At 41.6% G+C, this 144,179-nt stretch overlaps 2 protein-coding genes across 4 annotated transcripts; both read right to left on the bottom strand.

Annotated features, from left to right (window-relative positions):
* Window positions 1-41,986: 41,986 nt before the first annotated feature.
* Window positions 41,987-46,573, bottom strand: INHBB (inhibin subunit beta B). Its single transcript, XM_062498477.1, has 2 exons — window positions 46,171-46,573; window positions 41,987-43,578 (listed from the first exon to the last, which is right to left on the bottom strand). Exons 1-2 carry the CDS (start codon window positions 46,571-46,573, stop codon window positions 42,803-42,805), a joined length of 1,179 nt encoding a protein of 392 aa, XP_062354461.1. The 3' UTR covers window positions 41,987-42,802.
* A 17,150-nt stretch (window positions 46,574-63,723) lies between these two features.
* Window positions 63,724-110,794, bottom strand: RALB (RAS like proto-oncogene B). Of its 3 annotated transcripts, none has more exons than XM_062498135.1 (5): window positions 110,781-110,794; window positions 74,323-74,479; window positions 73,001-73,209; window positions 70,090-70,267; window positions 63,724-68,155 (listed from the first exon to the last, which is right to left on the bottom strand). In XM_062498135.1, exons 2-5 carry the CDS (start codon window positions 74,434-74,436, stop codon window positions 68,036-68,038), a joined length of 621 nt encoding a protein of 206 aa, XP_062354119.1. In that variant the 5' UTR covers window positions 74,437-74,479; window positions 110,781-110,794; the 3' UTR covers window positions 63,724-68,035. The 3 variants fall into 3 exon arrangements, with proteins under 3 accessions (XP_062354119.1, XP_062354118.1, XP_062354116.1); XM_062498134.1 differs by lacking the exon at window positions 110,781-110,794 and adding an exon at window positions 90,164-90,248; XM_062498132.1 differs by lacking the exon at window positions 110,781-110,794 and having other exon boundaries at window positions 74,323-74,570.
* Window positions 110,795-144,179: the final 33,385 nt, after the last annotated feature.

The following is a 144,179-nucleotide window of genomic DNA, read 5'->3' as shown; positions in this document are numbered from 1 at the left end:
TGCTGAGCCAACTGGACAGGAGATGTCAGAGAATATTAAATAAATGCTTACAGGTCTCTTGGGCAGCAGGTTATATATTTTTGTGGCTTCAGCAAATTAAATCCTTCAGTCCTGTCACCGCATTTAGTATGGATTATCCTAGGCCTGGACACTTGGAAACAAATTAAGAAAACAGAGCCAGGATTCCCTGGTTCCCTCCCCATTCTGCCATGGGCTTTGGCTCTGCCTCCATGCACAGACCCCAGGTTGTCACAGAAACCCAATGCAGGACTAGCTGATACACCTACATACAAACTATCCCCCAAACAGGCTTCCCTCACAGGAATATAGTCTGATCCTGACCTTGGTCAAGTCACTTAACCTCCGCTAATCCACCTGTGAAATGGAACTAATGAAATACAGGGGTATTGTCAGGCTTAATTATTTAATACTCTTTCAGGTACCTAGAGATCCTTGTGGGAGAGACAGTGTACAGCTGCACAGCATTATTATTTTATTAAATGAAGTACCTATCAGTATTTCACCCTCAGCAGAATGACTGCTGAGACTGAATTGCCTCTTCACATTAGTTGTACGCCTTGATGAACAAAAATGCATTAAGAAGTGGTGTCGAGGGAAATGAACTTATGCTTCACCCAGCACTTCTGCAAAATGATGTCACCAAGTCTTTGAAATAAAGCTTATTTGAGTTTCTGGGGAAGGGGCTGCAGTTAACCCCCAAGCTGGGGGACAGCCTGGGTAGGAGAGGCTCACTGTTTCCTGTAAGCAAAGAGCAGATGAGCAGGCAAGATTTTCTGGTAGTGTTTTGGCTGTGGTCAGGTTTTCCAATCTGATAGCGATCCAAATAAACTCCTGATCCATTAAAAGGAAGAATAGACACAGTCTAAAACTCAAATGTCATTAATGCACAGCATCTGAGAAAACAAAGACTTCTTGGACAATAAGTTACCCAAATTACAGCCACACATGCTGCAGGGGAAGGACAGATGGTACAAGAACTAGAGATACAAGAAACAGATTTGTGACCACAAGGAAAAAGAATCAGGAGACATTTTTACCCAGCTAGAAATATCCAATATTTAGCAAAGCAAATACCAAGGAATCCTTCTTGAGGGGAACAAAAAAGAAAGACTGAGGGGTGAGAGAGAGGAAAAAAAATCTTTATGATAAGAATTAAGCAGCTATGAAAGGAGGCCTTTCAGCTTTCCTAAAAGGGCAAGTAATCCTCAAGGACTCCACAGTAGGAAATACAGAAAGAAAATTGAGCAACGTGCACAAGGACAACAGGCTGGTATGTTCCCTCCCCGAAACACAACCATGAGACAGGGGCAAAACTGAGTGGGAGGATGAAGTCACCTGGCAAACCTCCACTGGTGATGATACCTTTGGAATAAGTGGCACAGCATCCCGTTGTATTACATGGCTTATATAAGACTTCAGGGAAATGTAAAGCCCAGATGGGGGAATCTTAGTCCATGTTGTTTTAGACCACCAAAACATATCAGAGAGAAGGATGATTTAATCTTTGAACACTTGTTAAATGTTCAGAATTAAAAATTGCATTACATGACTTTAGTTTGCTGGAAGTCCTCACAGATTGTAATGAGACATTTCTAAAAATCACAGGTAATATTTAACACAGCATTCATGCATTTACACATGGACTTTCTATTTTGTAGTGCTATGTTTTTAAGAGTTTAAAATAAACTAGTTGCCAAACCACGTATCAGCAGTCCCCGAAAGGACTATTTGGACCCAAATTCATTCAGCATCAGTGCAGGCAGCTCACAGCCAGTAGTACTAATAAAGTTTTGTTTCAAAAGACAGGGATAATGCTTTGTAGACACAAGAGATACAAAGGAAAGTAATAATTTTTTAATGAGGAACTAATCAGGAGGCCATAAAGCCAATGCTGCTTCCTCAAAGAAGTCAAAACTATTTCTGCTGTTTCTGCAGTAATACGGACAATTTAACCACCTCCTTCTTATGTATGTGAACTACAAAGATGAAGTACTTCCCATTAGAAATGAAGATTTCCAACTTTTTCTATTGATGGGGAAGAATATTCATTATTAAAAACTGTTAAACAATGTTTGTTAGTGAATAGGTCCAGATAATTCAAAACTAAAACTACCAAAAATAGTCAGCTGAAAAACATCTTACTAATGTTCTTATTACTTTTTAGAGTAGAACATCAAACCAGTTCCAGAAGAACCCAAAGATAAGGGTAAGTACACAAAGTGATGAACATTCAAGTAGAGTAGTCAAAAAAACTATGCATTTTCCAGAGTAATGTGGCAGAGTGAAAACAAATAAAGAGCCCATTAAAACTGCTAATTAAAAAAAATCATATTTTTGTTTTAATCAACACCTGACAACATTATTTTAGTAAAAACAATATAACATGCAAATATAAAATTTTACATATACATACACACATATATATGCGTAATAAATTCTTTGCAGAAATGACAAGATCAATACAGCTACTTGCAGAGAAATACAGGGATTGCAGCATTTGGTCCAGTGTGACATTTTGACATTAGAATGTTGCAACAGTATGAGTAGCACACATTTCCCAACTAATGTATAATTAGCTACGGTACAGAAAGCAATCACAGAGGGGAGTTCTGAGCAGCTCTCTACATCTGAATGCACATCCAGCTTTGAAACTTTCACTGACATAAAATTATCATGTACAAGACAAACCATCATAAAATGCATGAGACACCCCCCTAGGATTGACAGATACTAAATAACACTAAGTGCAGGACTGCTGTACAAAATAATTCACATCAGTTGCTGACTTGGACTCACTCAAACAGTGCATTTCAGTACAGATACATAAAACTACAGGAACAAGGAAAATCAGAATTGAGAATCGGGTACTTCTACAGTTCTAAAAGCTGATGTTAGAAAAGTCATCCATGAGCAAATCATGCTGCTTGAGTTTGCAGGGGACTAGTTTTGCATCTGTAATACTATGATATGTCAAGTCAAAAAAACACAGACAAAAATGGAAGTGAGATAGGATCAGATTTTCAGATGGTGTCAGCATAGCACTGCTATACCAGCTGAAGACAGCCCTTGAAGTCTGTAAAGGCCTTTGAACCACTTGGACAGACAATTCCATAGAAATGCAAAGTGAGGTATCCCTGCACATTGGTGATGAATCACTCCTTTGTTCTTCCTAAGAACAAAGATAAACAAAGTGAGGGACCTAAGTCAATACAAAAGCAAGAAAAAAAATACATGCAGATACAGTAATGTCCCATTGAAATATACTTAAATGATAATTTTCCTCTTCTCTTGCTTCTGAACAAAGTTTCTCCCTCACCCCAAAAGTCTGCAATACTGATGTTGATCTCTCTTGCAGTGGTAGGGAAGTCACGCACTTCGACATATTTTTGCACAAGGCGGCAAAAATCAGTCATCAGTTATTTGCTGGGTTGCTCCTTTCAGCAAATCAACAGTGCCATAAATGCAGAAACATTTTCAAGCTTTATCAAGTATAATCTGACAACCCCCTCTGGTAAAACCACAGATATAAATAAGTATATTCTTCACACGCATTAGTCTGCTCCTCATGACAAGACAGGGGTGACCTACAGGCTAAGAGATCCTATATATCCTTTCTGCTTGGGCCATCTTAAGGCTTTTACTGCTGGAGAAATTGCACTTTTCCTCCCTTTTATATCCATAGCTAACGTCTATTTTCAGTGTAACATTGGGTATCCTGAAGGCTTCCCCTTAGTGCATAGAGAATTTGATATATATATATATATGTATATTTACTTTTGCTCATTAAAAAATAAAAAAGCCTATTATTAAATCAACTGCCACATAATATTTTCCCACCGCCTAGTAATACTTCACTGATACAGGAGAGAATAAATTACTCAGCTGTATGTCAAGAATAAGTCACAAAGGTCATGACACCTACAGTGTTAAAGGAGACCAGTGGGCAAGCTCAAGTGTAAGAATTCCACTTGTCCGCTGTGGTCTGCTGTTAGTTCAGTCTGTTTCAGGCCACCTGCACTCCTTCCAACACAAGCCTGTAAGAGAGAGGACCACCTCTACAGATGGAGGGGATCAGCCAGTGTTGCTTGAGCAGTACAGGCAGTAAGGCAGTGACCAACCCACTATCAGTCAGAAGAAAGGTCAGCCACTACACTTAGACACATTGCACCCCACTAAGAACAAGAACCAGAAATGGAAATACTTTTTTTCATCAAGTTAAATGATACAAAGAACTTGGGAAGGGGGAAGATGTCAATGAAATCTGTCCACTGCTGCTACCAGTCCAGTCATACTTATTCCCTTTTTGGGCTGCCTGGGTCACTGCCTATGAAAGCAGTCCCAAACCCAAAGATTTCATAACTTTAATATAAATCATCAAATTAAACAGTTTAAGTGTGTGTGGCTCCATTATTCCTCTGGGCTCAAAAATTTAAGCCATTTACTCAGAAAGAATGAGAGTGCAGCCAGTCAAGCACATCATGAACAAATACCAGCTAGTTACAGAGCAGAGCCCTCATGAGCAGCTCATCAGCTGAAAAATGTTCAGAAGCAATTTGGCAGACACTAAGAGGTTGAAAATAGAAGAGAGGACCGGATTATGAAGGATTTAAAAATGGAAAAAAAACAAAGGTTTTGCCATTAGTTATTTGATCATCTTCAGCAATATGTGGAAAGATTTATCCATTTTGATGTCTGTTTATTCTTCTATTGTTCCAGAAAAGACATCTACGTGTTGCTACATGGTATTCAGTAATAGCATTACTCTTGTCTTAATGTGTGTTTTTCAGCCAAACTGTACCTTAATTAAGTTATGTTATCTAATCCCAACAGCTGATGAATTATCTGACATATTTTATACCCTCTGGTATCGAATCTGACAGGACAGGATCTATTACCCTACAAACTCCTGAACTCACATTTAAACTTTCCATCGTCCTGAAAACAAGTTCCCTGCATTTATTGCTTGAAACTCCATGAAAAATGGTAATGGAGCAGTGTTCATTTCAGGTCAGGAACTACCAGAAAATGATAACATACAGCTCAGCATGCACTAACCCATATACACCCCAGCAGTAGTAAAGCAGTCAGTAGAAGAAACAGCTTTCTTCATGTATGCAAGAATTTAAAATTATTTCTACCTTCATGGCTTCCTGGGCAACACAATATATATTCAAGGTCAAACATTATTTGAGTTTTGATCTATATGGGTCCAGGGCTGCTGCATGCGAGATTCTTCCAGTAAGTACTAAAACTTGCATTACTTGGGAAACTCCTCCTTCTGTGGAGCAGAGTTATCCACAATATCTGAAGTGTCCAGGTGCTATGATGAGCAGAGAGCTGGGGGAGGGAGGTGCAATCTACGTGGCTGCCACTACAAATGGATCTTGAAGTGTACAGATAGTGTATCTTCCCTTTTCCCAAAGGGTTGGAAGACACTCCACTGCTCATGATAACACATTTTCACAGGCTAGTTTAACCCCTCAAGGAGGTACTTAATGAAGTAGAATAATACAATAACTGTTCTTCTTCTGGGATTTCAGCCTCCAGATGCTGATAGAAAGCCCCTTGATTTTGGCAAGATTTCTAAAAGCATCAAAAAGAACAAATGGTACAAACCCAAATGCACACCCAGATTCAGGCTTAGCTGTGTTTACTCTGGACATCTCTGTTATCAACTCTGAGTTACCACAGGAGCCAAGGGTATTGCATTACCATCCCCACTTTACAGCAGTAAAGCTTAAGCACAGAGCAGTTAATGGATTTGCCCATGGTCCTGCATGTGACCCGACCCACCCCCAGCGAGTCCTGCAGCACTGACCTTGCATTCCCCTTCATTCCCTCATCACAGAGGCATTTCTGCACCATCTCCCACACCTTCTCTCATGCTTAGAACAGCTTTCTAAGCTCTAGTCAGCACACATCAGCCCCTCACCTCATTCAAACTGCTCCTGAGAAATCCCTTTGCCTACAAACATCAAAGAGCAGGCTCTGCACCAAGCTCGTCGTTCACACGGCATGAGAATCTGGCCTCCCGTGTTGGTATAAACAGAGAACCCAATAAAATATAGGGGCATCTAAACACAAACCACAAATCTGCAAGCTGCAGTATGCTGCTCCCTCCTTTTCTGTTATATCGTCATTTGTCACACCTGTCATTTAGACCAGTAAGTAAGTCATGACAGGGACCCCAATCCCTGGCTATTTCCTAAATTATACCTAGAGCAAACATGGAGATTATACTGCAAAATAGAGTCCTGAGTCTCATGCTGTAACAGCACAGTTACAATTTCAGACAGCCTGACCAAAATGCCACGAATGCATGAAAGAAACAGAAACTTTCTTTTGAAAATGTGATGTCTGGGCACTTTCTTCTGGTTGAACTTATTTTTCTAAGGAGCGCATGTTGAGAGAGAAGCTAAGACTGATGAACTTTCTCCAAGCATATCAATCCAGACATGAAGTTGTCCCAGTGAACAATTTTTCTTACTCTGTCCCTGGGCTTTCTGACTTCTCCCTTCAACCAACGGAGCCATCCTGGGCTGAAGCTGTTCCAGCACCCTGGTCTGTAGAGGTCAGAGGTACCTCACAATCAAAGTTGCTATTGCAAACACCTCCCCAGGATTACAGCATGCTGAGAAAACAGGGCAAGCTTCCTGCTACTCTCAGAGTTGCTACATCTTCATTTCCAGCTACTGTGGATGACCTCAGAGCTCCTGCTTGCTTTTCACAAAGATGAGTGCAGCTAACAGCACAGGTTAATCCCAGGTGTAATCCACTGGAATACCGACCAGGTTGGGGAACTTGTTTGTTTATCAATGGGAAGAGAGAAAAAGGAAGCAGCAGCTTTCTATTTGCCATGGCTTCAGTGCAAAGGGCATTAGTTACTGACACACAAATCACCCAATTTGCAACTCTCTAAAGTGTAGCTGTAAAAATACTTTAGAGAATTATCATGGGGTGAAAGGAATAATTTTGGCAGTGCTGATGAAAAACGTGATCTCTTTATCCAGAGGCACCTTTGCTGTCAGGCCATCTCAGCCCAACCCTGACCTGCAGGGCTAAGTTTCTCACAGGAGATCAGAGCAGAAGTTGGTATCTGCAGCCTTGATCTCTTCTGAGTTACCCAGCTCACAGCAGTGAGTTTTGTCTGCAGTGTTAAAACCACAACAGAAGTTCCTGCAGTGAGCAGTCACCAGGCACACATTGGTTTAATTTACTTTCTTACAGCTGCTGTAAACTGCACTGGATTCACACACTGGAAATAGAGAAGGGAAAAAAAAAATTAAAAAAAAAAAGCAAGCTTAATTCCATCTCATACCCAGGCCCAAAAAAATTCATTGGGTTTTAGAGAGAGATTTGTTTTCAGAAGGACATGCCAATACCAAGAAAACTCCAATATTTTGGAGCTCACTTGAGTTTGCAATGCTGCACTCCCATGTCTCCTCAGCCAGCAACATCTCTCTGCTTTCAGAGGTGGATTTAATTAACTATAGCAATCAATCAGGCATCTCAACTCCACCCAACCTCAAATGTCACCTTGCAGCACACACTTCATTCTAAAATTATCTCCATAATTGCAATTATTCCAGGACCTTTCAGGACTTTTTGCACACATGCCCCCAAGTGGACCATCCCATAGAAAATACCAAATCATTACATCCACAGAATAAGTCTCCCCACTGCAGCTCATGAAAGGCATCAACCAACACTGGTAGACCACAGAAATCCAGTTATTTGGAAACAACTGCAGTACCACTGAATGCCATGTAATCCCTCAATTGGCTTCTTCTTGGCACACAGAATAATCTGCTATCCAAGGAGGATGTCCAGGAATGATAAAGCTTTATTGCTATCACCTTCAGATATCACATGTCTCCCAAATACTGGAAGCACTGTCCATAGCAAAAGAGTTGTCATTGCCTGTTTGTCAATAAGAATATATTAAACATTTTCCTGTGGTTAAGTCATCACAGACACTTTGCTTCCCAAAAATAATGTGTAAAAGTGATGAAAATATAGGTTTACCATAGCAGACTCTTGGATTCTCAGATCCAGCCCTGGCCAGTGCTCCCTTCCCAGTTTCATATCTGCTGTGATTATATGCAGAAGGATTAGTCTGAAAAGTCTTGAAGTGCACAGAAAGGTTATGAACAGTCAGTAAGGGAGCAGAGATTAGATCCCATGGGTTGTTAAGCACTAGTAGAGTGCATTTGCCTAAGGCTATTCTGTGTAGGAAAGGCTGTGTTGTGCATGACATTTTGCTAGTTGGGCAGGAACACAACAGGATATCTGACAGGAATATGACAGCAGGGTCTGCAATCTTCACACGGATCAATGAAGAAGCACTGGTCCAACTCAGATGGAAAAAAAATGCCCAAAAAAATTTCATAACAAAGGTAGAGGGGAATATCCCCCTTTTTCTTTTTAAGTTTCCTAAAGTCCACAAAGAGATACATAGTCTATTTTCAAGCTATTCCATGGCCCTTGAGGCTGATATTGCAGGCAGGCTAAAAACTGCCCTAGTGTTTTGCTTCCTACCCAGTAGGAAAGATAAGCACAACCTGAACCCGTGGCCAAACAGCTCTGGATTCTCAGAAAATTATGATGTGGTGGGTGAAGAAGATGGACAAAGAGAGCAGCCCTCAGCTAGGTGCCCAACAGATCAGTTCTGCTGCAGCCTCCTTCAGCATCCACAGCAGAGTGCTGACATAACTAGACTGTAGCACCAGCTCCTCCCTGAGCTCTCTGCAGCAGAAAAGACAGTGCTGGAAAAATATTCTTCATTCTGTGGGTGGCTACAGGTGCCAGCAGGGCTTCCAAAGACAATCACACTTGCTTAATCAAGGTCAGAGTTCCAGAAACAATTGATATTACATATTCAGCTAATGCTTTTCTGTCCAAACTAGTCAAACACTGCCCATTGGTATTTCCTTTTGCAGTGTTTAACTTTTCACCTGAAACCATAAGGCATAGCTTGTGTGGTCTGTTTAGAAGATGGCATACCTTATGCCATGGGGCAAGTCTTGAAGGTAAAACACACAGAGATCCAGAAAGTTCTGTCACTCGCTCAAATATTTCTTCAAATAGAGGCAAGTAGGACTCAAAGACACCAAAACTGAAAGCACAGCTTGTGGGTCTTTGCTCTGGCTTCAAAACCAGAGCATTCTTTCAACATGGTCCCCTTGGGGAATACTGTGAATGGGCAAATGGCACCACCATGAGCAGCCCCTGCTCTAAAGGAAGATTATCTACCCACCATGGGCTCCAAACACAGTGTAAGGTTCAGCTGCTAAGGTGACCTGAAATATCTTAGAAGTCAAATGCTACCAATGAAATAAAACTCCGGTGTCCCACTTAACCTCTCATTAGGAAAAGCTGAGTATCCCTGAGAATTTGGTTTGCTTAAGTTAATTAAAATTAATTGCAGAATCTTTATTATTCAAACACAGGAAAATGTATTGCTACATAAGTCAGAGATCTTGCAACTCCTGTCTTCTGGCCTAAGCTTACAAGAACTGATGATGTTGGTCTTCAAGACATCAGCCCTCATTTTAGGACTTAAACCTGTTACAATATGGAAAAATCTTAAAAATAAGAACCAAATGCAGCTGGCACACAGAAGTCTACATGAGAAAGGCTTGGCAACATTCCTGACAACTATTTTATTTATCAATTTATTTAAAATCAACAAGGTTTGATATTGCATGTCAAACTTGGATCTGCCTATTGAAAGAATTGAGAACAACTTCTACAAGTCAACATGCTTCCCTCAGGCTTTTAAATGAGTTCTGGATTTGGGGGAAAGAGTTAAAACACAAAATGTGGTTTGATTTTTTTTTTAATAAAACTTAATGAAGGTTCAGATAACAAGAAATTAAAGACACTGGTTTGGCCCGAAGCAACTTTTGCTTGTGATGAATTTTCACTCAGAAGAATTAAGTCCATTTCAATTGACCCAAAGCAGACATTTACAAGGAGACACTAAATGGTGGCGTCAGGGGATCTTTGCTGCATTTAAATTTCATTGTCCATATTAAAAAGGGAAAAAGGGAAAAAAGTAATTAAAACAATGTAACAACTGAGCAAAAACTGGACAGTCCCCAGGGACACCAGCGGAGACTGGTTGCACACAGACTGAGGCCAATCCCCACTACAGTATGTGAAGAGCCCTGGACCCCACAGCAACCAAAGTCTGTCCTCACTTTCTGTTCCTGCCCCATCTTGCACACCCATGGCTGTACCAGGGCACTGCAGGCAAAGATTGGACCCCACCACCCACCAGTCCCTCCGATCTTCCCCTGCCAGAGGCCCATGGGAACATCAGTATCATGAGAAACCAGCCAGCTCAGAGAACCTGTGGAGCGAGCACGGCCACGTCCTACAACTTCTCCTCAGAAGGCATGAGAGCAGGGCACACAGCCTTTACTTCAAGGCCACGTACTTTGCGCAACAGAAACCACCTCACTCCACCACTGCTCTCCAGAACAGAGGCTGATTTCCGCATCTGCAGCTACACCCTGATCTTGCCCAAGAACAGCTGCTCCGTTTCTCCGCTACAGAGTGGTGGTTTATTCTGACATGTTGCTCTTACTTTGTAAGAAGTATTTTGTATTTGTATAACCATATAATTTTGTAGCTGGAACTTTCCCTTCCTTACTTAGCAGGTGATGCCATACAAGGGTAAACGGCAGTCCTCAGTTTGACATGTTGGGGCTCATCAGTCCTTTGCTGGGGAACCATCTGTTTCCAAGGTCTAGACCAAAGAAAGACCCTCATGGCAATGTTAACTTAAGCCTCACTAAACAACAGGGAAGAAAAAAAAAACCCAATCTACTGTGGGTTAAAACTGTATCTCAGGTACCTGCTTAGATTCTAGGCTCTTCAGGGCTCAGAGGCACGGAGCTAAGTCTTTCTGGTTCCCTCTGCTCTAAATAATATAAAATAAAAAATAAAAAAAGAGCCATATTCACAGACATCCTGCAGCACACAATGATGCCGAGGCTACCTCAGCTAATAAAATGATTTTAAGTGCATGCACATAGAAGCAGGCAAGAAGGTGGCAGATATGTATGGAGAAAATATGAAGACAAGGAAACAAACCATGCCCAGTTTTGAGAGCTAAAGCCATGTCAAAATCCAGGAGCAAACTTAAAGTGTCCTGCAGTCCCAGTGGGAACAACCACCAGCAAGAGATGTCTGTTCAGATAAATCAGGAGAAAATGTTCTCTTCACAGAGAACTGCTCTATTCACTCACGACATGGTTCAGGCTCTTCTTAGGAGTGGCATAGTTACAGGTCTCTGATTTTGCAGGCAACAAAAAAGCACATGAACTCAGGGCTGTGACTCAGCCCATGCCAGAAAGAGCCCTGAGTCATGCCACTCTCACCCACACCTGACCTTCCCCAGGAGTCAACAGTTCCAGAGCCAGTTATGGCACCACAGGCTCACTCTACTTCCAGTTTCTTCAAGTAAGAGGACAGTTTCGATAAAATCAAATAAGCCTGTGCCTGACACAAGTTTCTTTCATCATAGCTTTCAAACAATGATGTTCAAAACAGTCTCATCTGTACTTGTTGCATAAAGCCATATATTTTACCTACATGCCACTGTGCTATGGTGCAGATACAGTTGCACCCAAAGCACATCAAGGAATTCAGTTTCTGTCCACTGCACAGATGCTGGAGACTACGTAGACATTATCGCTGCAAAAACACATTATATTGGTTGACAAAGGAATGACTTAAATCACTCAAAGACCAAGGGGGAGAGTGACAGTCTTTCTAAATTTACATTTTTTACTCTTTAGCAGGAAACGAAACAAAATCTACATTAAGGACGCGATTGAGATTTACAAAGTGTAAGCACTTGGAGTTACAAACTGCCAGAATTTCAGATGTCAGTGTAATCTCAGTTCAACACTCTTGTGAATGCGCACTACGAGACAGGTTTTACTTATTCGTATCACCCACCAATGAATGCAGGCACCTCATGAGTGGAAAGCCGAGCTGCATTACCATAACACATTGACAGAAGTTTAGGAAGGGGAGAGAGGAGAAGGGAAAAAAAAAGCACCACTGAAAATAAACTGGGTAACATAATACTGGAAAGAAACAAACTGAAAATGCATGAGGAGTTACTAGCACAATAGCCCATACCAGACAGACACAGTTAGAAGTCACACTTCTGCAGCCCACTAAAAGTGATCTTTAGTAGTCAAAAGAAGAGTGAACCTTGGATATTTTTACTGAGGCTTTTTGTGTGCCTATTATAAAAATAAACCCAAAAAACCCCAACCAACAATATTTTCAGCATCGTTGCCCCCTAAATCTCACTAAGTATCTCTGTCTGAACACATACTTCAAAGTAAATTACTTCACAGATAAAGAAGCATATTCAAAGCGGAGCAAAAAATGTAAGGAGCCCACAACTATCTCCTATACAACTGCTTATCTTCATTTTGATCATCTACATTGATGTATATATGTCTGGAAGTACAAAAAGGACACACTGCGTATTTCTGAAGCTCCAGACAAAATTACGTTCAATTATTTAATATATTATCCATCCAGCATGACACTGCTTTTTACTTCTAGGACTGAAAAACAGAACTTTTTCCATAATCAGATCTGCAGCTTGGTTTAATTTTTAGAGCCACTCCTGGACATCCTTCTAAAGCATATTCAAGAAAATGGCTGGTCTCAGACACAATCAACTACAGGCATAGCTGAAGGAAAAGTCCTGAATCGACCAAAAAAAAAAAAAAATAAAGTGTGTCTCTAAGAAATAGCTGTGTATTCTTGGAACAGACAAATTAAACACAAATGTGAAAATGCCATTTTTTACTACATATTTTCTCTGTAACTGAAAAGAAAAACGCTACAAGATGCAGAGGTAAAATAGATTCTGTGGAGTTGCCCAGAAATGCACCCTCATTAAATGTCATTTTAAGTAGTGCTAGCTCTGCCAGCTCAAAGCATTTAAGCATCATCATGACTTTTCAAGCCCTGAGAATCTTGTTATTTGCCTTATGGCTTTTTCACACATTAAATGCAATCAGATCACAATTTAACCCTGACTTCATAATCATCTCGGTAATATTGAGACTCGATAACATTTCAGCAGAAACTTAAGAGCCAAAAATACAGAAAAGCAAAGGATTTTAATGTAACCATGATTTGATGGACCAGGGGGTATGAACACAAAATACTGTAGGATAATAATTAAAGTCAGAGGAGCTGAAAGTGCTTAGACAACCTTGTGAAATTTATTGCATTTTCTAGAATGGACTGAATCAAGCTCACATACCTTCAAGAGCAAGGGTATCACAGTTTTCATTAAGGTGTTGCTGTTACCTTATCATCAAGATTTTGGTTTAGGCCTATTTCTTGCCCACAATTCTAGTTCACACATCTTTGTGTTTACTTCCCTCCTCCAGCATTGCAGCCATTCAGATATTAAAAGAGGGGCTTCCTAACTCGCACTCCCTCTGCTGACTCTCCAGTGGTGCAGTGTATTTCTTTTTTTTTTTTTTCTTATTTTATTCTTGATGGTCTCTACACAACACTCTCCACTCTAAAAGTATCCTGGCACACTCACACATGTTTTTTAAGCTGAAAATGAGAATACAAAACACTGACCTTTAAGAGTTTCCAGACAGGTAGGTCTGCGGACTTTTTTGGTGACTTGGTGGAAGTGGACAGTGTCACTGATTTGTCTCTGTTTAATTATGTGTTCTGAGCAAACCAGAGACCATTCACGGTTCCTGTACTATCAGCATAATGCATAAAAGCGGACAGCTGCTTGTTCTTCCCAGAGACCTTGATATCATCAGTAGCCCTGGATTGCACACACCACAGCCTTGTTATATATATATGGTGTTGCATAGTGCTTGACCTAATATTATACTGATGAGTTCATTCTGTGTCTAAAGGATGCTGTAGAGAAGGAGAGGATGAGAGGATTTGTGCCTAACACGCTTGCAGGGTTATGGGCTTTGTGGACCTCAAATTCAGGTATGGAAGAGGACCAGGAGGTCTCCTGCTCTTTCTTCACATTCTACAGGTGTGTGTGTGTGTGTGGGTGTGTGTGTACACAGATAGGTATAGACATAAATGCATGCATATAGACAGCTAATCATCAGCAAGCTCCTTTGTCTTCCCCACTTTACCATCTCATATCCCACCTTCTTAGATGGTTGTAGTGAGGTCATTAAAGAAATGCAGCACCTGGAGGTTTTCTTGTCTTGATATACACCTCAAACCTTCGCCACTTTATGGTACAACATCTCTCCTTGCTACAGTCCTCTTATACCACACTGATCACAGCCTCTACTTGGTCACTGACTGGGCTTGTGCCACTCTTGTTCACTTGTGGCCACCATCTAACCCCTCCTGACAACTTCCATCCACTCTGAATTTACCTTTTCCAAGTACTAAACCCTTCTGTTTTCAACCTCCTCCCCCCTCCCTCCCCCAAGTTAATTTACAATTAAAATCATAATTTGACATTGCACCATAAATTCAGCAATTCGGTGAACAAAGGAATCACCCAGTGCTTTACAAAACATGCACAGGCCCATTCCTTAGTACAACACAATTCCAATTCACTAAGTGCTATCAAGTGGATTTTATAAGAAGCTGAGCCAGTATCAGGGAAAGAAAAGAGATTTTTTTTTTTCTTAGTAACATACCATGAACATTTGTTAAAATTGAAAGGCAAATTTCTGATTAACCAGATTTATGACCTCTTTAACGTTCAAGCATTTGCAAAAAGTGAGTGCAAAGTTCTGCGCTCATGAATATTCTCCTACATCACATGAGCAAACTGTCACCCAAGGTAAATTCCAAATTGTTTGTGTTTGTAAAATCGGGAATGCTAATTAGTTATATAAGTCATAATGTATTGTTTCTGTTCCTTAACTTGATGACAAAACTACTTAACACGTCTTAAATTGCTAAGTGTGAAAATTACCGATATACAATTTATCACTCATTTTGGATTGGTTAATTACACAAGTTCCCACACAGATTGCCTATGGCATATTTGTCTAATGATCTAATTATTCCCTGAAGAAATTAGTGAATAACTTTACATGACAAACCTGACAATTTCACAATCTGCTCCTGGACAATTTGTAAATAGATAAGTTTGATGATATTTTGATTTTTATCTATTGGTGAACTAGTCAATCAGAATTGCGGGTCTTCATCACCTCCAAAAAAATCAGACTGTTTTTATTTAAAATAACTATTTCTCCCACAGGCGAACTGGGTCTGCCCCAAGCATTACACATTTGTCTGTTTGCTAAATGGGTTGAGAATATGATTAAAGTAAATGGAAAATAACCCATATTGAGTGTGCTTTAGAGAGCCAATGTCTATGGTTTCTCTTTGGAGAAAGCTAAGCAGTGTGTGCAAAAAAAAAAAAAAAAATGTATCTAGAGACTCACAAGGACTGTTCAGAGGTCAGCTCTAGTCTCTCTGCCTAGAAGCTCAATTCCCTACAGCTTCTACAAGTGGGGCTTTTAGGTCCCAGACCAGCAAAGAATTAAGCATCAGTGTAATTTGCAAAGTGCAAAAGACCGAAATATTAGTGCTCTCAGAGCCCAGCTGTACCAAGATCAGTGCCTGGTATTAAGGGCCTTGTTCAGCACTGGTGCTCCCAAGCTCTTTATGGGTGGAGCACTATGATGCTCACTGTGGCTCTGCAATGCAACATGTTGTACAAAGGGGTCCTATAAAACCTACCAAAAATTGATCCCTTCCCCCTTGGATGGACTGGGCTGAGAGAGTCAGTGTTACTGCCACCAGGTCAACTTGGAGCTACCAGCGCAGGACAGCCTTGCTATTACAGTCAGCTTACCAAGAAGCTATCTAGACTTTTAAAGACACTGAGGTTGCATTTCTTACAGTATCACAAATGACCACCTTAAGGGGGACTTATGAAAGTCAGTCACAATTCAGAAGTCTTTAGGGAAGGACAAGAGCTATTAAATACTAGTCACAAAAAAAAAAAAAATTACCCCTGTGAGAGAACCCCTGAGGCTTCTTTGTAGCACAAACCATAGGTCACATCAACTGCAAAAGGACATGAAAAACTGGCTTTCTTTGGAGCAAAATTAGCCTGGTTTGCTTACTATAGCTAGAAAGAGAATAGTTTTCTCTGAGTTAGCACTGGGGCACTGACTTTGCATATAAAACCTATTTTTACCAAATATCATACACTTTACATAACAAAGTCTGACAACAGTCCATTCCAGTGGCTAGAGGCATAAACAGCTGGCAATGGAATACACATCTAGACACGTAATCTCTAGTCTACGTTATCTTCACTCTGCTAAATATATGAAAAATGGTGTCAGAATACTAAAGGTCACCCTGAAATAAATCAGGGAAAGCATATTCTACATATATGTAGCCCTGCTCAGTCACGGAACAGATCCTGAAAATTCATCACCACTACATGGAAGCTGTGCATCTTGGGAGTGGAAAACAAGGATCACATAACTGTCCAAAGGGGCTGTGATCCCTTGCCTACTGCTTCCAGGGACCTTGTGAGAAAGGGATCATTAAATTACAAGGAAAAGAAATAGGTGACAATCTTACTAGAGAAAGATCTCAGAAAAGCCATGGTGACAACAGGGTGACCTCATGGCACTCTTGGATGCAAAGAGAAGAGGAGTGAAGTAGCTGTGCTGCTTTCTCATTGCAGTAGTGCTGCTAACCATGATATAGCAGAAAGTAACTCACAGGCTAATTCCATCTTGGCAGTAAGGTTAAATATTTTGCTGTGTATAAGTGCTTGTCAATTTTTAAACTAAATTTTGGACTAGAAAGAAAAACATGCTATCAGAACCTGCATCTTTAAGGACTGAAACCCCGGGGGAGGAGAAGGCTGGAAAGCCTTGTTGTTATGCACTGCCAGTTGGAACCAGACCCAGATTAAAGCAGATTTCTCACAAGAATGTGAAGCATTGAGTGATGGCTGAATACCACATGTATCGCACCTTCACCACCAGATCCTTGCTTCTGTCAGTACCTCCACGGACTACCACGCTGCAGTCCCCACTGCAACCAGCAGCATTAGAAACCAAAAAAATCACTCGAACACACCAGACAAGTCACTCATCTGTGCTTACCACGTGGTTATGCAAAGGCCCTCTCTCCCTTCCAATTTCAACACTTCATCTTTCATACTGAAAAGAGAGTCCAAGCCTTAACGTTCCTGTATGTACAACACCTACTTTTTTCCAAGCTATCAAACCCGCCTGGCAGATCAATCACAAAAGACATATTCTATTCTTCAGCTCAGCACTCCCCTTCGATCACATGAACAGGTAGCACTCAGGCAGCAGCAGATTTCTCAAAGCACATCCAGCTGTGCATGACATAGCTCTGTCTTTATAAGGAGGATCAGATAAAACAGGAGAAAAAAAGGATGCACAGAATATTATTTAGTTGTAAGGACCCACAAAGATCATCAAGTTCAACTCTAAAGTAAACAGCCCATACAAGGATTGAACCCATCAACCTCAGTAATATTAACACCATGCTCTAACCAACTGAGCTAATCTCAGGGTCATGGCAAAAGAAAGCACAGGCAAACTAGAAAATAGATGTGCTCACTCATATCAGCAAAAGCTGAGGATAAGGTGCTAACAGAAGCTAACAGGAAGCACTTTGGGTGGCATGAAGTCCATTTCCAGTGCACAGGAGAACAACACAACCTCTGCTACCAGTCCTTCATCTGATGCAGTTATCCTTAGTGATGAGACAAGGGTTTAAGGGAGAAACAACAATTCTTTCAAATACCAGATTTTTAATATCTGCATCTGTAGCTTCGCTCTAATGAAAACCTTCACAGCAGTGAAGTAAGCTGCTTGTACCATGCACAGGTGTACTGTGAAAAAACAGTCACCTTCACCCAAAAAGTACTGTACCCCAGGAGATCAGGTAGACAGCTGTTTCCAATCTTGATATACCCGTCTTGGAAAGATAACACATTATATGAGGATAGGGCACATACCCATCTTAAAGGAGTTTGTTGACTTCGATTGATTTGAGATGAATCAAACAGTATTTGAGAATTATACATTAACTACCTGCATTCAAAATTGTAGTATCGGAAAAACAGCCAAAATACTCCCAGATGCAAAAAAAAACAAGCTACAACTTTACCTTCTCATATAATAGCACATGAAGCACGTCTGCAAGCCAGAAAACATGAAAATAGTTATTGCTTTCTGCATTGATGCAGCACACAGTTAACCGGTGGAATTCTCTGCCACAAGACATTATATTTCAATTGCTTGGCAGTCATTGGATGAAAGATTTTTAAATGGAAACTAACTGTTATAACAAAGAGCCAACTGGTTTGTGTCTTTTGTCTCCTCAAAGGCCTTTTTTAACTGAGTCTTGCTGAAAATGGGAAGCTGCAACAAGTGAACCTCCAGTTTTAGTCATCACAGCAGCTGCATTTATGAGGTTGTGCTACTCTACATTGAAATAGTATCTTTGGGGGAAAAAAACACATTTAAAAAAGATATCTTGGAATAAGATCTCAATGCAAACATCTTAGCCTCTTTCTAGCTAATTCAACAGTTACCTATAGCATATACGAGTACTTCTAACCACATGGTTATTTTCATAATTGCAAAGGTTGGAAGTTTAATTAGACAATCAGAAGGAAGCCCTCAAGCCAGCCCATTTTCTTAAACAGCTTTACCTAGGCAATGGGAGCAGCATTGTGTAATGCAGCGATTTACTCTGAATGGCATAATGCTTCCTTATCTTTTTTGCCCGATTAATTTCCTGACTGAAGTAGCACATAAAACCAAGCTGGTTAGACAACATGTGTCAGGAGCCACGTGTCCTGTTCAAATTGAAACAGGGAGATGGAACTGAGAGAGCTGAGGTCTCTTCCCCTTTCCTGACACATCTGTTCCATGTACACTGCTCTTCCACCATGACACCACCAGGACTATCATCAGACCAGAGCTGTGGCAGTCACTGACTATGCGGTTTTTTTCTTAGGGGGGTTTTATGGGGGGGGGGGGGGGGGGGGAGTTGTTTTGTTTCTGTTTTTTTCTCTTTTGGAGGGGGGGATGTTAAAAGTTTATGGTCCTCCGGGACATGGACTGTGGCTCTGAAAAAGAAATGAAGCAGAACTGGGTTTCGTGATGCAACTCCACAAAGCCTTGATAGCTTCAGAACCACTGGGGCAAGCAGGAGACCATCGTGGCAGACCTTGGGCTGCCTCCCTTCACCACTTTTGCTTCTCAGCTTTAGCTGCCTCCCTCCCTAAACACACCTGCATGCAGATACATGCTTACTCCTTTTCAGGAATTTCACTATTGTTTTCAAGATGGAAAAGAGAAAAAAAGCAGTCCTGTACTCTGCCATAGCCTCCCGAGCAGCGCACGGAAGGACGAGGGCTGCCTTGCTGAGGAGAAGCGGCGATTCCCAAGTGACAGAATCCCCCTGGTCCAGCACCACGGCCTTACCGCGGCCCCGGGCAGAGCCAGCGGGCCCGGCCCGAAGGCTCCGGACCGCCCCCGATCCCTGCCGGCCTCCCCACGGACAGCAGCCCACGGCTGCCTGCCGCCAGCCGCGGCGGTGCGTGCCTCCGTGCCGCGGAGCAGAAGCGGCAGCAGCTGGGCCCCGCTCGGCTCCGGCCCACATCTCGCCTCGCCACGGGCACCCACGCGCCGCGCGGGCCCGGCACACCGCGGTGCTCGCCACGCGCGTGACCGAGGTGCCAACGACAGCCCGAGAGCCCGGCCACAGCCCCCGAGAGCGGAGAGCCCGGCCACAGCCCCCGAGAGCGGAGAGCCCGGCCACAGCCCCCACCCGCCACGCCGGGCCCCTCACCCCGCAGCCCCCAGCCCCTCTCCTCCGCAGGCTCCTGCTGCTCTCCTGCCAAGGTGTAAAATACACAGCCTCCCTTGCGTGGGGCTTGTTTCCTCCTAAGCACCGAGCGATCTCCCCCTCCTCCTCTCTCACACCAGCTCGGGGGCAAAGCTCGCTTTCCGCCCTCGTTACCTATTTTGCTCCCGCTGGAGTCTCCCCCATTTCCCAGGGAATTTCCAGCAACAACAGTGTTTAACCTCAACGTGTAAAATCCCTAGTGGCGGACCTGACATTGGGCGCACACGTTTGCCCGACCTCAGCCCTGCGCACCAGGCTGCCCAACATCCCTGAGCCCTTGCACCCCATGAGGGTCTCTGCCCCAGCCGGTCCCAGCAAAAGCAGCTTCAGGGCTGAATTCAGTAAGGTTTGACATCTTTTTCTTTTGCGGAGGTGATACTACATTGCCAGCTATGCTTTTTTACCATATGCAACACCAACACACTGGCAGTTAACAAGCTACAACACAGAACCACTTGGCAACACAGAGAAAATGGGCAGAAAATCCCCAAGCAAGAGGGAAGGGGAAAAAAATGCGATGAATTGACGGCATTAAGCATGCAAGGGAACTATAAAGGAGAGGCTGGGAGCAAAGGTGCCCTCCCTGCTTTGTGTGCAGCACCGAGTGGGGAACCTCAGCAGGAGAAGCTGCCACTGCTTCATCAGAGAGATGAAGCACCTGAATACTTTCTGGGGAGCGACAGGTGAGAAACCAAATCATCTTAGTGTCAGTTCCTCTCTTGTAGTTAACTGATGTGGTTGTCTGGCATAGCTAGGGATCCAGGAACGCACAAGGTGCCACCCAGTCCCACAAGACCTCTGAATTTCACTGTCCCATATGTTAAAGTACAAGCAATACTTATTTGTAAAAATTGTGATGTGACTGTACCAAAAGCATCTGTGCTGGGCAGCAGTGTCCTGGAAGGCAGGGGCTCAGGCAGCCTGGCTCCACATCAGCAAGCATGTTGGACCAATGAAGATGAGCTCAGGCAGTGGTGGATTCAAGGTGGGGGAACAGTTTTGTTCCTGCTGCAGGAATGAAGTTTGGAGCTGTCTTCACTTGTAACACCACATAATTCTAGGTGGCTGGAGATTTATTACTGCATTTTCCTAAATTTGGAAGGCTTCCACTTTTGACCACATAAAAGAAACATTTTCCTTTTCTCAGTATGACCTCCATTTTCTATTCTGAGACAAAATCCATTATTGCAATGCCTGGAAAAGCTACACGTCTAATCATTTTCCCTGAAAATTCCTCAGAATTTCGAGACGGGTTTAGCTTGGCCAGAGCTTTTCCATCCCCCAACAAGAGAAACTACTTGTGAGATTCTCAATTTTTGAAAGATAATGATGGCTGTGTTCACTGCAGGATTTTTTCTGTTACCAGTTTGATTTGCAATCACAGCTGAAGGCCTATGCCATGAATTATTTGCCAATTAAGCAGTGCTTGCATGGAGGCTGCGTATTTTACACCTTGACAGCTATTACAGGCAGAAGGTAGCTAGAGCTTTGACTTCAATGCAAATTATCAAACACCGAACAGTCTGAAGCAGAGACCCAAGCTGACTTGGACAGAAGACACAACAGAGATAAATTTTGCTGCTGACGTTTTATCTTGGGTGGGAGTAACAATGGTAAAGACAAAATCAAGGTGTCCATATCTTCCTTGCTCTTTAACAGCAGACTTTTTAATCCTTCCTGAAGACACCCAGAAAAATTATTTATGTAATGGAATAAGTATTGGAAAAGATAGCTGCCCTGTGTTACAAGTAATATGATTAATATCCTTGCATAATCTTTTTTCTTTGGGAGAAGAGAGAGAGTGATCTCACTGCTCCAATCACATTGCATCATTATGTACCTTGGAAACAGAAGAGCAGGTATTAAAAAAAAGTGAAAATTAGATATTATTTATTACAGATATGTGTCTCAAATCCAGAGTATCCCTTGAGTACTGTCCATAAGCACATTTAGGACCCTAGATGTTCTTCTCTACCCCAGCAGAGACAGAGCAGTTGGACTATTTTTGTTTTGCTGCAGTTAAACCCTTTAACAAGTATGATGTCACTGCAATCAGCCAAGCACTAGGAGATGTTTCATTTTTCACTTGTTTCCAAAAGTGAAGTAGAAAACATCTTTAAGCCATTTAGTAGTTTCCCTTTTCTTGTTTCATTTACTTCAGATATAATGTATGCAGATTTAGTTATTTCATCAGCAACATAAAGCCTATTATCTATTGGATTTCAAGTCTGAGGTAACTCCCAGCAACCAAATACATGATTTAATAATAATTCTGTCATCAAGTGAAATCTTTCCCTGAGATAGATACTGAAAGCAGCCTGCCCACATAGCAAGATATTTATTTTTTCTCAGAGGCTTTTCAGCAGGGTCAGACCTGAAAATGGTTAATCACTTTCCTTTTATTTCACCTAAAGTTTCGAGCAAGACTGATTATAGCAGAGGATTCTGTCCAGCTTCCTATTTTGTTTGTGTTCTTGCTTGGGCAGAATCATGGAACAGCATTTCTATAATCCCCACCTAGAGAACAACATGAAAATATCAGCTTTTCCCAAAATGAATAGCAGGAGTTGTTGACCAGATGATAAAGATTTTAATATTCATAAAACCAGAATGTCAAAGAAGAACATCTTGTATGAGAATTAATGTTTCCAACTCATAATCGTCATTCTCCAAATGCATGCAATGCTGCTAGGAAAAGTCTTGCTCTCTCTCCTTCTGACATGTGGAAGTTCAGGCACCCATCAAAGACTGGGAATTACCTGCTAGAATTGTTCACCTGTTCTTTTTTTATTCTTGTCTATGTTGGCCAGCAAGCCAAACCAGTTTTTATTTCCATATCTTTTATTTGTACATTGTTCAATGAGGCACGGGCCGATTCCACATTAAAAATAAATATACTTTGTCACCATCATAAATTGCACTGGACAAAACCATAACATGCTGCTGATTAAGGCTGTGCAAATAGAGCATCCCCTAAAGCAAGAAGAATGGTTACCTGTTCTCATGGGAACACAGGGAGCAGCCAAAGTCTGACAACTCAGCAGCTCTGACGACCCTGCAGAGGATTATCAGCTCTTCACTTTGCAGTGGAAAGATCTGAGCTTTCACAGCCCGTAAGGGAGGGGGAAAAAACGCATTTCACAACTCCAGGTGATGTTTCTACCCATGGTTTTCCACACGGTGGGGAGAGGAAAGAACGGCAGGGAAAAAATCATCAATTTGTAGATTAACAGTCTGTAAGGGGAGGTGACAAAGGATAGATCCAAACTCTTTTTGGTGCCAAACAATGGGGGCAATGGATGGAAATTGATGCACAGGAAGTTCCACCTGAATAAAAGGAAGAACTTCTTTACTGTGCAGTGACAAAGCAATGGAACAGGTTGCCCAGAGAAATTTTGGAGTTCCCCTTACTGGAGATATTCCAGAACTGTCTGGACCCAGTCCTGTGCCATGTGCTCTGGGATGGCCCAGGTGACCCACTGAGCTCCCTTCCAACCTCTCCTATTCTGACACCTCAGTTTCCCAACACTACAACATACATACTTCACCCCTGACCTTCTGCCCTCCAGGGGCTAAAGAGAGCCCCCTCTTGGCTCCCCACATCTTACAGTAGGATATTGCGTGACAAAGACCAAAACATTATCATCCACTGTGCTCTGCATCTGCCCCTCTTGTTCTGATTTTCATACCATAAGCAGTGGGCTTGTGGTGTATATGATCAATTAGAATAGCAGAAATCAGAGTTCAGTTTCCACTCTAACATACATCTTTTGTTTATAACTAAAAGCTGCGCTAATTTAAGTTGAATTTATTTTTAAACTCTGGCAAGAGGTTTTCTACAGCTTCATATTTCTATTTAGGCTAAGCTTTTTCAGGTGCAGTTCAAGCTTGGGATAAAAGTTTGAAATAAACCCTATTTAGACTGCAGTAGATTGCATTTGCAGATTTCGCATCAGAATCCATTTGATTCATATTGAATCTATTTAATCTGCATTTTTAGTATGTGTTTCCTTCTTTCTCTGTCTCCAAGTGTTAAGCTCTCTCCTATTCATACAAAGAATTTCACATATTCATGCTAAAACAAGAAATGCAGGTTGAGGATTTACAACTCTTCCCCAAATTCTGCCATAAAACAAATAGCTAAAATCATCACCAAATACATTGATATTGAAATTACTACTTTTTCCAACAACACCTTTCAAAATACTTTACAGTCCTTACAAAAGCTGTGTGTAAAAATCTGGAGGGAAAAAAAAAAGCAAGATACAAAATATTTGTTTTAATTTAGTCACAAGCTGTGCTTTCTACTTTAACTCAATTTCTTTGGTCTGGTTGTATCTCCATTGCATTCCATTTCTTAGGTGCTGGCCACCTGTACCACATGTTCTCCAAAGGCCTCCAGTTCACATTATTGTGACTGGGATTTTAATTTTTGTGCCCATATTTGTTCTCTTGCTTTGCCATTTTTTATAGGGCCAGCTTTGCTCCTCAAAGGCAAATGAACCTTATTTCCTGTATTTTCATTGCTTTACCATTAATTTTTGATAGTACTTCAACCTTGGCTCCATGCATTTCTTTCCATGCCCTTGCATAATTTTTCTCCCCTCAAAAAAAGCAAGCAAAGATGCAGTATGGTTTCATCATCTTGCAACATTCTCCTACACTCTGCTGGTCTAAAAGATAGGAGTTTGAGGCTTGGAGCACCTTCCCTAGAGAAACATGAGTTTCAGTCTTCCTATCCTCAGCCTTGAGCAGTCATCAACAATTGCACAACAGCAGGTCTGTGTTTTCTTCTGAAAGCCTTGTCCTCTCACAGTCCCCATGACACTAGACCTCTTTAACAACTTCTAATTCACTATCCCCTTCTTTCTACCCTGCCTCTCCACAGCACCAGTTTCTAAGAAGAATTGTTTTGATGCCTCTTTTCATGTGCCACAGGGTGATGGCACAACAGGTACACCCAGGCCTACCAAGGCAACTTCTCCTGCAGCCTCTGCCTGGTTCAGAAGAGAAGTATAAGCCTCTGGCTGGCTTGTCTTTGTGTGTAAAGAACCTTATCAGGGGTAGAAATACCTTTTCAGCATTCTCTGAAGTGATTCTTACAAACTCTCACATTTTCAGTCATCCCTTCTGTCTGATCCATGGGCCTTTAGCTAGGCCTTAACTTCATCATTCTAAGTCCTCCTATTCACAAGAAGTAGTGTTTTCAGGTTCTTCCCAAGGAATCTGACGTACAGCCCTCCCTGAGCCTCTGCACAAGCATAGCGTGTCAGATAGACATGTGCCACTGTGTGTGTCACTGCTTTATGCAGCTTTGATCCAGGATTCTGCTGCGAAGATCAATTGATCATTAACCACATTTTGTTCATAAGCTCTTTGGGGAGGCACCATATTTTGTTGTCTGCCTGTGTAATGCCTGGAGCATTAAGGTCCCTTCACACCACAGCAATGTCGATAATATATACTCCCAACTGTGCTAGGTGCTATACATAAATAGTGACGCCTCATAGATTGGCACTACTATTTTTTTCTTTGTTGTCTGCTAGGCTAGGTAACAGATGATCACAAGACAGAAGAATAAGTGACCCTGCATTGCATAGTTTCATGTCCCAAACACAGTTAAAATCAAGGAGAAAGGATGAGACATTACTAAAGGAGGTAATCTGAATCACAATAGAAAGTACAGTCATGATATCATCAAAATAATATCTAGAGTAATTTGAAATATTTCCCAATAAAACAGAGAATTAGTTAACCTGTAGACTCTAGGTATCAAGATATGGTAGGACACCAAAGATACAGAGTCAAAATAAATGCATTTCATTAGGGCATATAGCAGCAACAGGATTAGTCATGCAGTACAAAAAAATTTAGCCCTCAGTTTAGCATTACTGGGAGATCAATCATCAGGGTTGGAGTATCTACTACCTAGTTTCTCTTCTTGGCCCCACGGCAATGAACCATGAAAATAATGCAGCTACATCTCTTTGCCTTATTACAGAACAATGGTTCAGCTGCTTTGGGTTTTGCTGTGGAATAAACTTTAATGAAGTGTGCAACCAGAAGTGCCATCCAAGCAGCACACATGGGTACCCACAAATTAATGCTACCTTCTTAGTGACAGCATACTGTTTAGGGGTCAAACACAATCAAACCTCAGCCCTCTTGCAGGTTCCTCTAACACAGCCCATGCAGACCAGGCTCAGAGCTGTGCTCACTGCTGCACACACAGCCTGACAGAGACCAGGAACTCTCCCAGTGTGCCCAGCATCACCTGCTGGAGGGACTGGCCAGCCTTGCCTGAAGCTCAGCCAAGTGGCATGTAGTAGCTGTTCCCAAGCTCCTCCCAAGCATGAAATCAGCTTTTTAGTCTTACCCATGAAGAGATGTTTGCCAGAGGTTAAAGTGAACATTTTCTGTTGTTTCTGTTAGCATCAGATCAGGAGAACTGTCAGGGGCTACTGGCAAGTGTGGAAGCCCCTCTGCCGGGCTACCTTTCCTCCCATCTAATCCTTATTTCAGGGTATTCTTCTTAGGGTCCTTCATATTTTTGCGATGCTACTCCATGGTGCCTCTCACCCAAAAGCATTACACTGCAGATACCAAAACCCCCTCAATTCCATAATTCCTGTACTTCAGGGCAGAGATTAAAAGCAAAATCTCCTGGTACCCAGCCTTTCTTAGCTGGCTGCCTCCCAAGCTGTGCAGCAGACTTATACCTGGGTTGAACTGTCACCAGAGCTATCCCAGGTTTATTACACCAGCCCCCCCAGTCTGGGAAACAGGTACATGACAGGTCTCACGCACTAGCAAATCCAACTCCCTACTCCAGCAGCCTGAGGTAGAGGGTGTGACAGCACACCTCTGCCATCATCAGCTCTTAGGGAGCATCCCCATGAGAAAGGCACCTGAGAAATTGCAATTCTCTATTTGATGTCCTGATTGCAGAAATGAAGTTTTCCCTCTTCTTCACACCACACTGGCCTTTCACCGTATGGGGGGGGGGGGGGGAAAGAAATCTTCTCTGAACTGAAGCAAATGTCAATTCCTGAATGCTGCTTTCCTCAAAACACCCTCCTAACACATCACTTTTAGGCAGGCAAAGATGTTTCACAAACATACAGAGGTTGTCTTCTAAACGTATTACATCGTTAAAGAGAAATTCCAGCAGAGGGAAAACCAGTGTAAAACAAGCACAAGTGGGATAAGAATCACACCTTCATTTTATTCTGTGTAGCTTTTTCCCCCCTTATATAAGCTTCAACAGTCCAAGTTCAAGGCAAATGCTTGCAATATTTCTACATTATCCTCAGTAATGTGACAAGAGCAATTACAGAGTCCAGGGAAGCTAAGTAAAACTGCTAAAACAGTGGGTGGTCTAAAGGCTTGAATAGCTCCTGTGCACTAACACTGCAGTGGAGTCCCCCAGACCCCCACTTTGTACCCTAGGCAATTCAGCCATGCTCTGCAACACTGGCCTTTTTGTCCAGGACATTCTGGCACCAGCATTGCTTAGCTGTCTTGAGACATACCCAAGTTCTTTCAGGTGGTCTGCAAAATCAACTCACCCTTAAAAAGTTTGTCCTTGGTACCCACCACACCTCCTTCATTCTCCATTTCTGTTAAAAGCTCTAGCAGAAGCATGCTGAACATTTTGCAAGGAAAATCTGCTCAGAGACAGCTATTCCAGGTGCACAGGCCTTTGCTGAGTACAGCATTATTCGGGGTATTCTCTAACAAAAATTAAAATCTACTTTTACAGTAAAAGAGCCATTTGCCATGTGCAATGTGCTGAAATACTTTGCCACAGCAAAGTCTGGTCTAAACATGTTGTTGGCCAATAAAAGGGGGGAAACATGCTGCCAGTAAACATTTGCGTGGTATGTCTTTGAAGGCTTCAAGGCAGACTAAGTGGAATAATTGTGAAGATGTATTATTTATAATACAACAAATCTTCCCCACAAGATATAGGTCTCCATTAACCTAGTACCCAACTGCTTTTAAGTGCATTTTTTAATGTGTTTACCCTGCTAAGGGAGTTATATTTTATTATCTCCATTTTGCATTTGGGGAATTGAGGTACTGAGAGATTAATAGATTTGCTCGAGGTTACACAGCAAATCTCCAGCAAAGCACAAATGCAGACCAAGTGTCCCAGATTGTTCTTCTCCACTGGATGTATCCATCGATATGCCAGGACACATTAAAACATCAAAGGTCTCTTGTGAGGTGGCTTTTTCCTTTGTAATAAAAAAGACCGATGTCATGCGAGCAAGCAACATTGTATTGGAGTCAACAGAAGTTCATCTACTTACAGAAAAACTGAAGCAAGGTCTGGAGCTGTTGTTGGAATATTCTCATTTTTCTAGCTATCCACTGCATTCAACTCAAATGCACAAAGACCTTTTCACTGATGAAACCTGCTGTATCTGGAAAACTACCTATTCACTCATCAAGGTTCACTGATAGCCTTTACATTTCGCATACTACCATTTAAAGTCAGATGCTGCTTCATGTCTCCCTCAAGTCAAGTGGAGCTGCAAAGGGGTTAAGCTTTTTCAAATCTGCTCATACAGTAAAGATGCTGAATGTGGATATGGGACCCTTGCTGTGGCTCAATTGGTGCTATGTAGTGTTTGGTTTGGTTTTCATCTTGACTTATGAAAGAAGTGGTGGAAGACACAATATTAATCTTTTATAATACCTTACACCAGCAAGCCTTTGGAGGAATGTATGGGATTCAGTAGAAGACCACCTTCCTCCCTACATCCTCTTCACCAACTCTCCACTAAGTCAGCCTCCCTCAACATAAAACCTGTACTGCTCTCCAGCCATGGTAGAGTTTGTAGAATTGGAAAACTCACAGAGCGTTCCGAGTTGGATCCTGCAACCTCCTCTCTCCTACTCCCCAAACAACAGCTTAGTACCCTTTCCCAATCCTCCTTGGGAGGAAAAGACCCCAATGAGTGCAAGTACAACATCGTATCTTTCAAGTGGATGATATTTCCATTAATTTCCAAGCTCCTGTTTAAATGGAAATCTAAATAGAATTTGAATTAATAATAGGGCTGATAACAATGCAAGCAGAATACTTTGTGCCAGATGTGCCCTTGTTAGCACACAGATGTCATAAAGCATCCTGGTCCCACCATAAAAATGTAAAAGAACCAAGAGCTTTGCCTAAAATACCTTGGCTAGGGAAGGCAGTTATAGGAGCTTAATAATTTCTAAGACAAAAAAAAAAATCCCTTTGGTGCAGCAAAGTGAGTTGCACGAAAGGAGTTCTACAGAGAAGATGTGGGACTGGGGACCTGTTTCTCATCAGCATGGAGAGTGGGCCCACTTAACCTCACAAAATACCAGCAGCAGAGCCCAGTAAGTTTACACCACAAGACATCACATCCAAGTCATCCTCATGACTGGAGCAAACAAGATTTAGTCCTGTAAAGCTGCCACCAAAAAGCCTGCAAGCCAGTTTCATTGAGCAAATGGGCAGTACCTTCTCACAGCAGGGACTTATTTTATTTTCCATTTAAGATCAGAGGCACACACAGGTAAACAGCAGAAATACACCTCTAGGCTGCTCCATGCCTCAGCTCACTTTAAGTAAAGCTACCCCAGGGAGGGGAGGTGGTTTTGAGGGGATATCTTTATCCTTCTTTGTGAAGGTAAGTGCGACATGCAGAACATGATACTGTACCTCCAGCACAGTCTGGGCTGCTCAAGACATGTTTGACATCTCCCAACAAAGATTTGAAGATTATTCAGTATAAAATGTTCACCAGTGTTTTGAACAGATAAACAATGAATTTTCCCACTGCCTCTTCTGCTAATGATGAGCGAATAAAGAATCCCCTAGGGAATTTCCCTTCATCTGCTCACGAGTGCCACTTCGCTAGTCACATTTATCTGACAAATCTTACAGATGGCTTGGCACGAGCTTGCAACAAGCACACCATCTCTGGAGCTGGGATTGGCCGCCCGAGCCACGCAACACTTTCTGTGGCAAACTGGGCAAGCCCACAGCAGAGCCCCATACCAGCTACTGGAGAAATATCCTGAGGAAATTTAGAGCTTCACCTAGTGCTGTTTCAGCAGAAGACACCGATGATGATATTTCCAACACTGCAGCTACCCCGTGAGGAGTGGAGTCTCTTGGCACAGAAGAATTCATTCTCTGACCCAGACAGAAAGATATCCTGGAAAATTACTCCCATTGAGCCCTTTTCCTGCTGTTTTTGTGCTGAATGCCTTTCTGTTAAAGATGACTTTTCCCCATTAAAATAATGGGGAAGAGAATATAAAGACCCATCTGCAGACCACATTTTCAGAGAGGTTTTTGTTTGTTTTCCAACATTGTCTGTGAAACATTGGTTGAGTCTTTCGAGCTCTTTCCAGATGTGTACTCTCCTCATGCTATGTACCCAACTCTAATTCTAGTTGGAAAGCTGTTTGACTCAGGCAAATGAATAGCAGGATTTTAAAACAGATACAAATAGTAAAACTAGGGCTTTGTACAATCCCATAGGTACTATAGATGGGACCGTCCAAACACAGATCCTTCTAATCCACCAAAAAAATGCCCTTAAGACCTGTTCAGAGTCAGACTTAAACCCATAAAATCCAGGAAATTCAGAGATAAGCCTGGATATCTGGACTGATATTCTGTCCTCAGTTCACCTTACTGGGTAAATGTTAATGAATGCATTTGTTTATTCCCTACAGTTCTATGCAGGGAATATCAACAATCTGATATTATGGGAGGAGGTGAAATTTTTTCTTCCGTATGTGTGTGTAGGAGTTGCTCAATATAATTTATTCTCTTTCACAATAAAACTATATAGCTCCTCGATCCTTTCAGAGCTACACAGGGTCTGTCTTGTAAAGTCTTGGAAAAGAAGCCTCAAAGGAAAATCAGTTATTACAGGAAACAGGACTGATTTTCAGTACTCCACAGTCTTGCCTTTCTATTCACACTGAGCAGGTATTCCATCATAAAACATCATCCAGATGCATTTTACAGAGGATCTGAGCCCAGACCTTCAGAGGCAACACGGTACCAAGTTTACCAACCACAAATGGAGGAGAACTGGAGCACACAGCACGTCTAAGAGCACTAACCCACATGTGCCTTCTGCAACAACCTGAAGGGCAGAGCTGTCACATCAAGTACAAAGAGAATAATGGCCCTACCAGTCCATCTAGGCCAGCATCAAGTCTCCTATAGCTGGTTCCTGGAGCAAGCCAGAAAGCAGCAGAAGGCAAGGGAACCGCTTATGCTATTTCCCTCACATTTCTGCTAGCCTCCAGCTATTTTCAGATCAAGGTATTTCCTAAGCCAGATGTGGTTTCTAGCTACTTAGTAATCCTCTGTGTATTTCTTTACACAAACTTGTCCAGTCATCCTTTGAACTCTAATAAGCTTTTAGCTTCCACAACCACCTTTGGCAGTGAATTCCTCATGTCCACTACCAGTTGCATGGAGAACATCTCTTTTTGTTTGCTTTGAGCCTGGCTGCTTTTAGTTTCATTTAATTACTTTAATTGATACACTGCCACAGAACAAACAATCCCTGCCCCCCTTCTGACTTGAAGGATTCACTCCTACCCCACCAACATCTCATCTTCAAGCTGATGAGTTTCAGCCTAATCAAATTTTCCTCACATGGAAGGTTGTGGCAAATACAACTGAAGTATAAGCCAACTATGTTTCTTTTCTTCTGAGCTGCCAATACACCCTTTTACTTCACACTCAGGAAACACTGTCTTTCCCACTAGAGGAAGTCAAGGAAGTTGCCAAGTAGGTGACAGGTTTGTCATTATTTTTATAGATAATCTGCAAACTGGCAGAGAAGTAGACCAAAATCTCCAGGGCCTATTCTGACACGGGAATACAGTGCATTGAGCCTTATCCCCAGTGACTTCACCAGGTATTGGACAAAATTCAGTTACAATTTTTTAAAATTGTATGTAGCAGTGATGGGTACCATGACCAATACCTAATTTAGGTCCTGCTGCAGTCACCACATGTTTGAGCTCTAGGGGTGCTCTGTGCAACACGAGTCCTAAAGTCCTGATATTCTTTCTCAATCCAGAAACTACAACTGTGAATTCAGTTTCCAGCAGAAACACTGAATGAAACCCATGGTCACATTACCCACCGCAAGAGCATTGTACATCTTCTCTACCATCAGATGTTCTTCTCTTCCAGCCCCCAAAAGATGAAAAACATGAGAGAGTTTAGCCCAAGAAAAGATTTCTGGAGGATAAGAAGGCAGACATAGCAGAGACTTCACGAAGTCTGCTGAAGGTTTTGCTATTGCCAGTTAATTTGATGTAAAAGAAATGCAGACACTATTGTGATGGGCACCCCTACAAGCCCCTAAGATAAAACTCGCATTTATGACAAAATTCATCCCTAGTAAAAATGGCACTATTCCATTGAAATCAATAAGGTTGCACCTGTGAATGCCAGCTGTGAATTGAGTCTGTGGTTCTCAAATGATGTAAAGTGCTTCAGGAGGAAAGATGCTATATTTAGGTGCCATATTATTGCTATGTAGACATTTTCATAACCCCTAATTATGGGGCTTTTTTTGCAAGCTCTGTAGTATTAACTGGATTGGATAAATATATAATTAGAGAGTGTTTCAACATGCACACTCTTGATGCTAGAAGCTTTATCAGCTCTTTCTTTTCTTCATGATCTGTTTTGCTTTTCTTTTAAAGCTGTTTCTATCAATTATGGCAAGATTTACTCAGAGCCCCAATAAAGGGTCACTGCAGACATCCCAGCAGAATAGAAGAGAGCTACATTTATGTTCCAGAACTTTTCTGTTTTCCAAAAAGACACCTCTGAGTTGTCATTGTATGACAACATTGCCAGAAGCTAAGCCAATCAGGGGAAAAACAAAACAAAACAAAACAAAACAAAACAACAACAGAACAACAGCAACAAAGAAGTTTTCAGAAGTTCCCTGACCCCAAATTGTTTATAGACTAAGCATTTCTACTCCAACAGCTTCAACAGAAGATCTGCTGCCCAAATATTTGCTGGATCTCACTCCACGCTTTTGCCAGTAGACAGAAAGGAAGGACTCAAGGAGGTTCTTCACATTCTGCACAGTGCCAGGGATGCACAAACAGATTCAAAGATCTGTAGACAGGATGTAGATACAGCCCTGTCTAAAAAAGCCACCCCCCTAACAAATGAGTAATTTGCCCAACTGGAAAAAGGCAGGCTGCCTTTTTTACAGCATCTGCTTTGTCAAATTAAAATATACCATTGACAATTAAAATAAATTAATTAAAATAAAACAGTTAAAATCCAGCTAGTCCCACTGAGTAAAAAAAAAAAATAAAAACAACAAAAAGTAGCACCTGTATTTTCCTTTCTAGGTGCTGAAGAAACCTGCATTACCTTTTATTCCAAACCAAAAAAAGTCCTAAACAAATACGCTTCTTGGTTTTCTGATCAGGTATGTCCAATAAAGTGCCAGATTCTTTTAGATGTGTTTATGAATGTTTTCCTCTTGCACCAGCTTATATCCAGTGACAATTTGAAAATCTAAATTACAAGTATAAACACTTCAAAACAGATGTTAATAATAGAAAGAATTAAGAACATTGCTAGAGCGACACAACACGGACTCTGTATTATTAAACAAATGGCTCACAATGGTGTTATAACATGAGTCATAATGCCTGATGCCGTGGACGTACTGCAGAAAAGAACAAGAGCTATCACCAGCTACAGAAATACACGGAGCACCAGGAGCTTGACTGCTGACTGATCTAAAGCAAGGGGTTTGTCTACAAGCCAACAGGATAAGCTCACACCTGGTGCAAATGGGTGTAACTGAACAGAAGCTCATGGAGTAATAGCACCTTCAACTAAGGCTCTGTTATTGTACCAAAAGTACTACAGGCCTTGCAGTCAGATTTTGACTGTAATTGACTGGGGAATTCCAGTTGGGTAGGATTTTGAACCTGCTTTCCACAGATGTGAATAACTGAATCTGACCCTACATTATCATCCAGATTTTTAAACTCAGCAAATCACAGAGCACACCTGAATTGTTTTAACATTCAATATCACCTCAAGAAAGTCTGCCAGCAAACTGGTGGCCATCAGCACTAGAACTGGTTTGCCATTCCTTTTGTTGCTTTATCTGCTAGCTATGGATAGCAACTGGTGATGCTGAAGAGGAAGATTGCTCTAAGAGCTGGCACATCCACAAGCTTAACAGACAAAGGACAGAGTCAAATCCTGGAGTGCACTTACAGCATGTGCTCCCCATAATTAAAAGTCTATCTGCAGCATGCAAAGTAGAAAAAGCTTTCATTTAGGGTAGAACTTAAACACAACATTACTTTCCCTGCTTGATGCAGTAACCCCATTCAAGAGGATACAGCCTGGAAGCAATGTTCTCCAAAATGCATGTCTAAATTATCAAAAGGAGAGGAGGAGAAAATGAGAACAAAGTAAGTGGAACCCACCCACAAAATGAAATCTAGGGCTTGATTCATTGTCACACACTGTTAACATAGTGATTCTACCACTGTGGTGCACAGCTAACAGAAACAGAGCTAATTTAAATCCTGCATCTCTGTGCCTGTTACGTACTTAATAAGAAACACTCAGTAGAGAGATAGGTTCTACTCCACCCAAGTGCCACCCAAAAGCTCCCAGTATAGGAAGCACAGCCAAATACAAGGCATGTAGTCAGGGCATTATGGTCTTCCAGCCCTTTCTCAGTTTTTACACTAGGGACCCCTGGCAGCTCTCCTAAAGACAGCCTCAAGGTTGCTCCAAACTGTGCTAAAGACCAACCCAGTTTCTGAACAATTTCAAAACACGAGTTGAGCAAAAGTGGTTTGCTACACTCTCTTGGATGTGGAGCAGGCTGGAGCAGAGCCACATCTGAGAACAGGCTGCCTCTCTTCCGCCATCACAAAGGCACCTACATACCACAGGCTGAGTGCAAGACAACTTACCAAGGATGAGACACACAAGAGACAAGAAATCTACTCAAAAATAATCAGTAGCTGCACTGTATTACCTCCAATCTGTCATCAGGATCCCCCAAAATAATTTTTATTACTGGGGCATTAACATGGCAGAAAACAATTTGCTTAGATAAAGCCTTGTGTTTCTTGTCTGTGTATTTACAGGTGAAATGGTGCTCACCCATGCAAACATGCCACCCTGATCAAGCCAAACATACACAATGCATATAAGACATAAATAAATACTTATGAGTCACTGATAACCACCTCATAAATTATATGGTCTTACGAAGTATCACTGCTAAAGATAATGCATACAATTGGATACAAAATACACATACACAACTCTCATTAAGACAGATAACGTTGTTTGTTTCCTTTCACAAGAGCCCAAGGCCTTAATTTATGAGGTCCTGAATTATTCTTGATAACCTTGGAGTCCCAACAGCTGAGAATCAGTTCCAAACCCTGACCCAAAACCAGGCCAAATAAGATTACAGAGGACATAGGGAATATGATATGGCACATGGGGGTCCACAAGTCCAAGAGCCCAGTCTGCTTCAGCTCACAGGAGCCAGATGCAGTATTATTTACAACCCTTTATCCTCAAATGGACACCACCTTCAGCATCCAACTCTCCTACCTCACTCCTGCCACACTGCCCAGGACTAGATCCCCCATCCCCAGGTGAGGAGCTCAGCTGTGGCTGCTGCAGCTCTTCCTCAGCTCCTCACAAATTCCTCTGTGGAAACAGGCAAGAACCACTCCAGCCAACAAAGTGAAGAGGGGCGAGATCAGTCCAGCAGCCTCCCTTTGGACAAAACCTGAATGCCACTTTGGTGCCACTTGACTGACACAGCCCAAACACAGTGTGTTTGTTTTGCTGACACATAGGTTTAAGTTTGCTCCCCAGCCACATCTTCTTTCGCCTTAGATACAATAGTCATCTTCATAGCACTTATTATAACATATTGCAGCAATAATGTGCAATTATCCTCAAAAACAAAGCAAAAGCTCAAGATAAAAATAACAGGCATTGAGCACACTTACCAGCTGGAGGAAGGCAGTGAAGCAGCACAAGCTGCAGCCCTAAAATGGCTGTGCTGTAGCCTGATTTCAAAGGCCAGACTGCAGGAGAGCAGAGAGAGGTGAACCCTCTCCAAAAGCAGGTCCAAAATGAGAAAGAGTATTGAGACTCTGTGGTGATATCCTTAGATAGAGCAGTGCCTCCCCTGGGTTCTGTACACCGGCAGCTGGGTTCAATAATTGCATTTGGGCCACGGCAGAACTCCAAATGCACAGCACCTGGGAGGACTGATCTTTTCTGAGGAGAGGCCTGTCAGGGGTTATCAGTCATAGCTCTCACCCTGGGTCTTCCTTGGTCTGACCTAGGAAAATCAAATCAGTTTCCTTCTTACTTTTTTTTCCTGTTTTGCTGGAAGTGCTTACTTTGACTTTCATAGAATCATAGAATGGCTTGCTTTGGAAGGCACATTAAAGATCACTTAGTTCAAACCCCCCTGATATGGGTAGGTTCATCTTCCCCTAGACCAAGTTGCTCAAAGTCCCTGGCCTTGAACACTTCCAGGGATGAGACATCCACAACATCACTGGGCAACCAACCTGTTCCAGTGCCTCACCACCCTCCCAATAAAGAATTTGTACCTTATAGCTAACCTAAGCCTATTCTCATTCAGTTTAAAGCCATCACTTCTTGGCTATCACTACATGTTCTTGTAAAAAGTCCCCCTCCAGGTCTCTTGCAGGCCCTTTTAGGCACTGTAAACCTTCTCTTCTGCAGCCTGAACAAGTGCTCTTGGTCTGTCTTCACAGAAGAGGTGCTCCAGCCCTCTGATTGTTTTTGTGACACTCCTCTGGACTCTTCAACAAGTCCATGTCTTTCTTATGCTGGGGACCCCAGAGCTGGATGCAGACTCCGGGTAGGGTCTCACCAGAGTGGAGTACAGGGGCAGAATAACCTCCCTCTACCCACAACAGATTCAGCAGAACCCTCTACTTCCAGGCTTTCACAATAATGTAGCCTGAAAGCAAATTATTGGGGGGGTGGGGGGTGGGGGGGTGGAGAATGGGAAGAGGGGAGACAAAACAGTTTCAATGACCAAAAAGTGGGAGTCTATGAATTTAATAAAATACTGGTTTAAAATTCTCAACGGCAGATCACAAAGACAGTAAATCTGATCAAGTATAAAAAAGCTGTACATATATCTCAGGACTCTAATGGCTTCAGGATCTCTCAGGTCATATGGTATGTGTGTGTATGTGTGTGTGTAAAAGCTTGACATCTCTGCTTTGTACAAGGAGGGCTGGTTAGAGCTGCACACATTCCAGGAGGGCCTCTGTTGAATAGAATTGGCCAAATCAGATTAAAAATGCAATATCTATGGTGAAGGCTGCAAGCTGCCTGCTCAGAGATTCCACTGATGTGAACCAGAAGTTCCTTGCATGTGGTCAGACCCTAAATTTGATACTGGAATTTAAAAACAAATTAAGATTCCCATGTAATATTGACTGCTTTTTTTTTTTCAGAGTAAAAGATTTTAAAACATGGAATGCTATATGCAGTGGTTACATGAGTCCAAGTAATTGTACCAATTATATAATTTGATATAATTGCACTAATTACATAAACACATAATAATGAAATATAAGTTATTCCAAGAGCTAAACTGGAAGAACATTAAAGAACCTAAATCTGCTCCCACTTATTCTAGTACAAATCAGAAACAATTCCCTTGAAATCAATGAAGTTACCCAAATAAAATTGGCCCCTACTGTTACAAGCAGGCACGTAAATCCATCTTTTAGTTCCAGGTTACTGACTGGGCAAGCAAATGAAAGCTACTGGGGCATTTTGTACTGATGCAGTTTGCCAATTCCTGGCCAAATTCCAGTGTATGTAGGGAGATTCATATCAAAGTTAGATGTCTTCTACTCCTGTTCTGATCTGTCACCCAGTATGTGTGGGTTTTCCTAAAAATTTTAGCTGCTGATTCTAAAGGAAAAATTACTTTTTTTAGAAATACTAAGAACTGAGAATGAGCTGGGCCCGATCAGGAATTCCAGAAAAATGGATTCAGGTATGTCTTTACTCAAATGGTTGCTAGCCTGAATTAAATCTGCAGACTTTAGGGGAGTTACTGTAGACTGACATCAGCTTTAACTGAAACAGACTCCCTTCTTAGACAGCAATTTGTATTTCTGATCCATTTTGCAAAATGCTCTCCTACCCTTCCCAGTAGAAACCACTCCATACAAAAATTATCCTTATGAAGGATGCGTTCGGTGAGGGGTTTCCCTCTTCTCCAATGGCAGGGCAAGTGCAGCAACTAATTTTCAGCTGCTGAATTCATCTCTCACAAGTGACAAAGCAAAGAAGGTGAGAGCTGGCAATTTTGGAGCAGGTGTCTATTATGTGTGGAAATACGTGATGTATGCAGAGTTAATCCGACAAGTGCTCTGTTGCATCACATGGTGACAATCACCCTGTTCACACCATCCTCATTAACAGCAGTGGGAGGTCCAGGATGGGGTTTTGTCTGAGTTAGAATATTTTAAAGGGTGAAGATTCTCCAGCTCCAGAGATTGATTCTGTCACATGATAGAAGACACTGATTTAGGATTTACAGAATCGAGTTCAAAGCCTATCAAAGACAAGAGAGTCACCAAGTCACCTTTGGGTGGGGGGGTATGGATATGACCCACCTGTTTTTTGAGGTAGGGTACCTAACCTGGAATAAAGCAATGAAACTGGATGCTCAGTTTTATAAGGATGGGAATGACAGATGGGAAAACCCCAAAATTTTTGAAAGGCAGCCATCATGCCTGGGCATCTCATTTTTCATTTTTCCTGATTTCAAAAATGCAGGAGGTAGAAGCTGCACAAAGCGGAATTCCTGCACTCCCCTGTAAAAAGCTGGCAAGAGCAGTAGCTTTGTCGCATCTCTGACAAATCAGGCCCAAAGTGTCTCAGATTGCTCCCACAAACTTAAGACTATTTTATTTCATTTTAGCCTTAGAAATCTGTGTGACAGGTTGCTGTCAGCACCAGGATACAAGAACACCTCACTGTCTGTAGAATGCCCTGAGCAGCAAGTGACTCCATGCTGCAGAAAACTCCAAGCATGTTCAGTTCACATTGATTTCTAGAGTCTCTTTCACACAAAATAAAAGGGCCTGGGAGCTTGGACTATGATCCAGCTCTTCCCACCCCCAGATGATGGCCCTCACACTATCCTGATATTCATGCTCTTTCTTGCATTTCTGTTTCTGTCCCGTAAACACCACAACTCTAGCTACAAACTGGGGAGCAGAGAAGGCAGGGACAGGGGAAGAAAGCTGGGAAAGACTCTTACCAAGAAAAGGGGTGCTTTTTGATGGCCTCTGTGAAAGAGTTCAGGATCCTGAACTTGCTTGTGGGTTTGCAGTGGGATGCAGAACACAGCCTGTTCCTGCCCCTTGCTCCTGGCCAGCCCTAGCTCAAAGCATCCTAGCTGCCAGCAGTTGCCTGTTCCCCTGGGCTGCAGGTCCAAATCCCTTACTGAGACACTCTGGTCTCCTCCTGAGCACAGGAGTCCTAATGTCCAAAGCCAGGGTTTGGCTTTGACCCCAGGAACCAAACACGAGCGAAACCTAACTGGAGCCAGTCCCCAGGGCCTTGCATTTCAATGGGTAAGATTGCTTAATATATCCCATTATTTAAAGGGCTGCCTGGTCTTATTTATAATAAGTGTCATATTAGGGCAAACATGCCTTCAGAGTGAAGGGATGGGTATTGGCCACTGATTTCAATGGGAATTTATTGAACTCATCAGTAGCACAGATGACCCATAGAATGAAAACCAGAGAAAAGGCTGCTGAGAGGTGAAGCAGCAACAGTGAGTGGTTAGCGGCTTTGACAATCAACAGGCAGCTCAAGGTGGTGAGAAAGCTGTGAAATATTCCAAAAATTTGATCTGGAAGACAAAGTTCTGAGAAGCAGATTGTTGACACAGTCACAGCAAATTATTCTCCAAGTCTCCCATTTAACCCCAGGCCTGCGTTTAACCCTTCTCCTGTGAGGAGAGCTGGGCAGAGCTACACCTGAACGTGAATTGTAACTAGAACCCATCATTAGTTGCATGATCTTGCTTCTTCAATACTTTTCAGGTTTCAGGGTCAGATCTAACATTTGCTAAATCAACAGAGGTCCTTCTGTCAGCTTCAGCTGGCATTTGCTCAGGTCTCCAGGAGGAAGAATTTATCTGTGAAGATCAATTAAATCAATATCTGGATATATGTGCAGCTGAGTACTTGAGTATTTCTCAACATTTTTGAGGGCTTCTAAGCCAAAGGGAGATATTTTACTAAAAAGAAAAAAACCCCAGCCTTTTCTTAGTGTCAGCTAGTTTTGGGGGGGGGGGGAGGCGGTGGGGGGGGGCGGTGGTGTGAGGGAATCAAAGTTAGTATTGGTCTTTTATTCCTGGAAGTGCTTTCCACATAATTTTTTACTTCTTCTAAGCAGTCAGGGAGTGACCCAGAGAAGAAGTTACATTCTTACACAGCAGGTGAACCAGGAACTTGCTGTAAATGACCCACAGGTATGCGGAACAGCGCTGCTCCTGTGCCCAGAGCCCCTGCACTTCTGCAGAGAGAAAGAAGCAGATGCTTACATGTATAGACAGCAATAAAACCGGAGTGTAACATTTTTAGGATCACAGCTGAGCTCTCAGACAAGGCTTTCTGCAATGACTAATACGACTATGGTCTAATGCGACAGTTCACCGTCTGCAGCCTATTCAGTCCCGAAAGTAAGTTCCTCCAGATGTTACACACTGGGGAAAAAAAAAAAAAAAAAAAAAAAAAGCACATCCAGTTTTCAATCTTTTTTATTTATTTAAACTGTACACAAATGTAAAATACTTCAACAGCAAATCTAAGTGAAAATTGTTTGGTTTAAATTATTATGGAACAGAACCTAAAAGGAACTTTATTAAATAAACACAAAAATTGGATTTAAAGGATGCACATATTGTAATGTATTCTACAATAGTCACTTTTTTCACTCTACATTCCATGTGCGTATGGTATAGAAAAGACACTGAATAGAACAAACAGAATCCATTTTGTACCCTGAAACAATTGGTAGGCCTTGTGAGGGATTGCTCAGTATGACTACATGATATATGATGGCTTTGCCATCTCATAAAAATTATAACTAATATGTTGGCCTCTTTGGTTCCAAAATTTATGTATAATACATTTAACTGTATTCATTTTTTGCTGCTATAAAAATAACATTTTTTTTTCAAATGGCAGTTTTTGACTAATCATGCAACTAAATCAGTGCAAACATTAAAAGCAATCATTCGCTTTAAAAAAGAAGCAAAAGATTTAATTTCAAGTATAAAAAAATATAAAAAAGTCATATCATAAGTCCAGTTTTGTCTAGTATGGGTCAACACTTTAAATTGCATAGCTCATGCGGCACCTGTTTACCTAGATAGTGAGCAAAGATAAGTGCACTATCAAGTACCACTTTTCAAGGCATTGAAATTTGCAAGTGCTATTATACGTGCATTCAAGCAGTTTGCAAGTGCTATGCTGTATCATTATTTTCTGATCTTTATGGCCATCCTTGACACCTCCTGGTAAGGAAATTGAAAGCACTCTCCTCTCTCCTCCTTTCCAAGACTTGTAAAAAATGTTCCTCGCCTGTTATTAAACGCCTTGCATTTCCCAGAACGTCTCCACTCTGTCGCTGTCACTCCTCTTTAGGGTTCATTGGTTTAGCCGTGGTGGCCATTGCTTGTTTGCTCGTCCCCCACGTGACGTAGCCTTGCCAAGTCCCCCACTGAAGAACACAGATTGCAACTTTTGACTTTTTGTTCTTCGAACAGTGAGAGATGCCAACAGTCAACACAGTCCAGATATGGTATCGATTCCCTTTTCCAAGACACGGCAGGTGTAGCCAACCATGGGCTGCTAGTGGGCAGTGAAAGCATCAGATCACGCCAGCCCAGCTAGTGACTCCGCAACGGCCAGGTGTTAGAAATACAGCAGTTTCTCACGTCTGTCCCCTTTTTTCTCTCTCTTCCCGATAGAACCACAAGACTCCTTGCTGGAAGTGCTGTAGGAAAAAGTGGGTATCTGTGATGTTTATGTTCAGATAAATTTAAATTAAGAGGAAGTGATTGCCTCCCAAGGCAGGTGTCCTGCAGCTTCCTGTTAGACCTAAGAGGTGACAGTCGACTTTTTTTATTTCTTTTTTACTTTTCTCAATTTTCTAAGTTTGGTCTTTTTGACACCTGCGTGCAAGAATACGTTGTGTTCTCACAGTCTGTGCTTTTGCCTGAGCAAAGGGAGCTCATTTCGGTCTGGCTTTGCCGGCAGGCAGGGAAACAGCTGCTCAGCCGTTCACTCGTACTGGCAGGCATTTAGGTCCGTCGTCACTGGTCACTGACTTTCTGTGCTCATGTCCCTTTTCCAAGCTGCCTCGTGTGTGTGTGTGTCTGTGTCTGTGTGTATGAGCGCGTGTTTGTGTGCGTGCCCACATTTCGTGTGTGTGTGTGTGTGTGTGTGTGTGTGTGTCTCAAAGATATTTCGTAGCATTAACTTATAAGTGATAGAATATATAAGTGTCCATGATCCACAAACTGCCACTGTCCTGACACCAAAGTGAAATGATTATTTTTTTTCTTTTTTTTTTTTTGTCAAACTTTTCCACAGTGACTTTCCAACACTGATGCCTGGATACACAGTGAAACTTCCTCCAACACCATCTTGTACGGGAATGTTTCTCTCTCTCTCTCCCTCTCTCTCTCTCTCCCCCCCCAAAACACACCTTAAATCAAGCACAACCACATTCTTCCACAATCATATTGGGAACGTCCCTTTTCACAATGTTGTATTCATCATCAAAGTACAGCATTGACATTGTGCTAAGTTTGGTTGGAATGCAACAGGAGTTCACGGTGCCCGGGTTCAGCCCCCGCATTCGGTACTGATTCACGACAGCGGTGTGAAAGGAGGAAGCCGACCCCGGGACACCGGCCAAGTAGGCCGGGCAGCTCCCTTCACAGTAATTCCCATAGTAACCTGATGGTGCTATGATCCAGTCATTCCACCCAATGAGTCTAAAGTCAATGTAAAACTGTTGCCTGCAACATAGATTGGTCCTGCCATCGCACTCCAGGCCTCTTTTCCGGATCCTGTGTTTGTTATCGGCGAGGCGGGCTTGCACCACTAAAAAAGGCCGGTGGGATTCCTCCCCGGGGTCCACATAAATTGGCAGCACTGAATACTCTTCACAGCCCTCACATTGAACATCCAAGTTCAGTCTCCTTTCTCCTCTCTCAAACAGAGCCTGGATCGCCTCTGTCATGGGAAAAGTGTGCCAACCACTTCTTTTGAGATCAACTTTCTTTTCAACCACATTCCACTTGTTGCTAGTGTCCGGGTCTTGGAAATAGACTTTGACTCTTACTTTTCGCTTGCTGCCTTTCTCTAAGACATATGGAAGCAGCTTCAAGTAAAGCCACAGGCTGGCTTGAACGACAAACAAGTTCTGGTTCCCTTCATTCGAGATGAAGAAATAGAGGCGGACTCTAGATGAGGCCAGATCGTCTGCAAGATAAGGAGAGATCAGCAAGATTAAGTCAAAAAGGAAATGTTAGCTTATGTGTCTTTCTGGATTCAGGGACAACGCTAGAGCACAGCAGAATGAGCGAACGGCGAGAGGGCTGTGCCAGTCAGAAGACAGGCACTGCATCAGATATCCACAATTCGCAACCAGAATTAACTGAAAAGGGGACTTCCTACAGCAACCTTCAACATCGGGCTGTAGTCGGATGTGTCAGATCCACAGACATCAGTAAGAGATTTCCAGAATATGCTTTTTCTAGAAAGCCAGATTAAAAGATGCTACAGCAGCACCTTGAAAATGACCAGCACTAGGACTAGGAGTCTGATATCTCATCAGTTTAAGAATAGTTTTAACTTTCAGCTACCTGCCAATTCCCAAGAGGAGAGCTCTTTCAATAACCCATAAAACACCAATGCCAAACCAGGGATTTTGTTTCGATTTGCACATATTCTCGTTGTGGTTTAAAGGAGAGGATTCACAAGACAGAACGGAAAATATTTCAGTAACGTGCCTGCTTGTCCAACTGATCAAGCTAACCCCCACTTAGTCTGGTAGAAGATCTGCTATTATTAATCATTTCAGTCTCTGCCTTTTCTCCCCGAAATGATGAACTCCCATGCGAGGCAAGGCAATGAAGCAGTTGTTCCCGCTGTAACGCCGTTATTGGCTGTTCTCAATACGCTTTTCAGCAACACCAGAATTAAAGGAGAGAAATTGTCACAGAAAACCAAATGTCACCAACTGTCTGACATAACCCCTTATTTGTAAACAGAAAAGCCTGCTGCATGAAATATTTCAGAAATACCAGCAGCCTTCCTGCAATTTTTGTACTGTAAGTCCTAACTAAATTTGGCGTAGGTGATAAATGTGCCGGCCTTTATGGCGGAGACCGTAATTCTGGTCCCTGAATCAAAGCATCCCAATTGCTATTTAGAATTATTGCTGGAAAGGCATTTTCTCATCTGCTCTTATCGATTTTGCTCCCGTCTGTACAGAGCTAAATGTAGAATTTTTTCCTGCCTTTTCCTTCCCTAAGAATCTTTAGCATTTTTGTCAATCTCTGAATGGGATTTTTTGCGTAGTCGGTGTCTTCATTTGTTACCCTAGATGCCTTTCAAATGTGCCTCCAGAGCCCATTCAGTACCTTGTAATAGTTCAGTGACAAAAATTTTCACTGTGTTTGTCTACATTTTACATAAAGTCAATTTTGGAAGTGTTACAAAAGACAACGATTGACTGAATACCAAATGGAAGTACAAGCCCACCCCCGATCTCCCAACAACATCCTATTAAAAAATAATAACCCCCAAAATGTACACTAAGAAAGCCTTTTGCATGTTAGTAAATACACAACTTTTTCGTAAACTGTGGTGACAGTGACAGAAAAAGAACAGTACGGTGCTGCTGCACCGATCCACATCACTTGTGTTGTGTGAGATTGTGTGCGCTCATAAATTTTGTATGTGAATATAACAAGCATATGTATAATGCAACAGATCCCATAGATACTGTAAATGTATATGCCTTTGGTAAGTGGGAGGGTAGATAAAGAAGATGAGTGGGCAGCATACAGGATAGAAAGAGATTTATTTTGTGGACAAATGATATATAGATGCCACAAGAAGATAGAGAGAGAAAAATTAACCGAGCGATAGAGCGATGAAGGAAAGGAAAGATGGGCAGATAGACAGGAGAGAGGTAATTTGCAGAGCAATGGTGTTCCAGCCAGATGTGCAAAGTTCTTGGGGACAGTGGCTAAACTACTGGAAAGCTGTGCTGAAGGGATTCGGTGATATATAACTGCAATGGCTGGACTGAGATGGCTGGTACCGTGGGGATGGAGGGCAGTCAGTAAACGGACTGACAGACAGAGAGGAGACAGACACTTGATAGGACACCGCATGCAGTGGACAGCAGACAAGGCCAATACTGCAAATGAAAGCTAAATAAATGGGAAACAAATGGGAAGAGAGGATGGGCAAATGCAAGCCTCAACAGACAGATGCAGGCAGTGAAGCAGATAAATGTGCAGGGGAGACAGACAAGGCGAGGGATGCAAGAGATGGAGCGGGACAGGCAGAGGAGAGACGGTGGGACACGCAGGGACGGAGACAAGCCCCAGTGCAGCTGCAAGGACCGCCGGACGGGAGCCGGGGCCACAGAAGCTGCGGAGGGATGGAGGGACAAGAGAGGGGAGTTGCAAGGCACAACCCGGGGAGAATCCCGGACACAGGGGCACAAGCAGGGAGGACGGGAAGGCGCGGGGCAGAGGGGAGAGCGAATGAGGCGGAGGGCGAGCGGGAGAACTGGGCTGCCAGGTGCCTGTACCAGGCAGAAGGGCAGGCAGGGTGCGCAGGGGGCCAGGCAAGGGCAGCCGAGGAGCTGCCAGGGGTCATGCAGGCGGAAAGGGAAGGTGGGCAGGAGGACAGGCAGGGCGAGAGGGAAGACTGACAAAGGTCAAGCGGGGGGACTGACAGGGGTCGAGCGGAGGGAATGACAGACGGGGCGAGGCAGGACAGGCGGAGAGCGCGGCAGGGCAGGGGGGCGCGGGTGCGCGGCCGGGCGGCGCCCACCTGTCTCGGCGAAGCTGATGATCTCGGAGACCGGGTCGTGGGCCGGGGGCCCGGCGCTCGCCTGCCCGTCCAGGCTGGGGATCTCCACGCGGCCGTCCTCCCGCACCTTGCCGGCGTGCAGCTTGCGCAGCGCCGTGACCATGGCCGCCTTGGGCACGGCGTGCGTGATGTTGGGCCGGTCCCGCATCTGCAGCCGGCTCAGGATGTGCCTCTTCACCGCCTCCAGGAAATCCCCGTCCACCTTGCCCGGCTCCTCGGGCCGCCGGAAGCCGCAGGAGGTGCATGTGTCCTGCGGGGAGCCGCCGGCGGGGGCCGGCGGGGTCGGGGTGGCCGCGGCGCCCAGCAGGAGCAGCCCGCAGGCCAACAGCGCGGCCAGCACCCCCCGGCGAGCCGCCCCGTCCATGGCGGAGGAGCGGGGGGCCGAGCTGGGGGCCGCCCCGGAGCGCCGCAGGGAGCCCGTCTGCAGGCAGCGCCGCTCCGAGCGCTCCGCGGCGCGGAGGGGGCGGTGGCAGCCAAGCTGGGGGGCCGCAACCGCTCCGCGCAGGGGGGGAGCCGCGGCGGAGGGAGGGGGCGCCCGGGGAAGCGGCGTGTGCCGCCGGGGAGGCGGAGGGGGGAGGCTGCACGCGCAGGCACCGAGGGCGAAGTTGGCGGCGGGGGGGGGGGGGGTGAAACAGGCTTGGCGTGCACGGAGAGAGCCCGGCTCCACGGGGGAGGGGGACGGCAGCAGGTGAGGGGGTGGCTGCGGAGCCCGGGGAGGAGGGAGGGGGAGCGGGGAGCGAGCCGGAGGTGCGAGGGGATCCGGAGAGCAGGGGAGAGGCGGCGCCGCTCTGCCCCGGTGCCCCGCGTCGCTTCAGAGGGGCATCCCCGGGCGCAGTCGCTCGTGGTCCATCGCTCGCTTCGGCAGGTCCGGGCGGGCCGCGGAGAGGAGCTCTCTAGTCCAGCGTCATTGAGGGGGGTCAGGGAGATAAACGAAGCAGATTTATATACAATCCAATTTATAGCCTGGAAGGGGGGGGGGGGTGGGGGGAGAAATGCCACTTGTACCCCCCCGCCCACTCCGCCCCCGCAAGACAATCCGTGGGTGCAGGTCTCTGAGCAGGTCGGCTCCGCGCCGCTCGGTTGTCCCCCTTCAGCGCCCGCTGCTTCTCAACGTGCCATCAAAGTTGACCCGGAGCATAGCTGGGGAGGGAGCCGGGGGCGGCGGGCAGGGGGTGCGCGGCTGGCAGCTCCACTGTTGCGAGTCTTCTCCCCCCACCGTCCCGCTTATTATTAGCGAGATGCTTTTATTTTCGAAGCAGCGCGGAGGGTCCGAGTCCGGCGCGGATGCGGCGGCGGCGCCCGGGGACCCCCGCCGCGGGCAGGGCAGCGCACGCTGCGCGGCGCGGAGCAGGGAAGCGGCGCGATCCCGGCGATCCCAGGAGAAGCTGCACGGATCCACTCGGTCAGACCAGCTCTTCGGCTCGCTCCCTCGCTTGCTCTTTTAAACAATATCTCCCTTGTTGGTGGTTTGGGTATTATTATTATTATTGTTATTATTATTTTAAGTGTGATTTTTGTTGTTGTTGTTGTTGCTGCTGCTGCTGCTGCTCCTCCAGTTAATCTGTCTCCCTCTCTGCGTCTTTTTGATCTTTCGCTCGCCTTGTGCTGGCTTGAACGCTGTGTTTTGTTTTGTTTGGGGTTTTTTGTTTTGTTTGGCTTTTTGGTTTTGGTTTTTGTTTTTTGTTTTTCTTTTTTTACGCGTCTGATGTTCCCTCTTGGATCCGCAGTGAAAGGTCTCGGGGAAGCTGCTCGCTCCTCGCTTATCTTCTCTGATCTCCTCCTGCTAATTTTTCCCCCCTGCAAAATCACGACATTGTGGCACTTTCTACTGAAACTTTTATACAGGAGTTAAAACCACGTGGGAACTCCAACCTATAACAGAGACGCCATGGGCTCCTCACTATTTAGGAGATTAAGTTAAGTCTTTTGCCCCCTGGGCTATTACAGTAACTTCCTGATGTGGAAATATTAACTATGCTGTTTCTTTAACTCCCCCCGTCCCCTCCCTCCCTCCCGGTTCCTGCAAACACACCCACCACACACCGGCTCGCGTCCCTGTCCCGTAGTCCGGCAGGACGGACGGACAGACAGACCCCGAGCGGCGGCAGCTCTGGTCCCCCCTCGCGCCCCGGCCGGGAGGTGGATGCCCCCTTCTTCCCCTCCCCCGGTGCTCCTTGCCTTTTAAGCACTTGAAAGAAGAAGTCATTAGAAAGTTTACCGTCGGTTGGCTTTGCGACGGGGCGGGTTTCTGTTTGTTTGTTTGAATGGGCCGGGTAGCCGGGGCGGGTGCCGGGGACTGTGTGTGTTTTCCGTGGGGCAGGAGGGACGCGGAGCCTGTCGGAGGCAGCAGGGGGAGGGGGACCGGGGCGGCGGCCGAGGGGAGCCGGGAGGGGAAATAACGGGACCGCCGCGCTCCCGCAGGCGAGGGGAGCCGGCAGCAGCGCCGGCCCTGCCCGCGCCCGGGGAACGGGTTTTGCTGCGGGGCAGCGCCGGGCTTTGGCGGGAGGGAGCGGGCTCCGAGTCAAAGGGTATGGATGGCTGTGACACCCCTCGCAGAGGGCAGAAGAGATTCCCACCCGGCTCCCGCCAGAAGCCCGGCCCGGAGGCGAGCGGCCAGGGACGGGAGGCGAGGGGGCGGGGGGAGAAGCCCGGTGCACATCGGCGGCCGCGGCAGCGTCGAGGCATCATCGCCGCCGCGGCATCATCACCTTCGTGCCATCACCGCCGAGGTGTCACCGCGGCCGCTCCGCGCCCCCGCCGGGCCGGGCCGGGTCCCCCGCGGGGCCGCGCTCACCTGCGCGGGGCCCGCGCGCGCCGCCGCCGCCACGGGGGAAGCCTGGGCCGAGAGCGCCCCCTCTGGGCCGCGCGGGGAAGCGGCGGCGGGGCCGGGCGGGGTCACCGGGACAGGGACAGGGACAGCGGGACCGGGACAGCGGGACCGGGACAGCCGGCACCGGGACAGCGGGACGGGGACAGCCGGCTCCGAGACAGCCGGCATCCCGTGCGAACCTCGGACGAACGGGAGGACCCGGCCGCGGGGGGGCTGGGGGGTTTCCGCGGGCCGGGCTGCGGTGTCAGGTGCCGCAGAAGCGAGGCGCTGGGGCTGGTGCGGGGCAGCGGGCGGAGCTCGCCCGAGCCGGAGCTGAGCGCTGGGCGAAGGAGCGCCTGGGCTGAGCCTCCTGCCCGGGCAGCGGGGCTGCCGGCCTTTCTAATCCCATCTACTTACTTTTTTAATAACAAAGAAAAATCTACCTTCAGGAATGAAGACAGCTCTCAAGACCTTCATTTTTTTCACCGAGCCAGATGGTGTTTTTCAAGAGGCAGATGCAGGACACACAAATTTCAAGCATGACAGCAAAGAAGTCCCTTCTGCTCATTTCATTTTGTAGAAGAAAAGAATAAAACTTCTCATAGATCCCTGGACTGCACTCACATAAGCGCTGTTAGCTGTCACTAATACAAGCAACTCAGGAGTGTGAAGAGGGTCAAGTGGAGGATCAGCCCATTACTGTGATTTAAGAATGGAGGGAACAAATGCTATTCTCATCATAAATACTTTCTTTCTTGTTCTATACTGCAAAAGAAAGACATGCCATGCTGTGCTTCAAAGTCACATTGCAATCCCAATCTAATTGTTCATGTTGGGTTTAATATAAACAAAGTCTAATTGCATATACTGCTTTGTAAATCCTCAGCATCACTGGACTACCCTGATGAGAGATCAGAATTAGGTACAGTATTTCCTCCCTGCCAGTAACAGGTTTTGAATGGAAAGCCTGGAATGTAAAAAAAGAAATAATGCTAAAAATCCAATCACTCTGACATCCTGTGAGCTAATAAGAGCACGTGAATGCAACAAGCTTAGTACTTCACAGTAATTAATTTGACAGCAAAGAGCTAACAAGAAAACAACAGGCAGAGCAGTGATGACTGGTTCATAGAGGTCACTGTCAAATAAGAAATAGGTGCAAACACAGTCCGTCTCCCTTTGGAAAAAACTACTTCATTGCCCCAGTGAAAATGAAATGCCAAAGAGGGAAAATATATGGGTTTGATGGGGATAACAAATCTGGGAAGGTATTTCTAGCAGTAAAACAAGGTAGAGGGTTTTTTTTTACATATGGGGATTTTTAATCATCCCTGTTACTCACTGTAGTGGCATGTTTTGGCTTTTGCTTTTTATTCCCCCCTCTTTCTCAGTTAGCCAAGGCCATTTTGCATATTCAAATACTGGGAAGACTTATCTTCTCTCACAATTACTAACAAACTAATACTTTAATAACATCTATTGTTATTTAAAGTGTGTCCAATACAACATTCTGGAGGCAGTTCTCACACAATGGACTTTCTCTGGCTTCCCCCTAGAGAAGAACTTAATCAAACCTCAGATTCTTTCAGGCAGAAGAGCCTTCAGGGAGAGCAAACAGGGCTGACAGAAAGAAATGTGCCATCTGATTTCTAATCTTGCTCGGGGAGCATGGCCTATTGATTGAGCCATAAAGCTCTGTTAATTTTAAGATTTCCTCAGCTTTCAGTTCTTTCCCTTGGGCATAAACTTGTTGCTTACATATAGTGGCTGAGCTATCAGGGAAAGGGTAGCTTCACACTCCCCCCACTCTGCTCTCTTCCCTTCCTCCCATCTATTCTATTTGTTCTGAGCTCATCTGCGTGAGGATACATTTTCACACACACCTTCTCAAACCGGCTGCTATTCATCTGATTCAGGGTCATGCTTTTCCATACATTAAATGCAGGGGAAAACTGGGAAGGAAATGGCTGGGGTTTGTGCTTGACGGGCAAGCACACGATTAGCCAGGGAGCCCTGCTGGGAGAAAGTACAGCGTCGGAGGGTATTTTCTGTAGAATCATCAAGTCTCATGACTGGAATCTGATGCCTATAAAAAGCTACTAGTATAATGAAAACAGCATAAACTGACATCCTCAGGCAGTGTAAATTGGCATGTTCTGGGACATCCAACTGCTGCAGAATCACAGAACAGGTCAGGTTGGAAGGGACCACCCGTGGGGTCATCTGACCCAACCTCCTTGCTCAAACAGGGTCTTCCTAGATGCAACTCTTTCTTTCTTTATAGCCTGGATTTTTGCTTATGCACATTTTTCTCAGGGGTAAGGATGCAGAATTTACTCTTGGAGAGCCCAGTCAGTGCAGCCCTGAGCTAGAAACTGAGCAGGCAGTGATGGCACAAGGAAGCTCCCTCAGTGCTCTGTGTTTCCACCATGCCCTCAGTGGGACCATGAACAATTTACATCAGTGAAGGATCTAGCCCTTCACTTTTAGCTAAAGCACCTTTTATGCTCTTAAACCATTAATAATATCTATTAGGTAACCTTACTAATCCCTTTGAGGTAGGATTTTCTGTACTGTCATGATGGCTGAACTGAATAAAAGCTTCACATGAGAGGCCTGGTTTGCACTAGAAGTGCTTCTCCTTTGATAACCAGCAAATACAAGTTTCACTAGCACAAGCATCTTTTTCTGCAAGCGTTTTCCAAATAAAATAGGCTATACTGGCAAAAGCATTTTTTTTTTTTTTGCTCTTATAGCTGCATCTATATGGGGGATTTTTGCACGTAGTGAAACGCAATCTGTTTTAAATGGCACTTCAGAAGAGCATTGCTATCCCACAGAAGTTTCAAGGCTAGGCCTTGAAATATATATTTTTGCCTCATATCTGAAAGAGCTTTGTACAAGGTGGCCATTGTCATCTTGCAGGAAATACAGAGAAACTGAGACACAGGGATACAGGGGCAGGCTAGGAGTGCTGTGCTCTATCTGGAATTTGCATTCATTACATTCCTTAGCTTTAGATGAAATAATGCATCTGTAATCAGACTCATTCCTCACTACACAAAATTACTTTTTGGACAACTGCGACAAAGACAGTGCATGTTTCAAAACCAGCATAATTCTGTATAAAAGTCTTATTGAAAATAAGGTGGGTAAATGCCAATTATTAATGACCTAGACATTCTTTTGAACTGCCAAAGGTAGATCTAACTCATCAAAAAATAAAACCACTAAGAGGTTAATCTGGCTTCTTTGCTCCTGCCCATGCTTCTTTAATTGAAAACTGTTTGTTAACAGAGATTTGCTCTCTAAAAGAAAGGGTCCTACTCTGAACAGCACTTGGAAAAAGAGGGGTTTAGCAGACAGAAACAAAAGACCTGACCAAACTGGGAACTCTTCATCTAAAGCAGGTACAACGAGAATCTGAAAGATGAGTCACAGAGAAATACAGTAGAGCCCTCAACAGGTTTTGAAGCGCACCTATTGAATGCCAGCTTTCAGCACAAGCGTCAGGCAGGATGGGGAGCATGGGGGAGGCAGTAGGACAGGGTGGCAGGGATATACTCACAGCCTCAGCCTCCTGCTTCCCCTGCACCTGTTCAGCTCAGCTGGAGTCCCGCTCCCCTCACCTCAGCCACCTCGCCATGCTTCATGGGCAATGTGTTGACTGATTGATCCTCTTCAGTGACCCCGCCGTGCTCTGGGAAGGTTTGAAGCCGAGCCCCAGGTTCACTGTGGGAAAGGAAGCGTGGCTGAATTTCGTGCCCGTGGTGCAGTGCGGTCAGGTCCCTGCCTCAGGCAGGTCTCCGCACACAGCAGTGTCCCTTTTCCAAAAGGGCTGACTGCAGGGATCTGCTCCAATCTCCAGAGTAAAGGGACCAAACACCATCGGGTGGATATCCCGTGTGCTATTCAAGAGCTTTCTGCTGCTTGTTGACTGCCCAGAGCATTCTTGTTTTCCTCGCACAGTGTGTCCTCTGCAGTGCAAAGCCGTAGCCTTATAACCAGGCAGTGACTTCCTCTGAAGTTGCTTGTATTGACCTAAATAGGTTGGGGCGGGTGAGGACACACAGAGAACATGAAAAAGCTGTGCTGGTTGCCCAACAAAGAAGTGTCTGCTTTGTGGTGAGCACTTTTAACATATAAGCACGTTTAACATACTGTAAAGAACATGATTTTCATGTTTGTTTAAGTTCACACCAAAAGGCTTGCAAAGTAGAAAAGTGGTTAAAAATAAAATCTGCATTTAAGTGGTAAACAAAATAGTTAAAACTTGACTTTTTGTAATTTGAACGCTACTTACTGAGGTAGTGTATTTAGAAGTCCACGGGTGCTTTTCTTCTGTACATCCACCCACAATTGATGTATTTGATAGATCTAGAAAGTGGATGGAACAATGTTAAAATCAGCTGTCCTGAGAAAAGCAGTGCTCATCAGGGAGTGGTGACAAGATGGAGATGTTTCCCTCCAATTTTAAACAAAGCTCAGAAGCAAAATAATATCTGGTAGCTTGGGAGGCCATAAGAGAAACGGAGTATTCGAGTCACGACACAACAGACAATTACTAGTGCTCCATGAGCACCTGAATATAAGCTACTTTCTTCTTTTGTTTTGTTTTTTTTTCCACAATCAAGTAGCACAATGTAGAGGAAGTATCTACACCTACTTCCTGTGGACTGGCTGTAGCCAGAAGTCCTGGGCTTAGGCCTGACTTTCTCTCTCTTTACCCCATTTTCACTAGCTGAAAGTTAGGATGACAGTATTCAGTTCTCTGTAAGCTGCTTTGAAATGAAGAAAAGAAGCATACAAGAATTCATCTTTTCCATGGAGCTTGACACGAACAGCATGGCCTTGGTGCTGTATGTCAAAAGTAATTTTCAATCTGTTCGTAGTTAAATTGCACAGTTTTGTTTCCATGAATCTTATTATATTAAACCAAAACTGTTGTGCAGTTTGGCTGTTTGCAAAAGAATGTCAGAGTGAGATTTGAAAGACGATTGTGGTATGGTTGACTCTCTGCTAGGGCCAGGATCAAGGCACTGCTCTAAGAGCACCGAAGTGCCCCAGTTCAAGCAAAGAGACTCTTCCAGGGGGGCAGAACTTAAGCACTGTCACAGTGACTGGAGCTCTGTAGATTGATCCCAGCTGAGAGCTGCCCACATGACTCATGCTCATCTGCCCAGTGCTGTTTAGCCAGAATGTTCAGACCTCTCACCCACCACGTTTACTGTGTGGATACTGGCTCCAAGAAAGGCCCTCTGCTACCACATTAAATCACAGGAGAAGGTTATTAACAAAAATTTCTGAATCGCATTCTGCCCTGCTCAGTATCTGTCAGTCATAACTCAGTGCCTGGGTATACTGTGGGATTAAAACAAAACGGGTTGCAAACACTGTACAACTTGGGTGCTAACCTCTGCCATTTCTCCCAAAACATGTGAAAAAGCACTTACACTGTGACAGCTTTTTCACTTCCCAGGCTACAATCAGGTCTTCTTGTTCTGTTATTTCCCTGCCATGATCTTCTCAGAAGTGGGGGAGCTTATTAACAAAGAATAACCCTCAAACTTCTCCACAGCCCTTTGCCATTTCTGAGTAATGATTTTGTCCCCTCAGTGTTTACAGCTGTGGTTGAGATCCTTACCAAGAACATTATTAAGAATAAATATTACTGTGAAATATACTGATCCTATTATACCAGGATAAGACAACACCACTGCTTCAGAGATGGCAAGAGCAGAAGCACATGGGTCATGTTAAGCAGACATTGGGTCTAACAAACCTACACAGGTACTGAAGTGTTAGCAGGGTGCAGAGCTGCAAAAGGAAAGTGTGTTGTTCTAGGGTTTTTTGCTTAAAAGATGAGAGAGAGGGCCTAGGGGAGGGGAATGGATGAAAAAGGATGAACTTTTTTTTTTTTTTGGCTACTCCACATGGGGTTTTCCTCTGTTTAAATGCTGAAGGACAGAAAGATTTTAAATTAAAATCTTAATAAATATAGCCCTGAGGCTAGTAACATTATTACATCCAAGATGATTACAGCAACCAAGCCGCAAAATACATATATATATATATTTATTTGAAGCATAATAAGCCTCAGTATTTAGTTAGAAGAAGGCTAAGCAACTAACTGACTTCCAAACTAGTGAATTTTCCATTTCACTCTACCAAAAGTATAAACCAACACAGCACCTGATTTGCAGAGTTTGTTTCATTTCTGTACAACATTATTACTACTTACATTTCAGATACATGTTTATATTTTTCAGATCATATGCATGAGAGTTGGAAAGAAGAAAGTTTCCAATAAGAGATATGGATAATTATTCAGCTTCGTTGTGAAAGAGTGATCTAGGTCCCCCAGATTGCTCAAGTGAGGCATGTTTTCCTTGAGACATTTGCCTTTTTCAGTCGATCCCAGTTTCAATATAAGATTCTGCAGTCTACATATTTGTGTAGAGCGTTGGGGGTTTTTTTAATTATGGATTTTTTTTAATAAAGGATACAGGGAAAATATGGGATACAAAGAAAAGGATACAAGCTGATAAAGATGATTAAATCATAGAGCGACTGCGGAGTGGGTCATGAAGTGTTATAATCCCCAACTCCCCTCTGCTTTCTGCTTCAATGTGTTAATGCATCACACTTTAGTACAGTGACACTTTCAGCCCTAGGTGGAAATTCACACATGATGAAGAGGTGGAGGAGGATTTCCAGATGGTCAGACCTCAGGGAGTGCGAAAAGGTGGGGGGAGGAAGGGAGAAACTGCTGAAAGGAATCGGACTTTGGTCACATCAGTAATTTCCAGCTGAAAATGGAATATTAAAAAAACCACCCAAACCCCCAAAAACAATCACTAAGGATCCCATACCGGGGCCAGGTGCATTCAGGTTTGGACATTATGTGTGATAAATCCTCACCAATACTGGTTGTGAAAGATCCCTAGGAAATATTGGTTTATTTGTGTGCAACAGAAAGGTGTGAGCTTCGTTTCTTTGGCCAAATTTTATCGTTGGTACTAAAGCACCCTGACACAGACCCAATTAGTTGTTTTATTCTCCACAATTCCTCTTTACTTAAGGTCATTGTGAACTGGTACTTGCTCTGAATTCTGCACATATTTTCACTCCATCAGGTGCTTTACTTGGCTGCTGCATCCTTTGGGACCCTCTTCTGCAGGGCCACCTCTACAAAAACAGTGAAGGGCACTGAGAGAAAATGCAAGGCCTGCATCCAGTTGGTCCCATCACACCCCAAAATAGGCCCCACTTTCCCTTTAGGGGAGCATAAGGCAGCAGCTGCTATCACACAGCTGGACTTCTCTAAGATGACCTCATTTACTGTGGTCTTTCGGAACGAATGGGAAGGTAGTCACGGGCCAGAGTTCAAGGGGTCTGGTCCTTCAGGGTGAGAAGTGCTAGAGCTGTATAAAGAATTAGCAATAGATGGTATCTTGTATAGCCACAGCTTTTTCCAGAAGTCAGGGTTAGAGAAAATTTAAGATAACCAGTTATTTAGGTATGACGGTACCCCTATATTATGTGTGTGTGTTTTAAAGATAGTCTCTTCATAATGCAATAAAAACTGAGCATTAGATATGATGGCTCAGGCTGCATTTTTAAAGGCTCTTGCTTCATTCAGCTTCAGGTGTTCCTTGGGTCATAGGCATTTCCCTTAGCACAAAATGTGTACTCAACCTGCCAATGGTGTGCAGTCACACTGGAAAGGTGCTTTTGTTTAATGTCATCAGTGTGATTGCATACTATTTACCTGTATTTCCTGGACAGCAGCTAAGTAAATTGACTACAGCCTGGTGAACTACTGGAACAAATATCATGAGAAATAAGGCTGTTGCACAGATTTCACTTTGGGGAAACATTTGTTGGATGTCCACTCCCTGTCACTCCCAGTACAAATCATGTTGTGCATGCAGGTCAGGACAAAGTTCAAGGAGACAGAAGACACTTATTCAACTACTGCTAGAGCAACTTGAAATTTGTGAAATGTGTGGTTTTAACTGATGCTGAATTTCCACCCCCATTAATTGACTTTCTATGTTAAAATCACTTGTGTCATAGCAAAATGCAAAGAAACCTTGAGCATCTCATGTGGTAGTAACTTCCATGATGGTATATTTAAGATGCCCAGGTTCCTGTCACTGGCTTTAGTGGCAAACCAAAGGTCTCTGAGCCTTGTAAACCCTGCAGCATCCATCTCAGACTTCAGTCCCTTACAATGACTAGATGAACATCTCTGACTTTCTTCCCTAAGGATTCAGTGCAGCAGGTGTTTTCAGTCTGCCCACCTTCCAGATCAGGTGTCCAGAAATGCAGCAATAAATGTATTTTTTTTTTCTTCCATGTTTCTAAAAGAGCTCAAGGTGGGTGGAGGATATGGGCGTAGGCTATTTTTATTCATACCTTAATTTAGTCAGTAGTCCAATGGTTCATGAAGAAGAGCTGGGCTCAGTCTTCTTTTCTGTCTGACAGTCCCAGGGAGCATGAAAGGCAGCTAAGGTCTTCTTGGAAGGAGCAGGCCATGGGGTGTTGCTGGGACAGGAGCACTCCCCAAGCCTCCAGCTGAGTCAGTGCAGGACCAAAAGGGAGCAGGAACCCACAACTCTGTAAATACACAGTGCAGAGAACCACAAGCCTAGACCTCCCTTCTTCTTACACTTCTAGCCAAAACATTTGAAACTAGCTAATTCATATGAGACCAGCTTTAAGTGGATGGAGGTAGTCCCCTCCCTGGCACCAAGCATGCCCTGGTAAGTGCACTCTGCTGGGAGAGGAGACATACACATTCCCCGGGGCAGAAGGGAATTGAGCCATGTGAAATTCCCCATGTTCGGCGCTAGCCTTTTGAGCACAGTGTATACAAAACACTGCTGTGCTGCCAACCACCCTGCCTTTCCCTTGCATGAACGGACCCACGCTGTGTTCCTGGAAAAAAGCCAAGAGCAAGCCTAAATTGTGAAGCCCAAGGGATTCTCAGCCCCCAAGCAAGGTAGATTTAAGAGGCTGTGTTGCCCATGGCTTGCCCAGGCAGAGGAGCAGCCTCTTGGTTTTGGTGGCTGCCATTTTGAGGTAGAACATAGCTCAGGAAACATCACTTCAAAAGGCAAAGATTTGTGGTGCCTGCCAAGAACTGGCATTGCAACACTCCCCAGTGATGCCCAAGACCTTTTCTAAGCCTGCTTCCCCCAAACTAAAACATCACTCTTTCCCCAAACTAAGACATCAGTGTCGTTGCTACGCTAGCACTCCACAAAGCAAGAGGGGAGGCAGCTCCCCCAGAGTCCAAACCACTGCACAATAAATTCTGTACAGACCCAGGTCTGCCCACAAAGCAGGCACTACAGGAGAGCAGAGAGATCACAAGGTAAATGTGCCAAGTGACTCTCTTCCCTCTTGAAGTGACAAGACATGAACTTAGAGAATTAAGCCTGTAGCAAAATTAGTCCTGCTGGAACTTATTTTCTGTCTAGGTAGCAAGGCTGAGCTTGTTTAACAGTAATGGTTAAAGGACAATAGAAGAATACAGGGGTAAATAAGGGTAGATTTAGAAAAGGCAAACCATTAACTATCTCTATTAAGACTTGAAATAACCAAGTGGTTGGTAGCTGTCAAGGAAGACAGTACTGAGAACAGAAGTGGAAGAGCTGAATGAATGGAACAATAAATTGATAGAGCATTTGCCCATAACATGGGACTGCTGCTGTGAACAATTACAGGAATGCAACAAGGCAAGAGTAAGCAGTTCCCCAGCCCTGTGACTGGGATGTTTTGTTATTTAGCAGAGACCACCCGGTGCACATCAGAGAAAACTTCATCTTCTCACTACGGACTTCCAGCCTTTAGAGCTTATAGTCTCTCTTTGGGCTTCTGACACAAATACATGCAAAAGGCCTTCCCAGCAGGAAGTGCTCAACTCCTTTAACAGGGAAGCCAAATTAACAGTCTTGCTAAGACACCTTTCCTACCCTCACCCCTTGGTTATTTCCCAAAACAAGAGGAACCACAAAGGAGCCTGTGATGACTGAAAGGGAGACTCTGCCAGCAGCAGAGCTTCCTCTGTGCATGCATCACTTGCTGCAGCCTGTCTGGGGTGATGGTGCTGTCAGCAGGAAGGGGTTACCAGGAAAGGTGGGGCTGCAGAGCTTTTCACCTTTCACTTCCCTAGCTTTTCTGCAGCTAGGAACAGACTACAAGTCCACTCCAATTTCTACATTTAGGATATGTGTTCATCAATTTTTAAATTTGAAGTCCTGGGAAAGGCTTTTTAGGAAAAAGGAAAGAAAACAAAGCACACATCCCTTTGTCATAGACTAGCATTTCAAAAACTCCATACGTATTTAATACCTTTGACTTGACCCGATTTGTGTCTTACAGGGAAGACGTTCCCTGGAATCTATATCCCCATTTCTTTCCAAAAAAGAAGAACAAAAGATAAGTTTTAACTTGGTGTTGATGCAATATTCACCCCACCCAGAACCAACTTTGAAAGCTCATGTAAAAAACATGAAGAATAATTTTTACTTAGCTCTTGTTATGAACAATTCAGAGATAAGAAACAAGGCAAGACACGTCTCAGCTGCAAGTGTGAACATGATCTCAACACTGCAACATTTTCCTTGCCTGGCTAGAGATGGGTTGGCAGCATGAGGTATATGAAGGTAGGTTACAGGTGACAAGAATTTAAAAACCCTGTTATTAAACTAGGTGTAAGCAGTCTTGGAACTTCATTAGGGCCAGGGAGTTCAGCCCTGGACATTGCACCTGCTTGATTATTCACTATTAAACAAATGCTGTAAACTTAGTTTCAAGTTGGAGAGGATTCAGACACAGCTCTGCCTGCCCTCTGACTGGGCAGCGGATGGAAAGCAGTTTGTGTCATGGACGAACTCCATGTGCTCACCTCTTTCAGGAGAGAAGCGAAGTCTTCATCACAAGTTTTCACCAGGTGCAAAGTACAAGTCATTTGCTGTCCTCCAACTGCAACTGTAGAAGGGGAGTGAACCGCAGTGTGTTAAAGGTACATTTGGGCACTGACCTATTTTTGTTCATCTGCCATGGGAGAGACATGTGGAAACATTGTGGTTTGATGGATTTGATTAAAAATATGCTAATGAATAAAGAAAATTAAGTGCATCCCTTGGGCTCCTGGCAAGCTGCCAAGACAGACACTGGGACCACCAACAGGGGATCCTTATGTTCCGGCTTTTGCAATCCTTCAGATTCCTACTGCAAAGGATAGTGACCCAGCAGAAATGGGGCTTAAAGTTGAGTGGTTTGCTTGTCCTGCCTCCACTTCTCTCCAAATGCCACAATATTTTAAAATTTATGCCCCAGGTGCTGGAATCAGCAAGCATAAGAACATCTTTGTTTTCATTGAAAAAAGTACTTCTGCCATCGTTGTTGAAGAAAGAAAGCTTGCAAACATGAAGCAAGGGTACTCAAAATGCTTGGAAACAAAAAGACTGTGAAAGAGAGCTCCAAGTTCATTTTCTAAAGCATCTCATTATTTCTAAACCAAATGCAGTTTTGGAGGCCTGGCTTATGGTTTTTCAAGCTCCTGAGGCAAAGCTGCAAATGTGGCCTGTATTCCCACGCAGGAGAAGCTCTGCCTGCCCTCCTCCCTCTGTACTGTTCGGGGAGAGAAAGGAGGGAAAAAAGGCAAATCACAACTCAAGCAGGCACAGTGTTACCCTCTGCTCCACAAGTGTTTAGTGCACTACTGTCAACATTCAAGCAGATTTACTCAAGGTACCACATTAGAAAGCTCTAACCTGGCTGCACAGGTAGATGAATCACATATTCTGCTGCTGTTCTTCAGGTAGGAAGCAGCTTTCATTAGCAAAGTCTGAAGCGTCCAGCTCTCCTTGTGCTCATAATCTTTCTGTGAGTAGTTGTTCTTCCCACAGTGTGATTCATTCTGTTGTCCTGCAGTCTTCAGAGCTGGAATGAGGCAGCCAACCATAGCTGGGGATGCAAGGACCTGTGACACAGTGGCACTGCTCAGCACCTAATTGGGGTGCAGTCACCAGGAGTGGAAGGAAAAGAAGGGCTCACATTTTATGAAGCTGCCTGAACCCCAGCAGACCTAGGAAACCCTCTGAACCCCTCAAGCAGGCTATAGAGAAATGAAAACAGAGACCCCTGAGTGAAACAGGTTCTTCCACACCCATGACCAGCGCACAAACCAGAAAATTAAAAATAAACACCTAGTCCATCCTGCAGACATTTTTTCAGCAACCTAACAGGGTTTTCATAGCACCAGCTTCCAAGCAAGAAACAGTTTTAACTTCTGATTTCTAGAGCCTGTCATTCTGGAAAGGGACACTTCTGTCAGGGACGTCTATCTCTCACCAGGACCATCTCTCAGAAGTTCTCAGCAGCCTTTTTAAAACTGATGAGCCAAATTTCTAGGAGTAAAACTGCTGGGTATCTTGGGCAATGTTGCCATGACAGTTTTCATTTAGAAGCAAGGAAGAATTTGGCTATTTTTTCAGATAATTATTCCTTCCCACAGTCCACAGTTGTTTTCCTTGTTTACAGGTATAGAATTGTATTGCCATCATTTTGTGGGGAGAGTAATCATGTTACGGAGCACTCTTACAGACCACAGGTTGAAACAGTCATCCAAACAGCAGGTTCAGTTTGCTGTATGTGTTTTCCTTTTTAAAATAAAAACAGAGCAGTATTAAACTGTAGGGAGTAACTTTCCTTGTCTTTCAATGCTACATGTATGCACAAGTTTGTCCTTGAATTCTGGTGTTTGGCCTATGAAGCAAACATGCATAAAGCCTCCGATACCACGAATGCTAGGCTTTAAAAACAAACTCTATAAACTCTGATTATATCAAAAAACATGATTCTGTCTCAAAGCCAAGTAACAAAGCTCATTGAAGGGAATTTACTCTAAACTCTGGAGATTAATCAACTCTATCAGGAAGGCAAGTGCAGAGCCTGTGATCCCAGTCTCACCACAACTTTTTAGTTCTTAACCCCCTTTGGAGTTACAATGCTTAAGGGGCCATTTGCTGCTATATCCCTAGTAGATTCTATTCCCATAACAGACACTGAGTAGTTTGAGGGAGGAAAGACCAATGACCAGGAGAAAAAAATATTAGGTAGGATATTCTCTGCCCTGCCCCCAAATTAAGGCTTTTTTATTTCAAAGAAAGCCCAGCATCTTTAGTGACCCTTAGAAACAAAACATTTAGTTAAGTACTGCACAGTCTCAGGTAGCAATAAGTATTCTTTCTAGCATGCAAATCAGTGTTCAGCAAGCAGAACAAACTTACACTTGCAAGGCAAACTGGTTTAATGCCAGAGAAAACGTAAATCCACCATCCTCATGAGAAATTGGGTGTTCTGCTGCACAGAAGAATGTTTAGGCAAGATTTAACATTAGCATTTGCATGCAAAAGGAAAATTTAATTTTAGAACAAAGTCTTATACCGCATGAGAGAATAATACAGCCAGACAACAAAACCAGAAGAATCTAGCTAGTGTGGATTTCTACATGTAATTCAGGGGGCAGATAAATAGCAGCAACTTTTCTGCTCGTCTGAGCATGCTGAACAGCCCCCCTCCACGGCAGAGCTTCTAACTCCTAAATCCACAAGATGGAGCCAGCAGTTCTCAGGAAGAGGTTCCTGTACTATCCCAGGAATTGTCAGCACATAGCTCACAGAACCACACTAAAATGTTCTGGTTGGGGCAGAATACAGGCAAACACAAAGGCAGAAGCCAAACTATGTACAAGTCATCATCCTCCTGTTTCATCCTGCTGCAACCAAAAGCAAGCCTGTTCCTCACAAGCATCCGCAGACTATCTGAAGAAAAAGGTGCCAATCTGGGCTTTGGGTACAGCTGTGTAACGCAGCTGTGCTCCAAACCCTCTCCTGCCTCCTACACGACACTTTTCATGTTACCCTTTCTCTGCCACAGAGTATTTTAAAAGCTACTTCACTGGAAAGGAGAGGAACATAAACCACCGTGGCAATTAGAAACACAGGGCAAACACCAGGCAAGCACCATGTAAACAAGATTATGTAAATTGCTGCAGTCCTTGGCCAGAAGTCATCAGCTAGAGAACATTCCACTTCCAACTTGTACAGCAATGGTGGCATAAAATGCCTGAAATTCTACTGCGAATCCCATTGCTCTGCCAATCCAAATTAAGTGACATTAGAGAGCAGTGAGTCTATCCTGAGCCATCCTGCCTCAGAAGCACCTCAGTTTCTCTCCTGCAGTTCATTCACCACAAACCTACACAGAGAATGGATGGAGTCTAGCACACACTCAAAAGACTAAGGAGTAGTTTTTCCACAGTGTTGCTTATTCTGTTATTCTTGTGCCTTTGCACAAGACTGTCTGAAGAAAAAAAACAAAGCAACCCTGTCATTTATTTAGTTGACACAAGCTGTCTGATCCAATTAAGTTCTAGAAAATTAACTGTGAATGAACCAAACTACTATGTCAATTCAGTTCTGAAAAACATGCATACCATTTCCAGAAAGCCAATGATAAGCGCCTCAGTCGTGTCTCCTTCCCCTCCCATAGTCTGCAATATAATCTTGTAACATATTTGATAGAAAGGTTAGTTCCAGACACTGAAAATCAGTGGCTGGCTCATTCAAGAATTTGGGGATTAGGCATGCTTTTAGAATGCTGTAAAAATCAATAACAAACAAATATGAAGTTCATTTTTTTTATTACCAATAGTAATACAAATCAGTTGTATTAGCATGATAATGAAAAGTGACCAGTTTTACAGACATTAAAAATGTTTGTGCAAGTTAGAGACAAAGCTCTGAAGCTATATAAGGAAAAAAAATAAGAATTTACATTGGATAGTATATCATACATAGTTTAGAGGCAGTTTCATTAAGTCTTGCAATCACAATCACTTCCTCTACACTAAAACTCTCACTTGGTGTTAGAGATAACACCTTCCCCTCCCAAGAGGAACACCTGCCATTTCCATGAAGTGTGGAGATTACAGTGAAAATCATAGGTTTTTTGTTGTTTTGGGGTTTTTTTTTGTGTGTGTGTGTTTCTTTTTATTTTTTTGTTCCTCTTCCCTCCTTCTCCCAACTATAAAGTCAACAGGAGGTGAACACCACAACATATGCTTATAGCAATTAAGGAAAGCTTCTGTCTACATAAACTCTGAGCTGAACTGATAACAGTATCCTTTTTTTGAGCAAGTATTGATAGACCTGTCAGGCCTAAGAACTGGGTTAATGCTTTGGAAAGCTTTATAAAAAGATCCAGGTGAGCATTTAGTTAGATGCATGTCCTCCCAACACACCTCTTACTACATTCCAGATTGTAGTTTTGTACCTTAGACCTGAAGTATTCTTGAGCATTATACTTAAGTCAGATAGGACTCAGCTGGAAATTCAGATGGTTCTTAACAACTTACTTAAGTTTAATGCCCAGTAAATGTAAGCATACATCTTTCTCCTCATCAAGCCGAGTGTTCCCCTAGAAATTGCAGTAGAGGTGTATCAATCTGTATAAGAACCTGTATGGCACAAGTCACTGAAAACACACTTCATGCTGCATCTGTACTCCCACCTGGAGAGATGCTCCTCTACAAGTCAAGTCTGCCTTCACAGTCTGGCATTTAACCTGCTTTTTTCCATATAATGACTTCATCCTTGTTATAACAGGGGCTTGTTTGCTCTGCTCAAACCAGAAGGAAAACTGGAGCACTTGAAGCTAAGCCACATAAGGAAGATTGCACACAGCAGTAAACAGTTCCCTGACTTCATGTTAAGCCATTGCACAAGAGTAATACTTGAATGCTTAAGTGCAAGTGCATAGTCAAGTCCTGCATGACCTCCAGCTGCAAATATCCAGTGACCTGCCTATAGCCCTGCTCCAGAATGATTTAACAGCACATTATACCAACAAAGAGAAGTCTTGGTTTTTAATTACCCAACATGCAAATCTGATAGCATACCTCAGCTTCAATTCAGCCTTCAGTTTCCTCAGCTACACAGCAGGGCCAGCAGGCAGCCACACACCCCCTGCTGCCAAAGTCACCCCCTATTTGATGGGCCTGATCCCCCATTACTCAAAGCTCCATTCACTGCTCACAGGATGCTGTGCAATATTGCATTAACTCCACTCAACCCACCTGATGCTCATGTCCATTAATGTCCAGTGAAGCACACCTGGAAGCCATTCAAGAGCCCCCTAATCATATTGGCCCTATTCAGAAGGGCATATATTCAGGCACTTCCACCATGAGGTGGAGGCAACAGGATTCCAGTCCAGGGGACCAGTTTTATTGCCTTCCTGGTACAAGTCAGAAAGCTTGCTGCCCACTCTTCCAAAGTAGGCAAGGTAGCTTCTACTGTGTTTTCAGCTTTAACTGCAAGTTTAACTGAGTTTGTCACAAGTACAGAAGAGGAACACTGAAAAGCTGGTTTATTTAGTCTCCAGGCCTAGTCCTTCTGGAGCAGGTGACATGAACAGAACACTGAAGAGATGCAGCATCAAGCCATGAAGCAGCAAGCACCTTCTTCCAAGTAAGTCCACCTCAGTGGCATAGCTTTATCAGCTGGAGAAAAATAACCTGAGTGAAAACAGCACATGTACTGTAAGAACACTAGCGAGAGACTCGCTGTTCTGAGAAGAAATTAATCTGTCCTATCAAATACTGTCAGGTACTTGAAGACTAGAGAGACCAAAGGTCAAGGCATGCAAGTCTCCTGAGCCAATACAGCTGAGCTGCTCATTGTGAGCTTTGCTGAAATAATTATTCATACAGCAAGGACAGTTTATTCAGTTTTGTTAGACACATTTTACAACCTGCCTCAGAGGGGCTTGACCTAGATAAGCTTGTAAAGTGAACTCAACTCTTGTTTATCCTTTAGGTTAATTAAGGACTTAACCTTTAAGTCTCAACTAAAACCAAACCTAACTGAGTTGCCTTCCTCCAGAAGAGGACATTCATTTGCTGCATGCACAATATACAGTCAGAAATTGACTTTTATCCGTGGAAGTTTAAGAGGAAACTTTGTTAGATGTATTACAGCTCCCAGTGTCCTATTAGGTGCTTAGGCTCTAGGTGACACAGCTCAAGTGACAAGTTCTGTAAGCCAGCAGGCTTCCAGCTTCTGCTCCAAAACAAAGCCAACTTCACAATTAATTACACTGTTCACAGAGAAGCATTTCCAGAGCTGGTCAACCATTCTTTTTGCCCAGAAAAGATAAGAGGAACAAAGAAAGAATTTAATTTGACAAGAATGAAGATTACAGCACCTTTTATTTAGTACAGTTTCCCCAATCCAATAAGTTGCCTGACAAGATGAACTAGTTATGGAAGACAATGAATTTGTGATAAGTCCCTGTGAAATCTCAGGTCAACAGAAGTTCTGATATAGATTACATTTTACTTTTTTCAATGTTCAGAGATGGAATGCACAAAAGCAATCTAGCACATGTGAAAAAATATTTTTCAACCTCAAATTACAACCCTAAGTTCTCCATCTCAGGAAGAAACACCATTAGTTAATTTAGTGCAACAGTGAGTTTCATTGAACAACCACTTACATTGCTTTTACCAAGCAAATGTGTTTTAAGCATCCAGTTACCAGCAAGATAGTTACTCTTCAAGTTTCTCTATGGCTTGGAGGCAGAAGATAGCCATAATTCATTGAGAAACTCCACAACCAGAAGAGAGTTCTTTTCCACAGTGACAGAAGTGATTTTTGGCAACTGCACTTAATTTAAACTGCATGAGAAAGTTCATTTCATTCAGCTGACAACAGAACCTAAGTACTGACTTTTCCACTTCTAGACTGTTTTTGTTGAACAGACACAACCACCACTGCATAACTGGCAGCAAAACTCATCATGTGTTAGGTTGCAGTGCATCAGAAACAGTACACATAAAATTAACAGTGATGTGGCAACTGCTTAACTTCATTTGATTTTTGACACTCACTAGCCAGCTCATCATTGAGAGGTAGCATATATGCCTCACCTATTCCAGGTCATGATTGTGTGATGGGACCCACCCTTATTCAACATTTTCATCTTCAGCAAGACAGGAGACAGATGCAGATGTTCTCACTTTCCAACATTATCATCTTAAGTGTTCCAATATAAACATAACTGATTAAATCAACACCTATTTCCACTATTCCAGTACAAGGGAAGGGAAGGATGACAGATGTAGAATGTAATTGAGTCGAGACACAATACATGGAAGAAATCCAGGACAGCATTTCAGGGAGATGGTGATAATACTATTCCTTTTAAAGAAAGGCTTACAGTCATTTTCTCATCCCATACCACTAATTTAAGGATGAGAAGACAGACCCCAGCAGGGAATGCATCTAGCCTGTATTTAAATATCAGTTTTTGCATTGCCTAAATAACTCTGAATTCAGTCCATAGGCTTGATTCATGAATGCTGTATTGACTAAACAGAACACAGAACAAAGTTTGTTTTGAGTTGACTCTCAACTGTCAGTTGCTATTTCTTACATGGAGTGTGGGGAGGAAGTCAGCAGATTTCAGTGTAAGAAATATCAGTGACAACTAAGAGAAGATAGAGATGCAAACTCTTTCCTAGATGTCATCTAGCCTTTCTGCAGTTTGCACCAGCAAGGAGGGCAGCAACAGCGGGAAAAAGTGTTTGAACCTGAACAGCTGTGCTTGTTAAGGCCAATAGAGGTTCAAGAGAAACAGAAACATTAGAAGGAAGTTAATACAAAAGTACATTGTGTAACCAAACAGAAGGATTGTAGCTCTGAAACTGATTCTAGTTTTGAAAGTTGGAAGATGGAGCCCATTTCAGTTTAAGAAGGCAAAGGTTTTGTTGGATACTGGAAATGGTTGCAAAGTTCTTTTCACATTTTGAAGGTGTGATATGCAAAGCAAAAGATAAGGGAGTCAATACAGACTTCCTTTCATGAATCCAGCCCTATATCCTTAGTGGTATTTTATCCATGCCACCTGCAGATAGATATTTACAGTTCCAAAACATCACAGTAAGCAACATCTTTCTTTAAAGCTTTTCTTGTTCTTGCCACTTTTCTTGCCATTCTTGTCCTTGTTTTCTGACATTTTCTTTGCTCTTATTTCTCTCATTAAATCAAAGAATACCTAGGAGGGAAAAATAAAGAAATATTAAACAAGATCAGCCACCAGAAAGCAGATAAAAACTACTGTATTCAGCAGCAAATAAAGACTTAGAACCACACTGTACTCAACACAGCAGAAGACCTAATCACAAAGATTCCTGTGACAAACTCAACATCAGAACTATGGAGTGTGTCAAGCAGTGACAAAAACCTGCACAATCTTACCTGGCTATCAAAAAAAGTCTCAAAATTATGTTATTAAAAAAATTTAGAGAAAACCATGCTTCCTTTCATATGTCTCTATTTTTTTCCATCCAAAATTTAGGCAATTTCAGCCCTGTATTCCTGATATCTAGGTACATACTACTTAAGATGCAAGAGCTGTTTTGCTACACAGTTATCAGGTATTTTTTAGGATTATTTAAAATAATTTTATTATTTAAAATTATTTTTAGGATTGCAGAACAAGAGTTTAGCATTATTCTGTGGAACTAGTATGTTTTCTTCCAAATGGGGAACTCTCAAGCCTTTGACAGTTGGAAACAAAACCATGCTACTGATCAAAAGTAGATTAACTTATAATTCAAAACCCTCAAGTTTGTTTTTTTTTTTTATTCTGCCACAGTATTAACACACAATCATCACAAAGAAATATCTTGTTGTACAATGCACCAAACAGTGCTTATACAGAGGACAACCAGTATGCCACATGAGCTAGCCAGTGAAGACCTGTAACAGCAAAGCTAGATCATCATGCTAGTACACTCCAGACATACAGCTCCACTGCTGTTAATCCAAACTGATCAGAAAACTAGTCTAAACATAAAACAGGATAACCATTCATTAGTAATACAAGATGCTTATAGGAAAAAGCAAGATTAAATATTCATGTTTCACTATATCACTCAGTTTATGCAACTGACTGAAACATTTTAGTAACATTCTGCAAGTCAGAATGGTTCTTTACCAAACTGAAATTATGCCACATCCTTTAAACCAAAAGGTCTCAATTCAGGAGTTTTATATACTGCAGCTTTAATGAGAAAAGGAGTTCTTTTTGTGCACCAACAGCATTTCCACTAGTGAACTAATATAGAAGAACAGGAAGCCGTCCAGAAGAACTTAAGAGCACAGCTAGCTGCAAGTGTTCTTCATCCAAAAAGAAAACTGCTTAAAATTTGTAATCTTTAAACAGGTGCATATTAGTAAGACACATCTGGAGCCCTTAGGGTGCAAACAGTAATTTCAGATCATCTTCTGTGAACTGGTGAAGTAAAAAAGTCACCCTTTTCTTCTAGAAGTCCTCACTACAAACGGAATAAAGGGGATGATTGAAATTGATTTGTCCTCTATCCAGGACAAACACTCCATAGTCATAATTCATTTCTTTTCTAGAATATTCCACCACCACCACTGTTTACGCAAGAAACCAGCAGCAGAATAACATGAGAATAACTGACCTATACCACCAAGGACAAGTCATAACAGGACAGGTACTCAGCAAAAAGTTCATCTCACAATTCAAAGCAGTCATGGCAGAAAACAAGAACATAATTTTTAAGATTAACCACACTACACACAGCTTTACAGGGAAGGGGGGCACAATTTCTCAGTGTCCATAGCTTGTTATTTATTGGTGTTATAAGAAAGACACACCCTACAAACAAAATAGCATACTTAAGGAGTCCTTAGAACCATTTACCCAAAGTACTACTGGAAAGCTATTGTTCAGGTACAAACAGTTAAGACAATAGCATTGACTTGTTCCAGATCTCAGGTTCCCCTAAGTGAGGTATGTGCTTAAGTGTAGACATTCCAGAAAATTCATTGGTTTTTGGGATTTTTTTAATAACCTAGGCTTTCAGAAGCCAAACTGTAGACTTGCTTTTGTCCCAGCAACAGTCAGCTGCTAAACAAGTAGCAATGATGTAACTGAGCAGATGTCATTTATCTTACCTTATCTACATTTGCTCTAGTTTTGGCAGAGGTTTCTACATACTGCACTCCCCATTCTTCTGCCTTACTTCGAGCCTCTTCTACAGGCACTTGTCTGCGCTCCTCCAGGTCAGATTTGTTTCCCACTACCAGTAAAGGGATTTTATCCTCTTCAGCCTTCACACGCAGGATCTGTTCCCTAATGCATTAGGTATTCAAAATAAAAATACCTGTGTTAGTAGTAGTAACAAAACTCCCACACTTACATGGAGTGGATCAAGTGGTCTACACATTATTAGTGTTTACAACTGGGTATTTCCCAACAGTTGAACACATGCTTTAAAATTATTCCAAGATTAGCATACCAATGCTATGGGCTTTACACTACTGAAAGCCTCACACTTTCAGGAAAGCAGTTCTACCATTTAGTTAGTGAGTAATCAGGCTCTAGGAAAGAAGAGTATAGCAGAAGAGCAACTGGCAGCAGGAGTTCATACTTGAATGAGGAAAAGAGTACAAGTGCCATGTTTGCCAAGTTCCACCGTGGCATTCAGTCACCATCTTGAATTCATAGTCTGCACCACATCTCAGTACAGGTCTGGGCAATATCACGTCTTTGCCAAGGCAGTAGGTTGCAAACAGCCCAGTAGCTGGCAGAGAATTCCTAATGGCTACCTAAACTTTACCCAAAAGAGAGAGTTACTACGCAATTCTGAACTGAAATGCTAGCACCTTCCCTCCTTCAAAGACTCCAGGAAGATATTTGAACTGTCAGCATTAACCTGTTATGCTAAGAGGACATGACATCCAGGAAAGGAGATGGAGTGATGCTGCACACCAGTCTCAGTCTGTGCTATTACTGGGGTAAGACACAAGTTGAAACCAGACTGACACATGCTGCTGTCCATCTCAGATGCTGGAAGAACTCCATCACTCTATTTTTAGATTGCTTCATTTTGTTATGAAGAAGAGCTAAATGAGGCATGAGCACAGTGCTACACCATTATCTCACTGAGTTACCATACTACTTCAGATGCCTGCATTTTCCATCTACAAAATAACAATGCATGGAGAGTACACGAGACTCTAAAATAGCATTAACACTGAATCAGACAATCTGCTGTTGCATTTAACTGCACCTTCACACATTTTTAGATTACAGAGGCACTGAAAGTAAACACTGAATGCACAGCATCAGCAGGAGAGCTAGGGTTTAAAGGCAAGCCTGTAGTTTGTTCAGTATTCAACTTAATGTTAGAATTCTAGAACCTAAAGGATCAATAATACCAATGTGCAGGTTGGCCTGGGATGCTGCTGACTCATACTACCCATTCCACACTCCTTCCTGGACCAAGGAGCTGGTTCTTGCATGTCAGCCTAAATATTCCCTTTAAGTAATTTCACAATTTCTTTTACTTCTGAACCATTTACTTCTGAAAAGTAGGAGATTCTGCATCACAAAGCTCATAAGCCCTTCTTGCCCATCTTCAGGGCTAGCACTGCTTTTTTGTTGATTCGATGTACTGGAATCTTGAACCAACGCACCATTAACCTAGTTATAGAAGTCTGACAAAAAAAACCAAACTGCCAAGATTTTTATCTTTATCATTCAAAGCCTTAAACCTTGGGTTTAACACTGTATTTCTCTTAGGCACATAAGTAAAAACCAAGTGGTTCCACTTGTTTCATTTTCTTTATGTCCTTTGAGTGTTACCGGACCTTTTCCACCATCTTACATTAGGAATAGTCCTAGTACTCAGTTTTGCAGCCCTGTTAACAGTTGAACTGTTGGCTCCTTACAGAGCTCCAGTTAGAACAAACTACTTGTGTGTCCCATGACTGCCAGTCTTCTGAAGCAGAACAAAGTCACAGAAGTATTATGTGATGAAGGAACAGAGTTTTTACACGTCGTAAAACATTCTGTGGTCTTCGACTACTGTTGAAACAGTATGATATGCAAAGAACCTGGACCAAAGTTCTGAAGTGCAAGGGGAGTTTGCTTTAGCTTTAAGAAAAACCTAGAAATTAAGTGTCCTCAGCTACAGCACTTCCATTACCAGTTAGTATCTGTTAACCTTGTACCACTGAAGCAAAGGGAACATAAGGCAGACTGATAAAGAGCTTTTATTCTGACAAGCATAAGAAACTCCTAAACTTTCCCTTTACTTTGGGAACTTTTCCTTCAAGTTAGACAGCTATTCCAAGCAATCTCCAGTTTACCTTCTACTGAGACAATAGGTATTATCAAAAAGAGTTACACTTGCCCTGAGGAATGATGCTACATGGATTCTAAAACCAAAACAGTGGTTTAAATCCTTTTCTATTTATCCCCCACACTACACCAGCAGTTTCTGTGTCAATCTGGTGCTGATTTTTACATCAGAACTGCTAATCCCAAGAAGAAAGTTGGAAATGCTTACTACTACTGTGTGTCTTTCTAGGAATACGTCTGCCTACAATAGCAAAGCTTGGCTGCCAACCCTTGTTTGGCATCAATCCATACCTGAGAGTGGAGGCTAATCCTTCCCTTTCTTAGAGCACCTGCTTCTAGCAGTAAGCAATACTGTGTTTGAAACATGGCCAAAAGACAGACTTAATTCCAGAAGTAGTGTTCTAAGATAATTAAACTTTACATCCATGAAGACTGAAAATTGGCTAGAATATGCCTGTTTTAAGAATCCAAGAATCTGTTACTTGCCTGAAGTTGCTGCTGGCATAATGTACTCATAAGTTGCAGGCATGAAGACAACCAAATCCAGAGGCTGAATGCTGTGATTTAGGTCATTGGTTACTGAGAGCAAAATGGTCAGCTGTCACTTTTTTTGATCAAATGGTAACAGACAAAGAATAACTAGCTGTAGCTTTCAGGCAGAATTGTCAGAGCAACACATGAACTGGATAACTTCCCCTGCCTAGGAGAGAAAGTACTCACCGAAACTCCGCTGTTGCTGTGAAGGATTCGTGCTCTGTTATTGAAAAGACAAGAAGAAACCCTTCCCCACTGCGGAAATAGTTGTCTCTGATAGCCGCGTAATCCTCCTGTCCTGCTGTGTCCAGAATGTCTATCTGAACTTCTTCACCATCTAGAACTACTTTCTTTCTGTAGCTGTCAGCCTTGGTAGGTTCATAGTCTTCTACAAACTGACAAGAAAGGGATTAGTGTTTAGAATTGCTGTCAAACAGTCTCTGTATTTGTCCATCTTCCTTCTTACACTTCAGTGACATTTAAATTCCCCAAAACCTTATAATTCAGTCAGCTACTAAGTTCCATCCTTTTTTTTATTTTTACTATTAAAAGCAAATTATTTAAGCCCTTAATACATCAAAGAGGCAATTTGCCTAGTCAAGTTTTGCTACACAAAACACTATTCAGCAACTTCAGTACAATTTAAGAACAGAGTTACAGTATAAATTACCAGTAATCTGCTGGCATCATCTAGATCTCCCACTTTAAGCAAATGCATTTGAATATACTTCAGGAACATGTATCTGAACTTTTAACAGTTCTGATCCATCTGCTGAACATGAAAGCCTGCTCCATAATTACACAGGCACATACTTTAGTCCATTCACTGTTGATCAGATCCACAAAGCCATTGCCAGTTCAACTTAGGTCAACAGCACACATCCAGCAGAGAAGTAGAGGGGTAAAGAGCCTCTCAGCCTCAGAACACAAGCCAAATTAAGCTAGCTGGTTTTCATTAATGACTACATCACCTGCTCAGATACCTACACTACTATAGCATGCGTGGACACCCTACAGATAAATGCTAACTTTTGAATTACAGGGTCATATATTCCTCCACATACTAGTGTGGGATGCCTAATCTAGCTTCCTGTATACCAGTATGGAAGAATTCATGCTGTGAACATGCCTACTTCATCACCTGGCTAAGCATGAGCTAGAATGTTTACTTCTGACTCTAGCCTTAACTGACCTAAATTAAAAAAATAAAGTTTAACTCCAAGTAGTAACAAAGAAGCACACATACATTACGCATGATTTACAAAGACTGTTCTTTCACAAATAAGCATCAATTTTGTCATGCTTAGCCATAGATGTTCCCAAAGGTTACATCTCCCAGCTTTCTACAACCTGTTCCTGCCAACTGGGTCAAGTCTTTTGCTCATCACTCTTAGCTCCCTTGTCCCACAAAAAAAAAAAAAAAAAAAAAAAAAAAAAAAAAAAAAAAAAAAAAGCTTAGCAAGCTGTATGAATTTGTGCTTTAGAGAAACTGAACCAAAGTCACTTACCTCATCATACATAAACTGAAGTGTGAGTGCAGATTTGCCCACACCACCACTGCCAACCATAATTACTTTATGGAGGGCCAAGGAACTCTGGTTCTTGCTCTTGCTGGCAGCCATTGTCCCGCTTGCCACAGACGAAGTGCCAGGCAACCAATTAGATCTGCAGAGAGAAGCAGCACAGTCACCCATCTATGGCATTGGTGACATCAGGGTAGCATGCAGATAAAATGTCTCACAAGTGCTGAAAGACCAGATTAAAACCCTGCCCCACAAGCCTAAAGAATGGGCCACTCCAATGCACTGGCATGCAAACCATGACTGAAGTATGAGTAGGACAAGGTATTAAAACAAATACCTTCTATTTGTTTTAATATATTTGTTTTAATACCTTCTATTTGTTTTAATCATACAACAGTATGATCAATAAAAGTGCCAAAGGTTTCTAACAAGCTACTCTTATTTGTAAACCCAACCTACAAGACTACTGTCTCGATCAGTTTCTAAAGAAGAGCCCACTCCTCCTCAAACAACTTGAAATGAGGTGTTTTTTATTGTTCTTGTTATAAAGCATTACAACTTTCTAAAATATTTATTTTATGTTGATACAGCTACACCTTAGATCTGCTCATAAGCAGAAATCTGGCTTTTGATCTTCTCCCTTCATAGGCTAAGAAAACAGCAGAGATACAAGCAAACTGGCAGGAACAAGTTGCAAAAGCTTCTAGCAGAAAGTCTTATGACATGGCATTAGCATTTATTTTACACTCTTCCTGTCTTTTGATGCTGCAAATCTAATTCGCTTTAAAAAAAAGTCCTTCTTTACTAAAAAAAAAAAAAAAAAAAAAAAAACCTCAGTTCCTGTTCTTCTCCTGATGTTGCTAAGCCGTAAAGGAGTAAGCTTCAATAAACAAGCCCTAGCTAACAAGCCTCTGTTTGTGTGTTATGCAAACCTAGTAATTAAATGCTGGAGGCTTCTTAAAAATAATACTGCCTCTTTTTTTTTTTTTTTTTGTTCGTTGGGCTTTTTAAGAGTAGCTGGACACAGTAGTTGTACCAGAAGCACAAGCAGCAGCTGCCACATTGATTAGCACAGAGCAGCATCTCTAAGGACAGTACACTGAAGATAAAACCAGAAATAAGTGAAACAAAGATGTGTCACCAGTCAGGATTCCCACACAGAAAAAAACCCAAATATGAGTATTTCAGACACATGATGTTTATATGGGAGATAGCAGGATAGAGACTCTTGTGTGCTCAGAGCACCACAAAGGACACCAGCTGTTCATATCCTGGCAGAGAGCTGTAAGGAGACCAGCAGACCATTCAGAAAACACTGCTACAGGAAGTGGCTGTACCAGTTTTGATTCATCAGCACATTTTATTCCAGAAGCAGGAGTCTCAAATTTACCTGGACACAATTAATCCAGGAAAACACTGCAACAAAACATCATCAAGTGCTACTCTATGGAAACAAAAGGCTAACAGCAGAAGTTACTGAGTAGTATATTGGAAAAAGCTTAGGACAGCCAACTGCCTTAAACAAAATTAACAGGAGACTAAAGGGTCATCAGCCTACAAACATGCTATGGGATTATTTAGCTTGGAAAGGGACCTTTGGATAATGTCCAGTTCAAACCTTTCCCTGAAAGCAGTTTGCTCCAAGCAATGTAGCTTATGTGCCCTGATTCTGAGACTGACAATTCCACGACCAGTCTGGACAACTGTCCTTGGAGTACACTGATAGTGACAGGCTTTTCCCCTTGTCATGACTTGATATTCTGAAAAGTAACAAACCAAACTAAGTTCTCATTGACTCATGCATACAAGAACAAACATGCCAACAATCAAGAAGTGCCCTCAGGACAGCATTTTCAAACATCTGAGCAGCAGTATTTTTCCATGCAGAGCTTTTTTTACTTACACCTGTTTGCTACATACATATAGTACAGCAATGCAAATTAATCATCATTAAGTGCTCATTCTGGGATAAACACTAGTAAGTGAAGACAGATATTTTCCTCTGGTAATCTTCTCTATTATGCTATACATCAGCTTCTTCATCCAGGACACTCCTTAGTATAGAAATGGGGTGTGACAATTCCTACTTCTCCATAGATTCTCCCTGTACAGCATAAACACACTTTTGTTGGAGACAGTGAATTCAAGCATTGCAACAGACATTAATTTTCAACTCTTAGTTGCCAGAGAGGCGAGAGAAGAAGAGAACGTTTCCCTGCCAAAGGAATGTGAAAGAACACAACAGGTAGCATCTGAACTCCAGAAGTTGTTGCTTTGCCTATTATCCACATGGTCTAGAGATGGTAAACTAGAATTCAGCTTGCTGGAACATAAACAAGAGCTACAGATTTGCCACACAATGAGACAGTTCAGGGATTGTAAGTGTTCTGGAAATAACACTGTTTGCTCATAAATAGTACAGAATGCTGTTTTGTCCTAGCTCAAGAGTAGTCTGGTTTTCCCAGTAGTAGATAAGGTGCTTTCTGGAGTGTGACCCTTAGCTACTTTTCAGTGTAATTGTGACTGGTTTCAACCTGTGAGTACTCTTTTATCAGACATCCTAACATTGTTGTAACTGTTGTCTTATCCAACACAAAGTTGTCAAATTAGACATTTTTCTGGCATCACAAACTTGGGAATATGTAATAGGGAGCAGCACTAAGTCCACTGTGATATGCAACAGCAATAATGGCATAATTTAATAATAGCCAAGAGAAAAGACTTCTCTGTCCTGTCAATACAAACATGACATCTTTACATGATCATGTTAAATGAACTGCTGACTTTTAAGAAAAATACTAACACACTTGATCCAGTTCATCATAAAGGTAAGTGGAGAGAATATTTAAATCCTTCCTTCTTTATTCCACCCCAACAATGGCCTGTAGAAACTGCAAGGTCAGCCTTATGATATTACCTGATTCATAATCAAAGTATAATATTAAACAAAACCCACTCAACAGCATAAAAAATTACAGTTTGATTGCATCTAAAGCTCTTCATGGCCAAGGTACTTGATCTTCCCTGCAGAGCTGTTCCAAGTGCCACTTGAATATTTCAGAGGATCACTACTATATGAACCATGTGAATGGAGCAGTATGCTCACAACACAGACCCCGTGCAGTGTGCACTCAGTGAGGTCCCAGAAGCTTCACACAAAGCAGCTCTTCTTTGGTGGCACCAAGAGGGAGTGTGGCCCCCTCAAGCCCAGAACAGCCAGGCAGTTACAGGCAAGAACAGAGGACAAGGCAAGGCTGAAGCAGTGTGACATAGGATTAACACAGTCAGTATCAGTGCACAAACACCAGTGCTTACAGAACAGGCTAACAGCACATCACTGCTTCAGAAAGGGGCATGGTGAAATTATAATAGCAATATCCTAATAAAACAACAAGAGAAGGCATTGGAGCCAACTGTTTATTTTTATCTCCACTTCTACAGCCCAAGAAACTGTTTATACAACACTGTTCAAAGCTCACATCTAACAGCTCCTTGAGGTTAAATAAAAAAAAAAAATCTATTAACACAAGTGGAAGCTCTCTTCTCTTATCTCTAAGTAGGCAAGGATGAATTTTCCTCCTATTCTGCACATTAAGCATCCTTGAGGCAGTCAAGACACTAACTCACATTAACTCATATGTTGACAGAAGAACAAATTTTGGGAAATCCAAACACTTCCCAAAAAAGGAGCAGTGTCTAGAAGAACCTGTGACAACTGCAGATGCCTTAAAACATTACTCAACTCAGTTTAAGGGCTATAGATTTAAGGTAAAGGCTCTTACTGCATCTGCTCAAGAGCTGTCTCTGAGCAGGTGTCCAGGCAAGACACTGAATGCTGTGGTAAGATGCCTCCTCTCCCCTACTGCTCTTCACTTGTTATTTGGGCAGTTTACTTTCCAGGAAGATTCACTCTCCTCTGACAGGACAAGAAGCAATCCATTGGGCAGTCAGTCAATCTATTTAATTTCCATCTGTCATTTTAACCTCAGGTTTAATGACACCATGTTGAACTTCATATGCTAAGTATCATAAACTGTAAAAAACAAACAAACAAACAAAACCCCCACACCCCAAACTTTCCAAAAGTTTATCTGGGGAGTGAGGTAGGGGAGGTGGTTTCTTCTGGTTACCATTCATCCTGCTTTGAAATAAACTGCTAGACAGACTCCATGTCAGAAAATAAACTTTTTCTAGCAGTCTTTCTTCTTTATGAAAATAGGAGTAATTAGCTGTTTCATCTGTTTTAAAAGATAAGGATTTAGCCACTAACTTGGTACGGCTGCATTTATTCTATAATAGGTAACACACGGCCCTATGCACAACAAGAGCTTTGGGATGCTGGTGAAAGATGCTCTTCAGATCAAGAAAGGAAGGTTACGCCAGCCACAGGCTGCCCACATGAAGCACAGAATCCACAATTCAAACCATGAGAGTTAATCAGCTGTTTTGATTTAGACTTCTGAAGACCTCTGCTTGGCCACAGGACTAATCAAATCATGCCACCTTTGATTTAAGATATCTAACCCTAAACTCACCAGCTATTTCAGCTTTCCCTTGTGTTTCTTATCTGTTTAGATTAAATTTCTGCAGGTTAACCAAAGCCCCCTGCACAATGTTGTGTCATTCTTGGCTGGTCCCTTCAAACTGAGCACTTCAAGGCATTTGTTTATAAACAGCTTAGTAAACTGATTTTCTCCACCCTCTCCTCAACCTAAACAGAAAAACTGCTCAGAACACAGTTTACAAACAGGACTGGTTTACCTAATACCAAGATTCAAAGACTGTGACTGGATAACTACACCTATTTCAAACCACACCATACTTTCATATCCCTGTTTATTTCACGTGCATTAATACACCACAGATGCAGAACAGTTAAACAAAAAAGCTCTTGTCACTTCACAAGAAAAACTTTGCTACAGTTCAGTCAAGTACATAAGAAAAAAAAAAAGGAAATTTCACTAAGTCTACCTGTTTACCAATAAATAGTCTGTTGCTATAATAAAAGAATCTGAGAACCTCCAAAGGCTTTAATTGAAATTGCTGCTAGTTCTTCCATTCAGTTTGAGATTAAAAACTGCAATAAAGCTCTAAGCTCAAAATTGCTGAGATCAGCCCTTGTTCTCTTGCTGTGCAGCTGATATCTTTGGACATTTCTTTTCATTGCTATCCTGCCACTGAAAGCAGCCATTCTTTGGATTTTAAAACAGGATTCTAGAAACCCTTAGCCCAATAGCTTGACAGAGGAGCTTTGTTAAACCCTTCAGATACCTATTTTTTTAGGAAAATCTGTGTATTCAACCTATTATAAAGACTTAAATATGTTGTCATCAAAAGCAAGCACAGAAAGAACAAGGTTTTGCAACAGTATTTTAGTGATCCTCATTTATTACAATACAAATTAAAGGCTTTGAAGCGTTTGGTTCTGTGATATGCCCACAAGAATGCAGTCACAGAAATTCCCTGGATCACAAAACTAATTAACAATCTCAGTGAGCTATGAACTGTAAGAGCTCCTCAGCCATTCTGAGGTTACCCAGAAAGTATTTTAAGTACTGAAATTCCATTAGCTTTCAATGGACTGTAAATGCTCCAACTGGTAATTCAACTAAAAAAAAAAAAAAAAAAAATCACATTTGAGATTAAGTGGCATATTTAATGCCACTGAAAATTTTAGGATATGCAGGCTGAAAAATTACAAATGCTACTCTGTCCTCTTTTGCTGTGCTAATATCTTACCTCTTGGCATACACCCAGTGAATGGTTTCCAAGCTAAACAGAGATCATGATGTGTTTGGTAGAAATTCCTGCTTGGGATATCCTCCTACCCTTCTCCATGTAATGCTGGATCTTTCTACCTTCTCAGTAGTGCTTATAGATTTTTCTGGGCCATGTTTAATTGGATCAAGGAAATCATTCAGCTTGAGATGTCTTGCAGAGCACAGTGGGGCAGTTTCACAGTCCCCATTTATAACACCCAGTGCTGCCATCACCATCCCCTGTCCCTCAGTCCCCTCTTCCTTGCCCCTGGCTGTTCCAGCCCATCTCCTCCTGCAGCAGAGCCATTCAGCACAGCCCACTGGGCCTGCCAGTCAACTGCAGGGCCACACATGCCTCAGTGCTGATGTGAAGGGAGAAAAACACTTTGTACAACTAAGGCCAAAGAAGGTGGAACTACAGCAGCCAAACAGTTACTTATATTGCTGCAAAAACAGGGCAGTTCCCTGACCCTGTGCATGATTCACTCCTTAAACAATGGGCAGCCACCACCCTGCTGCAGTGGCCAGACTGACCACTGGAGTGAAACCCAAGCCTCAGATTTGTTTTTGGTAATCAGGCATTTTCTCTCCCCAAGATACAGTAGTAGACTTGTAGTTGCCACAATAAAGGAACTGGAGAGGAAACTCTAAACAGATTTTGAAAACTTAATAAGTTATTATTATCAGGATGAAAAGTAAGAATTTAAGGCAAGGAACTACTTTACTCCGTACACATGAAGGAATCTAACCTCTTTATATAGATTCTTGTTCAAAGTCGCAACAACCATATCCCTAAATGTTACAGGAAAAAGCACAGAATAAATACATTTACTTGATACAGTGAAAGTTACATTACAGTATTTTCAGTCAATTATTATTAGTTGTTAATGCTGCTGAAACCCCCCAGAATTGTGTGTACACTTACAGACATTGGCTGTCACAAATACACTCTGGCAGGAGCTACATATACACTGCTAACTAACAGACACACAAAGCATGATCAGCACTAGCAAGTTCACCATGTTACAGCAGTTAAAGGTTAAACCAGAACCTGAAGCCCGCTCATTATTATTGTCCATCTCCTACAAGGCTGGAGAAATGATAGGCACAGATTGAAGAACCATTTCAATTCAGAATTGTTTTTCATCACACAAATCAGACTGAAGTATTGGCTTCCCTAAGAAAGACTGCAGACTGTGAGATGAGCTTGTACTGCAGGAGAGTGCCTAAGATTTGCTCATCTGAAAAATATCACAAGGAGTATAAAAACAGTATTTTTAATATAGTTGTGATCAGGAGTCCTCTCTGCATGCATGAAAATGACACATATCACACTAAAATATTCAAACAGTATCAATGGCATCAGATATCCAATCACTGGATACCAGCCAATTAAGATTAAGAATCCCTACTAGTGACCCTGGCCTCCACACCATATCTTACTTGAATGCAAAGCCATCTCCAGCACTTCACTTAGACTAAAAAAGTTTAATCACTTGATTAAAGTGATTTTGAGAAGAGTGGACTTAGTAAACAAAATATTTTTTGGCACCTGCAGTTCAGTAGAACAGGAAAAACAAGAGACACCCAGGTGTATTTTTCCTTTAACTGATCATTGTCTTTGTAACCTACAAAGTCTAGCACTCTGCTCTTTCTAACAGGTCTTGCTAGACTTGGATAATTCCATCTTTTAAGGCTCTGTTCAGATGTGGACCACCACAACAGTGATCCACTTTAAGTACAAAATACCTGTATTTTATATTTATACTCACACTCCCCACAATCCCCTCCACCCTTGCCAAGCACAGCCCAATTCTTCTTACAAGTTTTCAGAGATGCATCAGCGCAGCTTGAAAAGCAAATCTGACTGCATTTATTTTACATTTACTTACTAGATGAAATACTTAGATATATGTCCTCTCACATCATGCAGTACAGGCCTGTTCTAGATTACTCATTACAAACGGACATTACCTTAAACATCAGCAGTAATCTCAAGACAATAACCTTGCTAAGAATAATCTTGATGTCTAAGGAAAACTGGAACTAAATCCTGTCCAAGTCTTTAGCAAGGTTGCAACCTTCGAAGATTTAGTCATAGGAAAGATCATTTAAAGGTCTGATCAGTTGCTCAGAAGAGCAACACTTTAAAGCAACCCTTTAAAACTCAGATATTATGCTGAAGTGAAATACAGATATATATATATCCCTGTTCCTAAGAAATTTAAATAGCTGAATTTGGGGGGACTTTTTTTTATGCTGTTTGCTTGGTTTTGGTTGCTTTTTTATTTTCAGAATTCCATGAGAGTGAAAGAAAAATAGCCAAGTAACTTGTTTCTGAGCAGTAGCTCAGAGAAGAAAAAGGACTTCCCTCAAAGAGTGCTTTTAAGGCACTGGAGCACACCCTCCCCCACCCCCACAAAAAAGTCACACACATCTACATTTAAGTAAATAAGGTTTCAATGTCATGCTATAAAGCTAATGCTCTTAATAGCCAAGTATCAGCAATATCAAGAGACTGTCACTGCACGTAGGCAGTACAGTTATAATAATCACCTCACTGTTGCACAGATAGCATGCAAGCATCACAGTTACTTAGAGTTTTACAGGGAAAAAAAGTAAGAAACCACTCTCCACGTTATTTTCCATCTTACTCAGTACAAATCAAGCAGTATAGCATATGTAGCACCAGACAGAATACATTCTTTATTTCAGCAAGATAGTGTTACTGAAGTGAAAGCCATAAGACAGTAGTGCCATTGCAGCTAAAACCACTTCTTCTGTAGGGAGATATCTAGCCAAACCTCTCCAAGTACTTTCAGAAAGCGCCCAAGTCCAATATTAACACCCAGAAGACATACTGCAGACAGGGAGGGATCTACCATGCTGCTCTTGCAGCAAGATCTTTGCTAGATCTTGCTAGAAAACCTGATAGAAATCTTCTACAAGTTCAAAGACTGAGTCAATACCATTAATCAGTATTACTATGCTAAGTTTGTCACTGTAGTGATAACAGTCTAGTTCCCCAATTACTTAGGGTGAATTATGACACCACTGTTCACACTAGTTAATTTGGCTCATACCAGAAAAGTGACACTGAGGCAACAGCCTTGTTCAACAGCCTCACTCCCACTGACTTGCAAAGTGTATTTCAACCATACTTCCTTTGAAAGCTCACCCATGCAGAAACATGTCCATCTTTGATACACAGCATCCCCAGTCTACCAAATCACTAAGAGACAGCGGTGACATTCTTCAGATAGGTAATCTCATACCAGTTTTTAACTGGATCTCCCAAGTCAAACATCTCAGATCACACAATCAGTGTCTTAAGTGGCACACTAGAGCTCAAAATAACCAGTCTTACCTCAGTACCAGGTTACAACACAGTTTCAGTTACTTCACTGAAAAAGCAGCAACCATATAATCCACAGGAAAGTTATCACTACCACTGATTTTGCAAACTCCAACAAATGCCAATTCTGCCAAGAAGTGTGCTACAGGGGTGCAGGAGCTCTCACTACTGTTACCCAGTCCTGGGGCTGTCAGACCCAGCCCACTGGTCTCACAAACCTGGCACCAGACACTGCAGACAGACCACAGGCTGCTACTGTTGCTCCCCAAAGGATGTATCTCACTAGATCATACTTCCCTAGTGAACTGGATGTCTGGGATAAATCACAAGTCCAAACGTTATTTAGGTAATGCAAGCAGAAGCAACTGTCTCTGCCCATGCAATTACATTCCTTGCTTGCAAACTGAAGTCGATGTCTCATGGTCACATCTCCATCTGGGAAATCGTAAGCCACAGTTGAGACCACATTTGATGCAGATAGGGAAGCAATAATCCCCCATCCTGAGCTCACTCATAACCTCAGAATCCCAGCTCCCTAGGAGCATTCAGGGATCATCTTCCTATAGCTTATGAAAGTACTTTCACTATTTTAAGTACTTCACTGAGGGGTTCACAGATGTGTACCTAAGTCACTAAACTTCCTCAATCAGGCAACATCACACAAATGCCAAGCACTGAACCTTTCCCCTCCATCTTTCAATCAATGCGTTTACATCACACAAAGCAACAATAGTGATATTTAGTACCCATAATTCAGCTGCTGTATTAAATCACCTTTAAATAGATTTTTTTACTCCAGTTTCTGCAGTGACAGAGTGAATACCAAGATATTCTGCACATGCAAGAAGCTGCCTTTCTGCTGGACTAGGAGAAGATGTTTTCAATAACAGTCTTCCAGACTACTGTATTTGCATACTTTATACCAAACCCAAAAGCAGTATTTCTATCTTCAAATAGGAACTGGATTATTACACCAGTACAGGGTGTAATAATTTCAGAATCTCTATAGTTAAGAAGGCTAAAAAGCTGTGGAGAGCTTTACTTATGGGACAAGTGCTATCCTTGGTCTCCCTCATGGAGTGCTGTGCCTACCACTATAAAAGCATTTACAGCCAAATGAGTGCTCTCCAACATAGCTTCCAGAGTGCTGTAGAATGAAGAGTGGCACAATACAACATTCTTGGTAACTCTGGGATTGGGTGGCAGACTATTAACTCAGAGCCACTTGACTTCAACACAGAGAATTAGGACACATTTAGTTCAGGACACTTCCCTTTATGACCTAGCAAATGACAGGTCACATGAACATACAGAATTAGCGCAGAATATAAACTGTGCATTTATTCTTGTGTGCTCCTGGAGACATTTTCTACCTGTGCAGATCACTTTGCCAGAATGAAAAAAACTACTACTCTGAAACACAGCCAGCTCATCTCACAGCTCCAGCCTTTCCCAGGAAATCAGCACAACAGGGTGCTTCCATACACTAATGCACACAGTATAGGGAATAATCTGGAGACACTGGGGGTCTGTGTGTGGCTGCAGGGGGTTAGAACCTCACTGGGATCACAGAGATGAGCTGGGGTAGCTCTCATGGTTACAGTGCTGCTGTGTGGATGGCTACAGGCTCTTTAGGGCAGACCAGAAAGGCAGAAGAGAGTTGACTTTCCCATGAGAAAAGCTGGAGGGCAAAAAGCTCTGCCTAGAGATGATAATGAGCCAGTTTATGGCTCAGGAGTGCACAGACAGCAGGAGGACTGGACTAGGCAGACTCCACAAGTGTATTCCAGCCTCAGCAACTTTAAGTCAAGTCTATTCCCAGCAATGCAGTTGCTATAAATCTTATCTGTGGGAAGGCCCATTTTTCAACTAGCACAAGCAGTACAGCAGAGCTAGAAAACTTAAAGCCAATCCATCATGACTAACACTTAATTAGAAACCTTATCTAATACTTATTTACAAGAGTATAACAGGTTCATGTTCTGCTGTGGCCCCGTTATACTATTATACCAGATGATATTAGAAGACAGTTGTGAATACTTAAGGAGTTGGACAAGAACACTGCTTGACTGCAGTTTTACAAGTTAAACAAAGAAAAAGACGCACAGTATCACCATCAATTGGTCTACCTAATAGTTTTTTAAATTAGTTTCCTTCCTTTAAAACTTCAGAACAGATTCAACCAATAAAGCCTACTTTAAATTCAATTTGCCTTGTAGGACAAACTTAAAAGTAAATTTCCAGCACCTGTAGAATTGTTTAAAAAATTAAATTGTTTCCTAAACTGTGTTTTGAAACATTATAAAATGCAAAGAGAAATGGAAATGTGTGCTTGAAAATGCTGCTGTCTTTTGAAATACCATTTCCCTAAATTTCTTGGCTAGTCTATTTTATGACATGGTAGATAAAAGCAGAAAGCTGCCATAAAAGTCAGTCAGTGAGACTTCTTGGTGAGTACACTTATGAGAATTCCTTACCTACCCCAAATGAGATCTCACAATAAGCCAAGAACACTAAATAGCAGATGAGTACCATCATGGAGAGGAGTTTCTTACTGCAGCAGCAGTTTAGTGGAAAGGCTGTATCACAGATCACTACGTACTTTACAATTAATTAATTTTTATCAGGGAGCAGCTTCCCCAGTTAGCAAAAAACACCTATTTTCTGGAAAGCTGAGGCTACTGGCATCCAACTCGATCTAAAACTACTTCACTTGTTAAAATGTCTGCTTTAGACTGGTGCCCAAGACAGCATCCTCTGGATCAGGGTAGCACTAACCTTATAAAAGGCCTATTTAAAAAAAAAAAAAAAAAGGCACTTTAGTGTGTGTTCTGCAGGATGAAGTCCAGGGTTCAGGTAGTTCCTACAAATAATCTTTTAAAGTGCTTGTTCATGTTAAGCATAATCCTGTAATGCAGTACTTTATAACAGTCTTGCCTAAAAAGTGGGATTCTTTTCTCTGTTAAACCTGTGAGTCAAACCACCAGCCTGGGGGGTGGGGGGGGGAATCATCAATATTAAATCCAAGTTGGAAACATTTTCAATATGTCCATCTACCATACCCAAAATATGGGCTAGTCTAGGTCTGCAGTACTCTTCTGAAAAATAATCTTTCACTACAGGCAAAAATATATACAGAAGGAGCTAGAAGCCAGAGAAATCAGCATCTGCTTAACTCAGCATATTCTCAGCTTTCCAGTTCTATGCTTTGACTCCAGATTAGTTTTGACACATTTTGAATTTAAGAAGAACATATTAAAAACTCCAGTTTCGCTGCATTATTAGCGGCCAAAAATGTTTCACACTAATCACTTCAACTGACAGCAACACTAATTCACAAACTAACAGCTAACAGGATTAAGATTTTAACAAATGCTTATAATCCTAGAACTGCTTTTTTCGGTCTCTGACTTGTGATCCAGCAAAGATTCCTAGTAAGGACTGCATTTCCATTAAGTCTCATATTCGTGTAATCAACCATTACTCCTTTGTCAACAACTTCAGCAACGAAGGCTATGGGCTCAAGGTTCCACAGAAAACAGTTGAAGCTCTAAGCAAACACTTTGTTACCATAAAGAATCAAGTAGCTACTTACACATCAGCCTAAATAACATTCACACATTACACAACTCCATGACTTTAATTTTGACAGGTCTTGAAAAACACATTTATGCATCTCAAGCACAAGAGACAAAACAGATCCTCTAATATTGCTATTAAAGCAGCATTTGGAAAAACATGAAGAGATAAAGCATGAGTTATACAGACTTGCTTAAATGACAAGACAATTTGATATTTCTGGGGCAGGCATGGAGGCAAGTTGTTTAGTTCTGTTTAATGGGCTAAAAGAGCTACCAATGAAATGATGGCTTCTTAGCAGCTATTAACAAGGACTGTTTAAATACATGTTCTTTAGCCTCTTATCAAGAAGCAAGAATCAACTGTATCATTCAACAAAAGCCATAAAATTGACTATTACAACTAGGAGAGTGAAACAGCCAGGAATGTTTGCTGACCTTGCTGTTCCAAGCAATAGCAGGCAACAAGCAATGGAACCTTATCACCACTGCTTGACAGTGATGCAGAACACTTAGCAGAGACACGGGGCTCAAAGGTGGATGAAGAGAGAAAACCTAAAAACTGCAGGTTTTTATCAGCAAGGCAGTATTTCCAACTCAAGACATAATGAATTTGAGAAAGTACGCTGCTGTATAACCTGGCTGATAATTAAGATCAGAATGTCTCCTAAGTCAGTCATGTGAACTTACTTGAAGTTAGGCACACAGGGAGTGAAAAGCAGCAAGCACCTACATTTATCTACTTCTGTGCCCCACCCCCCAGCCACTGCCTTTCACTCAAATCCAAGGACACCACTGCTGCCATCCCGAGTTGCTTGCTAGAGCAACAGGCACAAGACACCTACTAACCTCAGACAGTCTTGATATCACTGTGCACTTGCACTCTCATGGGTGCTTAGAGCCTGCACAGCTGTCATAAGAAACAGGCTCCTTCAGTACCCCTGCTAAGAGAGGCTATTAATTCACATGAATTCCTTGTGTAATAGAAAGCAATTCATTTAATCAGTCACGTGGAACTTGAATCTATTTAGTAAGAAATTATTGAGTTAACATGCAATTATCCACTGCATGGAAAGTGAGTAAGTTTACAGGACAAGAACAAACTATGAACCAGATTCCCAAATCATTATGCTAGAGCTTGTTCTGCTGTTTCATGTGGTCACTTCTGCTCTGTTCACAGCACAGTTTTGTTCCATGTGAAGCCTGAACCCCAACACTTCCAAGAGAAGCAAGCAATTTTATCCAGCATTTGGTCAAATGACAGTAGGTACAAAATCAGTTAAGCAGCAGAAAAAACTTAAGAGACCAAATGAAGCATTAGAACACAGAAACCATAAACCATCCAGGATTTCAGTGCACACATCCAAGTTGTCCAGGCAGTGTCCCATCATTAATGACTTGATTTGATCAAAATGCCTCAACTGCTCTTCTACCCAGATTTCCAGTCCCACTGCACTGACAATTAGAGACAAGTTTGAGAGTTTTAAAGGATAGCCAAGAAAGGATATTGTCTGGTCAAATTAAGCTTTCAGTTAAGAACCTTTGTAAAGCATTCCAGCTAAATCTTTAGACTAGAAATTCCTCTCCGATATATACATAACGCTAGCAAAAATAGGTCAGCTTCACTTTCTTCCAGGCATGCAAAACAGAATCAAGTTGAACTTACTCCAAAACAAGTGAAAATAAACAATTTACTACTAAAAGTCTAACACAGGCTAGTCCTGTAAACAGGTTTCCTGAAGGCTATTTCATTCCTAGATTAAATATTTAATAGAGGAAATAAATGCAAAATACATCACCATGGTATCATCTGGTCATAAGCAAAAATCCCAATAGTTAAAATTATTCTAGCAAGTCTGCTATATGTGAATAAGTGCAAAGATGCTATTGTCAACTTGAGGTATTGCTATTAAATTCTGTGTAATAAAATTATTTTCAGCCATCAAACAAATCACTTCCAAGAACCACATGTCTGGTTCCAAGCTGTTAGTTCCTACTGACAACTTTAACAAATGAGGACAGGGAGTTGCCTGTCTGTTTCCATCCTGAGAGGTAAGTGATTTTCAGAAAAAAGTGTCTTTTTAAAATGTCTTAAACACTCCCTGCCCCTCAGAAGAGAAACAAGGATCTTGGGATCAGAGAAGTAACATTAGAACAGTTAAAAAAAAGGCAAAATCCAATACTACTCCAACTGCACACTTTAGCTGCAAAAATGGCAAGGCTGCTTCTTGTGTAGGTGCAGCCTCCTCATTCCCTTCCACCATGAAAATACCCAGGCACAGTCAAGGCTAAGTCTCCTGTTCTCAGAACTGAATCGATTCAAGAGGGCTCCAGCAGAATGACCAAGTTAGGCCTCCAACCAGCTGTTCAGGAAACATGACTGGGCTGCTTTGTCTCACCTCACTCCCTGCCCTCCTACAGGTAAGGTCATGCTGAGGCACCATCCTTCTCTTCCTACAAGATCTACAGCGGTAAGGCTGCAAGGAGGATAAATACGGTCACAGAGAGAACCTACCCAGATAAAACAAGATCCCCCAGGAACTTCTGGCTCAGCTGAGACGGACAACATCCCAAACCCTCTGTTTATCTTCCACCAGCGAAACGTTATCACTTATCCGAGGGCACCAATGGGAGGCAGGGCAGCTTGACTAACGCTAAAGGCCAGCTCCTCCTCGCCCTTTCTCTCCCCCACGTCCCACTTGTAGATAGGAACCACAGCGATCTCCGGCTCCACCTCAGCCCAGCGCCACCGGCAGCCGCAGGAGTGGCCGAATCCACGAGCGGGGCCCTCTCGCCTCCCACTGCGGCTCCCGCGCAGGCCCGACGGTCACCGGCTGTCCCCGCTCTCCCCTCGCCCAGCCCCGGTGCTCTCCCACGGCCGAGGAACCGCCGGGTAGAAGCCGTGGGGCTCTCCTCGCCCCATGCATCGGGAGAGAGGAGCTGCCCCGCACCGCCGGTGACACCTTCCTTCCCTCCCTCCCCCCAGAGAGCGGAGACCGGGTCTCAGCCACATCCCCAGGCTGCGGGCAGGACTCGGCGACTCCCGCCTGCCTTCACCGAGGGCGCGGGGCCGGGAGGGCTGAGGCCCCCACAAGCCGGGGTTAGGGGATCCCGAGGTCGCTGCTCGCCCTCACCTGGGGGCTAAGGCCCGGCTCCCGTCTCGGCTGTGCCCCCCGGTCCCGCTGCTCCCGCTGCCGCCGCGCCCCGGCTCTCATTGAGGGGGCAGCGCCGCCGCCCGCGCGCCCCCGCCGCGCACTTCCGCCCTCGCCGGCGCCGGGCCCGGCTCCCCGCGAGTGAGAGCGCGCCCGCCCGCCGGTCACGTGCCTCTCACGAACCAATCAGCTTCGGGGGCGGGGCGGAACCGGCCGGAGGGTGTGAGGGGCCGGTCCTGCCAGCCCAGCAGCTGACGGCAGCGGGAAGTTGCTGCCCGCCCCATGGCCGCTTCCCCTTTGTTGCCCCCCAGCTCTGTGCAGAGCGAGTGATCCTGTAAACCTTGCAGGCTCGGTTTGACCCAAAAGAATCACAGAATCATTTAGGTCGGAAAGGACCTCTGGGATTATCGAGTCCAATCTATGACTAAACACCACTATGTCAACTAGACCATGGCACTGAGTACCACGTCCAGTCTTTCCTTAAACACTCCCAGAGACGGTGAGTTCACCACCTCCCTGGGCAGCCCACTCCAGTGTCTAATCATCCTTTCTGTAAAGAATTTCCTCCTGATGTCCCACCCAAGCCTCACCTGGCGAACTTGAGGCTGTGTCCTCTCATCCTGTCCCTGGCTGCCTGGGAGAAGAGTCCGACTCCCACTTGGCTACAGCCTTCTGTCAGGGAGCTGTAGAGAACGAGAAGGTTCCCCTTGAGCCTCCTTTTCTCCAGGCTAAACATCCCCAGCTCCCTCAGCCTCTCCTCATAGTACTTGTGCTCCAGACCCCTCACCAGCTTTATCCCCCTCCTCTGGATTTACTCCAGCAACTCAATGTCCTCCCTGAACTGAGGGACAGAACGGGACACAGGATTTGAGCTGTGGCTTCACCAGTGCTGAGTGCAGGGGGAAGAGAAGTTAGAAAGGGCTCTGTCTTAAATACATCACATATTTTAGTGCAAATTCTACCAATGGATGCAGAAATTAAGTCTGAAGTCAGAATGCAAGGGAATGGTAATGACCCTGATTTGACTCATAAGGGCTGGGAGTGCTGAGTGCTTTATTAAATCACTGAGCTGCAATACTGTCACGTGTGTGCAGCATGGAGCATTTTTCACTGCTCAGGAAAGGAAAATAATTACTATTGGTGTATTTACTGTGATTATTTCTTCAAGTCTTCATCCATTCCTAAATCCAAATTCTCTCTCGCCATCCCTAATGTTGCTAACCACATGGTCAGGCACAGCTATCTTGTCAGTTACCAAAGAAAGCATACCTTTTCTCATTGCTTTAATCTGCTTCATTTTTCTAGGCTTCAATGTTGACCTATTTGAATTCCACTCATTAAATTTAAGAGTGAATATGCTGGGTAAAATTATTTCTTCTGGAAAAACATGCGTTGCACCCACTTTGGGAAATGATGGGAATTATGATTACCACTGATCTCTGGGGTTTGGTTCCTCTGGGACAGAACTAATATGTTAAGTAACTGTGTTAACTCATGCTTTCACACTGGGTTTCCATGTGGCCTCCTGCAGAAGAGAAAGGAAAAGACTCAATCACACTCTAGCTCTATCCACTGATGACTGGGTGAAATTGTATTTTCAAGTTGGAGAGCATAAAGAAGGCCTGCCACTTAAAATAAATGCAAAGAAAAATTATCCTTAAAAAAGTGATAGGTGAAACTATGGCCTATTGCCAAAGCTAAATAAAATGGAGGAGGAAATTGAAAGAGTTTTTCTAAAATCTGTAATTTCAGGGTTGGGGAAAAAATGCCAGGAACTGGAAAAAGAAGTTGCAGAGGCAGGAAAAAAAAGTAGTTGTGCGGCACTGAGAAACAGCTGAGTACTTCAGGACTGCATAAAAAGCAAGTATCTTATGAATTTTTCCTCTTTTCAAGGAAACAACATTTTCTATGTTGTAAGTAAACAGGATTTACATCATACTTACATCATGATCATCAGTTTCTCTTCCTAACTCAAACTGCAAACCACCAGATTTTAGTTAACTCCTTGTGTGGAAAAGAGAAATTATGAAATTAAGGTATTGTGAAAGGTTCTGATTACAGCAATTCTTTCCCTCTGCTTTATAGATTGTATTGGAACTGCATCAATATTCATTCTGCACTAGAAGTTGGCAGACTGACAGGTATTTGCTATTTGATACCATCCACGCAGAGAAAGAATAAGCAGAGAAAAAAAATATTGCCAAATGTGAAAGAATCCTGTTTTACAGCTAACACTTAAATTAGCCAATTCGTGGTATTTCTAGGATTAAACAGGAATGGTTTTTAATATAGATTTTGTACATGGGTATGTGGTCCTAAAACCGAACAAATCCAAGAAGACTCAAGCAAAAATGAATTATCACTGTTTACTATTTATCCTGTAACTGTGTCTCCATGGCCATCTTTCCTGTCACACTGACGCTGTGGTGGATTCCTTGCTCAGATGTAACAATTCACAGAAGATAAACATTTCCAGCAAATTGTAGCTATCATTAAAAACTGCCAAGAACCTGGGAAGCTGAGTCTTTTCAAACTGAAGGCAATACAAGTCTCCTGCACATACCACAGTGCTGACACTTCCTCTTTCCCCTTGCAAAAAAGACGGTCAAGAAATGAACCACATCTACCCTGCTTCTGAAAATTGTTTAGGGGAAACCTGCTTCTTTGTAGTAATCCACTCATGACAAAGAACATTTGTGTGATACCACATTTTGAATTATTATGCACGTTGCCTGGTATAATCTCCATGGTTACAGATATATTTTTTGCTTCAGTACTTTAGGAAGAAAAATTCTATAGAAAAATTTAGGGGAGAAAATTCCTTTTCACTGTCATTTATATTGCATTTATTTTATTCTATGTGCTTTCACTTTCTAAACAAGTAAAATTTCAGTAGAAATGGAAAAAATTGTCTCCGGCTGTTTCTTTATCCTTCCATAATGTCTTTTAAACTGCAAATTCCTGGAGATGGGGAGAGTATTTTTTATGCATATATTTTGTTTCTAACCCACTGACAATGTAACAGGGCACTGTGTGTCACTGCCAGAGTCATAAAAATCAGTAAGTGTGGTGGGATGACTGAACAGTAAATATTTTTTCCTTGCAAAGATTAGAACTCATTAGCAGTTCTAAATACAAATTAGCTGAAGTTAGTTCCAGAAACTGGTGATGGGAAAAATGTAAATCCCAGATATTTAGCTCTTTTCCTACACCATTTGCACACCTGGTTATTCTTAGATAGCATTCATAGTGGAAACAGAGGAATGCTTGCATTATCTAGAATACTGTGATGTCCCATTTGTTCCCAGAATACACAGTTTTTTTGTATGTGCAGAGTTGAGCTGAGTTAGTCTAGGCTCAGATAACTTATAAGAAGAGGTACATTTACATAGTGTACCCTCAAACAGAGTTTGTTCTAAATTAAAAATAGTGTAGTCAAAGCTGATTTTCTATTTGGGCATGGATAGCCTAACAAGAAGTACATTTTACAGATTATTTGTATATGTAAGAGAATGCAGCTGACCTCACCACAATTTATGAATCTCAGCATTCAAAAACCATAAAGCAATAAACAGAAATATATCTGAAAGAAGCAACAGTAAACAAAATATGACTCTGGTTTAAGTCTTGTAGGAGATTATGGTGTTTTGACGGTACCATTCTCTTTATTTTTGTTACACACTGCTGGAAATCACTGCACTAAAATAAAGTTCACTGTCAAATAACCTTTCAATTTCAGATACAGCTGGGATTTGTCAGGATCATATCACAAGGTCATTTTTAAGGAGATTCTCACTGACATTTTGTGAGGTAAGGGATTTCACATTCCAGTTTTACAAGTGTTACACTTCTGATCATCATGATTATCAACACCATGACAGATTTAGGGCCTGATCTTGGAAATTCTACAGAAGGAGCTAAGTTTATTGTAAATAACTTGATAGCCAAGAATCAAAAGAAAATAAAGGGCCTACAGAGAGTTAGAAGAGGTCATTCCATGGCTCAAAGCCAAGATCAGTTACACATATATAATTTCTGGCACGTAATTTTTTAAAATGCAATTAAGATTGTGATAATACTCATAGCAGTTTGTTTAAAGTACTGGACTACTTTATCATAAGAAAAAACCCAACAACATTTACCTTAACTGTCTTCCTGCAGGTTAAGCATATTAATGAGTTGCATACTGGACATATCCATGAGATTTTTTTCTTTTCTCTTTTTTGCTCCTGTATGATAAATATTCAAAAATCATCATTTTTTACACTCTTTATAGTTCTTTTCCTCTTTCAAATAACACCTGATTTTGCAGCTGTTTTTTGTAGGTCATGTTTCCTAATTGCCAGTCACTCTCCTTCTGGACTCCCTCCAGCTGGCCCATGTTTGCTGAAGTGCAGTGCTGAAGCAAATACATTAACTAAATCTTTACCTGTTAAATGTAGAGTAGAAAGTGTGCCTTAGTGTCTTACAGATCATACTGAAGTCAGTTTGGTAAAATCATGAATTATTACAAAAATAGATAAGGCAGGAGATTTATTTCAGAATAATAAGCAGCTGGCACAGTGGAGGATTTACCTCCCTGAGTTGAACAGTGCTACCTTGTTGAACAGCTGCTGTTGGAAGGTGAGGTGGGCATACTTGAAAAAAATTCATGCTAACAGATCTTGTCCCCCTTATTTTTAAATCAAATTTTCCAGATTAAATTAGTAACAAATATATTACATTAATAATGAAAATTACGGGCTTTTATAGCAGCCAGTATTCTAGCAGTAAGGAAGTAACATATCAGAAAGAAAAAGATTTCTCAATTAAAATTATATTATTTTTAGGTACCTACTTCTGTCTACATCTCTAATTAAGTTGATGTAACTTAGAATGAGGTTAAAATGTTCTTCTGAAAATTAAATCTTTTTTTTTTTTTTATGTAAACATATTCTGACAATGTCCTTAACTTTTAGTCTACTATCTTCATTACTGGAAGTGCAGTTGTTCCTTTTCCATGTTTAATCACAATGTCTTTTGCAAATGTTTAGAAGTTTTGATGCCCCTTCACCATTTAATAGATTTTTTTTTTAAAGTACCTCACAACTTATCAGAAAAATCTCAGCAAATGAATTTTGTAACACAGTTTTTGTTATGACAGTACCTATTCAAGAATGGTACTCCTCCTAGAATAAACTCTGACATGACTGGGCTAAAAAATATCAGACTTTTCTTGCGCCTACAATGTAACTTTGCACCATGGTGCTGGGAAATGTCTAATTAAAGGTCTAAATGGGAACATAAATGGCAAATCTCTTCTGGAAGTTCTGTATAAAGTGGTTTGGATGGTGAAACAAGTGACTACCAATTTTGTCTACAAAAATTCCTCTTCAGCTGTACTTTGCTACAGACACTACTCCCTAAATTTTCACCATATAACATTTCATTGTTTGTTAGTTCCTGTATTTAAATACGGAGGTGAAAGCCTTAAAAAAAAGGGGGTAAATTGGATAGTAAACCTGTAGGAACTTATTCCACCAGTGAAGCTTATGAGGAAGTTTGTGTGCCTATGAATACATTAATATAAGTATCATATTGTTATGGCATTACATTGTCCTCAGCTAGAGAGCTTGTTAAGACATGTTACTTGTGGTTGATAAGTCTACAGTCCACAAAGTCTACTAATACATCTACAAAGAGCTCCTCTTTTTTTCAATGTTAAATTCGTAAAAGTACGATAAGCTTTACATTAGAGGATTAAGGAAGGCAATTTCAAAATAAGCATGCACTGTATCACGTAACATTTGGGCTTTTGAATTATTTTTATCTTTTCAGTGAACAGTAACACGCACAGGATCTATCAGAAGAGTCAGAGATTACCATTTTAGAAAAGACTATTTGCTAAAAGCCAAATATTCTATGTCACTAGTAGAAAATTGTGTTTTAATATATTAATAGCTTTAATCAGTATTCAATCTGCAAACTCATCAATAAATGCATTGTAAATAAAAAAATTAAAAAAACAAATACTACATTCTATCTTCTGATGCAACTTACAGTAAATCTCCTATTCCTTTGGAAAAGTGTGGGAGGAGCTGTGCTGGTTTGTGGGGTCCTCAATCTACAAAAGTAATGTACCTTGGCCAAAACATAACTACAGAACTCTCTCAGTTCACAACCATGGCATAAGCTCATAAGCTTCTCTTCAATCCTCAAGTTTTGTTATTTCATTATTATGTATTTCGGGAATACTGTAAAAAATAAAACAGGAGCACTGCAGTAAAATGAAGACTAACAAAATTGCCAAGAGCCAGCAAGTTCTGAATTGCGACTTCTGATACTGTGGGTAATGTGAGCAAGCAAAGGGGAAATACAAGGAGAAAGGAACTTGTGAGGAGAGAGAGTGGGTATATATATATATATATATATATATATACACACACATATACATTTCTAATTTAAAAGTTGAAGCTGTTGTGATTTTGCACAACTAAAATAGTGTTTAAGGGTCAGAAATACTGCATGTGCCCAAAATTCATTGAAGCTACACTGGATTTGTAGCACAAGAGAACTACATTACGTAGTCACAACCAAGTCTACTTACACTTCTACCTAGGCTGATCTCCTCAAAATAAATAACTGAAATCCCAAATCCATCTCATATTTGCAGCCTAAAAGAAGCTGTTTACTGGGAAACCATGAATATTTGCCTTAATTTAGTCTGGCTTTTCCCTTCCATTGCAGAACCACGTTTTAAGACCTTGAAAGTTGTGTTACAGATTTGTCTAGAGCAGAATGGTCAAAGAATGGCTTCTTTGGACATTGTTTGAAAAACATATTTTAAAAAATATAGTTTATTGAATAGTGTCGTATCTTGACTTTCTCAAGTCTTGTTTTCTTGTTTTGACATTTTAATAGACGAGAGCAGAATCTGTGTATATCATTTACTGCAAATCTGCACCTGTACTACTGCTGAATCAGTATGTCTGTAATGCAAATACTGAACAAATTAATGCAAGTTCCATCTATTCAGAAAGAAAACCTAAAATTTACAGTAAAAAAAACTATATCTTCATCTTCTAAAAGTCCTTGAGAATTAAGATTACCTTTAATCATACAAAATACCTTTCTGTAAATTTGAGATCTTTAGTAAAAAGCTTTACACAACCTTTCAGAGAACAATAAATCAAACTTTGACTTTTCAAAATTGCTTTGCTGCACTCGGGCATGAATTTCATCTTAAAGCTGGACTTTGCGAAGGGCAACAACAGACCTTTAGCCTATTTTTCCTGAATAGATTTTCAGTAGCAGAAAATGAATTGGTTTGATCTGGCTCACACAACTACAGTTACTCCCTTTATAATTCTTGCCAATTTTTTAGGCTTTCCATTTTCTATACAATAATTCATTAACATTTTAAATGGAATTATAACCAGGTCATAAGATATACAAGGCCTGCTTTTCCCCTGCCTTTTTTCTTCCATACCAATTCCTGTCTGTGAAAACATCTGCAAAATGCTAAGTGTCAATTGATACAGATTTAATCACTAGAGAAATGGTCACATAAGGTAGAGAGGTGGCCCTTAAAATTATTTTTCCATTCTCTGGGAGCAGTGCACAATGCATTAAAATTAATGGGAATCTTCCTTCAGTTCTTTTGGAAAAGAAAAAAAAGAAGAAAAAACGCTTCATGCTCTTTGGAATGCAAGAGTGCAATGCATTTGGCCACTGTGGCTGCAGATATCCATCATGTCAGATGCAAAATGCAACAGTCATGTCACGTCCATGCTAGATTCAGCTTGATGTAGTTCTGCCTTTTCACTTTCCTTTCACAGAGCCTAAGCAATGTGACCACCTGCTGAATCCCTCTCTTTAGCATGTAAAGAATCCTTTGTTAGGATCAGCTGGGCTTCTTTGACTTCTTAGCTCAGAAACAGTTTCCTTGTGGCTTTTCTTATACATTTCCAAGAGTTTTCTTGGGATAACTTGGGAAACTTTCAATTCAGGAAAAGATTGTAAAACTCAATTCTTTTTCCACTTAGCTGATTTGCACTTTCTTGCTTTGTTGTATATCAATGGAGATAGGTCTAAGCTACCATTTCTAAATACAGTCTGAATCATGGCAGAAAGTTGCAGCAGCATTCTGCTTGCAGTTAAAATTTCCTTAAACTTCAGGACACCATCTTTAATACTTTATTAAATTGAGCTCATCTTTACAATTCTTATAATTTCTTGCCCAGAGACCGCTGTGAGTTTACAGAAGTTTTTGGTTTCACTAAGCCATAGGTAGCTTTTCTGCCATTAAGGTCGTACGTATCTTACAGAAGTTTCATTTCTTTGTTCTTATCATGCAAATACAGCAATTAAAAAGTAGAAACAGGTAAAGATTTCAGCATTAAAAAAAAAAAAAGTCAAAACTTCTGATGGGGAACTATTTTGCAAATAGAAGTAAAAGATTCACTTAGGACTTTTACCTGCCCTAATTGATTATCGGCACTAAAAGAAGACTTGATTATTGGCACTAAAAAGTTAGGAATCACTGTAATATGATTCCAGAGGGCCTTAGGAGACCTCAGATACAAGAGTCTATTCTAGTTGAAAGCAAATGAGATTTATTCAATAGCTTGATGGCAGTGTGGGAAACATTGTGTCTCATCCCCAGAATTTTCCATCTTGGTTTAAAGCTGTTCTTATGAGGTGACTCCACACACAAGATCCTTATGACATGGTGTTTAACTGTTGGCTTTTGACATAGCTCTTGCATCACACAGGTGAACTATCTGATATTTATTTGATCTGCTTCTCAGAAATGGGTATAAATCAAAAATAATCTTTCCAGTCAGTTGCCAAAAACCGTAAGTGCAAAAACAAGGTGTGATTGCCACATCTACAGCATCAATTTCACCAGCACTTTCACCTTCTCCTTTCTAAAAGTTTTTAATAAAAGTGCTGCCCTCTTACTATGTTAGTTGGTATAAATGCAGATGTCATAAAGGAGGGTACTGTCTGATTTTACAGATCTCAAGGTCACAAATCACGAAATGAAAAATGAAAAAGGCTGTAAAATTATTTCTCTAAAAAAATGGTTTCTATCTCCCACAAGCTAAATATAAGTTTCTTTTGGCAACAGAAGAAATAAGACTTTTTGTGCTTTTCCAGACAGCTAATGGAGGACCATGCTCACCTACCCCTTTAGAGACTTCTTTCATTATATAGCCACAATTAACAGGAAGACCAGCCTTTAAAGCTGACCAATAAGACATCTGTCATCTTTTTAAGATGTACATTCTTTCTCCATCTAGCAAATTTCAAAAACGTGTCACAGGCTTGGGTTATGGAGAGACTCTAAAGTTGCTGCTAGAAGGGGTGAAAACATGCTAGTCTGGATTAGAAAGTGCTGAGCAGCAGACAGAGCTGCCATACATTAGAAGGTACCACACTTTGTGGCTACTCCTGATCTTATTTTAGATCCACACCACAGAGCTATTTCCTGTTTGTATTTTGGTACATGTGCACTTTTAGCTCTCTAAGAAGCATACTTTGTGTTCCAGCAGGAGAGTTTGAGTCAATTTTTATTCTTATTAACCAATATTAATTCTAACTCTGTTTTTGTTAATTCCAAACTTTTGACTATTCATTTTTCAGGAGAGTGTCAATGGCTCATTGCTCCAGGATGTAACTCATTTGTATTCTCAACTGAGTAAAGTAGACTTTTCCAGCCTGCTGGAGACACAGTTATTTGGGCAGCCAGAGCTCTCATTCAAACCCTAGGTTTCAAGCTGAACCTTTTCCTCATATGCTCCTGATGTTTTCCAAATTACCAAAACAGTCTGCTGGCAGCCTTATTTTAGTTATATAAAAAATGTTTTAGTTCCAGCTCTTACTCTGATCCAATGTACAACCATTTCATTCTAATTCTGCCAAAACTTTGCCACCCTTGTTCTAGTTCCTGCTAATAAAATGCATTGTTTCCTGATCTGCATCCTGTTAGTGCTGACACAGTCTCCTCATAGTCAGTGTGGGTTCATCCCACCAAGGACAGGAAATGTTCTGCTTTTCTGATTCAAATCCGACCAGAAATAATGTAGACAAAGAAACTTTTAAGAGGGATAGTTTAGGTAAGAACAGGACAGTTGAAAATGTAACTGCCAAAGTTACAAACTCAAAGGGACAAAATATCAGAACTAAGACCTAAAAGTCTTTGATAAATGGTAAAAGTAAGAGTAATGAAACAGTCTGAGAATTTAGCCTAATATCATCTTTCTTATTTTTGTTTTTTTCCTAAGGTTTTTGTTGTGGCTTTTTTTTTTTTGTTTTGGTTTTTGTGATAGGGTTTTTTTAAATGTATTCTAGTCGGTATAACTTGTTGTTTACACTGGTTTGAGTAGATTCCAATTTAAATTTATATTATTTAATAAATGATCTACACGGAATTTAATGCTGTTAACAATAACTGTGTGGAATCACCTCATGAGGTTGACAGCTTTAAATCTGCCCTTTATGACCAATTGTCTAAAAAGGCAACCAAATTCACTTCTAAACAGTTAAAAACTGTGTGATTAACTGTGGTGGGTTCTTCAAGCGTTAATATTACAAAAACTGCCTGTGGAACTGGTAATTGCTAGATAAGAAATGAAGGACTATTAGGGCACAAGAGGCTGAACCATGAGGATTCACCCTGGCTTAGGGGACATGGAAGTTCTGTGTATAAAGACAAACCATTGTTATTTGAACTCTGCTACTTAGTCACACTAAATATATTTGAATTTCACAAATTATCAAATGGTGTGCAATAGCTGTGCTGCTGAAAGAATTAAAGTTCTCAGCTGAGAATTTAAATGGGACATGGCACAAATATTTAAGCCAAGGCATAGCACTAAAAGGTGAAAACTGACCAAGTATGCTTGATAAAGGGAGACAAAACAAAGACAGGCAAGCCCTCAGGCTCTTCATTTCACAGTTCCCTTGAGCAAATTAGAAAGTCACAGTGTAGGAGAGTAAATGTAATGGGTCCTTTGCACAGCCACATCCAAAATCATGAATTCTTTTTCCTAACCAAATCTGAATATTCTTCTGATTCAACAAGGATGGGTAAGGGATTTGCTGTGTTAGTAAGGACTCTTTAGCTGATTTAGCATGACGAGGCAGGATGCTCTCCTTCCTCTGAGATTGCTAACGAGTGTCAGGAAGTATTGCCTTCCTTCCTGGCTCCAAGCTTGCTACCTCTACAACATCCTATGCCTCTTCTGGCAGGGCTTCCTTGCCAGAATACAGAGCAGACAGATATGCTCTGTCATATGCTCCACATGCTGCTAAAAAATAGAGAGTCCAAACATTTCTGGTGGATGCAGTGCTCTTATTTCTCTTTTGTCCTCTGTTGTACAAATAACCATCATGTTTTATCTAGTAGTGAGTATTTTGGTTGTGAAGGACCAATCTGTAATTAACTTTGTTATGATAATTATTATAGCAATGTAAAATTACGGACATATAGATTAATTACAATTTTGGAAAGCAATAGTTTTGACACCTTTGGGTTTGAAATCTGTATCAACAGATTTGGGTAGGTTCAATATACCTACAAAAATTTGAATATGTTCAAAATACCTACAGTTGTAGTTATTTTATTTAAATTCTAGCTGTCTCAACTACATGTTTCACCTCCGTAATAATGAATTTTTCCCAGTGGTGACTCAGAGGAAATAGTCTCTCCATGCAATTTTTCGCAGAGTAAATCACAGAAGTTTCCCAAAGTTTTCACTGAAAAAAATGCTACTGTGGAGCAAGAATTTAATGCAACCCCAAATAAATACTAGCTTAAATACATGACCAAATGTAATTTCATGAAGCTGTGACCTCACTAGAATACTGCCTGGTTTGGGAACCTTTTTACACTGTTACATAGCAGATGTAGCTATATTAGCATAGATGAGCTATATTAGCAGCCTGTAACACAAGGCAGCACAGACTCAGCTTGTCCTGCAGACTAAAGGTTTATTTAATATTTACATAGTCTAAGATACCGGGAATGAATCTACTAGCTGCAGTACTACTGGCCACCTCTCCCCTTCAGTCCTCTCTGTTTCAAGAGCTATGACCATATTCCGTTCCAGTGACTTTAGCACTAAATCTGGATATACATTGAGATGGCAGACTAGAATTTGACAGCTGTTCAAGATGGACCTAATTTGTATTGTGAAATTACTTCTTGCTTTCTTCTCGATATTAGCTCAGCTGGTCCGAGTATGGTGCTAATAACAACAAGGTCATGGGTTTGATCTCCATATAGGCCATTCACTTAAAAGTTGGACTCAGTAATCCTTATGGGTCCCTTCCAAATCAGAATATTCTGTGATTACAGAAAGTTACAGACATAAATGATGCCTTAAAAGGCATAAATGATGCTTAAAGCCAAATGCTCCTTCCTTGTGAAGACTATAATTAACAATAAGTAATAAAACGACAATATAAAGAAGTACTGCCAGGAGGCAATATATTCTTTCCAGAGACTATGCTTCCCTATGGGACATGCATGCACTTAGTCATTCTTAATCCACAATCGGTTCAGATTAAGTACTCTGTTTCTTTTAAAGATGTAAATAGCAACGCCTAGTGGATTAGCATAGAAACACATTATGGAAGAAATGCATTTTAGGAAGGATTTGAATGAAGATAGCTTTGAATGTGAGTTCTTCCAGAAATCTTATCAGCAAAGATTTTACATTCAGAGAAGAATAGTTGCTGCCTTTTCATCAGTTACTTTCTGAAAAACAAGCATTTAAGAGAGATAAGGAAACTTTCTTGTAGACTATGCTTATTATCAAATAGCAACTTTGCTCCACCCTTCCCTTGTATTTGGCTTCTCACAGAGTGCCTGGAGCTGCCGTTTTGTTCCAAGATTACCTTCAGAAAAATCCCCTGCCATTATCAGACATGCAAACAAAAGAAAGAAGTGTATACCACTTCCAAAGAGGAAAAATGTAATTAAGTGCCATTGATCAAAATCTGGAGAGGTACCCAGTTAGCTTGACTGAGATGACAATCAACTGCAGTTCAGGACTGTGATTTCATATTTCCTACTATTCACAGTCATACTTGGGCAGTCAATCAGGCTTGAGGGGAAGGCTAGGTGGAGCAACAGGCTGCAGGGGAAAATTACTGTCCCTTGCTCTCTGCTGTGTCCCATCCCTCCTACCCTCCCCCTGACAAGTAGCAAATAAGAACGCAGCAGTAGAGAGGTGCTGCTATTCTTACCTGCTCAGCAAAGAGGTAAGACAGTAAGCTATCTAGAAGTACTTCTTTTGCATGTCCAAGTACTCAAAATCATTCAGACAGAAGCACAGCAACAATTTCTCTGTATCAGGGTGCTATCCTAGCCCACATTACCTTCTCTTTGGGGTGAGGCAGCAGCTCATCCTGAGAATAATCTTCACTCCTTTCCTTCTCCCTGAGAGGAGGCAGCAGCTTGCTAGCTGGAATTTCCATAGAAGAGGTGTTTCAGACATGACAGAAGATCCTGTAGACCAGATTAGGCCAGAGGGCTGCATTTTGAACCATGCAGGTCAAGAATCTCCAAAATTCATCTGTGTCAGCCTGACTGCATCCACTGACTGTGCTCTGAGTTAGGTCAGTGTTAAGAGCTTTTGGAGATCACTGTTTATATCTGGACATAAAGACTTATTCCACCCTCAGTCTTTGTGCAAACCTTCTCTTTACAATAGGACACTGCTCACAGCAGGGCTATGCAACCCTATCAGGATAGTCTCAGACACTGGGCAACATTACAAAGGAAATTGTCATCACCCAACAATCTCACACACAGCTTGTGGCTTTTGGAGTCATCAGCTCTTACTAGAAACAAACACAAACCAGTATGAACAGGCTGAATAATTATATTGAACTCATAATCCTGACGGTTGTAGCCAGTTTGATTTTTCCTTGGTTACCTCATTTGTTGTCACAACACTTCATTCTGGAGCAGAAACCCAGTGGACAAAGCATGGGATTAGTAAATTAGTAATTTAACCCTATCCTTAGTACTAGTCCTTATGTACTGTGACAATGTGGAGACTTGCACAGTATTATGAAGGAAAGCGTTGTGTCACAGTGTTGAGGTGGGAGAAGTACTGTTTATGATTGTGATTGATACTGTGTTGCTGCAGCATAGTTTTAGTAAGAATAATGTTGCAACACAAATGTTTCTTTCAGCTGGGAATATAACTTGTTTGTTAGACTACCGGAGTAGAAGGAATTTCCAACATCCGAGCTCATTCAAGCCTTTTAAGTGAAAACAGAGACTTGGCTGACTAAGACTAAGACGACCAGGACTGAAAAAGTTTGGCATTTAGATCACAGTAGTAGCAAAACCAGATGACAAAGCAGAGCTTTAAAAAGCCTCTCAGACAGAAAGGTTTGGAGTGGAAGGGAAGTTAGAGGAATGGAGGGTGTCCTTACTAAGGGGAGGAGATAGGAAACAATGATGCTATAGTGGCAGCAGAGCTGATAAAGGTCAGAGACAATAAGCTCTGATTTGCTTTCTTTCAAAACACTCATATAAAGTTGGTGATTTTTCAGTGAAAGATTAGGGACATTGTGGCCAGGGAGTTTGCTGTGCTTGTATGATTGTAATCTACAGTGCTTTAGTCTTTCAAGCAAAAAACCGTGCCTTCAGCAATTTCATGTAAAGGATATCTGCTTTGCATTAGACTTGCCATAAACCTTCTGAAGAGTTAGCTATAAACCTTAAGATCTGCACTTTAAGGGAAGCTCAGGGAAGGGTCAGTCCAAGCTCTGGTATTTGGAGAAGTCACTGGAGGACATGGAACAAGCAATGAGGCTGTCAGATCTAACTCCATCCAAGAGATACTAAGCAGAATATTTCCACTTTAAATACACGATTTTGTGACCACCTATTGAAGAATTGTGCCAGACACAAGAGACAAGTGTCCCAAGGGCATGGGACCATAGCTGGATCTTGTGAAATTAATGAGGGGTAGTACTACAGGAGGATCCATCTTAAATTTCTTTTACAGAAATTGATTATACAGATCTATCTCCTAGGAAACAGTATTTATCTACATTAACATTCATTATCTAGTACTAGATATACAGAATATGCCTAGGTTCAGTGCAGTTTAGATTTCCCTTCTTTAGCATTCCTACAGCTTGCCAGAATGTCTGCTTCTGCAGAAACAAAGGTTAATTAAACACATCCGCCCATTAGATCAAGGAGTGAACATTATTACAATCTGGCCCCAAGCTACCTTCTTCAGCTGTGAGCACTGAAAGACACTAGGAGCTACAAATTAGTCCTCAAGCAAAACTAGTTTCAGCAGAAACCACTTGTTTTATTGAACAGAGAAGGTCTTCCCCATATTTACAGTTTCAGCTTGTAGTTGTCTTGCTGTACCTAGTTCCAGTAAGAAACATTCTAGGGGTATTTTGCAAGCAGTGTGATCCAAAGTTCTTGGACCTTTATGGTGCCATGTTAATACATAATAAGGAATGTTAGAAAAAAAACATTGTCTGCATTGTCTGCCTTGTCTGCATTGCTAATACCATATTTTATAATTATTTGAGTTTAAGGTAACTCATATTGGATTATTTTTTAACTTGCATTGCTTAGTTTTGCCCCTTTCACTGTGCCTGGGCCAGTGAAATAGTCTGGGAAATAAACTGGCCAATTCTCTCATTATGCATTTCTTTTCACTTTCTTTTCCCTTTCATCTTCTGGCTCTTATGTATAAGCACCATATTACCACAAATGCTTTCTCAATCCTGTAATCAAATCTCAAGAATAACACATTAACTATATGAACTCTTCAGAGCAGCACTATGGCTGTACCTCAGTTTCCCTCTTGGTGTCACAGGGAATGAAGTCTGGCAGCATATACCTTTCACAAGCCTGTACTGTTACCATGCCTATAATCCTCACTACTTGAAGAACTGACATTCTTAAAATGTTTTCTTTATGTGCTGAATCAACAGAACAAGGCTGCAATAAACCTGCCAGAGAGCAGTGACCAATAATCTGATTACTTCAAGTAGGCAGGACACACTGAGCTCTTTGAAAGAAGGATCTTAAATAATGTCAATTATGTAAAATAGCACAATATCTACTTAATCATAGAAGCTATCTATTCTCTTCAATAATAGATGAAGCAAGTATAACTCTCTGCATTCAAAATTCAAGGCCCCTATTTTGTCAGAACTCTTCTCAAATGTGATAGTGTATTATGCATCCCCCATTCTCATTCAGATTATTCACAAGTAATTTCTGCTTTTCTCAAGCTGATTCATTCTTCATACTTATTAGCTGAATTGTTAATGAAAAGGAATCTCTACCATGGACTGAATGTTCATTGATTTAATTTCTACTGGTTTGGCTAGTTTTGATCAGACACACAGACCATAGATTCTTTTTCCTATTCCCAATCTGGAAGAGAACACCTGGGCACCTTATTTTGAACCTTGTTTTTCACAAATACTGTCTAATGTTTGATTAAAAATTTCAACTTCTCAAACACTATTACCATTACACTTAACAGATTAATAATAGGAACTACAGATAAAAAGAGACATAAATAAAGAGCTACCAGAAAATATCAGTTATTCGCATTGTTTTCTTGGGTTTGGTTTCAAAGCCTATAAAAGTCACAAGATTGTCTTCTTAGCCCAACTTGTACTGGACAACTCCTGCCTGCTTTTCAAAAAAACATTTGAAATATCTTTGTCCCTGATAGTGGTACACAGACACAGTGCTGTCTTGCAAACTGCTCATCACTTGGCATCAGGATATTTTCTGAAGTTTCTGAGAAAAACCTCTTAGTCTGTAGCAAAAACAGAAAGCAAAGTTGGAGTGGTAATCTGATGGGTCTTGGACAGCTGATCACTGATGACATAGCCCTAGTGGCAAAGTGCCAAATAGTTAACATTTTAGGAAGAAGATAAATTCCAAAGGAAAACTACATGGTAGACTAGAAGTACTGACCCCAAAGAAGAAGCAGAATGTCCTTTTTGGAACATCTCTCCTTGGCATCTTACCTGAAACATTCTGTCTAGCCTGTAATTAGTAGGCAAGATGTGACAATCTTTACAAGTACAGCACGTTAAATTACTTTAGAGTTCTTTCTATAAATATAACATGCCAATGCATACTGACTGATTCTGCCACCTAGGAGCTTTATTTGCATTCAGCAATGAAGCCGTTGAATTTTTAAGGTATTTTGTTGTTAAATTTAATTTCAGTTGTAGGGCTGCCTATACCACAATGACATTACATGTGGCAAAAGTCTTTCTAAAAATCTTGGAGCTGACCACAGCCTCTGCTGCTTGTCTTGTCTACACTAAAAATACTGTATGATACAAAGTATTGTATAAGGCTGTGTAACAGACAACTGTGTCCATACTCAGGTTAATAGGTAATAGGCAAGCCATGGTAATACTATTTCTTCATTCCTCTTTCCTGAGCCTCTTTAAGTCTTATGCCTATGCACATATTTTCTGGACTATTTATCCTATGCTGAAGAGCACTATTAAACAGATAACATGGCAAGGACTGGAAAAATTTGTATATGTCCTATCAGAATAAACAAATCTGTGGACTGTGCTCAGGAAAGCTCTAAAGCTGCTGGAGTATTAATTAGCCTGAACATGGGTTCTGTTCATTTAAACAGGTCTGCAAGGATCACATCTCTTTCTCTACCACTTTATTCAGAGATGACCCAGCCTGTAGTTCAGTACTGCACTTCTAAGCACATATTTCTTAGACATGCTTTTGCTCTTTTGTGCTTCATGATACAGTTTCATTTAGACACGACAGCATAACCAGCAGTCCAACTGTTGCTTTCTGTGGGCCAATAACTTCAGTGTGCTCCATTAATTAAAGCAATGGGCGTTATTAAGTGGAAAAGTGGAATGGCCTTATACTCATGACAGCATGAAAAAAAGTTACACTGACTGAAGGAGATAGCACTTTAAAGTTGCCCTTAAAACTTACAGGGTTTTTTTGGGTTTTTTTTTTTTGGGTAGATCTAGATTATATTTTTGAAATTCAGGTTCACTGTAAACAAAATACATTGACCTGATAACCAAAAGCAATATCTACTTTTGTAAATATTTCAGTATTGCTTACGTGATTAAAACATAATACTCCAACGTGAAATTGAGAACAATTATTTGCATAGACTAAGGAGTTCATTCAACTTTAAAGTTAAGTCTACTTTGATGATTAAAATACAGGGAAAAGAACCAGAAGACATAAAATCTATTTTCAGCATTAGCACTGACTCACTGTGTGATATTAAGCAAATCACTTAATTTACTGCCTCACTCTCTGTCTCACCTGTAAAATGAGGGAGCCTGCCTCACCAGTGCTGTGTGGGATTACTTAATTAAACATTTGCTATGCATACCTAACATTTCTTGAATGCTAGCAAATTTATTTTTGAAGATGTATGTGAACAGGATACAAGAGCAGGATCAGGAAGTTTCTATAATGGAAAATACACATCTCTTTCATTTGATTAATTCTTTCCTTTGGATTTCTAAAGCACGACAACAAAATAATTAACGACAGGACCTGTTGGTTAGCAACACAAGTGAGCTAATTGGTGACATCAATATTGGCAGCAGCCTGGGCTGTTGTCATCACACACCGGTGGAGTTTGCAGTCCCCAGCAATATGGGTTGGGTGAAGAGTAAAGTCAGGCCCCTGAATTCTAATAAAGAAAAATTCCAGCTCTTCAAGGAGTTAGCAAAAGGAGCTCCCAACAAACTGCTCTCAGAAAAAAAAGGAGCAGAGCAGAGCTGGTAGACTTAGACATTTTTCACAGAGTGCAAGAACCCTCAATATCCAGGTGTAAGAAATTGGGAAAGAACATGTGGGACATAGAGGAGATTTGAGATATTCAGTGTGGCTTCATTTAGGGCAAGCAGCCAACCTAGTGGCCTGACTACAGCACATATTCCAGAATTCTAAAACTGAGTGAAGCCCTTGAAATAAGTTTATAAATTATAAATTTAAAATATATTAAATTATTTAAAATATAAATAAATAAAAAAATCATTGCCATAAACTAGACAGACCAAACTATAAGTAGGAATTAAAAATGTATCATTATTCTTCAGTAGATCACACAATTGAAGTACTAAGGTGAGTTTTCTACATGATGCATAAGTAAGTTTACATCTAACGGAAGTGAAAGGAAATAATGTTTTTCTAAACCAGAATTTTTCCTGAACTCATAGCCACGCAACTTTGTTGGAACCAAGATCTCCGTGAATTCAAGAAACAAACATTTCTATGGAAACGTGAACATCCACTGTGATATTCTATTAAATGAGTTACAAATCCCTCATGTTGCACAGTACAAGCCAATTATTAGCTGGTAGACATGTAAAAGTACTAATTGGTAGGCATGGAAAAACATCACCTGTGAAGCCTATTTGACAGCTGATCTCTCTGGCCTGCAGCTGGATCAGAAGCAGCTGGTGCAGGTCATTGTGGGAGGCAGAACCCTGGAGGACCTGTTCTAATGGTCACCTCTGGTGCAGCAATCTCCATGCTACTGAGGTTGAGCAGCACACAGCACATCTTTAGCATCCTGCTTCTCTTATCATAGCCACGTTATACAAAAGGTCAGCTTATCATAGAGCTAACTACATCAGCAATTCTTTTAACCAAAGAGGAAATTTTACCTCACAGTGCAGTTTAGCACTATGAGGACAACAGACACAGGAAAATTCAGATGCTCTATATCTTTCTAAAAGCAACTTTCGAGGTTAAAGTTCATTTGGTAGATATAAATGCACATCATTTATTTACTTTCATTATAACATTTTCTATGCTGTGAAACATTGATCAACAACCTTATACATATATTAAATATAATAATGAATCATAATCATAACTATGTTATTTATATATTTACCTAGTTTCTACTGAAGTAGCACATCAGAAACATCTGGACAAAACCTTAGGCCCTACACCAATGGTAGTGGGCTATTAGCTCTGCATTTCAGAGCTATAAACCAAGATGGGAAAATGGAGCAGTAACACTACCACAGATCACAGTTATACCAAAAAGAGTCAATGACTCACTGTGAATATTTACCTGGCCTGCATGCTTTAGGGATGAGTGAGCATTACTGAAGACTACTATTTCTTTTATTCTCCTTTGATTTTGCTTATTACTAGCTAGTACTACTACATTCCTTATATGAAACCAGATTAAGAATAAACAATGCTTGTCATCCAGCATTAACACAGTACCATGTGCTTGGGCGCAGCTGGTTTTTTTCCTGCCTGTCTGTCCATCCACAGAAAATAAGTATGTTGCCTGGCACAATATGGGTACCTTTTCTATACCTAGCCCACAACTTTAATCCAACCTCTGCACCCTGAGAGCCTCCCATGCTGCTGCTGTTCCTTTTCTCACCCCACCTGGGCCAGGGAACTCCCTTCTCCACTTCAAATGCTGTCAAATACTGACAGCAAGTTTTCCTTTTACTTTTGTGTCCCAAACTGCACATAAATGTAAATACACAGAGCAGTGATCGTTCTCTGATGCAGCTTTACAAGCTGGATAAATTGGTTGCTTTCTCAGCTGATACTCACTGTGCTTAAAGGGTCGTTGCTCCTAGAGCAGCAGTTTCTTAAGGAGTATGAATTAGGTAGGCAGGAGGTGGCAGAAGGAGCTCCACTGCAGTTTTACAGGCCAATCCACATGATGACTATAGCTGGACTCCTCCTAGTGCCTCAGAAAGTTACAAGAAAAGGGAAGGGCTCAGGATATGATATCATGCACTCATTCTAAAAACAAGGAAACTGTTGCAGATAATTTTAAAAAGTAACAGCTTAAAAATCCTGAACGCCCAATAAGAGAAAATTACTTCTCTAATTCTTCTTTCCTACCCTTTCCAGTGAAAAGTTTCAATAAATAAAAATTACAAATTTAGAAAACTATGTTTGCATCATTAGTAGGACTAGCCTAAGAGACCTACTACAACAGAGCCACCTCAGAGCAATGCTTGCTGCTGCCCGTGTCAGAGCTCTGTTGAGGCAAATGCACCCAACCTCAGCACAGCTGGGTCTACAGCCACAGCTGAGTCTGTGTAAGCAACAGGGACCCACGTGTATCCATTCCTTGACAGTATCCTGACTTGTTTACAGTTGTAAATATCTCCAAGGGTGAAAATACCAGTTTCCTGGGCATCCTGTTCAAGGGTTTGCCACCCCCACTGCAAGTCCATATGAAGTGTAACTCATGTTCCTCTGTACATATATAAGGATGGGAGGTTTTTGTTACACTAACATAGAGCATCTGGTAGAAAACCTGGAAAGGGAAGTAGTTTCAAGCTTGGGAAAGAGGTGGAAGGGATTTATAGCTTGGGGAAATGAGGAAAAGCCAAGATTTTACATTTATAGTAGGAGAGACAGCAATGAGCAGGAGTAAAAGGAATCATGGCAGTGAGGGAGGAAAGCAAGGACCACTTCATAGGTCAGGCAAGGTTGTGTGTGGGAGGAGAACTTGGATTATGACAATACAAGACCATAACTGAAGTGGTCACCACCCCCAGATTTGGGTACCTCTTACAACCTTAAATAAATCTTCAAGAGTGTGTCATAGCTAAAAATATCTTGCCAGTCCTGGCATGAAGTTGATTGCAGGAGCTTCCAGAGCATTTTGCTCTCTTGGCTCCCTGTGCAATTCCAGTTGGATAGTATATTTCACATTTAAAACAGTGCTGATCTTTTGGTTTGCTGCTGTTTTATTCCAGGGAAAGCTGCCTTTTTGCACTAAGAGCTACAGGTCCTGCAGCATGCAAACATAGGCAATACATAATATTTATACAGGTCACTGTTTATAGATAACTCCAGTTTCAATCACAGTTAATTCTCCTAAAGACTGCTGGAGTAAAAAATGCTTTATATATATATATGCAGATATTCTTCTTCATAACAGTACCAAGGAGCTGAAGCAGTGATGAGAAATTTTAGTAGTCAGCAACATGAGGTAGAAAACATTTTTCAATACCGATAAAAAGGAGAACAGAAATTGAAAAAGAATTATTTTCTTTTGCTGATTATTTACTTGTTCAGGAAAATACAGTGTGATTGTTAAAACTGCTCTCTGGTATATGAAAGCAATGCTAGCAGCAATTGCAATTTGCAGTAGCAGAATGCAAAGAAGAATGTAGATGTGTGAAAAGAGGGAGAAAATCTTTAAGAAGGGTAAGATGAGTTTGTGTTCATAAGAACCAAAGCCTAGGTGATTTATAATAGGAAATCACTTTCTAGTGATGTAAACATGTTAACTGATGATTCCCTCCAAGATTGTTGTGAAGCAGGGAAGGATTATGCCTTGTTTTGACAGATGGAGAAAAGGCTAAATTTTTACCAGGAACTTTGCCAACTCCTTTCAAAGTAGTTTCCAAGGAAGATCTTTCCCTTCAGAAATCTTGAAGCTACAGACATCTCTCAAAGCTTCCCTCTGTTATCGTGGGGGAGCAGAGATGATCACAGGTGTTGAAGGTACTGGCCTGGCCCTTTTGGAGCTCTGACTGGATTCAATCCGAACAAAGAACAAGCAGAAACAACCTTTCCTATATGATGACTCACCCTGCCAGAGGAAGATTAGTCAATGGAAATTTGTATGTACCTGTATTAGTCAGTAAATACGTATCCATCCTTGCACAGGGCCAGGGGCAAAGCACCAGGGCAGTGGGAGTGGAAGCCTGAGTGGAGAAGTCACAGCTTTTTTTGCTGTTGGCACTGCAGCATCAACAGAAGTAAGAGCAGAGGAGTCCTAGGCTGATTTCCAGCATTGTAACAGACCTAACATGTGAAGGATGTCAGGTGCTAAGTCTCAGCTCTACCATTTACCCTTTCTGCTCACAATCTGTCCAAGGCATACTCAAACCCTTCCCCAAAACATGTTCTTTTCACCTCATCTGGGGTCAGTACAGGACTGTTAATTTTTCCTAGATCTTTTCACAAGGAAAATTATTCACTCTAAAACTCATGTAACTCTAGGTTCATTTTGTACTGCCCTATTAATCAATAAAGTGGTAATGTGGTAACCAGAATCTCACAGTGGTAAAGGTAAATAGAGATTTAAGAAGTTCTCATTTAATAAATACTAGTTAAAAAGCCAGTCTGCTTCTTTTTCTTCATTCTGGTCATTGACCACACTTGCATCAGGATAGTTCATATAAATGGTCAGAAGTACCTTGGCTTTGACATTCTTCCCCTAAGTTTCTGAAATAGAAAGAATTATTTGCCAGCTAAACCAACTCCAGTTCACATTTTCCTAATACTAGTTTGACTGTTGCCAGCAACATGGTATATCCATGTTCACATCCTAAATGTAGCCTTCACTAGAGATCCAAAGAGAAACTTTTCAAAGCTCTCTGTATGGCAATTTCTCTCTGTAACAAACTACTGTTGAAACAAATCTGGAGAGAAATGGGACCTCAGCAATATAACTCTGCCTCTCGGTTCACACCTTCAGGAGTTTAAACCTGCAAATTCAATCACATAAAGGCTACTAATACCTTACTGTAAAGAAATATTTTAAGTAATCTAAATTATTATAAGATCATTCTGCTGCCATATTCTCTTCATTACTCATTAATTGTAGGACATTAATAAAGTTCCTGCTTCCAGTGCATCTTGATGAAACAATAACCAATAACAACCCCCAGCAACACCAGCCCAAACCACTGGACCCAATTTCTGTGTTCCAAACTCCTAATGTGATCTGAGCAACTTTAAATAACTGTTCCTACATCATTTTCATGGAACACACTAGACTGAGAATCCCTCCCTGACCCCGAGCAGAGGGTCTTCACATCGAGCTGGGCTGGGAGAGCCCTTTGCTTACTTATTCATGATTTCCTTGGCTTAACTACCAATGCCTACAAGCTTCTAGTTTAGTCTGTTTAGAGGGGAAAGGGAAGACAAAACTCTCTTGGTTAGCAAAGGATTTTCTTTATCATCACTCCTTACTCTTAAAAAAAATTCCCAAGTTACACATCTTTACAAAATAGCAAGTCATTAGTCTTTTCTCAGTCTACTCTCACTCCTGTGGCTTCCAGGTTTTATCAGCATTTCAGGTGAGACAGAATGCCTCCTGTTGCTCTCTGAAGATTATCTGTCTTAATATTTGGCTATGATTTGCTCTCATGTACAGAGAATATGTGTATTCTCTTTGTATGTAGGCTGCCTTCTTCAGTCATATGCCCCAGCCAAAATACTCCAGCTCTATCTGCAACAATGGAATTTGTTTGTGGGGTTTTTTGTTTTGTTTTGTTTTCTTTTCTTTTTTGGGGTTAGAATGGGAACAGGACACACTCAGATATTACACTCCTGACTGTCTGACATTGGCCTCTCAGTTTTAGTTATTGCAGGTTGAGAGATCAAACATTGCCCTGCTCTGAGCATCATAATAGACTTCATCCAGATTTTTAGTACAGACTAGAAAAAGACAGAATGGCAAACCTAGCACAAATGGGCTCACAATACAAAACCAGTGTATAATTCAATGCAGATATTTTTGCTTCTCTTAAGTGCACTTCATCTCTCATAATAAAAGCTATTGGGATGACAAGCAGTTACTGGTTAGGATAAGAACAAAAGGGAGAGAGGAAAACATGACTCAGAGTGGGTTACTTGATAAAGAAACTCATTATTTAAATATTAAAATAGGAAACACATTGCAGAGAAAGAAAAGGTCCATTTAACTGCTCTTCAGATTTATTTCTTGTAATTGAAAGCTATGAGGTATCACCTAGTCTCATTAATCACATCCTGAATTGCCATGCATAAAATAAATTTGCTCATTTGGGACATCAAAAAATATATAATGCTATGTAGTGTGATTTTCTTCTGTTTCGTATCCACATATCCTGTATCTCAGCTTCTCCTAGTGCAAGAAGATGTTCTGTCCTCCTGAAATTAGGTACCGAACACATTCAACCTGTGTAGGTTTCAAAGCCAGCCCACCTTTTCAAAGAAGATAGAAACACGAAAATAAAATCAATCACAGATTATTTGACTCTCAGATAAAGCAATTACATATATTTAAATGACATTTCAACCACTGAGACAGTCTTTAATTTTCACTGAACTGTCTACCTCGCACAGCAATGAACGCACCTTTTGGGGCAGAACATCTTCCTTTGCTCTGTTGTGTTGAGCCACTAGATGTCCCTCGCTCCTACGTAAAGCTCCAGGCAGGAGACGATCCGCGAGGAAAAGCGGGACTGAGGCGGCACTCAAGCAGTGCAGAAGCACATTTGTGTTCACATCATGCAGGTGTTTTCTGCAACAGGTGCTGGTCGTTTGAATCACACCACTGAGTGTGATTCTGTAAGTCACAGCAATCCCAGATATTGGTGTTCCAAACAGACATCCGTAACTGTGTTCATACAAATTGCAAAATCAAGAATCATCAAGGCTGGAAAGGCCTCCAGGATCATCAAGTGCAGCCTTCAAACAAGTATGACCACGCTCACTAAGCCACATCGAAAAGTGCCATGCCTACCTGTTTTTTGAACACTTCCAGGGATGGTGACTCCACCACTTCCCTGGCTAGCCTGTTCCAATTTAGCAACTCATTCAGAGAAGAAATTCCTAACATTCAATCTGAGCCTCCCCTTGCCCAAGGAAGTGCATACATGGCAAATACAAAAATCAGATGAGACTGAAGAAAGCAGATGAAGATAGTATTGAAGAAAACAGACTAGAAACCCAGGCATCACAGAGTAAACAGCATCATTTTATTCCACTGTACTTGAGAACAGTATTTTCCATACATGTTATTACTTTTTTTGCCACTCATGAAGTAAAATGGCATAGTCTTTCTTGGCAGTCAGACTAGATCGTATTTAATGAAAACACACATTTGTCTGTACTCTAGTTGGGGTTTGGAAGGAGCACGTTACCACCTAGGTTAGATTACTCCAGTCTCGCCAGGGAATGGCCACGTCAGTATCAGACTATGAATGCTGGGCAATGTAAGCCAGACATGACACAAACAACAGCATTTGACTTACACTGGCAATGATGAAAGCAAAGTCAAACACTGCTCTGGAGGAAACAAAATGTTTCAGCAAGTAAATAGTGTCAGGAAGCTGCTTGCAGCTGCCCACGAGTTGTACAACACCCTTTTCCCTTCCTGCACCCTATCTGCCTTTTGCAAGTTTCCTGGCCCCCATCAGTCAATTTATACCATCAGCACTTTGCAAGACCCTGCCACAGAAAGTGCTGCATCTCCAGTTCTGTTTTGGAAACTCTTCCTCAGATTAGGACTCACTTCCTTGGTATTTTAAATTCACGAAGTGGAAGGGAAAGGTCACATCAAAGGAAAAAAAGAAGAAACTCTTCCTCGGATTAGTTTTGCTTTTTAAGTCATGTGAGTGATGCCAAATGATATCTGTATAAGAAATAGGACTCCGGTGCCTGTTTCCTTTTCTTATGTCACCAAAATGTTTAAAACAGGGGTGCTATCATTTTTCAGTAAGGATATATAGAGGGTTCTGCCAACTTAGAGTATTTGTTACCTACTTTTAATGCCACTGACTGAACGATACAGATTTTCATTGCTTATTAAATATCAGATCATGGTGCACAATCTCAGTATTATTCATGCTTTAACACCTGATTATTTCAGGTGGAGCATAAGCAGATAAACACCTTTATGAGTCTTGATCCTATTCTTTAAAGATGAAGGGAAAAACATATGCAGTTCTCAGCCATGTATTTGCTTGTCCAAGGCATTGTCAAAGCACAGAGAGCTGGGAATGTAAGAACTTAAACCTATACAATATGCTTTTGGTCTTCTCTACAGCAGGCTTTGAATTGTTCTTCTGATTCTTTCTCCCAGCTGCTCTCAGCTTGACTCCACTGCTGTGAGTGATGGTTGAAAAGATGGTTATATACAACCATTGCTGGCCCTTCAATTGCTGCATCCAGTCTGAAGCAGGTCAGATCAGAGTTAACAACAGTTGCAAACAATAAATTGTGTACTGGTGACCAGTTTCCACCTGGCCATCTATCAGCAGTACCAGAGAGGGTCAAATCCAGAGCCCAGTGGCCATCAATGTGAAATGTTGTTTGGTTTTCAGTGGGGTTTTGTATCAGATTGTTATTTCCACTGATGAAAGATAAACTGTTTGGAGGCTAATAAATTTTACAGCTCCACATAATCTCTTGGTGTTCTTTCCAATGTTTAATAGCTCTGCTTTCACCAGTTATCTTACTCGGTCTGAAGCTAAATGGATTTCTTTTTCACAGGCCAATACACACATTACACAGAATCTCCTTCCCCCTCCTGCTTACTCATGTTGTTGGCCATCTTTTTAATAGGAAACTGAGAACTGAGAAATGGAGAGAACAGAATGACCTATTGAACCAATTTTGCTCCACAGCAGAGCTGTGGAAAATGGCTGCCTCAGCTCAGGGTTCCAGGAATGGAAAAACAGATGTTTCTTAACTGCATTTAACAGATGCTATTCCAGCTTGAAACAACATTTTAAAATGCAGATCTTGAGAGTTTATGTATTTTGAAAGTATTCAAAGAATGGGAAAGTAGAAATTTCTTGCAAAGTCTTCAAGTAGTGCCAAGCATGCCTTTTATTTTTTTTCCCCTTTATTTTCCCAAACTAACTTCTCCAGTTCAGCATTCCCGTGGCTGATACATGCACCTAAATATGCATTGGTGCCTACATACCTTAGAAAATCAGATCAGGTAGATTAACACTGCCACAAAACCTCCATGTAACCCTGGGCAAATCACTTGATTTCCCTGGATTTCAGTTCTCCATTTGTGCTACCTAGAGCTTGTAACTTTTCCTTGAGCGCATCCCTCTCAACTACCAATATTTACAATAGCTAGTACAGAGAAACCACAAACCAGAACGTAGCTTTGGGGAATTGCCATAAAATAGTTTTAAAAATTAAATTAACTACCAGCTATTCAGTGAATGGTAAGAGTACATAAACCAAAGTCAGTGAGACACAGGTTCTTTACAGGGCAATTGCAGACTATCCTGTCAACTGGGAATGCTCTAAGTCCTAGCATCAAGCATAAAGATAGAAGGGCAGAAATGTGAGAAGACAATAGTTTCCAGCCTATTCTCTAAACACATTCGAGTTTCTGGGTTATTCAGCCATTACAGTCAATTCTTAATTCAGAATTGAAAACCAGGGAGGGAAGGAAAGGCATGATGGAACATTCTTACCCTATCAGGTTTGCCTCTGAGTACATTTAGCTCATGGAAGGAACTCTTCTGTCAAGCATCACAGAATTTGTGGGTTATTATTTTCGTACTACAAATAGAGAACTGAAGTGACAGCAAAGAATAAACAAAAATATACATTAAAGATCCCAAGTCCATGGAACTGTGCATTTCCCAAGAATAAGTTTTAGCCCATATTTACACAAGTTCCTTCTTCCAGTTATGCCAAGTAAATCACAAGAGCTGGCTGTGATATAACACTCTGAGCACTTCCTTCCCTGGCTGAAACCAGAGATATTCTACCAGCCCCAAAATAGAAAACACATCAGCTTAAATTGGTTACCAGCTCTCGTGATGGTTTTGGTTAAAGTGAAGGCAGAGAAGACGGCTTTACTGAAGGAGTTCTTGAACTTGGCAGATATTCTTAATGTTTAGAGTATTGTGCAGTCTGGGGTTGGGGAACTGAAGCTCTTAATGGGAGAGAGGGGTCACCATCTGTACCAACAGAAAAGGAGCAGAAGCACAAATTTAAGGATAATATTTCCCTGATGTTCAAATGTACTTGCAGAAATTTCCTGCTGTTCTCCCATACACTCCATTGATACACAAGTACAGAGAAGACTAAACAAAATGGGTTGTCTTCACTAAAGAGTTATTGTGAATAGGATTCTATTCCACTAGAGAGCTGAAAAAATCACCACTTTTTAACAATGTAGATTTAGTCCAAAATTGATTGTTTCAAAGAACCTAAATACTTTCTGAAAAAAGTTGACTTTTACAGAATTATTATTCTATGTGAAAAAAAGAGCTATTATTCAAATATTTCAAAATAAAAGCATTATATTTGGGATTAGAAATCATTGAAACTCTCCATTTTAAATACATAGACAGGAAACTTTAAAACAAAGACTTCAAATGCTGACTTTCAGAACTAAGGTAACTTCTTATTTTAAGCCAGCCATAGTAGAACATTCTTTAAATAATACTATGTATAACACAGCAGACTTAAAGGTAAAACCACTGGCTTATAACAAGGCATTAAAGGTCAGTGATTAGAATTTAGTGTAGATTATAACAACACTGAAGAACTGATGCTGGATGCTCTTGGCCTTTCATGGCCACAGCCTTTATTCTTGCTCCTTTTATGTCTCATAAATTGTTCAAAACTTTATTGATTGAATTAACAGTCAAATATCACTTCTCAACATTTGGGTCATATTGTTGTCCCAGCTATGCTGGTGCAACTCTAAGTTAAATAAATGCCTTACATGGAGTAACTCTAAATTTATGATGGTATTTGGAAGAAGTGGACTTGGTTCTCAGTCTTTAAAAAATGTCTATGCTTGCAACCAAATAAAAATCACACGTGGTTACAGCCTCTGTGGCACAAGATTGCCATCCAGTGGTAATTCCCAAACCTGTATTTGCTGAAGGCATTCCCGGAGAGTTGACCCGCAGCCAGGGCTGCTTATACTTACCAACCTGTTAGCTGCAAATTCAAACTCCTGAGTAGTTATTGCTAGGCTGAGAAGAACATTTCTGTTAAAAATGATAACTTATCTATTAAAAAAAAAATTAAAAAATCTTTCCATATTGAAATAGTTTAGACAATGAATGTAGTTTTTTGCTTCCTTAGGAGCAGGAACATGCTGAAGGGGGAGGCCCCTGGCACAGCTATATTCAGAGGTACTACCACCACTATCCTAATGCTGCATCTCAGCTACTTTTCAGCCCCTCTGCTGGCATGGCATTAGTCAGATCTGAGAGGAACACATAAATGCTCATTTAAGCATCCTTGTACAGAGCTCCACCACCTGCTCTGGAGTGCCCTGTGCAAGGGATGGAGTTGAGACTGAGAGTGACAGCCTTTGAGGCTAGTTTCATGTGAATATTTACATACCCAGACATCAATGTGGCTACTGGTATCTCTGATCTGCAGAAAACAGGCCCTGAACTCAGACCTTCCACTTCCAGGATAAATGCTCTACCTGCTCTAGCAGATGACAGAAATGTGTTTTAGAGGGAGCAGGTACAGCTGCAGTTGTGAAGACTCAGCCTGACTGGCATCTATTAGAGGGGCTTGAGGACTACCTCTTGAACTGAGCCTCTTTGGGAAACTGAATGAAGCAGCACAAATCTTTTAGTTCCTGATTGAGCTGAGATACAAAAGAATGCCAAGTTACTTAGTTCTGTTGGACTGGTGCAGATCTAGGCACACAGAGAGGCTCTAAACAGCAGAATATAGCTTCTGTATAAACAGGCAACGTGGTCTGGAAATCCAGGCACGCTGCAAGGTCAGACACAGCTCACTGGGCTTTTTCCACCATCTCTGTTTCAGACTTAGGAGTGCAAATTCTACTCTAAACACTTATTTTTTTGGACTTGGCTTGTAGCCAATAAAATAAATTCTGGTTAAACCTCCAGGTATTTCATGTCAGTTGTACTGATCTAGGTTATTCTCTGTTTCATACTCTCCTCACCTGTAATGCTTTCCTTTGTACTTAACTGTATCTCTTGCAACACAGATGTATAGGAATGATTATGAATGATTCATGGATTTGTTTGGCCTCATTGCCCACAGATTAAATAATTTCATACAATGTTCCCATTAGCATTACAGGCATCTTACTTCTAAACAGGAATTAAGTTATCTGGGATTGTGGAGGTACCATTGCAGAGCTCATCCCTATGAGCAGCTGTTTCTGCCATGTCTCTTTAGGAAATGAAGAAACAGGAAAAACAATACTTTTCTTTCTAGGTAAAATTACATTTTGATACATCTTTTGCAATAACATGTGGAATGAGATGCTGAAGGTTCAAACTTCTCCTAAGAGCAAAACAATAGTGGAATTTCTCCCTTTAACTTCTGAAAGAGATCATTAGGGTACACATAAGACTCAGAATTTCACATTACTTTTATGATCATTTACTTCTGCTTCACATTCCACCCTGTTCAAGAATGAAAAAGTATATACTACATTAGTACAAATAAATTATTTTACCTAGAATTGGTCTAGCTGAAGTAGTCATATTCAAAATTGTATGAAATATTAACAAGTATAGAAAAGAAAATATACACAAACATTTTGCATTGAGGAATAAAGACTCAAATGTTGCAAATGAGACTCAATCTCCAGGATTAAAATTAATGCATTTTGATATACAAATTTAGTATGGTACAATTGCTTTGAGACAAGGAAAGTGAGAGACTAGTAAATCAGCTCTTTGTGTGCTTTGTAGCAACCATCATATTATAGATACGTGGTAGAATGAAACAATGAGTAATTTATGTATCTTAATTCCATAGCAGGTAGGTCAAGAACAACAACAACAAAAAAAGCATCCTCATACATTTTCAAAGCAGTTTAATTCATTTCGTACTTATGAAACCCATGCTGCAATCCACAATTCATTCAAAATGAAAAAAAAAATCAGGAAAAAATGTAGGAAGAAAAAATAAACAGAGAAAAAACTCCTCCCTTCAAAAAAAGGCACAATCCAAATGCTTATTATCAGAAACACAGATATTACTTGGTGTCTATGAGATCGATACAGTTTCCTCAATTTGCCTGATAAAACGGAACAAATATTTTGCCAGTCTTTTCTTAGGTAAACTGCTTTCTCCTAGATAAAATTTTACTGCTGGCTCCTGTACACAGGGAAAGGAAATTACCTCCTTGGAGTGCTCTGTCAGTGCAAAAGGTTACAGTGGGCAATTGTAGCAGCAGGATTAATGAATTGCTGGCAAAAGTAGCTTTGGAGCAAAGATGGGATATGGACACAACCACAACTTACACTTTCTGACACCTTAGTTGGGGCTTTCTACTCAGGAAATAAAATTGATTGGAGGGTGTCTAAATTTAGTGAAACCTTCATACTGTTCATGTTTGATCACAGTAGAAATGAAAAGACAACTGGCAAAATCTCACCCTTCCAGGGTGCAGACCTCAAAGGAAGAGCCAAAGACGAGCAGATCTGCCACCTCCTGTTTCTAGTGTGGACAATACAACGACGGAAATAATTAGCTAATCTTTCATTTAAATAAAGCGTTTTGGGGGAAAGCCTAAAAATAAACACTGATTCATTCCTTGTCAGGGAAGTTTCTTCTGTCAATTATCACATTGTTACTGCTGTTTTTAATCTAGTCAGATGGTGAGATTGGCAATCCTTTCTGCAGGGGCTTCTGGGTGTTATTTTGTGGAGAATCTTACTTGAAGGACTGATTACTGCTTTTGTGGGAGCCAGTGGGAGTTTGGCCGCAGTCCTTCACGCATGTTAATTTGAGGGACTTCCAAATGTTAGCTAATGATCTCAGAGTTCTTTTTATGAAATATGTGTGGGTTTGTTTTGGGGTTTGGGTTTTGTTGTTGGGTTGTTAGTGTTTTCTTTTTTTTTTTTTTTAATTCCTAAGAGAACACAATTAAGGCTAGAGAAAGTGCTGCATTGTAGCTCTGGACTGGCTTCTCACTAACATCTGAGTTCTAGAATGAAAAAATTAAGAAGCACACATCACTACTACAGTCGGATATATTATACATAATATAATAAAATCAAATGCATTCGTATTATTTATATAGTCCAGACCATATGCTTTGTATTGCTATGGACTGGATCTATCTGTTGGCCTCCGCTTGCAGCTACCTAAAAAGTAATTATGCTCTTTCTCTTTTTTTAGGAACAATACTGAAGGGAAAGCAGTAGCCTCCGCCTCAAAGCAAGGAAATATGTCAGCATGGAAAATAGATGCACGTGTGGGTGGGGGAGTTTCATTCCTGTTTTCTGAAGCCTTATGTAGCTGTAAACGAGAAACAGGTGAAAAAGCGAGCCGGTGGCAGCTGAACAGAAAGCCAAGGACACAAGTCCAAGCAAGCGCGGGGGCTGCGGCTCAGTGAAAAGCTTGGAAAGGCTCTTTGGTCTAAACGCTGACTTGAAAGGGCTTGGAACAGAGCGCACCAAGTGCGGGTCCTCCCCCTTCCCACCGCCGCTACCACAGGAAAAAAAAAAAAAAAAAAGACCCAGAAGTTATAGAGATGTTTGCTTCTGGCCGCGTTCAGGCCAGAAACGAGATTTTGCACTTTCCCCGTAACTGACAGGGCAGCTAATGACTACGAACCATCCTCCCGCAAGGAACACAGCCCGCAGCACCCCGCGCATCCTCGGCTCGGTCTTTCCCCGCCGCCGCCCCGGTCCGGCCGTGCCCCGGGAGCACGGACACGGACAAGCCCCGCAGCCCGCCCGGCCCCGAGCGCGTCCCCACCCCCGGGGCGAGGGCCCCGAGCGGGCTCCGGTGCTGGCCCGGACAGCGGCGGGGGTCGGTCCGGGATCTCCGTCCTGCCCCGCGGGGCTCGGTGCCTGGGGCGGACCCCAGGGGCCGCAGCGGGGGCGGCCAGGCTGGGTGCACCCCTGCCACATGCCGGCTCACCAGACTATTTTTCCTTCTTTTCTTTTCCTTGTCCCCGTCTCTGTGGGAACAAGCCCAGCCGTGGTGGGGAATCAGAGGACATGCGCTGAGGCCTGCCCGGGATCGGGGCACCTGCGGCAGCCAGAGCCAGCCCGGGGCCCGCAGGAGCAGCGCCCGAGCTCCGCTCCCGGGGGAGAAGGGGCGCAGAGGGCACTGAGCCCGGCCGTGACACCGCGGGACTGCCGGACGGCGGGCTCTGCGACAGCTGTGTGCAGCTGTGCACAAAGCCGCTTCCACTGCAAGGTACGAAAAGAAACAAAGCGCATGAAAGGAAGGAAGGAAGCGCCGTCAGCGCTCAGCAGCCGGGAGACCGCTGGGGACAGGGACCGGCCACTTCCACGATGCTGCGCAGGAGGTCTGCGGTAGGAATTGCCAGAGCTCTTGCTGCCTGCTTCCCGTTTAGGAGATTCGCCACCCTCCTTTTGCTCATCCCCTTTTTCACAGTCAAAGAGCATAAAGCACAAAATGCCTTCTATCGAGCAAAAGACAAACAAAGAAATGCAACCATCCAAAACCCAAGCCAAAGTGCATCTGGCTTGGGATGAATACTGGACCGTGTCAGCTAGGAGTGAGAATTTTTCAGAAGGCTGGACTCCAGTCCAAAACGGAGCCTGTCATTTGGAGTCTGAATATGAAAACAGCTTGCAAAACATTTTTTCAGGCTTCTGACAAAAGAGTTGGTCCTTCTTTTGCTCTGGTATCTAGGCTACATTGTGCAGGCTCATGCATATCACTGGTTTTATTCACATGAGTAATTCCATTTGAATTTGGAGCGACAACGTGTATGTGTAAAGTTACTCATATGCTTTCTGTCTCTTATATATTGAAATGATGTGGGTTTGGTTTTTTTCCAGTTGATGGTACAGTCCAGTAACTGTTGGCATCAAGGTTATAGTGAACCATGACAGTTATTATTACTGTTTGTCAGCTGACACCTTTGTTTTCCTTGCCAGACGAAAATGCTATTCCTCTCTATGCAATCTATTCCAGCTATGCAATTATATCATGTTTTTATGCAACCATCTTTCACCTGATGGTGTAAATTCATCTTCATTCTATAAAAGATCTTTTTGTACTCAACTTTTCCTCCAGTCATGACTGACAGTCATTCCAGTTGTGTCATCTGAGTCCTTCTCACACAAGTCTCATGACTTCTTCCATACAGAATAATCTAAATTCATACCAATTCTAACAGGGTATTTGCATGTTTTAATATCTGCCAGCTGGACCTTTTTATTATTCTCATTCCCAAATGCCCTCTCTTTCCTCCTTCATATATCTTCAAGCTACAGCTTCTGCTATTCTCATAACCTTGTAGGTCTTTATCTCATTGCTGCATGTTTGTCTAAGGGCAAAATGTCACGGGGACAAGAAAAACACAATGTCTATCTTCCATGAAGCGTGGCATTAAGTTTTAAGTGTGACTGAGTGTTTTATTAGACGCTTCTTTTCCTCAGTCAGGGGATATAAAGAACAATCAAGTAAAATTCAATGCAGACTTTTTGTTTTTAATGGAAGATAATAGCTTTTCACTGATATATTCTGAGCTGTCAGGTATATACTCTAGTACCTCAATTCCTGCCTGAGGAGAGAAGTCAGGCTGAGCAGCCACTCACTCCTTTGTCAACCAGAGTCTCTCTTCCTAACCTAGAAAATTTTGTGAATTAGTGTGAGTAGAGTCTCCCTTAGGAAATAAAGTATTCTGAAGTTACTTCAGCAGCAGGTCACAAGCCATCAAGAAGATGCATTCACTCACACCTAAGGACAGATTTATTACTTTCAATCTCCAGGGCACCTGCCTACTGTATCTTGAAAGAATCCAGCTAGTTAGTTTTTGTGAAATCCCCAAATGATGCCTTCTAGGAACACTGAGAACTGCTATTTCTGGGGGAAGGGTGATGACCCGTGCATGGAAAGGACCTGCTCCAGTGGTGACAGTAGAAATTACTTCCAAGGAAAGGGTAAAAGGCCAAATACATCTTAAGATTGCCCTGCAAACACAGTGGGAATTTCTCATTTCTTTTATCACAAAGTCTGAGGACCAGGAACTGTATTTCCTTCCTCTGTCACATCTACAAGATGCAAAATCACCTGTTTGTCTCTGGTAATTTCTGCAGAGGCACCTTGCTGCAGCAGCACTTCACATTCAGGGTGTCCATTCCATTTAGGTGCTGAGACCACAAAAGAGACTGAGTTCTGCCTACGGGTGGAGTCACCAACAGGACCCTAAATAAGGTTTGAAAAGCAGATTAGGTTCCTGTAGTAAATATCCAATTAAAGACCATAAATAAATAGAACCTGTACACACACTGATTATGAGCATAAACTTTTGATCAGACATGGCTGCTGCCCAGGGTTTATACATAGGATTTATAGGATGCTATACTTGTGCCACCCATGGATGTGTATTTAGGGAAGCTCTTTCTCAGAAACTTCATTCAAAATTGAGACACAGTTAAATGATTAATTGCAAATATAAATTGTAACAGATTACCTGGGGAGATCTACTAATCAAAACTATATATTCCAATTTTTAGTTTAGAAAAAAGCTCCATTCTTAAAAAAAAAAATCCTATTAAACAACTAACCAACAAAAACCAAACAAAAAATCCCCAGCAAATGAAATTTTAATTTAAGGAAAAATCTAAGGAAACTAAGGTGGTAAAAATGTATTAACTTTCATCTGTACCATAAAACATATTTAAATACAGAGGAAAAGCCAATTTCTTGGTTCATATGCTAAAAGTATAGATACAAATGTAACAACCCCAGGAATACTTTAAATACTGAATTTCTTTTTTCCAGATACCTCCTCCTCCACCATGTTTGGGAAATAGGTGAAATATTTACTGTTATTCTAAACCAAGTTTGTATTTTTGTATTTGTTTACTTAAAAATAAGAAATATACCTAGCATTTAGAAAATACAACTGCATAATTTATATTTGTTTAATAAGTTAATCTATTACTACTTAACAGTTCACTTTGTAACAGAGATAAAATAGTGCTGCAAAACACTAATGACTAATGGATATTCATTTCTGGGTGAAAGGTTCTAGAAAAAACAAAAGACAATATATTAATAATGTCAAATTTCAAATTTTAATTTTGGAATTTTATGCAAACATAAATTTATTATGAACTTCTAAAATTAAAGCTTTAATATTAATGTGATCTGAATTAAAGAAAAGCAATATCTTGTCGGCAGAGCTCCAGAAACAGGCAGTGAGCTTTTCTCAGGGAGAGATTGATGATGTTCTCGTCTGTTGTGCAGTGAAGGTGCCAATGCCCTCGGTGCTGTGGCACTGCTCTCTCCAGAAGGAGCAGTTACATACGGAGCCATGCAGCAGATAGAAACTGAAATTATATGTGCCTATTTCAGAAGAGTTGCCCCCTTTAAAATACCTTTTCGTGTCAAAAAGCATTTTGAAGCACTGAGATATAGCAGCGATAGTTTACGAAAACTGCTTAAACTTGTTAAAATGCAACTAAGAGATACTCAAAAGCCTCTCAGTTTGTCTGTCAGTTTTTAGTATGTCTGCTCTAAGCTTTATTCAGACAACAGGGTTGTTATTGTTTTACTTGAAAGTACCTGTCTTTCTTCTGAACCCTGAAATCAGGATGGAGCCGTGTCTTCTGCTCTGTCATTTTACAAACCCTCATTCTGTCCTTCGGCTTCTCCCTGTAAGAAGCAATACCTCTTCTATTCCCTTCCTTTTGTCTTGACTCCTGCACTTGTAAGCTCAGTCATGTGGTAATTGCATGTTTTACAACACGTGGCAAAAACAGACCCTTATTTCAGTTCAGAATGCTACTAATACAGAATTGTCACTGACACCCTAAGGTCCTAGAGCCATTCACACTTTCAGGTTGAAACTCTTAAACTGAGCATCTCTGACAATCACTTTATTCTGAAAAAAAACAAACCAAAAAACATCACAGAAGCAGTTCAGGTTGTCCTGAGTTTAGGAAAAAATAAAATAGCAAACCAGAGGATGCTAAATTTATCACACACAGTGAAGCATTGCAAATAAACATGATATACTAAAAAAAAAAAAAAGCCTTTTTCTCTATTCTAAACAAGTTGTGTTTGTTTCTAAAACTTTGTAAGGGCCTTGCAAGTCTCCAGAGTTTCCTCATTCATGCAGGCAGTCCCGTTAGAACAAGATTTACAATAAAACCACTTTCTAGAGCCAAGGTTTCTAGGATAAGTACAAATGGGAAGATCTGTTATTATTTTTGAAGAACAGTAAAACATCAAGTTGCCTAGTGAGAAAATGCAGTGTTCTGCCTAAGAAGGTTCAAGGACTGAGTTCAGAAAACTGGGTCATTAGCAAAAAAGCTCCAAAAGGGAACAAGATTTCTTATGTGGGCCCCTCCCCATATGAGTGGTTTCATAGCTCATTATATTCCAAAAAGCTTGACAATTTTAAAATAAAACTTTTCTGAGTGTATTGAAAACAGATGGAAATGAATCAAGGGGCCGAGATAGAAAAAAAACTTTGATGAAGATCTATTTAAGCAGTACTTTAAATAAATAAATAATTTGTCTGAGAAACTATCAGAAATATAAATAATTATATAATGAATATATAAACTACATTTCCTGAAGTAATTCCTGTCTTGCTACATTTCCTGAATTATTTGTATTATGAAACAGTAGTGGGGCACCATTAATTGATACACAGTGCTACAGTTACTGCACTAATTGCAGCTCTCCAGGCCCTCAGCTGAGCTCCTCCAGCCCTTTAACAATTGGGATTGATTGCACAGGAGCTATTTTTAGAATGGAATGGCAGAAGATTTTGGAGAGCACCAGACATTTTTGTGTGTGCTACAGCTGTTTTGGGGGAGAAAAAAAAAAGTTGAAAGTTGAGTAAGAATGTTCAGAGTTGTCTCTTTTGGATTTTTTTTTTCTCAAGTCAGAGCTTCCTACTGGATAACTGATATTGTATCAAGTTGAAACTGAGGTCAATGGTGCACGACACAGAGGAGAAGGCTCGGTGACATTGTTCTCAGAAGAGGAGCAGCTTTTCTTTGGAAATTCGTCTGCTAAGGTTGACAGTAGATGAACTCCGGTGGTTGGGTTCTATAGACAGGCAATCCGAGAGTCAAGTTTGCAGTTTAAAATACCAGTGATTAAAGGCAAGATTCATGATTAACTTGGCGGGTTTTTTCCCCCCGCAGCTCTGAAGTGGAGCAGTTCACTGATTGTTAGGGACTGTAGGTCTGCTTCCAGGAATGATTTAGCTGAGAGTAAACGGCCGAGATTCACAAGGGTCAGCCGACACTCACAAGGTGTGACTGGGAGGAGACACCCATTCAGTTCATCCCAGTTTGGCCTTTTGTTATCCCATCCTGCTGCCTGCCTTGCAAGAGTTCAGCTGGGCTAGATAAACAACTGGACAGGACTTTGTTGCTAATCTGTTATATGAAATCAGGGCTGTCATCAACTCTGAATATTTGTACAATGGGAGGCAAAGCTTGGAGGAAGAAAAACAAACAGAAATATGTAGGAAGAAGGATAACCAGCTTTATAACTGAGAAAAAAAACCCAAACAACAAGGACGCAAGCCTGTTTTACCTTTGTAAAATATTAGTAACCTGTCACCCTTTTCAGAGTAAATTATAGCAATGGCAGTAATACCTTGGCACTGGTATACTGCACTGCATCAGCAAATTTGAAGTGTTGTACTAAGGAAGTGACTGTCCCCATTTAGCTGTGGAAGTGAATGATTTGGCTGTGGTTGCTCAGAAGCTTGACAGAATTAGGGAGATAATCCCTGTTTCATGCCTTCAGTTGCTTTTCCCTTTTCAGTGGGACGCCAGAAAGCATTATGGACTTACACACCTCTAATATGTATATCTTTATATCTGTTACTCCCCTGGACATGAGAAATGCACCCTAACTAAGTGCACCCATCTTTGTATTCCCTTAGAGAAAACACACAAAGAATATACTTCAGTTTCTACAGTTATAGCTTACAATATTGGTTTACATTAAAAAAACCCCAAAAACAAACAAACACCAAAACAAAATTGAAGTAGTTAATCTTGCCTGCATATGCTGCAAGAGATTCTCTAATATCTCTTTGTCACTGAATAGATTCCAGTCTTAAAAAGGGTAAATTTTAGAGATTAATTGGATGATAAATTAAGTTAGGTACAATAATTTCATATTAACATGAAACATAAAGAGCTTTGGTATCTAGCTTGATCTAGCTTGTTCTACTGTAATCTTTGTTCTTCCTCAAGTTAAGTGCAACTTGCCCTGGACTTACACATTACCATTAGGTAAATGACTCTTCCCCATTGATTTCCATCCTGGGTTCTCAAGTGCAGCTGGAATCTGGCTTCCACTGAAAAGTCTTGGAATTGGGAGACTTTGTCACCTCATTTGGTGAGGTGTCACCTCAGGCACATTACCAACACAAATTCCAAAATTTGGTATAATGCTGGAGGGGGCAGCGTTTGGGTGTGCTTTGTAAAATAATCTATGTTAAAATAAGATACTGTTTTGAAGAGGATTAACAGAAGAATGTTTTCCTGGTACTTATGTCTTCACAGAACACAGTGACATCTTGTGGCATGGGAAGGGCTGGTGTCATTTTATTCCAGATGCATCCTCATTTCAGCAGGTTTACAGATAAAAGTCTAAACAAATTCTGGGCAACTGCTAATGCATTACTTCTGTCTGTAATATTCACTCTGTCCAAAGTTGTTTGTTTGTTTGTTTGCTTTTTTTTTTTTTTTTTAAGTACAGATTTGTCTAAAGTATTCTTTTAGTTGCGAAAAAAGCCCTGGTATTGTAAATGTAGTGTGTTGGAGGTTCATTTCAGTTCAGTGACATTCCTTGGAAAACTTTCAGCTTCAGGAATGTTCCTGTCCCAGCCTCACGGATACAAGAATCTGAATTTCAGGTGCTTTACTCAAGTTAGTGTATTATCACAGAGGGACAAAATTGTCCAATGTTGCTTTTGATGGGATTGAAAAGAAAACACGGTAACATTTTATCGTAAGGTGGAGATTTTCTTTTTCCCTTTTTTGTCTTTTTGCAGACCAAACAGGGTTTAGGCCCTGTCCCTGATATTTTGGGACCCTCCCCCGACATGGCTGCCCTTTTCAAGTTGCTCCTTGGATAGGATGCTGGCTGTCAGCATGAAGGGAAGGGCTGCCCGCGGTGCGTTTGTCCCGTGTGACCGGTACAAACACGCCTGTGCTCTCTGCAGAGGGGCTCTTTACCTGTACGGAGGGCGCGGCAGCACCACGCTGAGGGACTTCTGGAGGTACCACACAGGTGAGCTGGCCTCTTCTCTTGTGCTCAGCATTCAGGTGATTCTACATCCAGCCATCATCAAACTGAGGATGCTCTGTACTTAACAGATTATCCTCATTTAAAGTATTTCCCTTACAGGGCTGGATAAACTGCTTTTTGTTCATGGGGCAGATGTGGGGTGTGTGCTCTTCTTGCAGGTGTTCCTCAACATTTTTTCATTTCAGTTCAGTTTCTTTTGTTTTTTTTCTCTACCATAATACTGAGTAATTTAAAATATCCTGGTTCTAGCAAGGGATATCAATGAGCTTTCCTGACTCTCTAACACAGCAGTAGTTCATGTATATAAAAGTGCACAAAGGGAACATGTTAACACAATACAACGTAGTATCAATGTACTATCAAATATAAGCTTTTGTATTTTTTGACTTGGTGTATGGTTTTCCCTGTTCAGTTGTTACTGGAATAAACCAGAATTGTGCTGGGGTTCATACTCATGGAATTGTTGACACTTAAAATACAAGCAGTAGCAATTATTATATTTAAATGTAACTATTACTATTATATTTAAATTTGCTGAATAGAAAAATGTGTATGTTTAATTTTTGGAAGAACAGAGGAAAGAAGACTAAATACTTCATTTTAAGCAGTACAGCCACATTCAAAGCAGACCTTTTCACCTTTTCCCTACTGTTTATGTGTTGGGTGCACCACTGTTTAAACTTCAGCTTTGCTTTATAGTGAAAAATGAATGGGAAATGTTGGATTGCTCAGGAGATGGTCCAGAAGAACTGGAAGAACATTCAATGGTGGCTTATAAGGTAGTAGACCAAGATTATACTGTCCGTGTCCTGACATTTTATTTCTCACTATACAGTGCAATAAAATGTACTGAAATACTGAAGTACTGAAATACTCTGCCCAGAATGCCTTTTTGTATTGGTGCAGTTCTGGATGTAGCTGTACCAATGTTTGGGAATCTTTCTGAACAGAGTGACAGTAATTCAGCTCTGCAGCAGCCCCCTGGTTTCCTCAGTCTGTGCTCAATAAGTAGCAGTAATACCAGATAAAGACCCTGGCAGCACATTCTCTGACTTATCTGTGCAGTTGTAACAGTTGCTCTGAATTCATTTGCATGATCAGCTACAGCATAAAAACATTCACTACAGAACTCGCATAGAAGAGGGATGGGGGAGTGAAGGCAAATAAGAATTACAGTCCTGCCTGTTAGGGCAAGACAGAATTTAGGCTATCAGGAGCTATGACACAATGAAATATTTCTATAAACATGAATAATCTAATATTACCTGGGCAATGCCTCAAGAGAGCTCCAGATTCCCAGCCCTGAGGCTGCCCCAGGCTGACACAGTGGTTCTTAAATGCTGTCCTCATCAAACAGCAAAATGCTCTTCCGGGCTTCCCACTGGGAGAGAATAAAGAGAGAATAATTAAAAGTTGGTGGCTTTTTGGGATTAATTGTTAAAAGATCATCATATTGTTAACTATATTTTGCTGATAGCAACCTTTATGTTTAAAAATGGTTTTATTTTTTTTTTCATGCCTTCCTGTAAATGACAAATATATGTGCATTTTGCAGGGCAGCCTGTGTATTTTTGGTGGGATGGTGGATTCTGCTTTCACACAAGCAAAAACTCCTCTCTGGATATATGACATTGGTATGATACACAATAGCCAATCTTTTACATGGGACATTCCAAGTCCATAGGCAGTAATAAATAGTAAGAAACAAACAGTTTTCTGCTGCTTGTAACAGAGCCTTCCCTAAGTTTTACAACAAGTAATGTGTGTAAAACCGTGTGCATATTTTCCCCTCAAAATTAGGCCGTCAAGCTGTCAGAGACACAGGTCTTACTTCAATTAGAGAGTATTTTATGGGAAAATTTTACATATTTTAAGGTCTCAGAATTTCCATTCTTCCCTCTCACCTTAAGTTTACTATTTGATCATAAGACTTGATAATTCATGTATTATTTTCCATTTTTTATGCTACATATATTTTAAAAACCAAGCTCTTATGGAAGAGAGCAGATCAGTAAAGTATATCTTATTTTGTACTTTTACTGAAGAAACACAGAAGCTAGAGCAAGAGAAATCAAATACAATTAAATAAGAAGGTGGGAAATTAACATCAACATTTTATAAGACAGATTTTTTTTCTGCTAAGAACCAACATTTGGAATCTCATAAGTGTGTATTCTAGTAAAAACAGTGCAGCATTTGAATTTAATAGCAATGTCATACACCATGGATTCTCTCTTTGGAAATCCTGTGTACAGTAATGGCTGTTACTTTGATGTCAGGAGGGGGAGAGGGAGGGGAGAGAGAGAGGCTCAGTTCTTTTTGAGCCAAAAAAATCTTGTATCCAGACCAAGATTTAAGTTTCCTGGTTTCTTTTGCTACTTCACTATGCAACCTTAAATCAATGGGGTTTTTTTCAATTCTTCCTTTGTGTTTTCCACCAGTTATCTGAGATAACCTGCTGGAAGAAAGAAAAGCCTCATAACATATTTTCAAGGAGAAAGCATCTTATTACTCACAGTACTTACCAGTGCAAATTGGAAATTAGTTATTCAACATTGGTTGTGTGTCTGGCTGTTTCACAGTTATTATTTGAAGTCTTTTGGCAAGAACAGCTTTAAGTAATGCAAGCCTGCACTGATTTCTCTTGTACCTCTGGTGCCGGGTTATCTTGTGTTTCCTCTCCTTCACAGTGATCCCAGATCTGTGATTTTTGGCTATTTATTTGAGTGCTATTTAAGGGACCTATGAGAAAGAACAAGAAAGAATAAAAGTCTGCCATAATAAGGTGTATGTGGTAAGCATAAGGAGTCGTACATCCATAGGGAAATATGGGATTCCTGCAAGTTCAGAAAATGATGAAAATCACAGGTTCCTTTTGCACTATGAAATTTTGCTTTAGGAATGTAGTGTGGTATGTGGTACCTATATGATTCTGCATCAGATAAGGATAGAGGAAAACTGTTCAAACTGTGTCTCCTGCAAGTCTTGGTGCTGCCGTCTTAGCGGGATTTCACCAGCCTTGTCAGTAGAAAACACCAGGACGAGACTGCCTTGAAAATGAGCTGTGTAACTTGAACAATTGCTGTGGGAGGAGTGTCCTCTTGTGGTGCGGGATCTGAACTGCGCTTTATTAACTCAATCCCCAGATTCCGCAAGATGGACAGAGAACTGCAACGAACCAGCAGAGACGGAGGTAAGGAGCCAGGAAGTGGGGAATGTGTGAATCAAATGCCTGTTGCTTTGTTGATTAAACAGATTGCTTTGAAATATGTTCCCCCAAACAGTTCCAATCTCATCTCTTCAGAGACATGTGGCTATACTTTATTTCTTTGCACTTTCAATAACTTAAGCCTTTTTCCTTCTTCAAAACAGTGTTTAAAAATACTGCTCTTAAATTTTAAGTCCTATATAGGAAGTTAAGTCCTCTCCTGTGCTGCTGCTTCTGTTTTTCTGAAATCCTTATCAAGAAAACTAATTTTAAATGGAATATTGCAACCATACGTGAAGCCTGTGCTTTTAAAAGTAGGGTTGTGAAAACAGATTGGCAGCCACGCTAATACGTTTTGGAACGTGAAGTGCTGCAGCATTTTTCATTTCTTCAGTGTGAACACGTGAATTTACCAAGTTACTGCCACTTCTAATTGAAACCTGAGTGGAGGCATTTATGGCTTGGTCTTTTGAGATTGGTTTTGTATCACTACACATTAAGGATCACTTATTTTTTCCTATTGAAACTTCATCATCACAATGCTTCTATACCTTGAAATTGCACCCAAAAATTTTTTAAGATGTGACACAGTTACCACTCTGGTTACCTGTGCTTGACGGAGGAGTCAAGAGAAAGTTTGGGACTCTAGGGTCATTTGTGGGGGGAAAAGCACCAGATGTGTTTCCAAGACACACATTGCTGCTGATATGACTTTATAGGTTTTTATCTTATTTCTGAATTGTTCTAGAGCTCTGCACCAGCTAACAGAAAAGGTCACAGTGCAGTCGTGTACCATTCCAGTATGTACATCTATGGGGGATATGTTGGCATCAAAGGCATTTCTCAGGAGTTTTGGGAATTCCATTTTGGTAAGTTAAAAAAGCAGGAGAAGGTTTTGATCCAGTGTAAAACAACAACTGCAGCACGAGAGCATGGCTTCCTCTGCTAAGAAAATTCTTGTCAGTAGAAATGCTATAAATTAGTTTTGGCTTCTATTTGACAACATTTAGCGATAAATTATGTCAATTAAATTAATTGCTGGCTGAAATTATTTAAACTATTACACTGGGGTAAGTTTTGCAGTGTTTTCCAGTTTTAGAGCTGAAAATCAGGAAGAATGTATGTTTACTATTCACTAAAAATCCTTCAAGGATTACTAAAAACTTTCAGATACAGCAGAGACCCTGATTTCAGCCTATAAATGCCATCTTTTCTCAAATCTCAAAATCTCCAACTCACCACAGGGAGCCAAACCTGACAGGAGACAGCTTATTAGCATATTCATTACCAGTCTGATTAATGCAAACCAGGTGATTCCCAGAGATTTTGTAAATGCATAACTTGTTATCTGATGGCCATTCTTTCACTGTTTTGAAACAAAGGATGGGTTTATCTCATCCTTCCTTCCCTCGAAGGGAGAATAAGTGTAGATATTAATGAATTAATGTTTTTGTTGACTGACTTTCCCCCTCTAACAGCAAGGAAAGTATCTTTCTGTGTCAGAGTCAATGAACTGACAAAGCTGCAGGAAAAACTGCTCTGTAAATAAAATTTCCATGGCATCTGTCACACAGCATCTGACATTTTTATTAAAAGTTTATTTCAAAACTGTTTTTTTTAATGCATTTCTCAGTGTCAGAATTAAAGCTGTTAACTCATAATAAGCTTAGAGCAGAAACCCGTATTTTCCAACTGAATAGTTCCCTCCTCCAGGAAGCAATCCTTTCTCAAATACTCAGGGTAAATTTGATCCATCTATAAGTCAGTATTTTTGTTTCAGGCACAAGGAAGTGGTTGTGTCTCTCCAGCCCCTGTCACAGCAGCGGCCCCGGAGCTCGGCACGGCCACTCGGCAGTGGTTTATCACACAGCCATGTACCTCTTTGGGGGGCTGATGGGGCTCACCGAACAGAGGGACTTGTGGAGGTGGGACTTTGGAAGCAGCAGCTGGTCCAGCATCAGAACAAGGTAAACTATTTGTTACGCTGAAAAAGCAGAGAAAGAGAATTAATCTTACTCTTTGATACTGCATGTTTGCAGAGAGGGAGATGATGCCCTCTTGGTAATTGTAGGGATTGTTCAGATCAGGATGCAGTGCTGCTGCCATCCCTGGGGCTCCAGTTGGCTTTGCTGGGGAGAGCTGTTGGCAAGGTGTTGATGCAGCTGTCAGCAGTATAATTTTGATGTCCCATTGCAGCTGTTCAGCAGTCATCCTTCTGAGTCAAAAGGAAAACAGAAGCTAAAATCAGTGCTAAGTTTCTTGTTGGTCTCCTCTTAACTGCTGGTTTCTCTTACCTTCAGCCAAGGACCTCCTCCAGTGGTAGGTCATGCTTCAATAGTCTGCAAGGACTCTATGCTGATTTTTGGTGGAGGGATTTCAAATTCCAGCCCTAATGATGACCTCTGGAAGTATCATTTCCATACGCAGACATGGAAGAAGCTTAGTAGTATTACAAAGGGAAACTTTCCTCCTAAAATCTATCACTGCATCTTAGGAACTGGTGTGGATTTCCAAACTACCTCAGATTTTGCTGATACATTTCCCAGCCACAGCAAGAGTGAGCAGAAGGACCGTCCCCTGCTGGTGCCCATCTCGAGGCACTCTGGCTTTTGCAGCTACTTCTGCCCCCAGCCCACGGAGCGCAGCAATGCCATCGAAATGAAAACCTTCAGCCTGCCCCTGGAGCCAGCAGAATTCCCTGCCTTCCAGACCACTTCAGAACCAGGACTAGGCCCAGACAAAGTCAGGAACTGTTCGTCCAAGGACAAGTCTCCCCATCTGTTGACCTGTTCAGGGAAGGCTTTTGCTGCTGCTCAGGCTGTGGGTGAAGAGGAGAGAGCTGACTGTGGGTGTGTGGCCACAGGGGGTGAGGTCAGCAGTACCAACACACTGCTGCTCATTGGGGGCAAACCTTTGTCCAGCTTCTCTGAGATCTCCTTCAGGCAAATGGAGTTTGATTGCTTGTGATTGCTTTGCTTGCAAAGTGAAGGAATAAATTTCCACCACCGTGGCAGTAGGTGGAAAACCAACTGCTTGCAACTGTCTTCAGCTTCCTATCAGCATGCTGGGAAAAAAAAATAATTAAACCTTCTCATACTTGCTGCGAACAGATTTTTTACAATGTTAACAAAACCCGACATGTATTTAAGTCACAACTTGCATGTAAGTTGTGATTTCTGAGAGGAACTTGTTGGAATGCTGCTCTTTTTGTTACTTTTCTCCTGGTCACTTCATACCCTTTCAAGTTGCAATGGGTGATACTGCTTTGAAAGTCAGAACTGCAGAAATCCATACTGGCTCCACAAGATGCCATTTCAGGGGCAAAGCTTGCTCATTTTATCTCACTGGCATGAGATAAATATAGTGACATTAGAGGGACTCAATTAGTCTTCATAGGAATGTTCTCTAGGATTTTAAACGTTTTATATTCTTGAGTGTTCTTTGCACAATATATTTGCAACATGAGATGGCCTATGACAAAGGAACCCAACAGACAAATCAGCAGCTGAATTCTAGAAGTTATTCAGGGATTGTATATAATCTTGAGAAAGTGAAATGAGTGCCCCCTGAAAATCATCAGCAAGGACTAGAGGAAGGGTATTACACCTGGAAGAACAAAGGACATGCCAAATGAGCGTTGGCTTTAATGACTGAACACAGAATCAAAAGGGTTTGATTTCCCACAGCAGGCTGGGGAGGGACCAGAAAGAGGAAGGCTTGACAGAGTGACACAAAGCATGGGCTGTTTTGACTGGTAACTCATGTTTTAAGCCACAAAGGGATTTCTGCTTTTCCAACTCCATCTCTCTTTCATCACCCTGTGTAGTACTTGTTACACATTTCCCCTCTGTACTAGTAAATTCTGAGTTCATATATGGTTTTTCTTTGCTGAAAAGAAAAAGTGCTTGTTTTGCAAGGTAATATTATCCAGTGTTCAAAGCATTTATTTCCACAGAAGTTACTAAATAGTGGCCTTCTGACAGAACATCAGCTGTCTGTAAGAGCTGCTGGTATCTGAAATTACCTGAAAGTGTAAGTTAATACTTTCAAGTGTTTGAAAAGTTCACTTTTCAAGTGTTTCATAGGAGTAGTGGCTGTCAAGTCATCTACAGATACTATAGATGGGTTTGCAAAAAGTTGCTTAAGAGTTATTTGGACCATCCATGACCGTTACCTGGAAACAGAGAGGACTCTACATGGCCTTGTGAATAAAGCCTGCTCTGTTTCCTATTAGTGTGTGTTCATTTTCACCTTTATGAATCTAAAATACGTGTTTGTATTTTCTAACTGAACAAAGAACTTACCTTTCTGACCAAGGAACACGATTCTGCAAGCCCCAGTCATTTCCTTAGCTTTGAGGGCTGCCCAGGCTTTGAATTGCTCCTCCAAGAACAAGAATTTCCCAGTTTGAGGAGGTTTGTTTGGAAGGGACATCAGTACAGCAACTGAGCTGAGCATGTACTCAGCACTGCAATCTCAAATCAGCAGCTTGTTTTCCTTGTGCTGACTGACATGTCTGTGTTGGCATTATCCTGAGAGCTGCTGTAACATACAGCCTTTTATCTGGGATTGACAAGGGAAGGAAATTTAACTGGAAAGGGCAACAATAAACCAGTGATTTTTTCCAAGTCACGCAAAGGCCTCCTGGCAGGTAGCGGTATCCTGGGGATGTGCAAGAGCCCCAGGAAAATGCCATCCAGCCTCTGCCATTCCTTTCTTCCTGCCCCCTCAAACTCTCTTCCCTTTGGCAGCCCCATGAAGGGTTTAACATTTACTCGGAGCCAACGCAGACGGGACATGAGCCAGCCCAAAGGCAATGGCTTGGCACGGGCAGGAAAAAGCAGCTTGGATTGTGCCCATCTCCCCTGCTCCCTCCCCTGGGCTCTGCCCCTGTGCCAGGTCAGGTGGGGGCACCAGCACCGGCAGCACCACACCCACTCCATCACCTACAAGATGCCAAACCTCTCGAGCTGGCCCTAAGGCCCCCGCTGTTCCCTGCCCAGGACAGGAGAGCAGGGCATGGGAAAGGCCTGGCTGGAGGGAGGGAGGCTCAGGGCTGGCTTGGGGGAGGCTGAGCTGCAGTTGGCCCCAGCAGTGCTGTGCATGGGGAGAGAGCCCTGATCCTGATGTGGGGCTCTGTGCTACAGCAGCTTTGCTGAAGCCGCTGGAGACTTTCTCTCTGTGTGTCCCATTCCCAGGTCTTCAAAAAACAAGGGTGAGCTCAAGCTGGAAGGGAAGGGGTTGGGATTTGAAGTGACTGCGTTGCGCAGATTCCTACAGGAGTGCCTGGTACCTCAGTCCACTCTGGGCATGCACAACCCCTATTTCAGTTACCCCTCCAGTGTCCAGACCTAGGGACACAATCCTTGCTCACACCACTGTGACACTTCCTGGGTCACATCCCTTTCAAACAGCCAGTGCTATCAGCTATACCAAAAGGGTTCTCAGAGCACCTCACTCCTCTTTTCCCACTGCAGTCACCTTTTCAGAGAGGGAGAAAAGAGTCTTTGCGGATGTGCTTATGATATTTCTCTGTAACTGTAGCAGTTAATGAGAATTCAACCCAGGTCCAAGCAAGTGACTAAAAGCTGCTGCCATCTGAAAGCCTGGTGGTGGCCTGAGTGAAATAATGAATGGAATTACTCCAGCTAATGGCAAATATTTAGAAACAAAACAAAACAAAACACACAATTTTTGGCTGGGACTGAAGGGGCTGCCACTGAAGTTGGCTGATTAGGGTGCCTCTGAAAAGCAGGGAAGCCTTCACATACCTGATATGCCCACAGAAATTCAACCCATAGAACAAAAGCAAAAGGATGCAGCATTCTTGGCAACCTCACCTGAGACACTAGATGCACTGTTGTATCAAATTGTATATAAGGGAACAAATTGATCAGTGCTAAACATCTCAACAAACTCATTAAATGACATTGGTTTCTGATCATTAAAATGTATGAATAGCAAAAATATTTTCTTCTAAAATGCAGATATTCAAGGAAGGTCGTTTCAGTTAATAATAGAAAAACCTAAAGGTTTCATTGTTTTGAGTTGTAAGTGGATTTGAAGAACAATTCAGTGGTTTATCAGTGGGATCACAGTTTGACCTACACAACAAACCATGCCACAAGAGAAATTATTTCCTATGAGCTTAGTCATTAGGATGGAATAATTTCTCTTCCTTTTGATGTCTTCCAAATAGTTTTTGAGAAACAAAGATGATCAAAAGGTTTAGTTGCCCTTTGCTGCCTTCTTTAGCTTTTAGCTGAAGTCAGGGATTGGAAGTAAAGAGTATCCTTTAAACAATGATTAGTGCTGCTGTACTGGCAAACACAGCCCAGTCCCTTGCTGGAGACAAGAGTGAGGGTGCTCAGTTAACTGGCCTGCACTGAAACCACACCAGGCAGCTGGGGCTCCCCTTCTGGGTACACGCCTCGGACTGGTGTCCAAAGGCACTGGACACCTGACAGTCCTCCTGGCCAATCTCAGCTCTGCTGGAAAAAAGACATTTCATTCTTTAGTGTCTACCTGCAAGCTTAGGTGCTGTTTTAAGTTATGCTTTAACTGACAAGAGGCTAAGTTTAGAGCAGCAACCCAGTGTCCCAAGCCCCACCTGACCCACCTTAGTGCTCTGCCCATGTAACACAGGGAGCTTAAAAATGACTCTACAAGACTTTTGCACTGACATGGTGTATTTAAGACAAAACTACAGCATAAACATTGCAAGACCGGGTCGAGTGGACTACAGATTGACTTGTTCCCATGTACAGTTTCAATACAGATCTCAGTGCAGTGCCTAAGACAATTCATACATCACCAGTGTTGTGAAACAGAAGCAAGAGGGTGCACTTTGTTTTATAAAAAACCTAACAAATAAATTATACATTGAGAGCTATTGCCAAGCTTTACATATAAAAAGTAAAAATACAGTAGTTAGTGCAGCTTTAACAAAACAAGTCTAGCTAAAAAAATATTCTTATATACTTTAAAAATAAGTTTGTCCAGTTATATAGGTAGGGGTGTCTGTGTGTGTGTTTATGGAGCAGAGTGCTCAAGCCAAGCAGTCAAAAGGAGGTAAATTCTGCAGGAGAATCCTGTGGCTCCTCAGGCCAGCAGCAACACGGAGCCACTCGTGACACCGAGCCGGACCCCGGCTTTAAGGGGCTGTGCTGAGCACCTGCATCCCCCCAGCACTGCCAGGAGCCACTGCAGCTCTGCCTCTGCCACAGCACTGTGGGGAGCACTGCACTGCACTCCTGTCTGTGGTGCCAACTCCTGGAGCAAACACACCTGGATCACACCTGTGTCACTGAAAGGCCATTAACATATACTGGTCTATTTTTTGGTTGAAAAGCTGTAGTTGTCCAGCTGCATTTGAAAGCTGTGGCATTACAGTGTCTAACAGCTACATACATACATATATATACATATATATATATGTATATAGATACTACAATTTCCTAAATTCACAAATACTATGTGCCCAGATAGAGTTTAAATGCTAGGTGGCTGTGGAACAGAGCTGCTATCACTTCACCAGTAGATTTGGATTGTACCAGAATATGCTCACAATGTGAAAAATACATCCAGTGCTGTTTGTGAAGGACACACTCATCCCAACAGGATGTCTTTGCTTCATTGAATGAGAAGGAAAGTGTGGGTGCAAAGGGAGAGCAGAAAAGGACTGCAAACATTTTGTACAGAGCCCCACACACAGCTGCACTGTTCACCTGAGCTGCTCTAACAGGGTTGCAAATTTTCTTGCTGAAGTTGTGTCCAAAAAATTGTCCAAAACTGTCTTACATAGCTGTCTTCGACAAAGTATGACTAAAATTTGAGTCTAAAAATCAAATATATTCAAGCTAATTCATTAACCATGACTGATCAACAGGTATGTAGGTAATTTTAAGTCATATAAGTTACTTAATATTAAACTCTAACTGAAGAAGAAATTCCCTTAATTCTGGTGTAAGAAATCCTCAACTCCCATATTTTAATGGCCATTTCCTAAGCCTGTAAATGCATGCAGCACATGCAGACTCTGATGGTCTTAAATGGGTGAGACTGAAATAGATCTCTCTCAGTCTGAGACAAGAGCTAGGATGCTGTTATTATAAACACCCAATTTCTATAAAAACTTTTACTTTCAGATCCAATTGCTTAGCATTCATCCATTCATTCCTGTCAACTCATACAGCTTTTAAGTGGTTGGCAGACCTGCCAACGTCCTGACACCAGATTCACACAAAAGTTTCATTTATAAATTTCTTTAAATAAATACTAAAAAATAGACTTTAAGAGAACGCTTGAACCCTACAGCAAATCAATCAATAGTATAGCAATGGCAGGAAAATCCTTTCTTCTAAATAGCATAGAAGCATTAACTGATACTTTGTAACACGAAGTGTAGGAACCAGTGTCCCTATCTATGTTTGATAATTAAATGCATGTGATGAGTCATGCTATGTTACCTGTTAGTCAGTCATGTTGTAACACAGTACCTCTAGCTGCAAAGGAGAACAGTAATGCCAAACTGCACCATGTTCAGATCACAAACTTGTGTCACCTTGGTCTTGCCAGGCTCCCTCTATAAGCAATGATTTGGTTAGCTAAGATACATCAAGATAAATGGAGTGATTATTTACTCCAACTATCACACATTGCTGAGAAGAGTTAGGTTTGCAGCCCCAAATCTTTGATGTTGCAACTTCCCAATTTGCTAGTTGAAATGTTTGCATTTTGATGTGAAGTTTCAAATATTAGTCCTCTGAAAATTGAGGAAAGCCTCTCCCCTTTGAAGTTTCTCTGTATGTGCATGTGTGTAATTACAACATTCCCCTCTAACTTCTATCCTGACCATGCTGAAATAACAGTTGGTTATTTGGAACCATTTAGATTTTAGGGGACACACTCACCACACGCTATTTACTTGTTATTTGCTGTGATGGCTCAGGAGGAATTTAAGGATGGTATTCAACATGCAGTGCTGGAAAACTGTAAACTTCTGTTATTCCAGTTTTGGGAGAGATTCAAGCTGACAGTTCGCAGAGCTCCTGAACCCAATGGGAAGAGCCAAATATCAAACATGCCTAAGAAAATGCTACTGCATTCTGTCTATTTACAAACCCAACACATGTAGCTGGCGAATGCCAGCTCAGCTGCTGAGCAAACAGATGAATAGCAAGTGCCAAGTTTCCACACACAGTCCTGGCTTTGTGCAGGAAGCAGACTGTTGCAGCCATTGCTTCCCTTTTCCTGCAGGAACTTTGCTGGCAACTGCATTATTAATCCAGACTAAGACATCTAATATTTGTATCAGGAATCTTCTACATTTTAATAAGCAGTAAGGCTCAGACTTTAAAGTATAAAAAATGCCAATACTCAACTGGAACTAGCAATGAGAGAGCTGAAGGGCTGGTCCAGGGCAGTGGCTCTGCTCATCCTGCAGTGCAGGAGTGGGACCTGCCCGTGTGCTGGCTGGAAGGGCACCTGCAGCCCCTGCCACCAATCCTGGTTCTTGAGGCAACGGCTGCAAATCACTGCCTGCAGAGTCACTCTGGTATGTCAGTCCTACCAGCTCTCTCTGGTCCCTACATTCCTCTATTAAGGCCTCTGGGGTTTTGAGAAGTGGCAGTGGTCTGAATGCAGCAGCCTTGCTGGGCCCAGCTTACTTGCACAACCCACAGTGGTTTGGTCCAAACCTTTGTTTGCACTGAGACACGTGCACACAGCCAATGGGCAGAAATTAAGTTGTACACACAGGTTCCAGAACCAATTTTCACATTTAAGTTTGT

Source organism: Cinclus cinclus, chromosome 9, assembly GCF_963662255.1.
Source record: "Cinclus cinclus chromosome 9, bCinCin1.1, whole genome shotgun sequence".
In the NCBI taxonomy this organism is placed as follows: domain Eukaryota; kingdom Metazoa; phylum Chordata; class Aves; order Passeriformes; family Cinclidae; genus Cinclus; species Cinclus cinclus.
This window is presented reverse-complemented; position numbering and strand designations above follow the sequence as displayed.

Bases quoted from the DNA above. Each gene is read 5' to 3' on its own strand.
- INHBB (XM_062498477.1), bottom strand. From the start codon at position 46,573: ATGGACGGGGCGGCTCGCCGGGGGGTGCTGGCCGCGCTGTTGGCCTGC. The intron at 43,579-46,170 runs GTGGGCGCCGCC...CTTATCTTGCAG, and splicing joins CATCAGCTTCGCCGAGACAG to ACGATCTGGCCTCATCTAGA.
- RALB (XM_062498132.1), bottom strand. From the start codon at position 74,508: ATGGGTGACTGTGCTGCTTCTCTCTGCAGATCTAATTGGTTGCCTGGC. The intron at 70,268-73,000 runs GTGAGTACTTTC...CTAATGCATTAG, and splicing joins ACAGCAACAGCGGAGTTTCG to GGAACAGATCCTGCGTGTGA. The intron at 68,156-70,089 runs GTAAGATAAATG...TTTCCCTCCTAG, and splicing joins CTAGAGCAAATGTAGATAAG to GTATTCTTTGATTTAATGAG.